The sequence below is a fragment of the Lithobates pipiens genome, unplaced genomic scaffold (genome assembly GCF_037356315.1).
Source record: "Lithobates pipiens isolate NorthernLeopardFrog02 unplaced genomic scaffold, aLitPip1_a1.2 Scaffold_3, whole genome shotgun sequence".
NCBI classification, from domain to species: domain Eukaryota; kingdom Metazoa; phylum Chordata; class Amphibia; order Anura; family Ranidae; genus Lithobates; species Lithobates pipiens.
In genome coordinates, this window is record NW_027507790.1 from 168686105 (window position 1) to 168802126 (window position 116022).

The 116022-nt window shown below is 43.4% G+C and overlaps 1 protein-coding gene across 2 annotated transcripts; it reads right to left on the minus strand.

The window, feature by feature from the left end:
- Positions 1 to 373: 373 nt before the first annotated feature.
- ZFYVE16 (zinc finger FYVE-type containing 16) lies at positions 374 to 83369 on the minus strand. 2 transcript variants are annotated; one of them, XM_077462468.1, is made up of 18 exons: positions 83269 to 83369; positions 78934 to 79036; positions 75180 to 77176; positions 63717 to 63813; positions 60197 to 60373; positions 34255 to 34406; positions 31683 to 31929; positions 30131 to 30253; positions 29874 to 30029; positions 28045 to 28269; positions 23433 to 23515; positions 23218 to 23322; positions 19606 to 19756; positions 16603 to 16683; positions 12666 to 12828; positions 12029 to 12134; positions 6791 to 6958; positions 374 to 3671 (listed from the first exon to the last, which is right to left on the minus strand). In XM_077462468.1, exons 2-18 carry the CDS (start codon positions 79001 to 79003, stop codon positions 3510 to 3512), a joined length of 4263 nt encoding a protein of 1420 aa, XP_077318594.1. In that variant the 5' UTR covers positions 79004 to 79036; positions 83269 to 83369; the 3' UTR covers positions 374 to 3509. The 2 variants fall into 2 exon arrangements, with proteins under 2 accessions (XP_077318594.1, XP_077318595.1); XM_077462469.1 differs by lacking the exon at positions 60197 to 60373.
- Positions 83370 to 116022: the final 32653 nt, after the last annotated feature.

Consider the following 116022-nt stretch of genomic DNA (forward strand, 5'->3'; position numbering starts at 1 on the left):
TTATTTAAATATAAAGTTATTAAAATGAACCCTTTGGTTGCAAAGAGGCTTTTTTTTCTTTCCTCTTTTGCTGAAGGGACACATATCAGAACAAACAACATGAAATAAAAAACAAAAAAAAAACAAACATACGGCAGATTCTAGAACATTAAGGTTTATGCATACAACAGGATTTTTCAAACATTAATTGCAATTTAAATTAGGAGTTTGGGATTGCAAACATTACACGCAGCAAATAGAAAACTTTTCCATTTATTTTATATTTTTGTTTCATAAATTTTTATTTTTTTCCATTTAGAACCAGAAACTGCTTTTAAAAGGGGTTGTCCACAAAGCAAATTAAAGTGCTTAACTTGCATGAGCCCGCCCCCCCCCCCCCCCCCCCATGTAGTAAGAGAAGGTCTAATCTACAAGCAAAATTGACATGCTATGGGTATAAGCCCCATGTGCCCAAATTTTAGCAGCAGGGTCACTGCAGGTACAACCAGGCATTTAGCATGGCGCTTTGCGAGTTCTGCAACATCCAATGGCTGTAGTGTTAGTTCATCAAGCAAAGTAAACAGTGTATATTAGTACTTCTAATGTGTATGGGGGTAAAGCTACCATGCCAACAATGGAGAGGTCAGATGCAGGAATTCATGTTTTGCCTTGCATAGAAAACCCCTTTAAGGCCCCTTTCACACGACGCGGGACTGTAAAGTCGCATGACAAGAAGTACCCCATGATATCCAATGAGTATCGTTCATATCTGTGTGACTTTAAGTCGCAGCAACTTCAAAGTTGTCCCTGCACTACTTTGGTCTGACTTTTGATGCGACTTTAGTCACGGCAAAGTCGCGGCAAAGTCATGGCAAAGTCATGGCAAAGTCATGGCAAAGTCATGGCAAAGTCATGGCAAAGTCATGGCAAAGTCATGGCAAAGTCATGGCAAAGTCATGGCAAAGTTGCACGACTTTCAGGAAGCACAAGTGTGAAAACGGCCTAAATTAAATTTAAAAAAATGTATTGCAGATAAGTGTTATTTAAAATGTACACAAAAGCAGAGAATTTCAACATCAGTTTTAACAAAGACAAAAAAATAGAATAGGGGTGAGGGTGCGGCTATCCAGGCTAAAGCTTTCCCCATCCATTCTTTTTACCAAGCAAAGAATGCAATTCTGAGCTTAGCTGGATTCTGTTTAATAATTAAAATAAAATGCAGCATTCAAAGCACCTCTGTGAAACCCGGTCAGACGGAAAGCACAATTCGACTATTAAGGAGAAACTGATCCAGCAGTGTGATTGCAAGGGCAGCAGGAAAGCTAAACAGAATAAGTTACATATTAACAAAAACGCATATAATGATCATTGCACCAGTGTTTCAATAAACCGTCCTGTTATAGAAATAGTGCCTGTAAAGCGTCTGAAAACTGCCTCATGCCGCCCGAGTGCTTTCAGGACATTAGAAAAAGTCCTGCAAGCAGAATCTTTGGGGCGGTTTGGGAGCATTATATACAGTGCTCCCCAAACTCCCTGCCCGTTAAAATGAAAAGCGATTTGAAAGCTCTGAAACACAGGCGTTTAACCCCCTTCTTTTTTTTTTTTAAACAGCCCCGCTAGCTGCCAAGAAGCGCCGCTTAAACATCGGTAAAGCGAAGCTCGTTTTAGTGGCTCTTTACCGCTGTTTAAGCAGCCCTTTTTGGCAGCTAGCGGGGCAGTCCCATTGTGAAAGGGCTCTGCAAGTGAGAACTCTGGAGCTCCCCTATGAACAAGATTGTTTCCTATAGATGTGTTAGCTATTTTGTTAAATGCCATCTGAACAATCCCATGAGCCACTTGGTTTATGTAAAAAAACAAAAAAACAAACACTAATGCCAGCACCTAACATAATACTTTACAGCCCAGATAAACATTCAGTTAAAATAATCTAAACACATCCAAGGTGCATAAAAATCAAGGATGATTAAAGCCTTACTTTTTTTTAAGAAAGCCACCACAGAGTATAAAAGCCTTTCCCTTGCCAGCATCTGGCTCCCTATTGATTGGAAAGCTCTAGTCCTAACTCAGCAGTGGCCATGTTGGTCCTCTGCAGAGAGGTCACTGCTTAAAGTGGCTGCAAACCCTGATATCTACCCAGTGAAGTGACTGGCCTCAGCTGATACACAGAAAGAAAATAATGCTACATAGTTGTACATGTTTATCTGCTGCCTTCTCTTCTCTACAGCCATTCAAAGTCCAGAATTTATAAGGCCTCACTGAGCTGTCAGAAAAAAGGGGGTGGAGGGATGCAGTTACACTCTGCAGAAATTAGTGCAGAAAACACAGAGTTGATTGGAGGGGAGGGAAGGGAAGGGGAGGGACACTACCCCCCCCCCCCCCACTTCACACAGCAACAGAGCTGAGGCTGTCAATCTGCTGGAGCTCCAGCCTGTCACCATTTTTCTCTTGGCGCCAGTAAAACTTGTCAGAAGTGATTCATGCTGATAGCAGAGGAATGAAGTTGCAGACAAAAATGACACTTGGTGCTCTTAATTGAGACAAGCACACACTATAGAGGGATAAGCTTTGTTTATATTTCAGGCCTCAGGTGTACAAGCACTAAGTACCGAGAACAGGGGTCCTTGTATACAGCATGCTGGCAGGAGACAGGCTTTTCTACTCAGGCTGTGGCAACACTCTTAAGAAAACAAACCATAAGACTCTGCACCCTTTTAGTGTCGATGCACCTGGAATGTATTCAGACAATTTCAATTGAAAGCTCGGATTGGTTTTAATGTTGTTGACAATGAAGGCATGTGCCTATTAGTTACTAACTTGGATAAACTGGCACATTAATTATGTTTTATCCTGCTTGCTTTAAATGGTCACTGGAAAAATATTTGTCAACAAAATAGTGTTTGTCCCTTTTAGAGGGTTCAGTGTATCCAACAAATCAGTGTCCAACACTGAACCAAATGCTGCCAGGGAGAAGGATTTTGCTTAAATTGATTAAAATGATCAAATACCAGAAAATTGTGGTCACTCTAGGGTGCACACACTGCCACTGTAAGCAGAATACAGGGAAATAAACACCTGTACAATGTACCCGTTTCTAATAATCATCAGGGGATTACATATTTGAAGTATAATGTGTGCTTATAGGTTTACGCTGCCTGGCAGTGAATAAGGAGCACAACAATTTCATTCTAACCTCTAGCTGATATTGTACTGAGTTCAGATTTTTAACAAAAATTTTATATAAACATTCGGTCTTCGCTTCGTTTGTGCCTAGAATGGTGTCTAATATACACAACATTTTACCTTTATATGATCGTGAACGTGATAATACAAACTGCATGGATTGGCCTTGAAGGTGCAAGTTTGCCATTTTATGTATAGCAATGCACAATCGCCACATGAAAATTCTGCTCTCCTGCATAGGGAGGCTAATTGACTAAGAAGCTGGTGAAGGAAATATTAAGTCTGAAATGGCTGATCTGACCGATCTGTGCCATAAATAAAAAAAAACAAGCCACGTATAGATGTTTATGCTAACTGAGGCTTTCTATTAGGTAAAAAATGAGTTCTATCACCAAAGGCAATATGCTGCTGTCTGATGTCCTGTTGTGGATGACGGGAATCAAAGCACTGTCTAGGTCATTTAGGTATGCTTGAGGGAGAAGCTGACCTCCTGATCCTGCTCGATACTCCACCTAATAGTAGGACAGAAAAAAGGAGGAAAAGATAAATAACCACAAAATGACTCACTGTAGCCACACTCAAGAACATGAGAATTTAAGTAAAAATGTACAATGCCTGTATCTCGGAGTGGCAATCATCTTTCACAAGGTACGTGCTAAATCCTAACTGGATATTAGTGGATGTTACCAAGCTAAAACACCATGAAGCCAATGCATGGAAGCTTAGTGAGACCAGAAAAACAGGTGGTGGTCCTCCAACTTGCGAAGACAGATGCTGCCTCAGGCAGCACAGTGGTGTAGTGGTTAGCACTCTCACCTAGCAGTAAGAAGGGTCGCTGGTTCAAATCCCAACCACGACACTACCTGCCTGGAGTTTGCATGTTCTCCCTGTGCCTGCATGGGTTTCCTCCGGGTACTCCGGTTTCCTCCCACAATCCAAAGACATGCAGGTAGGTTAATTGGCTTCTGTCCAAAATTGGCCCTAGTATATGAATGGGTATATGAATGGGGACCTTGAATTGTGGGCTCCTTGAGGGTAGGGACTGATGGGAGTGTGCAATGTACAGGGATGGGGACAATTGTAGACACTCACTCAGGTTGAACTGGATGGACTGGTGTCTTTATTCAACCTTACTAACTATGAAACTATGCTAGATGCTGTCAAAAACACCAAGGACTCCAACATCTTTGAGAGAATGGGTTCAGGTAGCGAAGGAGTTACTCTTTCCCTGAGCACAAAAGTCTCAGAAAAAAGGCAAAATAACCAGCCAACCAACTGATGTGAATGTACAATATATTTTTTGTGTGTGTGTGTAAATTGGCGGTACTATACAAGTACCTGTAATAATAATAATAAAATATCCAACAAGTGCCATGTTTTTTTTAATTAGATGCTGGTTTTCACCTTGTTTTTATCCTTTGTTTGCATATCCGTGCTGCAAAAAACTCCTATTATCTTCATTGTACAGTACAGGACACAGGAATTTATTCTTAGACCATGATATATCGCCAAGCAACAAATCCAGAGGTGGGCAACAAAACAGCCAAAACAATGACAACAGACCTACAGGATCAATAGAAGATTTGTAGGCAAAGCATGAAGGCTTATCACGACCAGAAAAACAGGTGGTGGCCCTCCAACTTGCGAGGACAGATGCTAGACGCTGTACAATAAAAGCCTCAAGGACCCCAACATCTTTGAGAGAATGGGTTCATGTAGCGAAGGAGTTACTCATTCTCTGAGGGCAGAAGCTTCAGAAAGAGGCAAAATAACCAACCAGCCGGGTGGAAGAAATCCCATAGGGGGATCTTCTTTTAAGGAACAGAAGAGGGTTCAGCTTGCAAGGAAATAAAGTGGCAGGCAGCCCTAATCCCATCTGTACCCATAAGGTGAATAATTGTTTGATATGCCTGCAAGGTGGAAAATGGGGGTGGTGGGGAGGGTTACTTTGGATATTTGGCCCCAACGTAGTCTTATATATAAAAAAAAAAAAAAAAAAAAAAAAAAAAAAAAAAAAAAGGTGCTAGGAGCAATGGAGAGAGGCCGATTTCATTTTTACCAAGGCTATTTAAATGGAATAGCTCTCTTTGAGCACAAAGGGGTGCTCTATGTGGCTAAAAGCATCTGACGCGGCCACAGGGGGGCAAAGAAAGTTGAAATAAGGAAAGAGGAGCAACTTTTTGCAAAAGTGGGTGCACAGGAAGTGCAAAAGCCAAGGTGTTAGGTAGAGGATTATTAAAGACCTAACCAAGACCTGCAGGGTATCAAGGGTTATACATTTGGCAATTCCAAACGGAAGGCATAGCAAGTTAATTAACAGAAACTATTTCTAGGATGGATTCCTCTATCATCACACTAGGTGAGAACTACCCCACTTGATAGATTGTTGAGGAGGGGCATTCTGCATGCCACTGGTAAAGGAGCACCCAACCTAAAGACTGGAATGTGTCCGATTGGTGAATATCACCAAATTAGAGATAATAGGAGGAGATTTCTGGGCGAGAGTCTTTAGAGCAGTCGTAAACTGAAGATGTTTGGTGAGAGAGGTAGGCTGTATTTGGAGGAGAGACAAAAGCATAAGAGAAGTACGGACGAATGGAGTCGCCTGGTACCAAGGACAGGTCTTTGAGGTAGCCCTCTGACTTTGTTTCACTTTATCACTTAAAAGGAGTTGTAAAGGCAGAAGGCATTTTATCTTAATGCATTCTATGCATTAAGAAAAAAAACCTTCTGTGTGTAGCACTCCCCCAGCACCCTCCAATTACCTTTCTGAGCACCTTCTCTCTCTCTCCAATGATGTCCACGATCCCCTCAGCCATCCAGTACACTCCCCCTGATTGGTTGAGACAAAGCAGCGGCGCTATTGGGTCCTGCAGCTGTCAAAGTCAGCCAGCCAATTAGGGGAGAGGGGATGAGGCCAGGTCAGGGCTTAGTGTCTGAATGGATACACGGAGCTCTGACTCGGCTTGGGTGCCCCAGTTTGTTTTTTTAAAACGAGCCTTTAAATTCACCAAGTCCAACATTCTCTGGTCTCATGTCTCATGGCTAAGCCATATCAACTGCCATTATCCTGTCTAATCAAAAGGCCCTTACTGGCAACTAAAAGAGTCATTACAGTGGAATAGCAGCTAGCAGACTACAGCAGGCTGCAGGGGTGAAAAATAAAATAAAATAAGGATTGGTACAGAGGGAGCTTTCCTGGCTAATAAAGGTAACATGCTTCTAAGGCCCATGCCACACTTGCAATCCTGTTCGCTATGTAGAACAGGGCAGGGACACAAAAATGCTTTTGCATATGTTGCTCTGTCACTAAAAGGATGAGCAAGGCATTGCTTTTACACTGGCAAGTGACATTCTGCAGTGTTTCCATCAGTGAGCTGGCAATGGCTCGCTCATCTTGACAGTAACAGACTGAACATTTTAAAAACGTACTTAACAGTGATCCTGTTGCTGGTAAGTTGTCACCAGTGACAGCAGCCTTAGGCAAGATTTTTTTTTTTTTTAAGTATAAAATGGGCTGTTTTGCTTTAAATAAACGTGGAACCTGTAATTGAATCTTCCATAAATTCAATACTTATGACGTTCTTTAGAAAAACTAAGAAATATGGCAGAAATTATTACAAAGAGATACCATGTCAATATCCATAGAGACTCGCAGTCCTATCTTATTCATTCCTCTGTTCTTCAAGGTCTTTATATGTGGGCACAGGGCAGCTCCACACGCTGTGGCAATTTCTTTAGCAAACTGAATATGAGCCGTACTGCTGAAGGGTTCACGTTCTCTAAGAAGATAAAACACCTACAAAAAAAGAAAAAAAATGCATCATGCTTTAGCTTTAAAGCCACTGTTTTTATTGCTGTAATACAATCAATCAGGTTGCAATGCATATAAAGTAATAAATTCCCTGCTTTTTTTTTATCTTATTTTAATTTGTTTAGTTAAGTTCTGAAGCGAGGGATAAAATATCCAGTTCAACATGAATTCTGTTCAGGGCACTGCTTGTGTGTGAAAACAGCAGTCTGACTCTCCAGGATGCTGCTGGCACTGGGTATTTTAACCTTTGCTACTGAACTTATAAAAAAATAAAAAATAAATAAAAAAGAGCAGTGTATTTATTATTATATATGCAGCATGACTGCTTTACAGTAATATAGGGTTCAACTGGGAATTATATTTAAAAAAAATGTTACACAAGCTATATGGCTGCATGCTGCACTGCTAACCTGTCATGTTCATTTTAATCTAACAGTAACTGTAAAATGCATGTGACTAAATAAAAAGTAATAAACTACAAGTTGGCCAATAATACACTTAATGGCATATAGTTACATAGTTAGTAAGTTGAATAAAGACATCAGTCCATCCAGTTCAACCTGAGTGAGTGTCTACAATTGTCCCTATCCCTGTACATCGCACACTCACTTCAGTCCCTACCCTCAAGGAGTCCACAATCCAAGGTCCCCATTCATATACTAGGGCTAATTTTGGACAGAAACCAATTAACCTACCTGCATGTCTTTGGAGTGTGGGAGGAAACCGGAGTACCTGGAGGAAACCCACGCAGGCACAGGGAGAACAAGCAAACTCCAGGCAGATATTGTCGTGGTTGGGATTTGAACCATCAACCCTTTTTACTGCTAGGTGAGAGTGCTAACCACTACACCACTGTGCTGCCCTATATACATCTAAGATGAAGAAAATGACTGCTACTATACTGGCCCACAAGCCACAATCTCACAAAGCATTAACAATGGTGCAGGTCCTGCTTTTACAGTACAAAACAATGCAGTGAAAGAACTTCCCCTCTACAGAGCTGTTTGGTTTTGGATTATTTTTAAAGTGCATTTAAAGCCCAGGCCAAGTTTTTGGTAGTGCCTCTGCTCAGGTTTGTATTTTATTTAAATTTTTTTAATGTTCCCAGTAGAGAGATTCACCCCCTCGATCAGTTTAAAAAAAAAAATTAAAATTTTCAGTTTTCAGTCACCTCTTACTTTCTGTTTTGTCCCTGGGGCAGAAAGTATAGGCAATTCTCCCCAATGGGGCACAGATGGCAAAAAAAAAAAAAAAAAAAAAAGCCCGACAGTAGTTTTAGTGGGTTACTAAACCCTAGTTTTTTAAAGAACATATACTTACCCCCACTGTGCAGTTTGTTTTGCACAGAGTGGCCCGAAGCTCGTCTTCTGGGGTCCACCAGCATCGCTTGCGGCTCCTCCTGGCATCTGGAAACCCCCTAGGAGAACCACTCTGCCAGGGGGATTACCGTGCTCCCGGGTCCAACATTTGCATCCATAGACACAGAATGCCGGACTCGGCCCCGTCCCCCACGTCATTGGATTTGATTGACAGCAGCGGGAGCCAATGACTGCGCTGCTAACAATCTATCCAATCAGGAGCCGAGAACCCCGGCCAGAGAGGTAGAGCACATCTCCGGCGGGGGAACGAATGGGCTCAGGTGAGTAAAATGGGGGGGGGGGTTGGATATGCTGCTGAGTGACAGAACTTTTTTCACCTTAATGCATAGGAATGAATCATCTTTGTTTCCATTGACTTCTATGGGGAAACTCGCTTTGATATGCAAGTGCTTTGGATTACAAGCGTTCTCCTGAAACGGATTATACTCGTAAGCGAAGGTTCCACTGTATAGATATATTTAGAATAGTTAAGCTGAGTATACTAGATTTTCAAATGATCATTTGTGAAAATATGCACACAAAACCTTGTATGAAAACACATTAAGGATTATAAAATTGAACAAGTGTTCTTAACCACTTCAGCCCTGGAAGGATTACACCCTTAATGACCAGGCCATTTTTTGCAATATGCCACTGCGTCGCTTTATCTGACAACTGCATTGTCATGCGACGCTGTACCCAAATAAAATGTATTTGTCTTTTTTTCCCCATACAAATAGAGCGTTCTCTTGGTGGTATTTGATCACCTCTGCGTTTTTTAATTTTAGCGCTATAAACAAAAAAAGGGCGTAAATTTTGGGGAAAATATTTTTTTTTTTTAACTTTTTTACTTACGGCTATAATACAAAAAAATAAAAATTATATACACACACACACACACACACACACACACACACACAATATATATATATACACACATACATACACACACACACACAATATATATATAATTATAGTGTATGTATATACCGTTTCCCCTAAAATAAGACCTAGCGTGATTGTCGGTGACGGCTGCAATATAAGCCCTAGCCCCCAAATAAGCCCTAGTTAAAGTCCTTGTAGGTCTTATTTTCAGGGTAGGGCTTATATTGCAGCCATCACCGACAATCATGCTAGGTCTTATTTTCGGGGAAACAGGGTATATATATATATATATATATATATATATATATATATATACATACACACATATATACACACATATATACATATATACACACATATACATATATATATATATATATATATATATATATTACACACAAAAAAATATATTTCTTCATCAGTTTAGGTTAATATGGATTTGGCTACATATTTTTGGTTAAAAAAAAAAAAAAAAAAAAAAAATGAAAAAAGGCCAAACCGAATAAGCGTATAATGATTGCTTTGCGCAAAAGTTATAGCATCTACAAAATAGGGGATAGATTTGTGGACATTTTTTTTCCTATGTTTTTACTGGTAAATGGTGGTGATCTACGGTTTTTAGCAGGACTGCGAAATTGCGGCAGACAAATCTGACCCCAAGTGACACTTTTAGAGACCAGTGACATCATTACAGTGATCAGTGCTTAAAAAAATAAAATATATGCACTGAGCAATGAAGAACCGATGCGGGCAGGAAAGGGGTTAACATTAGGGGGTGATCAAGTAGTTAACTGTGTTCCCTGTGTTCTAACTGTGTGGGGGAGGGGCTCACTGGGAAAACACAGAGACCGTTGTTCCTGATCACTAGGAACAGCAGGATGTTGTCCATGTTGTCCCGTCAGAACTGGGATGTACCTTGTTTACATAGGCAGATCCAAGTTCTGCCTCTCTGTACCACAAAAGTGGGTGGCCATAGAGTCCGCTGGACCCACAGGCGCACGCGCGTCCAAAGTATCTATTGCATGAAACGACGTACAGGTACGTCGTTTCACGCCAAAGAGCCACGCTGTCACCATATATGTGCAATGAGCAGTCTCTAAGTGGTTAAAAAAAAAAAAAAATCTGAATGAAAATCTACTAGTGTATAACCAGCCTTATTCAACCCGGAAAAAAATCTCTATTTTGTGTATTGCCTCTTCTGGTCTTAGTAGGTCCTAAAAAAAAAAAAAACAGCTAAGAATGTCCAATAGGGCAAAACGCAGTATGCAAAGAGCAGTAACCCATAGCAAACAAGAAGAATGAATCATTCATTAATTATATAATTTAATGAATTCAACCTATGACAAACTGAAATCGAATTGGGTGCCATGGGTTACTGTATAAGCCCGGTAACATGCATGTACATTTAGTTAGAACCAAAGCCAAAATGTTGTTATTAATTTTGGATAGAGTAAGGGAAGGTTATAATCCCCTTCAGGTTATCTGTGCCCCATTGCGGAGATTTTCCTTCACTTCCTGTCCATAGCCAAAGCAAAGTGAGAGAAAATTCCTCAAAAGTGAGAATTTCTCAACTGATGTCTCCACTGGAAGATTTCCCCTCGATTTCTGTTCTAGTGACAACTTAAAAAATAAAATAAAAAAGTTCACCCCTTTTACTTTCACTCCCGGCATTAACCGCTTCAGCCCCGGAAGAATTTACCCCCTTCCTGACCAGGGCACTTTTTGCGATTCGGCACTGCATTGCTTTAACTGACAATTGCGTGGTCGTGTGACGTGACTCCCAAACAAATTTGACGTCCTTTTTTTCCCACAAATAGAGCGTTCTTTTGGTGGTATTTTTTTTGCGCTATAAACAAAAAAAAAAAAAGCGACAAAACGACTTTTTGCTATAATAAATATCCCCCAAAAATATATATATATAAAAAAAGTTGTTTTTTCCTCAGTTTAGGGCGATACGTATTCTTCTACATATTTTTGGAAAAAAAAATAAAATAAATCGCAATAAGCGATTGATTGGTTTGCGCAAAAGTTATAGCGTTTACAAAATAGGGGATAGCTTTATGGCATTTTTATATTATTTATTTTCTTAAACGGCGGCGGTCAGCGATTTTTATCGTGACTGCGACATTATGGCGGACACATCAGACCACTGTCATTTATACAGCAATCAGTGCTATACAAATGCACTGATTCCTGTGTAAATGACACTGGCAGTGAATGGGTTAACCACTAGGTGGCAGTGTAGGGGTTAAGTGTGTCCTAGGGGGCATGTTGCTAACTGGCGTGGCTGTGTTTTACACATCACTGATCTCTGCTCCAATCACAGGGAGCAGAGATCAGTGTCACTGTTGCTAGGCAGAACAGGGAGATGCTTGTTTACTTTAGCATCTCCCCATTCTTCCTCTCCGCGAGGTGATCGCAGGTATCCCCACGGCGATGGAGTCCGAGGGACCCTCGACCGACTCACAGAGCTTCCTGTGGGCGGGCGCGCACGCCCCTGCCGCCTCTTAAAGGGCAATGTACAGGTACAGGATTCTGCCTGTACGTGCCCTTCTGCCGACGTATACCAGCGTGAGGCGTGAGGCAAGCAGTTAATGGTAAACAGAATAAAGAGGGCGAATCTTTCCAACAAAGACACAGACAACAATAAAACCAGACAGGTGTTGTAAACCTTCTCCACTCTATACAGAACTATAAAAAGTTTTTCCTTTAGTTATACTTCAATACAAACTTCCTCAAACCATCCAATACAAAGGATCTGTCACAACCATACTCTGTGTGAGATAGGACTCAACAAATAGCCACTCCTCACCTCTGTACACTTTACGGTTTTATCATGAGCTTCAAAATCAGTTTCCTGGCATATGCTTTCACTTGGAATTCCTTCCATAGACTGGCCATCAACGGGGCTTACGATTCTGCAGAAGAGAGCATGAATTTTTTTTTTACAGAGTTCAATCATTAACTGGAAAAGCTCTAGGAGCAACATAAAAAGTTTTAGAGGTCGATTTATACAAAATGTATATAGCCATCCATAGAGCGACTTTGTATGTACATTTGTTGTCTGAGTTATTTAAGCCGATTACTTGAACGAATGTTCTTTTATTATGGCCATTAGTAAAATACCACATTATGGCCACTAGATGGAGCTGAGAAACACTGGAAATGCATATGTGTTTGTGAGAAGAAATATAGAACGCTAGAGGGAATTAGCAAATTGAAGCAACAAGCTGGTAGCAGATATTGAATGAACTGAATTTAAAAACTTAAATGTAAGATAGAATTTGGAGAGGGAGAGGAAGGAGGAGAGGGGGAGAGAGACTAAATGGCAAGCACATCACAAGTGATAGTACAGACTCACTGTAAAAGCTGTAAAATACAGAAAATAATTAAGACTGCCAAGTGATGAAAGAAAAAAAAAACACTTTCAATGTAAATACTGTATATACCCTTTATTTTGCTTCTCTTCGGGCTCCACCCATTGGATAATGACTTCTTCAGACAAATCTCCAGAGTCGATTTTACCACATGTTATCCGGAAGTCTTTTTTGTTCCTCAAAGCTTGCCGTAAAGCTTCCATCATTTCCTGTGTTATTTGTACCATCACTCCATCTAGACAATACCAAAGTGGAGATTTAGATGTATAGTTAAATGGAGGAATCAGAAGTAGAGGATTCAATGACTGATTTAAAGGGATTCACCGATCTCATTTAAAAAGTCAAAAACCCATTAGACTTTTTTCTGGACAGGGAGTCTACAAACATTGATAATACAAAGTACAAAGATCTTACACTTGATCTTTAATGATGGAAAACCTATTAAATTGAACATCAAAACAGAACCATGAAAAAGTCTGGGCATCTCAGGACACACAAGAATAAAAATGGAAGCGGTCATGTATTTGCCGAGTTCTTTAGAATAGAAACAAATGTAGAATGTGCAAACATTTGACCCCTCTTAGCATTACTGAATAACTCTCTAAAGTAGCCTCGCTCATCTGGGGTGCCGCAACATCCTGCTTGGAAAAAAATAAAATAAAAAATCAGTCAGATCTGACAGGGATATTTTTCCAGCTGCAGCCACAATGTGTACGACCCCGACTGCTGCCTCTGCAGCTAAGGGGGGCAGCAGTTGGGATTGGTAAAAATGCAGTGCAACCGCACGGTTTTACTGCCAACCTCATGTGTGAAGGAGCCACCAAATCACAGTTGACGACCGTGTGGTGGAAACGCATTGGGAACAGCTTAGGCCTGTGACATCACTGCGCATGCTGGCAGAAGTTGCGGCATCACCAACTTGGTTACTGTGTACTGCAATCTTTCTGTTTCTCAAGTGAGTGGAATAGCTTAATAAATTGTCTATAATTTAAAATTTACTACACTACATGTCTTGCCCTCCACTCCTTGTGTACCATCTGATTGGAGCCATAGCTGACCTGAATTGCCATTGGGGGATATTGTGGCTGTGTGACAGGAAAGCAGTATTGACCTCGGATCGAATCACTTGTGGCTGTTAATCTTTGTTTGGGACTATGTGCACTAAAGCTTTAATTGCTTTTGCTTCACTTTTTTGGACCTTTTATTGATTTCTGGTTTATAAGAATATTAGTAATGTTTGTTTACTGCGTATTATTGCACTAATAGATATGGGGATTATAAGGTTATAAATAACACCTTAAAGTGAAAGCACAAATAGATGGCAATTTGCCATGAACCAGCATGTCATGTGGGAGGAAGGGGAACGAGTCACATGCTTAGCGATAGTTTTTGTTAACTTTGTTCCCAGAGGCCAAAAAGGGAGCAAAAAGTAAAGAGAAGATGGAGAAGGGCATTTATGTGTCCTGCACAAAGCCCATGTTGACTTCAATTGAATTGAAAGCAGAGGTCCACCCTAAAGTGGACCTTCCGCTCATCGGAACCCTCCCCCCCTCCGGCGCCACAATTGGCACCTTTCAGGGGGGAGGGGGTGCAGATACCTGTACAGTACAGGTATCTGCACCCACTTCCGGGATAGCTCTCTGCGGAAAGGGACGTAGATTACGCCCCTTTCCGCAAGTGCCCGCCCCTTTCCGCAAGTGCCCCGCTGCCTGCTGGGAAACACACAGATCCCAGAGACAGCGGGGACCGTCCTTATTGCGCAGCGCGACTCGCGCATGCGCAGTAGGGAACCGGGAAATGAAGCCGAAAGGCTCCATTTCCTGATTCCCATACTCAAGATGGCGGCGGCAGCACCCGAGAGACGATCTAGAGATCGGCTTCGGGTGCCGACATCGCGGGTGCGCTGGACAGGTAAGTGTCACTATTTTAAAAGTCAGCAGCTGCAGTATTTGTAGCTGCTGGCTTTAAAAAAAAAACAAAAAAAAAAAAAAAAAAAAAACGCGGAGTCCCGGCGGACTCCCGCTTTAACTGACAAAAACATATTGAGACATTTTGCAATGTTACACAGGCATATAATGAACAGGTAGAACGATGCAACACACTCATACAGGTAGTCAATGACATATTGCAGTAAAACACCAACAAAGTATCACTAAGGAATTATAAAAGTAATTACCAAGCTAACTAAAGGCCAAAAGCAGTAATATGCAGTAGGGTTGCACCAATACCGTTTTTATTTTTAATCGGCAAGTATGGGTACTGATACTTTGCAGTGCAATCAGGTGCTCATAGGGCTGGAGAAGTTCCTTGTACCCCGTGGGTATAGGGCGGAAGTGATGTCAGCTCGGAGCGGACCACCTCTACATCTCCTCCAGCCCTGTGAGCACCTCTAGCCGCCCTTATCTGCTACCATCGGTGGGACTGGGACACCTATGCAGATTTAGCATGTGGTCAGATATGTATTGTGAGTTCTAGCATTTTTTTTAAACTGCCCACTAGATGGAGCTTTAATCTATATACACACACGCGCAGTGGTGGGAAATCGCATTCTTTTTCAAATCGCATGAGATTTTTACAGTGCCATTCATTTTGTAGTGACACAAAATCGCACTGCAAAGTATCGGTTTTGGTATCAGGGGAATTTGGACGAGTATCAATATTCACTCAAATGCTTGGTATCGGCGCATCCCTAATATGTAGTCATCAAGGTAGATGATAAAGCGCACATGGCCCATTGAAATGAATGGGCAGTGCCGTTGAACCAATGGCAAAGCGCTGCAGTGGCGCTTTGCAGGTCGTTTTAACCCTTTCAGCCGCTAGTGCAGGGTTACAAGCGCCACTAAAGTGCCACTAAAAATAGCAACGCTTTCCCGCCGACGCACCAGTGTGAAAGCAGCCTAAGAGGCGTAACCTTTGCACATATTTGTTTCACTTTTTTCAGTCTGAGTTTAACCAAAGTAAGTGGTCAATTAAACTTCAGAAGCAGTTTAAGTCATTTTAAGTATGTTTCCACTAGAGGTTACGAAAACTTCTCTGCAGTTGGAAAACCAACAAAACATGTAATATGAGGGGGGTTTTCAAACCTTTTTAAGCTCAGCACTGCAGTGTTTTACTTTAACTGCATTGAATGACTACCTTATTTGAAAAAAATTTGGGCTGTGAAAATTAAAGATTAATTAATTGTTCATTTTTTTGATCGATCAAAATTCTTTTGATCGGTACTCACCTCTCCCCTAGCTTCCGAGTCTTCCGTCCTCCCCCTTTCCCCAAGAGCCTCCGTCTGCTAACGAAGGGAAGGGGGGGAGGAGTCCGGTGACGAAGTTCTGATTGAACCCAACGCCTACGGGGGAGGAGCTATGCATGACTTCACCCACCGCTGCCCCACGGAACTAACACGATTGTCGGCTTTACATGCTGTGTTTTTAATCTACTTTATGTGAGTAGTTTGTGTTTGAACACAAAAATGTAATCTTACACTTAGATCTTTTCTTTCTACCCATGACCTGGTGTCCTTGCCGAGATCTAAGGAGACATGAGAAGTTTATGGTCCGTGTTAACCCTTTTGATACCCGCTTGCATGACCACCTGTTTGCACAGGTGTCCATGCCATAAGGTGAGAGTGATTAGTTAGACCGGAGGTGGGGGGAGGGGGATTGTCGTGCTACTGTGGGAAAAAAAAAAAAAATTACTTACAGTGCTACAGTTTGAATTTAAAACGTATTTGTGTGAACTGTGAAGTTAAATCATGGATTGTGGAAACTAGTGTCGGGTGATTGTATATAGTGTATGCCACATTTACCACTGACTAATGCAGAGTTGCAATGCAAGGAGATCAGCTAAAAGTAGTAGGATCTGTATGTGCGTTCTAATTAATCGAAATGTGTCGATCAAGTAAAAAAAAAAAATCGATTAAAGGAACACGAAAATTTTAAATCAGTAACAGCCCTAAAAAAAAAAAAAAAAAAAAAAATGCATGAAATCCTAAACTAAAATCTACGTGTGTACATACCTTCTACTATGCTAGACTTGGCAAGGAAGCCAGATGACGTTTTCAGAGCACCATTGAAAACAATAAAACTTGCTCCAGTAACTGAAAAAAAACCCCAAAAAAAACACAACAATTAAATACACTGTTAATGATGGAAACAAATGCACTATATGAGGTCTGCAGAGAGGGAAAACAAGTGGTCCTCTCCCATATTGCTGCACAGGGAGTTTAGCATGACATACAAGATATTATATATTACACAAATCGCTACCAAAATTAAAAATTAATACCATTTTGAAAAGAATTGTGGTTTCATAATTCAGATGGTTCCAAAGCAATTTTTGGCATCATATACTACAAGTTGTACCTTCTAGGACACCATAATGCCAAGGTACCTCTATTTTAAATTTATATCTATGTTATATCTATACACAAATTATTTGCCTTTCATTTATATTTTAAACTAAATGAGTTGTTTACAAGGTGATCGTTTACAATCACTTTATAATCATTTACTGCACATGCTATAACTCATTCTTTACTGTTCTATTTGTATACTCCACTTTTGCTCGATTATTCTGTGGTATGTGCTGATAATATTGTTCCGTTTTTTATATGTAAGAAGGCAAACATTTTTTATCTATGTTGCTTCCACATACTCTGTATACTGAAGTCCATAAAAATAAAATTGTAAGGCCCCTTTCAGGCCTACGGATCCGTTTCTACTCCTCCGCTTGCTCAGCGGGGATCGATCCATTGATCCCCGCTGAGCCGACAGATGACAAGTCTGCCTGTGCACTCTGTGCAGGGAAGGACCTGTCAGAGCTCCGCTCTCCCCTATGGGAGGATCGGACGATAACGGACCGCTTGTCCGTTTTCATCCAATCCAATCCGCCAGACGGATGAAAAATAGGGTTTGCATCCGTCTGGATTTTGCGGAGCGGATCGAATGTCAGCGGACATGTCACTTCTGACATCCGACTCTCCATAGACCTGCATGGAGCTCCCGATCAGATTGGCCTAAAAAACTGACAGGCGGATCTGAACAGTTCACACATGTGAAAGGGGCCCAAAAAGAGAGAACAGATAGTATATTTAAAGCTGAACTCAAACATTACCTTCACTCTTGCAGAGTTGTACAGGCTCCACTCCTGAACTGAAATGTATTTCACTGCATACAGTGAGTTAATCTCAGTGTACATCAGAAAGTCAGATCGAGCCTACCTCATTCCCTGGCTGCAGGACATCCAGCATCATCTGGCTACCTCCTCCCCAGCCTTACTGTCCGTAGCCAGTAACTTCCTCATTTGATTCGATTTTTTTTTTCAATCAAATGACGTAGCATTACATAGTGCAAATGCATTCTGCCTAGGAACACCCACCCCTCCAGAATGACATTCCCCTCAAGACACGGATATTTGTATAGCTCCTCCCAAGAGCCAGCCCACTGCTTGCATGACGACTGAAGGTTCTTGAGAATAGTCCTGAGGCCGGGTGCTGTAAAGTTTTCAGGAAGTTATGTACACCGCCTGCTAGCCCCTCCCACCAGCCATGATCTTCCTACATTTTATAATGAAGCACAAAATACATCACCAAAACAAGGTAAGCAATGGAACCAGGGAGGGCAAAATTTACACCGATTAAAACATCAGCTTTAAAATACAGCCTCCAAAATACAGGAGGAATCCTACCAAAGTACAAAACATATTATTTATAAGTATGCAGGTATAACCTAATTAACCACTTTCCGCCCGCCCTATAACAAAATGACGGCGGCAAAGTGGTTTCAAAATCCGGCGATCGTTGTTGCGGGGTGTCAGTCTGACACCCTGCAACTACGATCTCGGTAAAGAGTCTCCGACGGAGACTCTTTACCACGTGATCAGCCGTGTCCAATCACAGCTGATCACAGTGTAAATAAGAGCCGGTGATCGGCTTTTCCTCACATTTGCGTCTGTAAGACGCGAGTAGAGGAGAGCCGATCGGCTGCTCCTCTGACAGGGGGGTCTGTGCTGATCGATTATCAGCGCAGCCCCCCCCCCCCCCCCCGAGGATGCCCACACTGGACCACCAGGGACGCCACCAGACCACCAGGGATGCCCAGGACAAGGTATGCCACCCTAGACCACCAGGGATTCCACAGTGCCCATAATGGATGCCAATTAGTGCCCACAATGGGCATCACTGATTGGCATCCATTAGTACAGTATATTATAATACAATGCCGCCTATCAGTGCCCATCCGTGCCGCCTATCAGTGCCCATCTGTGCCGCCTACCCACGCCCACCTGTGCCGCCTACCCACGCCCATCCATGCCAATCCGTGCCAGCTATCAGTGTCAATTTGTGCCACCTATCAGTGCCCATCAGTGCCACCCATCAGTGCCGCATATTAGTGTCCATCAATGCCACCTCATCGGTGCCCATCAGTCCTGCCTTATTGCCCATCAGTGTATCCCTATCAGTGCCCATCAGTGAAGGAGAAAACTTACTTATTTACAAAGTTTTGAAACTGAAACAAAAAAAAAACAAGCAAAAAATAAAAAACCGTAGAGGTGATCAAATACCACCAAAAGAAAGCTCTATTTGTGGGAAATAAATGATAAAAATGTAATTTGGGTACAGTGTAGCATGACCGCGCAATTGTCACTCAAAGTGCGACAGCGCTGAAAGCTCAAAATTGGTCTGGGCAGGAAGGTGTTTAAGTGCCCGGTATTGAAGTGGTTAAGGACTTAAAAAAAGAAAAAGGCAACTTTTATACTAAATATGTTTATGTCCACAGAAAAAAAGCAAGACTGTTACAGTAGTTTGACAGGTTCACTTTAAAAGCATTCTTGAAACTTGCCTCTTCTTATAAAACAAAATCAGAAAACTTTCCAGCGTGTAAAACAGCTGACATAAGGAACTTATCTGTCACTGAATGAAAATAGGACAGGGTGAAGCCACAATGCATAACACGTTCTATCAACTTGTGTTTCAGGATTGGCGACTTTATATACTAATCATCTGGTTTCCAGTCCTCACCTTGGCGTGATTGGCCAGGAACACTGCTCGCTTGTGTCTGGTAAATTCCATCTTCATTTTGTACACAGACCAGGTGAGAATCGGCCTCCATACTGAAGCTGGCACCGATGCTTATGACGTGTTCATTACATGAATGAATTACCTTTAGTATCTATAGAAAAATAATACCTATATAGTTAAGAATCTACACAATACAATTCTGATCTATTCAATCCACCACCATGTTTTAACATAACAAAAATAGACTTGGCTGTAATTCAGATGAATATGGAGGAAACCCTGGTGCGCTTCCATGGAAGAAACATTAATGTGGTGTCCCCAATATTCCGTGTCCTGCAATGTCTACACTCACAATACCCTGCTGATCTACAAGAAATGAGCTACAGCTTTCACCAACTGAAGGTTTACACAACACCAATCCTGATCGGCTGAAACCTCAAGCCTTTTGGGGGATCAGGAAGGATTTTTCCCCTGCTGGAGCAAACAATCATGCTTGGCTGGGTTAATCAACTTTGGGTATAGGATTATGTATATAGGATTGTTTATTTTCTCATTTTCCTTTTATTGGTAGAACCAGATGGACTTTTTGTCTTTTTTCAACCAGGCTATTTAAATCCCACAGATCTGGGGACCTAAAATCAAGAGTTGAATTTAGGTCCTCCTTTAGTCCTTAGACTGATATTTTAGGCCAACTTGAAACCTTTCTATATGCCATCAGTAGTTCAGATTGGGTTCACTCATTGCCCAAGGGCAGTAGCTATTATTACAGACGCAGCTCAGGAGGATGTTATAAGCAACCCTCTCACTAACTAAAAACTCCTACTAGCTACACCCTGTAAAGAACAGAACACTTTACAGTGGACAACAAATACTGTGTTGCAGAGCTACAGCCACCAGTGCAATCCTACATTACCGGGTATGTCAGATAGATAGGGTGTCTCCCACTGTGCACTGTTTTCTCCTGCCAACCCCTTTGTCACAACAGGACACAGTAGTGAAACTAAAGCAGAGCAGTATGCATTGGGGCTTGCAATACCAGAGACACCAGAAAGTGTCGGGTAGCAGTGGAGGCCATAGCTTTACGTCAATCTGAAAAGGTAAAAGTGGTTGTAAACCTCTGAGATGAAAAATGAACAAAGCTTATCTTTCAATAGAGTGTGATTGCCTCACACCAAAGCACTGAGCGTGATTTCGGTCTACTGTTCCTCTGCTATCTGCACGAGTCCTTTCTGACAGGTTGTGTCAACTCCATTGGATCCAGGGGGGTGGTGATTGAGCCTCCAGCACACAGCCTGTGAATGACAGCTTCAGCTATGTGCGTTTCCTTATTAGATTGTATAGCAGGCAGTTGTGTCCCTCACCTTCAATCAGGTCTCAGATTACACTCAGCTCTCCTCTCCGAGTTGTGCAGTGTGGACATCAGATCCCCAACCCCTGCCTTCTGAAGTTCAGAGAAGCTATGTAAATTCTGAACTAACTGGATGTAGAGGACAGATGGCTGCAGATAAATGGGTACAACCTATGCATGAGGATTTTTGTATCATCTGAGGATATTCCTTTCAGGGTGTATGGTGAAAAACAGGCCAGTAGAAGGAGCTGTGTGCTCTGAAAATATAGCTTGCATACCATCACATCCTCTATCATGATCCAGGTTGGTGCCTCCTCCAGTGACGTCACTTCCTTCCGTGCGGTCCACACTGGTTTGCGCAGACTTCCTGGATGCTCCAGGCATTCCAGCTCCCTTACCAACAGCCATTCGAACCCCCTGACAGACCTGTAGGACAGCGGCAGCCTTGGGGGTGATAACACTTCTATGAAAGCGTGATTTAGTTTACATCTTGTAAGTGTTCTTATGTAATAAAATCTCATGTTTTAATAATACACTTAGGTGCGCCTCCCCCTCCCTTCATTTCTGTCACTTCAGTGGTTAAATTTACAAGTTGACAACCGCTTTAACATGCTGCTCATTGCACTAGAAAGTATTCCTCTCCTCCCCTTACAGTGTGAAGCTGAAAAATAAATAATAATTTCAAATAAACATTAAATTTATATAACGTACTTGCTACCATATCAGAGATAACCTCTGCTTCTGGGCAGGCCCCCTCTTTCCACTGTCTGTACTTAAAGGGGTTGTAAAGTCAGACCTTTTTTTTTTTTTTTTATCTTAATGTATTCTATGCATTAAGATAAAAAGCCTTCTGCGTGCACCAGCCCCCCATCACACTTGCCTGAGCCCCCTCTGTCCAGCAATAGCCACAAATGTCTCAGCCATCTGAAATTCTCGTTCCTAATTGGCTGAGACACAGCAGTGGTGCCATTGGCTCCCACTGCTGTCAAAGTCAGATAGCCAATCAGGGGAGAGGGGGCAGGAGCAGGGCTCAGTGTCTGAATGAACACAGGGAGCTGTGACTCGGCTCAGGTGCCCCCATAGCAAGTTTCTTGCTGTGGGGGCACTCAACATAGAGGGAGGGGCCAGGAGCACAGAAGAGAGACCCGAGAAGAGGAGAAACTGGGCTGCTAATCCACCGTACAGAGCAGGTAAGTAACATGTTTGTTAATATTTGGGGGGGGGGGGGGGGTCACTTTTTAAGCAGGGTCCCACCCAAAAGTGGAAGTTCTGTTTTAAGCACTCCTCAACCCCTTTTGACAGGTACCCCTTGCCTACTTCCGCGACTTGCCTACATCTAGGCGACTCAAGCGGAAGTTCTCCTCTCACCCCTCCCTGCATTATTCTGGAACACTGCGCATGTGCAGTGCGCACACAGCTGTGATACCACAAGCTGTCACAGCCGGGTGTCCACACTTGTAATGCTGGCGCTGGGGAGAGGCGAGGGAGAGAACCGAGGGTTTAGGCGGCTGCATCACTGGACTGTGGGACAGGGGAGTACGTTTATTAAAAGTCAGCAGCTACACTTTTTGAAGATGCTGACTTTCTAATAAAACACAAAAACGACTGGAACTCCGCTTTAACAAATGACCCATCACTAAGAGAGACAAGGTAGAAAAAATCAAAATAAAAAAATCAATCAGCATCCTTTAAGGATGATGGAGCACATAATAACATTTTCAAATACAGAGCTACTGGATGAGGACTGCATCTACCCTGCAGACACAGTTGTTTTATGTCTAAGTAAAAGGTAATCATTCAAACACTCCTGTGGAAAAGGTTAAAGAAGAGCGCTGGAAGTGTCTGCCATGAAAACATTAGTATATGGCAAGCTAACCATACACACAATCACCACAACCCTCTAAAGTGATGTTCCTTAAGGGCCGGTTCACACTGCGGGCGATGCGAGGCGACACAGACTTGCCTCACCGCGACCTCAGCGGCGACTTGCAAATGACTTCTGTATAGAAGTCAATGCAAGTCGCCCTGAGGTCGCCCAAAAGTAGTACAGGAACCTTTTTTCTGAGTCGGAGCGACTCGAGTCGCTCCTCTCAGAACGGTTCCATTGTACAGAACGGGGGCGACTTGTCAGATCGCGGCGAGGCAAGTCGTGTCGCCTCGCATCGCCCGCAGTGTGAACCGGCCCTTACATTTACACCTCAAAATAACATTGTATCAATACTATACATATATTAGTATATAGTATTATATAAAATTGTATATACCTCGTTGTGTCTCCATGAAGGGATCTTTATGCAGCTTTTGCCCATTTCCATGTGAATTACTAAACCATCTACATGTGGGATTGTATACTGGTAATTTCTAAGGTCCTGGAAAAAAAACATAATAAAAGACAACCACAAGTAGGCCACTCACTAGGATCTATTACACACACGGGAACACATATGTGTTAACATATACAAAAACCATCAGTACTTACAGTTAATAAATTAATGATAGTATGTCCAATCTCTCCATATACAGATTTTCGGTGTCTGTGACTTGTTATGGGAGAAGGATACACTTGAAGGGGAAAAAAAAAAAAATGAAAGAGATTACTGCAATTAAATGTCTTGACTAGGCTCAGGTAATGTGTGGCTCTTAAGGGTCCATGCACACTTGTACGACTACAAAGTCGCACGACTTTAGAGTGCAACTTTGATGCAACTTTTTTTGTTAAATGATTTTTATTGCTTTTTTAAAACAATTAAAAAGATACAAGCAGTAGTCAAACCGTGACAACAATACATAGACAATACAATGCTACAGCACCAGCAGCCAGTACAGCAACGAGATCATGAAAACCTGTAAATGTCAAAAATAATATATGTCAAAAGTAACTCTGATGCAACTGTGGATGGGTTTGACTTGAGTGCGACTTTGACCAATGATAATGGACAATAGTTGCATGTATAAGGGCCGGTTCACACAGCGGGCGATGCGAGGCGACACGACTCGCCTCGCTCCCGCAAGTCGCCCCCGTTCTGTACAATGGAACCGTTCTGAGAGGAGCGACTCGAGTCGCTCCGACTCAGAAAAAAGGTTCCTGTACTACTTTCGGGTGACCTCGGGGCGACTTGCATTGACTTCTATACAGAAGTCATTTGCAAGTCGCCGCCGAGGCCGCTGCAGGTCGCGGCGAGGCAAGTCGGAGTCGCCTCGCCTGCAGTGTGAACCGGCCCTAACATTCATGTGTGACTTTCATGCGACTTGAGGGTTTACATTGCAGTCTATGGCACTTAAGTCACATGAAATTAAGAAGAAAGCAGCGCAAGAACCAATTTAAAGTAGCTGCGACTTTAAGACACACATATTTGAACGCTTGTCATTGAAAAACATTGAACATTGAAAACGTGGGGTGCGGCTTGTCAGACAACTTTAGTGTCCAAAGTCACATGACAAGTCGCACAAGTGTGAATGGAGCATTAGTCCCAAAATATTTTGCTCTTAACCCGTGTCTGTGTCCTTTAGGCTCGGTTCACACAGGGGCAACACGACGTGACTTGAAGTGACTTGACCTGACGTGACTTGATGTGACTTGATGTGACTTGACGTGACTTGGACTCGACTTACAACACTACTCCAGGCCAGGCGACTTGCCGTGGCCAATCAGAGAATGAGCTCTCAGGGGGGGAACTCTTTTTGAGAGCTGATAATTCTCTGAGAGTCGCTTCTGTATAGACAGAGATCAGACTTGGAGGCGACCTCCATTGAAATCAATGGGTACCAGTCGCCTACAAGTCGGATTGAAGTAGTACAGGAACCTTTTTTGAAGTCGGAGCGACTTCAGTAGTGTGCATTAAGACATCTCTCATTCACTTACATTGATTTCTACATGTTGTGCGACCTGAGGTGACTTGGGGCGACTTGAAGTCGGATCTGAGTCGCCCCTGTGTGAACCGGCACTTACTGTACAATCAGGAAAAAAAATTCAGCTAAGGGCTGGTTCACACAGGGGGCGACACGAGGCGACACTACTTGTGAAGCCAAGTCGGATACGACTTGTATCCGACTTAACAGCGCGACTTGGGGCGACTTACAAGTCGCCTCCAGGACAGGGAACTGTACAAGTGAGCTTTCACCCCTTGTGACATCATTCCTGTTCCTGTCTTCTTCCTTGTTCCTGTTTTTGCCAGTTGTTCTGTGTCCAAAATGCTCTCTGTGCGTTACCTTATGTCAGCTGTCCTAACAGCTGGTTTGGCAGTACTGATGGAAGAGGAAGAAGAAGAAATGAAGCGGAGGAGGAGGATGGGAAGAAGACGTCGCTACTGGATCCATCCAATCATTGCCAATTGACATAACAGAGGGCAGTTCTGGGCTATGTATGAGAACTTGCGTAGTTTTGATGACAAGTTTTTCAAGTATACACGGATGTCGATCACAAGGCAAGTACATATGCTGTATGTCATTGTCCACTTTCCACGTCACTTGCCATACAGTCTTGGCATACAGACACCTTCTCTCCCGAACAAAGCGTATGAGGGACTCATTGTCCACTGGTTCTCTCCTGTTCATAGCAGACATTTTGCAGGACTGAGCTCTTGGTCTGTGTGAGTTCAAGATAACCAGGAAAACGAAACTAATGTGTATGGAAAGGAGGGGCTGCCTGCAGTGGGGGCTGGGTGACTTCCTGTCAAGTAGCCTGCAAGTAGCCTACAGATGAACAGGAGAGGCGACTTACATTGACATGGATGGGTACAAGTCGCCTAGAAGTCGTTTCCAAGTAGTACAGGAACCTTTTTTAAAAGTCGGAGCTACTGCAGTAGTGTATATTAAGACAGCTCCATTGACTATCATTGTTTTTAATGCAGCGCGACCTGGAGGCGACTTGAGGCAACCTAGACCGACCTGAAGTCGGATCGCAGTCGCCCGCAGTGTGAACCGGCCCTAAAGCTCTGCTTGATGTAATTAATCAATTTGCGTTTTTTTTTGTTCTAAAAACCTTGCTTATATTTATAAACTGTAATTATACAAGTACACAGGGATGGGCAAATTTCCACAATACATATGTAGGCCCTGCTTTTAGGGCACACAAGTACAACATATTACCCAATTTTTTGGTAAACTATAAAAAGACGAGGTTATGTGAATAAATAGATATCCAAAATGTCGAAATTATATGCACCCATGAAACAGCAAATTTTGGAACCCAAAATTTTCAATAGGGGATGCTTTAAAGGCCCTTACAGGTCAAAAAATTTGAGTTAACCATCAACAATGGGCCTAAAATTATGTGCAGCTGGAAGGACCCGGTTCCTCCATCTCTTTAATGTTGGGTGGAACTATTTAACAGAGTATTGCCAATGTACAAACTAACACAAAGCGCTAGGGGTTGCCCTAAAAAGTTTGAAAAAAATATGGGCCGGGTGGATTACATCAGTATCTGGGGACAGAGGTGTAGTATGTGTGGGGGGGTGGCAGAGTAACCCAAGTACAAAACTGTACAGAACGGGGTTAATTGTACACAGAAGTAGCACCGAGTTTACTTTGAGTACTCAGTGTGATGGAGTGCATTATTTTCCAAAAGTTTTAGGTTTAGCTTATTTTGTTTTGCTTCTCTGTTCTTTTTGCTCTACAATTCCATACGTAACCAAACAGATATGCAAAGGTTTGTTTTTATTGATAAGATGCTGAAGGTGTATCGCATGATGCATATCTTTTGTTCACATGTCTGAGGATGGTTAAGGATGTTTGTTTATCACTATTATCCTTTGTACAAGGTGTGTCATGGATGTTGTATTTATTATTTTCTGAAAGATAAATATAAATTTACCCTTTAAAAAAAAGAAAGAAAAAAAAATGTTTTGTTAAAATATAACGTTATAGCTACCTGCTCTCTGCAGTGGTTTTGCACAGAGCAGCCTAAATCCTCCTCTTCTGGGGTCCTTCGCCATCGCTCCAGGACTCCTCTTTCCTGCCCCCACAGCAAGCAGCTTGCTATGGGGGCACCCGAGCCAAGCCGATGCCCTGTGCCCATTCAGACACGGAGAGTGGCTCAGCCCCGCCCCTCCCCTCTCTCCTCAGTGGCTCACTGAGTGACAGCAGCGGGAGTCAATGGTGCCACCTGCTGCGTCTCAGCCAATCAGGAGGAAGAGTCCTGGACAGCTAAGGCTCTCGTGCAACATCGTTGGATCGAGATGGGGTTTAGGTAAATATTAGGGGGGCTGTTGCATGCAGAAGTTTTTTTTTGTTATCTTAATGCATGATGAATGAATGCATTAAGATAAAAAACATTCTGCCTTTAGAAACTACTTTAAAACAAATCATTATATAAGGTAATCCCAGGATCAGTTTCAGAGTTTACCACAATTATTCCCCTAGGACCCATTGACACAACATGTGTTACATGTGCCATGGCACAACATGTGTGCGATTTCAACTTATGCCAACACCAAGCATGCTGTAACGCACTGAAATGCCAGTCATTTTGAATAGCACCCAATGCATTCACAGAGTGCAAATGCACTAAAGCACACGTAAGTGCACCACAATGCATTGTTAAAGAAAGATTACAGCAGATGTGATTTTGTGTTGGGACCCAATCAAAATGGGCTGCAGTATAGAACATTTGTGGCACATGTGTTACCTCAACAAAATCAGGTGTAAAATGACCCAAAAAAGCAAGAAATGTATTTACAGAACTGCATCTTGAGGTTTGAAACTATGTTTGTAAGGCATCTTTATATGCCTCATACTTTTAACACTTCCCACCAATATTTCCTACATTAACAGTTTCTCTGCCAGATGCCTGTGGTGAGGATGCATTCATAAACATCCTCCAGCAGAACTAAAATATGTCAACTGTGCCAGTCAATAACGGACTAAAACATAAATATAAAAAGTTGAAATAAATAAATAAATAAGCTGTTAAACTGAAAAAGAAAAAAAAAAAAAAAAAAAACACAATACAAAAACACAGTTATAGTCAAGTTAACCAAGGCATACGGACGATACTAAAATTAGCTGGGGCAGCTAGGCACCGATTATTGCCAGCCACGAAAAGGTTAAGAAGAACGTATCTTCAATGTCAAAGTATGGTACACAAAGCTTACCAGCATATTCAGCTCCCAATCTCAGCATCAGGCGAATGGGAAAAACTTTAGCCCAGGGTACTTCCATTTTCTGAATGAGAACTCCACACAAGAAAGGACTGTTGGGAACAGGCAATCCGCTGAGCTCTTGAAAAGTCGGTGTAAAGAACAGGACTCCGCCATGATCCTTACTACCCAGAAAGCTTTCTGTAAATGTGATATTTTCCAAATTGCCTATATATTTTCCTGTTAAAAAAACATGCATTAAGTAACGCAAAAAGACTTAAAACAATATTAATCTCAACAATTAGATCCCTTTCACACTGGGGCATTTTGCAGGCGCTATAGCGTTAAAAATAGCACCTGCAAACCGCCTTAAAACAGCTGCTCCATTCACTCCAGTGTGAAAGCCCAAGGGCTTTCACACTGGAGCGGTGCGCTGGCAGGGCGTCAGAAAAAGTCCTGCCAGCAGCTTCTTTGGAGCGGTGAACTTGCCGCTCCTTCCCATTGAAAATCAATGGGGCAGTGCTGCTATACCGCCGGCAAAATGCAATTTTGGCTGCTAGCGGTGGGTTAAAACTGCCCCGCTAGCGGCCGAATAGCGCCAGTAAAACGGCGCTAAAAATAGCACTGTTTTACCGCTGAAGCCGGGGGCACACAGTGTGAAAAGGCTCTTAAATAAAAATGCAGACAGGTCCTGATGGTTTATTTTACCGTAAATGATAACTCCTGCCTGTCAGGGGTCATGTACAATGAGCCACACATGTGCAGCTCAGAATACATTACTGAATCCACTGTGCAGTGGTGATGCAATTCAAGTGCACATGCGCGGGAGCGATGTCATCAATGCCCGGTCATTCAAGTGGCCAAAACGGAACAAACCCTGGGAGGAACACCAAGTGAAGATGGAAGCTCCTGAGCACTGACAGCGCAGTGTTGGAGGCATCCTTTGACAGGCAAGTCTTTCATTATATGCTAGTATGCAGTGCATGCCAGCAAATTATTGCATAAAGCTAGGGCACAGAAAAAAAAAAATGTATGTTTTTTTATCACTTAAAAGTGATTAGCTGAAAGTGGCATGCTCTTCTGTTAGTAACATAATGGTAGTTTTATTCTGTAGCGACATTAAAGTCAAATATGTTATGGAAAAATAAATAAAAAATATATGCATCAGAACCTTGAGAAAGAAACTGGCTGACTTCCTGTTTGCATATTTGTATTATTGTATAGAAAACATATGCAGTTATTCTAAATTCAAGTTTATTGCTGCAGAACTAGCATACTGCCCAAAGCCAGAAAATAGTTACACAACCACACTTCAATTATTTGCAGTACCCATCACCTACGGCAGTATAGCTAGACACCAACAATGGCTGAAGTTAGCACACCCACATCAAAGTTTTAAAGCAAAACTTTACTTTGAATACAAAACTTTGCAAGCAGAGCAATTTGTTATTGCAGAAACATATATACTATGCATCTAGCCTGCTTTAAACGCTTCTTCCCCTCCTGCTCTGAAAGGGGGGGGGTCATAAGAACACACATTTTTACTGTGTTTTTCAATAGAAGCCTGAACAACCAATCATCAGTGATGGAGTGCATCACATGTTCCTTATACTGGGAAGTACCTCTCTTAGCTTGCTGTGGTGGAACAGAGCGACAGAGGAGAAAAAGGATGTGAAGCTAAGGAGGGCAGCAGCTAAGTAAAGCTTTTAAGTTGTCCTCAATGGGCAAAGCATAGGTTCATTTCAATTTCAGCTTCTACCTGAACCCTGGGGACATGTTCAGCATTGTACCCTTGGCAGTTTGAGGCTATATTGAAATATTATTGTGTACACATGTACTGTTACCTTTCTGTGCATCCTTGTAAATGTCCACCATAAGTTTAAATATATCTTTAGGGACAATGTCTTCATCTGGTAAACATTTTAAAACAACTACAATTTCTGGCTGGCCTAAGCCATGTAATCCATTTGTAGCAAAGAACCAGCATTTTTCTGAAGCACCTGAACAAGTAAAAATAAAAAAAACACAAGATTTTTGTCAATACATTTGGCACCTATAAGTATGGCAAGTGTAAATAGGATGATGCAAAGTTGTTACTTACAAGTTACCATCTTGACATTCACAAGTAAGTTTGCATTTAAAATGAAGGTCAATGGATTGGGCCCATCTTCATTTAAAAGCATCATTACTCCTGCATGAGTAGGACTGTTCTCCACTAGTGCCTCTGAAACAAAAGCACATAAAATTCCCAGGTTTAGGGGGGCCTTTTATCACATTTCCATACAAAAAAAAAAAAAATAGCATACTGAATTATGCCATTGCATAAAATACTACAATATGTCTCCAGTAGGTTTTTTTTAACAGGTTTATTTTTAATTTCATACATTTTAATCAGATGAGAAAATAAACCAAGTTTAACAAAAAGATCTCACTGGTTACTGCACTTTATACTACCTTATCAACTTTGTTTTGCTTTTCTTTTCAGAATGTGGTAAAGGGAATGTTTTCCGCGGTAATTTGGAGACAAGCCACATAATATCAGCTCAACCAGCTTATTAAATGAGTTTGGGAGTATTTGAAAAACCACTCGACAAGCAATGAAAAACATTACTTCCCACACTAACCACACTAATCTTAAAAGGGTTTTTTGTAAAGGCAGAAGGTTCATCTTAAAAGCAGAGTTCCACCCATTTAAAAGTCAGCAGCTACAAAAAAAAAAGAAAAAAAAACACTTACCTGTCCCAGTTTTGCTCTGTGCAAAACCATTACATAGGACAGATAAGTATAACATGCTTGTTATTTTTAACTAAAAATCAACAAACGAGACTCAGTTTATCTCTAAAGTAGTTAATGGCAGTAAAAATAAAAAAATAATAAAAACTTGGTAGTTCTAGACAACATAATCTCCATTGAAAATAAAAATACATAAAAATAATAAATGCACATATTTTTTCATAAATTTTTTTAAAATTTATTATGTTTTGCAAATTAGCCTGCAAAGCATTGTAACCTCAATCAGTGAACGACAGGTGCAATGTCAGGCTCCTGCAGACTCTTCTTCCAGCTCGCTGTCTGTTCCAAAAAACAGACTTTCAGTTAGAGAGCTGGAGTAGGTGTCAATGAACTATGAGTGCAGTGATCACCCTGTTGCAGCTAATTGGGCTGAAGGAAGAGGATGGAGCTGCAGGACATGTCAAGTTACTAAGAGTGTGGTAATCAGTTATTGTATCCAATTAGGAAGACCATATTATTGTTAGATCTAAAAAGAAGATTGCATACACAGGTTGCACAGTGTGTGATCTGCATTAGACCTATGCTAGGCATACACTGTGCAGAATGTGTGGCCCTGCTGGACAATTTCCAATCAAAAGTCAACATGTTCAATCGACTTTTGTTGAACTAGACTGCTGGAACATTTTCAGCCAAACAGTGGTTGCATCCAATCAGATGCAGCTGCTGTTTAGGTATGCTGATAGCTGCGGCCAGCAGCTGTCATAATACAATAGTAGAGCAGGACGACTGAGCCATCTGCACTGTTTGCATGAATGGAGGAATCTGTTAGAATTCTGTTGAACTACAGAAATCAAACTGTATGGCCACACCTTTACTCTGCCCCAACCATAATACATCACCCAATGTCAGATAACAGTTACCTCCACTTTCTCCACTTGTCAGCAGAAGAGGCGGAAGGCCCAACTCATCATCAGGAATAAGACTCATCTCCCTGCTAACGCTTTTATCGATCCCACACAGCATTCGATAGTCTTTTGGTGAGGAAACAGTAAAGGTGCTAGGTGCTTCCTCAGAGACATGCGCCTGCTCTTCACACACTTCAGAGGTACTCGACTTTTCAGGTGAATTAGATGGCTCTGTATTGTCCTGGAAAAGGCCAGCAACTTGCTGCAAAAAAAAAATGAAAGCCATTAATTCTACGCTGCAATCTTTCCAGCTCCAATACAAAATAGTGTTTATCTTTGGAATGCTAAACATTCTAAAAAAAGAAATACAGGCACTAAAACCTTTAAAAGCAATGCTGCAAAAAACCCTCCATGACCAGAGGTGGTGGAAGTCTAGATGCCCAGAACAAGTTTACAAGTATTTGTATGCACCAGTAAATTAGACAAGAACGACCATTTTGCTAACCTATATAAAACTTTTAGGCCCGGTTGACACTGCTGTGATGCGAGAACCTGTGCAAATCCAGTGCAGGTTCCCGCATCACATACAACTCGCAGGCAGTTCACACTATACTCTGCAAACCGATGAGGGTGTCAATACAAATACAACGACACCCCGAGATCAGTTCGCATATCGCATTGCAAACTGTCAATTCAGACAGGAATTGGATCGCATGGGTGTGAACGCCCATGCAATCAGGTTCTGGTGCGCACCAAAAAAAGGGTCCTGCACGACTGGTCCGAATGCAATGCAAATTCAGCTATACAAACTGTATGGCTGAATTCCCATCACTCAAACATCGCATGTGATTTGCACAGCAGTGCGGAAAACACATGCAATATGACACCGCAGCAGTGTGAACCCAGCCATAAACATTTTTTTTTAAAGGACATAAAAAGCTTTTATTTGGTACATTGTTTAAATATATACTGCCCAGGTTTCTATAGTATAGGATCACAAATGGAAAACAATGTGGAAAAAAAATAAATGGGTTAAAACTATGTTTTAAACACTGTATTGTCTTCTACTGTCTTCTTTAAAGAGGAAGTAAAGTCTTATTTTGTAATTGTAACTAGTTAAAGCATATAATAAGGCTTACTTCTATGTACCATGAATAACTCCTAAACATGCACAGTTTAGAAGATATTCAGAGTGCATGCAGCCAATGACGCTATCAGCGCATGCGCTCTGAAGGTTCAGCTTACCGTGCCAGACCTTCAGCACCTGAGCTATACGGCTACTCATAGCGCTGGAGCCCACAAACCTGGAAGAAACACTGGGGAAGATGTCAGCTGTCTCAGCAGTGTGCAGGCATGGCTGGAGGGCTTCATTCTAAAGTATTTCATAATGAGCTAGTATGCGACGCATACTAGCTCAATATGCATTTGTCTTACAGGTTTTTTTGTATCCACAAAATTTTTTATAGAAATTTTACACAGATTATACAGGTACTACCATAAAACACATAACCGAGATAAAAAAGGTACACGTTTCCGTGTAGAAGGATACATAAAGTTCAGAGTCCAAAAAAGCAGGAACCAACCTATGGTGTCTCCACATACGCTAACCAAACAGTCACACAGAAAAACACAAAGTGTTAGAGCGCATTTCTTGTTGAGCGGGGTGTGTCTTATGTTTGCTAATTTCCAATGGGATGGGAGCCTTCACATAGAAGTATTCAGTATATCTTCTGTAAGTACCATAACACTAGCTAGGAATGGAAGATGTGTCCAACTACTAGGTCGGCTTTCACTTACAAGGCTTTTTGTTGAGTAAGATAAGAGACAGAGAAAGAATGGAAAGGATAAGAAGGGACACAGGAGGAGGGGAAGGAAGGCAGACTAGAGTAGAGGGGCAGGGAAAAGGGGGAGAGGGGATGGATGTGGGGAGGCCAAGATGTCTTGCAGGTTTTTTTTCGGGGTTTAGTAGCTCAGGTCTCCCGGTGAGACGGGGGAGCCTCAGAAGGCTGTGGGAGGACAGCAGGGGACCTCCCCTCCAGCTGCTTGTAACAACCGGTTGTTATTAAAAGATCCGATCTTCGTTACAGGTACACGATTTGGCGCCAAGTGATTAAAGTAAAGCTAAACTCCACAATACTTACCTTCAAACAGTCATAACATCCCTCACTGACACCAGCATCTTCTACCCGGCTTCTTCAGGTTGCCATGCTGAAGCCATATTTATTGGTCGGCGTGAAATAACATTACTTCAATGCATGGGTGGAAAGGAGTCATTCCAGCACACACATTTTGTGCCAAAATGTAGACTGAGCTGTGCTTGCACAGCTCTGTGCACATTCCAAGGAAGTCTGCAAGCAGGTAGGTTTCTTTTATTAGTCTATATTATAAAGAACCTGGCAGCTTGCAGTTTTCAAAAGCAAGACTTTAGTTGTGCTTTAATAGCAACAGCGTTATTGTCAAACATAGCAGTGCTGCTAAAACTTGGTCTGGACACCCATCTTTAAAAAAAGAAAAAAAAAAAAACGTTGGTACAAAAAGGGCGAATGCTTCTCAAAACCACATGGATAGCACCGGTAGCAAGTCTCACCAAGGCACTGTCCGGAGAGAGTGGGGAAGATGCATCAGAATCCTGTGTGGATTTTTTCCCAACAGCAGCAAGTTTACTTGTATCAGCAACTTCCCCATTAGGTAATAATCCATCAGCAAACCACACCCTCTTCTGCTCCTTCTGATTCAGGCCTAAAATGAAAAAACAAAAAGAACAAATGACAAATCACTGGTTAGAAATGGAATTTAGAATCTCTAAATTATAAAAGTAAACAACATGAAAATAGAACTATATGCAAAACTTTTTTTTTCTTCATTTTGTATAGTCACGGAGGGTTGTAAACACCGTCAGGTTTTTTTTGTTATCTGCAGTAGATATAAAAAAAGTCTACACACTCCTGTTAAAATGTCAGGTTTCTGTGATGTAAAAAAAAAAATGAAAGAAAGTTAAAGAATTTCTCAACTTTTTTCACCTTTCATGTGACCTATGCATTGTACAACAAGCTGAAATCGTTAAGGTGGAGGGAAGTAAAAATAAAAAATAAAAAAAATATGGTTGCATAAGTGTGCACACTCTTAAAAACGAATAATTTGTTGAACCACCTTTTGATTTTATTCCAGCGCTCAGTCTTTTTAGGTAGGAGTCTATCAGCATGGTACATCTTGACTTGGCAATATTTGCACACTCTTTGCAAAAACTCTCCAAATGTGTCAGATTGTGATGGCATCTCCTGTGCACAAGCCTGAAGGTTTTGTGCCAATATTGGTATTTGGAACTGTTCATAATTCCTACTAAGTTGACGAAGGTCCCTGTTCCAGCTGAAGAAAAACAGCCTCAAGGTATGATGCTGCCACCACCATGCTTCACGGTGGGTATGGTGTTCCTTTGGTGATGTGCAGTGTTTTTTCACCAAACATCTTTTGGAATTATGGCTAAAAAGGTTTTCCCACATGCTTTTGGGAGACTTCAGATGTGTTTTTGCTAAATTTAGCCAGGCTTGGATTTTTTTTCTTCGTAAGAAAAGGCTTCCGTCTTGCCATTCTAAACACACCAGCAAGTCCACCACCGAATGGCTGAAGAAAAACAAAATGAAGACTTTGGAGTGGCCTAGCCAAAGTCCTGACCTGAATCCTATTGAGATGTTGTGGTATGACCTTAAGGCCGTTCATGCTCGAAAACCCTCTAATGTAACTGAATTAGGACAATTCTGCAAAGATGAGTGGGCCAAAATTCCTCCAGGACGCTGTAAAAGCCTCATTGCACGTTATCGCAAACGCTTGGTTGCAGTTGTTGCTGCTAAGGGTGGCCCAACCAGTTATTAGGTTTAGGGGGCAATCACTTTTTCACACAGGGCCATGATGGTTTGGATTTTTTTTCACCTTTAATAATAAACACCTTCATTTACAAATTGCATTTTGTGTTTACTTGTGTTGTCCTTGACTATTGTTTAAATTGGTTTGATGTTCCGAAACACTTAAGTGTGACAAACATGCAAAGGAACAGGAAATGAGGAAGGGGGCAAACACTTTTTCACACCACTGTAGGTCTCAATTAGCAGCTTCTCAAGAAAGGTGGCCGAAACTGGTCCCTCAGCACCCTCCGGCAGCCCTATCAAGCGAAGATTGGACCTGTGGGCTCATTTTGGGCCAATTTCTGGAGCTGACATTGCACTTCCTCATGTGAGTGTTGAAGAGGGTGTAGTACATCTAGTACATCCTCTGCCTGACCAATTCTGTCTCTTTAACCGAGTCCCGGAGTTTAGTCAAATTTTGTCTGATAAGGGAAATGTCCATCCTCTATCTTTGTGGTTAGGGACGACGGACATGCAGACATAGCTTCCAGTACCTTGGCAGTGTCATTTGCCGTGTGCTCTGTAGGTGAGGGCGGGGACGGGTGGCCATCTTGCTCCTCATGGTCCGTCTCCTGTCGCCTGTATTTGTCCAGCGATGAGGAGGCGGTCGTGCTCCTCTTCAGCTGGGACAAGATGGGCACAATATAGGAGTCTCAATCCGTCTGGCAGGAGTGTGGTTAGGCCACTGTGGGTATACAGGATACTAGATCAGGATATACCGAGAGCGGAGCTTACTCGCGTCCTACACCATTGCTGTCCACCCCCCCCTCTGACCATCTCCTGAAGCATGGCCGCAGTCTCTGACAGTCTCCGTATACTATGTCTGCAGTCTCTGATCATCTGTATCAGATGGTTAGAGACTGGGGACATGATAAATGAGATGGTTAGAGACTACAGACTGAATTTTTCTTGCACTAAAAAAGGTGCCAATAATGGCCAACAAATTCACATTAATTTAAATTGATATTAATTAAAAGTCGAATACAATTGTACATAAAAAAATAAATATATATATATATATATATATATATATATATATTTTTTTTTTTTTTTTTTTTTTTAATAATGTTTGGTAACGGTTTTTGGCCGAGTTCATTTTCGCCACCAAAATTTCCATTCGTGCACCACTATTTTGAAGCCCTCTGTGGACCACGTCTTTTGCTGTAGGATGCGACTAAGAAAATGTCAGGAAAGACAGACTGAACTTTATTTGGGGTTAATCAGAGGCACTTTAAAAATGATGGTAGGTGTGTACTGACGCCTATCCAACATTAGTTTAAACGTGATTGCTTAATTCTGAACACAGCTACATTCCCAGTTATAAGAGGGTGTGCACACTTACGCAACCACATTATTTTAGTTTTACTCTCTCTTTTACTTTTTAAACTGAGTTGTACAGTTTATAGGTCACATTAAAAAGGTAGAAAGAGTTCTGAAATGATTTACCATTGTCTAATCACAGAAAGCTGACATTTTAAACAGGGGTGTGTAGACTTTTTAAATCCACTGTATGCCAAAATCAGGGAGATTTCCCTTAATTTCCTGTCCCATAGCCAAAACAGGAAGTAAGACAAAATCCCTCCAAATCAAGGTAAAGCCTTTTTGTCACCAGAACTTAATATTTGTAACTTAAACATTAATATTTGGTTAAATTTTGTTTCTTCGGGTATTTACCAAACCATATTCAAGCTATAGTTATATAATGGATATGGGCTGAAAGTGCACAATCAAGTTTAATTTGAAGGTATGTACATCCAAATCGGAGGAAGGGTTTAGGTATTACAGCAGCTCTTAAACATTTAAGGGCCGAGCCTCTTTTTGAGATTTGTTGTTTACAAGTTAAAGACTTTTTTTGCTAGAAAATTACTAAATGTATAATGTTTGGGGGTTCTAAAACCCTAGAGAATAAAATGGCAATACTTTGTCACACCATATTTGCACAGCGGTCTTACAAAAGCACTTTTTGGAAAAAATACACTTTTTTGAATTAAAAAGAAAGACAGTAAAGTTATCCCAATTTTATTTCAATATTTCTTTATTGAATTTCAGAGTTTAAAACAAGATATACAATTCATAACAGCTTATCAGAGGTTCCGACTAGAGAAGCATATATAGATCCTACAGATCAGAGTAACGTAACACATAGCTAGTCTAATATGCAAACTAGGTGAAATAATATTGGGTACAAATATTAGAACAATAGAGTAGATATGTAATATCTCTAGTCGTTGGGAAGGGGGGAAGGGAATAGATGGGATAGCCCCAGTTAGGAACACAATGGATACATCAGGAGGGAATGGTTAGATATGAGAGTACATTAGTCGGACAATACTATTGATAAGGAATATCAAGTAGGAACTAAGAAGTTATCCCAATTTTAATTATATTGTTTTTTCTTATTTTACTTTTTTACACTGTTCTTTAAGAAAAAAAAAATAGGAATAAAAAGTGACACAATTATTATTATTACAAGGAATGTAAACATCCCTTGCAATAGAAAAAAAAAGGCCATCAAGTCTAACCTGTGTGTGTGATTATAGGTCAATATTATATTGTATATCCCTGTCTGTTGCAGTCTATCAGGTGCTTATCTATCTTATCTTAGTTTCTTGAAACTATCAATGCCCCCCCCGATGAGACCACCGCCTGTGGAAGGGAATTCCACATCCTTGCCGCTCTTACAGTAAAGAACCCTCTACATAGTTTAATGTTAAACCTCTTTTCCTCTCATTTTAAATGAGTGACCATGAGTCTTGTTAAACTCCCTTCTGCAAAAAAGTTTCATCCCTATTGTGGGGTCACCAGTATGGTATTTGTATATTGAAATCCTATCCCCTCTCAAGCGTCTCTTCTTCTGAGAGAATAAGTTCAGTGCTTGCAATCTTTCCTCATAACTAATATCCTCCAGACACTTTGTTAGCTTTGTTGCCCTTCTTTGTATGTGCTCTATTTCCAATACATCCTCCCTAAGGACTGGTGCCCAGAACTGGACAGCATACTCTACCAGAGTCTCGTAGAGCTCAAAAAATATTGTTTTATCTCTGGAATTAATCCCCATTTTAATGCATGCCAATATTATGTTTGCTTTGTTAGCAGTAGCTTGGCATTGCATGCCATTGTTGAGCCTATCATCTACTAGGCCTCCCCCAGGTCCTTTTCCATCCTAGATTCCCCCAGGAGGTTCTCCCCCCAGTGTATAGATTGCATTCATATTTTTGCCAACCAAATTCATTATTTAAAATTTTTCTACATTGAACCTCATTTGCCATGTAGCTGCCCACCCCATTCATTTGTTCAGATCTTTTTGAAAGGTTTCCACATCCTGTGGAGAAGTTATTGCCCTGCTTAGCTTTGTATCATCCGCAAATAAAGAGATTGAACTGTTTATCCCATCCTCCATTTATGAACAAATTCAACAGGATTTGTCCCAGCACAGAACCCTGGGGGACCCCACTACCCACCCCTGACCATTCAAAGTACTCTATCACCGCCCTCTGAACTTGCCCTTGTAGCCAGTTTTCAAACCATGTAGTCACCTTATCGTCAATGCCAGTGGGCGTTATTTTGTACAGTAAACGTTTATGGGGAATTGCGTCAAATGCTTTTGTAAAATGCAGATACACCACATCCATGGGCCTCCTTTATCTAGATGGCAACTCACCTCCTCATAGAAGGTTAATTGATTGGTTTGGCAAGAACGCTTCTTCATGAATCCATGCTGATTACAGCTAATGATACTGTTCTCATTACTAAAATCTTGTATATAGTCCCTTATCATTCCCTCCAAGAGTTTACATACTATTGCGGTTAGGCTAACTGGTCTAATTCCCCAGGGATGTATTTTGGGCCCTTTTTAAATATTGGTGCTACATTGGCTTTTTTCCAATCAGCTGGTACCACTTCAGTCAGTAAAAATTATAAACAAAGGTCTGGCAATTACTTGACCGAGTTCCCCAAGTACCCTCAGGTGCAAGCCATCTAGTTCCAGTGATTTATTAATGTTAAGTTTTCCAAGTCTAATTTTAAATTCTGTCCTCTGTTAATGGAGTAGTCCACACCTGTTATTTCTTCATCAATTACGCAGGTAAAAAAAAGGTCTGGGAGTTGATTTTAAAAAGGCCCGTACACACGATCTGACTTTTTGACAAACATGCAAATTAGCTGTTTTGGAGCAACATCCGACAGTGTGTACGCTCCATCGGGCAAACTTTTTCGGTTTTCATCTGACTTTTGTTGGCTGTGCGAACGGACAAACTTTCTGGCAACAAAAGTCCGATGGAGCAAAGCCTGATCCTGTGTACAGAAAACCATAGGACTTTTGTACAAAGTACAAACACGCATGCTCAGAACCAATGCAAAAGATCAAACAATACAAAAGTTGACCAACGGCGGCGGTAAAGAGCAGAAAAAAAAAACACGTGATTTGGTGAAAGTTGGCTGAAAAAGTCCTGCCGTGTGTATGCATTACAAGTTCTCGGCCGACGCCCTTTGTACAAAAATCCACAGGAACGTTTAGTCCGATCGTGTGTATGAGGCTTAAGTGTGGTATTTGCGTTTGGAATCTATTGCTGTGAACCTACATCATGTATTCAAAGGAGCTGTCCATGCAAGTGAAACAGGCCATTGTAAGACTTCAAAAACAAAAATCCAAATCCATCAGAGAGAAAGCAGCAACATTAGAAGTGGCCAAGTCAACAGTTTGGTACACTCTGAGGAAAGCAGAACGCATGGGGGGTCAACATAAAAAGGGCTGGAAGTCCACAGAAGATAACAGTAGTGGATGATCGCAGAATCCTCTCTATGGTAAAGAAAAACCCATTCACAACATCTAGATAAGTGAAGGACACTCTCCAGGAGGTGGGCATATTATTGTCAAAGTCTACAATCAAGAAAAGACTTCACAAGAGCAAATATAGAGAGAGTGTTCACCACAAGGTGCAAACCATTCATAAGAAGAATAGAAACGCCAGGATTAGACTTTGCCAAAAAAACATAAAAAAGCCAGAACAGTTTTGTAAAAGCATTCTTTGGACAGATGAAACTAAGATTAATCTGTACCAGAATGACGGGAATAAAAAAAATAAAAAAATAAAAAAAAATAAACAGTGTGGAGACAGCTTGGAACAGCTCATGATCCAAAGCACACAACGGCATCTGTAAAACATGGTGGCGGCAGTGTGATGGTATGGGCATGCATGACTTCCAGTGGCACGGGGTCATTGGTGTTGATTGATGATGTGACAGAAGCAGCCAGATGGATTCTGCAGTGTTTAGAGATGCAGTATCTCACAAAAGCGAGTATACCCCTCACATTTTTATAAATACTTGTATATTATATCTTTTCATGCGACAACACTGAAGAAATTAAACTTTACTACAATGTAGCGAGTATACAGCTTGTATAAGAGTGTACATTTGCTATCCCCTCAAAATAACTCACACAGCTATTAAATGTCTAAACCTCTGGCAATAAAAGTGAGTACACAAAATTTCCAAATTGGGTCCAAAGCGTCAATAAATTTCCAGCACTGCCTTAACCCTCTTGGGCATGGAGTTCACTAGAGCTTCACAGGTTGACAATGGAGTCCTCTTCCTCTCCTCCATGACATCACAGAGCTGGTGGATGTTCGAGACCTTGAGCTCCTCTTCCGCTTTGAGGATGCCCCGTAGATGCTCAATAGGGATTAGATCTGGAGACATACTTGGCCAGTTCATCACTTTTACCCTCAACTTCTTTAGCAAGGCAAGGCAGTGGTCATCTTGGAGGTGTGTTTGGGGTCATTATGTTGGAATACTGCCCTGCGGCCCAGTCTCCAAAGGGAGGGGGTTCATGCTCTGCTTCAGTATGTCACAAGTATATGTTAGAATTCATGGTTTCCTCAATGAACTGTAGCTCCCCAGTGCCGTAATTTTTGATGCAGCCCCAGAGCATGACACTCCCACCACCATGCTTGACTGTAGAGAAGACACACTTGTCTTTGTACACCTCACCTTGTTGGCGCTACACATGCTTAACACCATCTGAACCAAATAAGTTCATCTTGGTCTCATCATACCACAGGACCTAGTTCCAGTAATCCATGTCCTTATTCTGTTTGTCTTCAAACTGTTTGCGGGCTTTCTTGTGCATCATCTTCAGAAGAGGCTTCCTTCTGGGACGACAGCCAAGCAGACCAATTTGATGCAGTGTGCGGCGTATGGTCTGAGAACTGGCAGGCTGACCCCCCACTCCTTCAACCCCTGCAGCAATGCTGGCAGCATTCATATGTCTATTTCCCAAAGAAAACCTCTGGATATCACATTGAGCACGTGCACTCAACGGCAAGGAGTATTCTGAGTGGAACCTGTCCAGTTAAACCACTGTATGGTCTTGGTCACCATGCTGCAGCTCAGTTTCAGGGTCTTGGCAATCTTCTTATAGCCTAGGCCATCTTTATGTGGAGCAACAATTCAATTTTTTTCAGATGCTCAGAGTTCTTTGCCATGAGGTGCTATGTTGAATTTCCAGTGACCAGAATGAGAGAAAGAGTGTGGTAACACCAAATTTAACACACCTGCTCCCAATTCACATCTGAGGCCTTGTAACACTAAACGAGTCACATGACACCGGGGAGGGAAAATTGCTAATTGGACCCAATTTGGACATTTTCACTTAGAGGTGCGCTCACTTTTGTTGCCAGTGGTTTAGACATTACTGGCTGTGTTTTGAGTTATTCTGAGGGGACAGTAAATGTACACCGTTATACAAGCTGTACACTCACTACTTTGCAATATAGCAAAGTGTCATTTCTTCAGTGATATCACATGAAAAGATATAATATTTACAAAAATATGACAGGTGTACTAATTTTTGTGAGATACGGTATACTATCAGCCCAGAATCAGCCAAATGCAGCAAAGTTGATTGGACGGTGCTTCACAGTACAGATGGACAATGATCCAAAACACATGGCAAAAGCAACCCAGGAGCTTTTGAAGGAAAAGAAGTGAAATATTCTGCAATGGCCGAGTCAATCACCTGATCTTAACCCAATTGAGCATGCATTTCACTTGCTGAAGGCAAAACTAAAGGCAGAAAGACCCACAAAGAACAACTGAAGACATCTGCAGTTAGAGCCTGGCAAAGCACCAGAAAAGAGAAAACCCAGTCAAAGCCCCCCTCTGAAAAATTAGAATAGGTGGAGATAGTGGTGTTCAACCCACAGCTTAAGGCCAAGGGTCTTCCTTCCAATAAGATGCCTTTCCCGGAGCATACAGATATGAGGGACATGCGCTTTCAAAAATTGAAATACCAGGATCGCTTTATAGGTGAATTCAAGCCCCTCTTATTCCAAGAAAGTATACCAAGTTGGGACATAGGGCCAGTTAACCATCCAATCCAGAGTATCGGGCATTATGGCGTAGCAGGGGGGGGGGGGGGGTAAACTGGATGTGGATAGATCAGAAAAACAGATAGAGAGCGAACTGTATCAAATATTCCAATCAGACCCAAAATTAATATGAATAAAAACAGGATATAAAAAAAAAAAAAAAAAAAAGAAGAAGAAGGAGCACACCACACACACACACACACACACACACACACACACACACACACACACACACACACACACACACACAACAAACCAAACCCAGAGAACAGAAAATTGTCATACCTTCCCTCCCACCCTCACAAAAAACGGAGGAGAGCCCTCATCCTCAAATCCAGCAGGCACTCCGGAGGGCAAATGTGCAGAAGTCACTACAGGTATTCCAAGAAGGAAATGTGGTACATTACTTAAAGCTTGTGCAGTTAAACATTAACCATAAATAAATGCCAGGTTAACTGCCTGTAAACCAAGCCCCATCCAAGGGAAAAAAAAGAAAATAATCATCCAGTAGGCACACAACACTCAGAGAGGGGCCATTACTCAGTCCTCCAAAGCCCCAGGCTGGCAAGCGAACTGTCACAGAACAATTGGAACAAGCCTTCAAGGAGTTTAGCGTTTTCAAACAGCAGGTCACCTTCATTGTGGGCTTCATGGGAGCAGGAGATCACGATCCCTGAACTTTAAAAAAAAAAAAAGTGTGTGGCAGCATCCATTGCGGCCGTGGGTTGCAGGCATGTGGTAGGCACGCTTAAAAAGGGCTTAAGAGGTTTTCTGCAAAGTGGGTTGGGTCAGAGCCTTCAGCACCTTTGAGCAGCCCAACGATCTGAAAATTATTGCGGTGATTGCGATTTCCACATCCTCAGCTCTAGCTTCTAGGCGCTTCACCTTAATCTCTAATGTATGGAGGCCAGCAAGGTGGCCTCTGCGCACGTCCTCCGTAACCTGTTCCTGGAAAAGGTCAAGGTCTCAGCCCAATCAGACCAATGTCAGCTTGCACATGGGTTGATCTTAGTGGTAAGAGCAATCTGGCAGTGTTAATATTCCGCATAAGAGTCAAAGCTGGCAGAGGAGGCCGCTTCTGGGCCACCAGACTGTCTCAATGTCACAGAAGGGAAAGGCGGAAGGCCCCGCCACAGCCTCAGTACTTACAGGATCCACTGTACAGCAAGGCACGCTGGCATTAGGTAGGTGGTAGGGAGTCTGGACAGCCAAAAATCTGTTATTCCAAACAAGGATGGAAGACAGGATTACCACCAGAATTAAGAGTAATTAACGCTCCCATCTAGGACATGCTTAACAAGCAGAAAAACAACTTTACAACAAGCCATCTCTAGAATACCCATTTGCTTGTACTGTGAACTATTTCATTCTTAGGCCTCATGCACATGGACACATGAGGCTATACAATATAAAATTGGGGACATATTTCTGCACTCAGTAAATGCAGCTGCTGCTTACATTCGCCGATAGTAATGAGCAGCTGTTTGCAGATACATGCAGTACTTGCAAGAACTTGTGCACTTGTGTAAATCTCTGGATGCATACAAGCAAGGTGCAAGCATAAGCTAGGTTAGTCTATGAAAAGACATCCTTAGAGGCTATGACATTAGGGGAAAAAAAAAAAAAAAAAAACACATAGGTATGTTGGTAGTAGGAAGGGTTATCCTGGTCTGGCCAACAATATTTTTGTTTTACAGTGGTTACTCACTATGTAGGATTGCCCACTGTATAGTCCAAAAAGTGTAAAATCGACAAAAAGAAAAGAAAAAAAAAAAAAAAAACCCAAACCACACAGATTTTTGTACTTGCTATAAAAGCATTTTCTCTGAGTTAATTGATGGAAAGAGCAATACTTGTGACATATGGGTTTGATGTCATCTACCAGATACAGAATGTCAAGTGCAACTAAACTAAACACTCAGGAGGCAGCCAAACCTACTATCTGCAGCAAGGAGTTCAGTTAGTACCCAGCAGTATAGGAAATACCCACTGAGAAAGCCAAAAGACAACTGGGTAGGTGATGTGACCTTCAATGAATTCGGAGAACAGAAACGCAGTAGAACTCAAACTACCACCTACAGTGGTGTGAAAAAGTGTTTGCCCCCTCCCTCATTTCCTGTTCCTTTGCATGTTTGTCACACTTAAGTGTTTCGGAACATCAAACCAATTTAAACAATAGTCAAGGACAACACAAGTAAACACAAAATGCAATTTGTAAATGAAGGTGTTTATTATTAAAGGTGAAAAAAAATCCAAACCATCATGGCCCTCTGTGAAAAAGTGATTGCCCCCTAAACCTAATAACTGGTTGGGCCACCCTTAGCAGCAACAACTGCAACTAAGCGTTTGCGATAACGTGCAATGAGGCTTTTACAGCGTCCTGGAGGAATTTTGGCCCACTCATCTTTGCAGAATTGTCCTAATTCAGTTACATTAGAGGGTTTTCAAGCATGAACGGCCTTTTTAAGGTCATACCACAACATCTCAATAGGATTCAGGTCAGGACTTTGGCTAGGCCACTCCAAAGTCTTAATTTTGTTTATCTTCAGCCATTCGGTGGTGGACTTGCTGGTGTGTTTAGGATCATTGTCCTGCTGCAGAACCCAAGTTCGTTTCAGCTTGAGTACACGAACAGATGGTCGGACATTCTCCTTCAGGATCTCTTGGTAGACAGCAGAATTCATAGTTCCTTTTATCACGGCAAGTCTTCCAGGTCCTGAAGCAGCAAAACAGCCCCAGACCATCACACTACCACCACCATATTTTACTGTTGGTATAATGTTCTTTTTATGAAATGCAGTGTTCCTTCTACGCCAGATATACTTGGACACACACCTTCCAAAGAGTTCCACTTTTGTCTCATCGGTCCACAGAATGTTGTCCCAAAAGTCTTGGGGATCATCAAGATGTGTTGTGGAGAAATTGAGACGAGCTTTGATGTTCTTTTTGCTCAGCAGTGGTTTTCTCCTTGGAACTCTGCCATGCAGGCCATTTTTGCCCAGTCTTTTCCTGATGGTTTAGGCATGAACGCTGACCTTAACTGAGGCAAGTGAGGCCTGCAGTTCCTTGGACGTTGTTGTGGGGTCTTTTGTGACCTCTTGGATGAGTCGTCGCTGCGCTCTTGGGGTAATTTTGGGCGGCCGGCCACTCCTGGGAAGGTTCACCACTGTTCCATGTCTTCGCCATTTGTGGATAATGGCTCTCACTGTGGTTCGCTGGATTCCCAAAGCTTTGGAAATGGCTTTATAACCCTTTCCAGACTGATAGATCTCAATTACTTTCTTTCTCAATTGTTCCTGAATTTCTTTGGGTCTCGGCATGATGTGTAGCTTTTAAGGATCTTCTGGTGGACCTTACTGTGTCAAGCAGCTCCTATTTAAGTGATGCCTTGATTGTGAACAGGTGTGGCAATAATCAGGCCTGGGTGTGGCTAGAGAAATTGAACTCAGGTGTGGACAACCACAGTTATAGTATGTTTTAACAAGGGGGGCAATCACTTTTTCACACAGGGCCATGATGGTTTGGATTTTTTTTCACCTTTAATAATAAACACCTTCATTTACAAATTGCATTTTGTGTTTACTTGTGTTGTCCTTGACTATTGTTTAAATTGATTTGATGTTCCGAAACACTTAAGTGTGACAAACATGCAAAGGAACAGGAAATGAGGAAGGGGGCAAACACTTTTTCACACCACTGTATATAACGTTCTGACCAAAGCTGCCATCTGCTGAGGCAGCTATGTCAACCTTAAAGAACTTGGTAAAAGTGAGAACAAACGACCATCCGAGCCATCTTGTAAAACTGAACAACCGAAGCAGAATGATGAAAGTCCAGGATGCACTTAGCACCCTGGTAAAATGCGCAGTGACCAGAAAAGGAGGTTTTCTGGCTACAAGGCTAAAAGCAACAGTTTGAGGTATCCACTTGGAAATGGTGGAAAACAAAGTCTTTCCTAGGGCCATCTGGAACAACGAATAAAATAAATAAATAATCAGGATTTGCGAACAAGGGGCCGTAGTGGAATGGTAAATCTCAATGGTTTCCAACTATATCCAGGCGATGAAGAGCCAACACTCTAGGATGAGAAGGATAAGCGCAGAGAGATGGTAGAGCAAAGTCTTCATTCAAGTGGAAGGCCGACACCACCTTAGGCAAGGACAGATGAAGGGAATGTGGGGAAAAAACTGCGCTAAAAACAAAAATAGATAAAAAAGCTGCTGACACTCAAAGTATAACGTGAATAGTGAAACAACAGTGTAGCGCTAATGTGAGCAATCAAAGTAGCAATGCATGTGCTTAAATGTGTTATGTGTTAAAAACAATCATAAATAGATGTGCATAGCACGGTGGACACAATAGTGCGTAAGTCCAATTGTGAATGTAAACTTCAAATAAAAAGTGCAGAGTGAAAGTCCACAGAGATCTGAAAGAAAGCTTCTTCCTGTTATGGTGACACCAGACCAATGGGGGACAGAAACAGGTTGTCTGTAGTCTTCAAGGGTAAGTAGATGGATACTCTTATCAGCTGTGATGGACACACGTCATACGATAGTGGGTCAGTAAGGCTCAAGATCCTGAATGGTCCGGATCAGGTACTGTGCACAGAAGATGGTCAAGTAGATCAGGTGCAGGATCCCCGATTCTCCGTTCCAAAGCTCCACCGGCACTGTAAGGTCAAGACAGGTATGGCCCCGAACAGCCTGGAGCAGACCAAAAAAAAAAAAAAAGAACGGTTCTTCTTTTTTGGTCTGCTCCAGGCCACCTGTTGATTGCAGTTGGGTTTTTTCGTTGGAGTCTATGAAGAGCTGTGCAGGGCCATACCTACCTTGACCTTACAGTGCCAGAATGGGCTTAAATTGCGCTGCACTGAATTGCATGTGAATTGAACAAGTATGCGGTGTGGTTCCTGTGCGCTTTACATTGGATGTACATTGTGAACCGAGCCTATAAAAAGAGCCAAGATCTAAGCTAGTGTCCAAGTGAATACACATGGGGCTGTTGCCAGACCAAAGGGCAAGACAACAAGTAGGTAATGCATTTCTTCCATCACAAACTGAAGGAAACAATGGCGATTGCAGCAAATGGGGATGTAAAAAGGCAAGAATCCTTGCGATTCCTTTGATGAAAAGAGGCTATTACATCAAATTATATGGGCTTTAGCACGCATCCTCAATGTCTGAAAATTTAGGTTCTGCTGTATTTCTTCAGCATACCGCAATGCACACAGAAGGGAAAGCGAGAGTCAAATGAGCTCTATCATTGGTGTCAGTGTCCATATTAATAACCCCCAGGATTGGTATCTGTGAATGCAATAATAGCTCCCAGCATAGGTGACATTGACCACAAGAACAACCCCCACTTGGCCGGCTGCATGTTGGACACTGGGGGCTTATAGTTTCCACTGAAAGTGCACATAAGTGAACAACTGTAAAGATCAACTCAGAGAGAGCGGGACAAAGTGGTGTTACTCCATAACAAGTGTTAACGTAGACCTTCTTGTCAGGATCAACAGCTATTATAAATTGTAATTTGCATAATTACGAAGATTGAAAATTACTTTTCCATTACAATTCCATAAAGCAGAAGTACATTTGTTGGTGGGGTGTAAGCGTTTGCCATAGTCTGCAGTTATGTACAGCATACTTGCAGGTTACAGCACGCACGTACCTCCTGCCCCCAGTCATGTGAGGTCAAGATTTCCATCAATGCTGCATCCCACCCACATACCACTATCTCTGCAAACAATTCTGCCGGTCCCGCGGCGCTCTTCTTCGGCCATTGGGTGACCACTAATGATGTAAGCACGCAGGAGTTACAGTGCCTCATGCATCTGCCTCCAATATCAACATGCGCTGTGCAGTGAACACAACAGATAAATCACCAGAAGCCAGAGTAGGTTTTTTTTTTCGTTATACAAGACCTTGCCTGTCTCTTCTGCAGAAAAATCCTACCCCTGGTAAATTTTTTTGTTAGAACCTCCGCAAGGACATAGAGTGACAGTAGCGAATGAATTACAAATCCATATATTAAATGTAACAAAAAAAATAAACTATAGAAGAATGAGAATGCTAAAGTTGCACAAAACTGCAACAGAACAGGAAATCTGACACAAAATGTTAGGAAACCTTGTCTTCAACAACAGGAAACGATTTTTCCAAAAATGCCATGACGGAAATGAAATTCATCAGGTCATATAAAAGTCTGTTTTATTATAGAAAATCCAAGACACACGGTTGTTATACTAGAAAACGGTTTAGACAGTGAGCACACACAAGCACAAACATGGAACGAGTCACTAATAACGAATAAATAAAATGTTAATTATGATGTTTTTCTAAGGCAAAGGCATGTCAGAAATGAGAAATAATCTTAGAAACCCCATTATGCTCTTCAAGGGATCTCCTGTAGCTGTTCTGAATACAAATGATCCACAACTTCAGCAATGGGTGGTCTACAAAGTGTAACAAGGTCACTCAAAACCACTGCTCTCAGCTAACTGGCTGCTATGGTCACCTTCCAAAGTCACGTGATTAGTAACACAGATTATGTACTAAAAACCCCCAAAAGGAACACACTATAGTCTCAAGTTTCTCTGGACAAAGATAACTACAATAAATGGCAGGTAAATTAGAAAATTGATACCATGGCTCATCCTTTTAGGCTGGGTTCACACCATCGCCGCATGCGGCTCCCAGCAGGGGTTCAGTGCGTCCAGGTTCATCGTTTCAGGCCGGTTTGAGTCCAAATTTTTGTCTGAAAACAGACCAAAAGACGCACAGGTCTCCTGTGCAATGCACCAGAGCCGCGGCGGAGATACGTGAACTGGCTCCATAGAGAGCCAGTCAAAAGCTCCTGCTATTGCCAAATGGATGTGGGTTCACAACGGCATGAACCCAGCCTTAGATATAAGCATACTCTATGGGGTTGATTTACTAAAACTGGAGTGCAAAAGCTGGTACAGCTGTGCACAGAAACCAATCAGCTTTCAGTTTTGTCAAAGTTTAATTGAGCATGCTGAAGTTCCAAGCAGATTGGCTACCATGCACATCTGCACCAGATTTTGCACTCTCCAGTTTTAGTAAATCGATCCCCATATGCCTCAATAATTATTGGACAAGTCTCAGTCCTAAACGTAAACGAGTAGGAATGGTTTGAGGGATGGGCCCCAACATGCAATTTAACATGCATTCCATTTAAACTACTGTATGTGCAACCTGTAAGAATATCATGGTCACCTCATCTAAGCTTGGAAGTCTCTTGATGCCTGCTCAGATTTTTTTTTTGGTACACATGGGAACATTTTAGGCCCGAAAAAATAGTGATTGTTCTAATTTTTTATGTCAACCGATATTAGTGTAAAAGCTTAGCAGTCACAAATTTTCAGTACGTAAGGATTGAAAAGCTGCAAAATTACATTTTTGTATTTGGATATGCTTTAGGTCTAAAAATATTCAGATTTATCCAGGTCATAAGATAGCTAGCAGTAGTCACAGAACAAGTCTATTTGAATGTGGCTATTACTAGCTACTAGGTATACACTTTAGGGCCGGTTCACACTGCAGGCGAGGCGACTCCGACTTGCCTCGCCGCGACCTGCAGCGGCCTCGGCGGCGACTTGCAAATGACTTCTGTATAGAAGTCAATGCAAGTCGCCCCGAGGTCACCCGAAAGTAGTACAGGAACCTTTTTTCTGAGTCGGAGCCACTCGAGTCGCTCCTCTCAGAACGGTTCCATTGTACAGAACGGGGGCGACTTGCGGGAGCGAGGCGAGGCGAGTCGTGTCGCCTCGCCCGCTGTGTGAACCGGCCCTTACCACCTATGTCAGGACAAAACAAAATGATACTGGTACAAACAATAATTCTTTGAAAGAGCCATATATTCACAGTATTAAAAAAAAAAAAAAAAAACCCAAAGACACACAAACACTTTCCTTTGTTAAAGCGAAGGGCCGTTTAAAAAAAAAAAAAAAAAAAAGTCAGCAGCTGCAAACACTGCAGCTGCTGACTTAATCAGCCCACTTACCTGTCCAGGGCGCCCGCGATGTCGGCCGCCCGAGGCCGACCCGTCCCTCGGCTCTCGGTTCCTTGTAAGGGAAACAGGCAGTGGAGCCTTACGGCTTCACTGCCCGTTTCCTACTGCGCATGTGCGAGTCACGCAGCGCTTTGTGAATGGGACGCGCTGTGTTCTGGAACACACAGTTCCCAGAACACAGCGCGACCCATTACCCAGAAGACACCGCATGGAGGAGAGAAGAAAGAAGATCTCCGCGGAGGAGGAAGAGGAAGATTAGGATTATGTGCCTAGCAACACTTTAAATGCATATTTTGTAGTAATAATAATACAAGGATACTGGACATGCATTATGAATGTTTTATGTACAGCCATAAATTACATTTTACTGACAATAGGTACAGAGGGTTCTGATGAATCAGAAGAATACCATGCAATATGTAAAGCAGCCTCTTCTCTGGACACAAATATATTTTGTTCACCATTTTAAACACAAATTAAGTCAGTTCTATTATAACACATCACATACCAGAATGTTTCTCATACAACGGCATTTACGTTTGATAGTACTACGCACCAGTTAGACTTAAAATTGCTTATACCAGTTCCAACAATATGGTTGTTTTCAATCACTTTAAATTATTATTATTTTTTTGGGTGATACATTTAAACAATGAAATATAGTAAGGTTTTTAATGTTGTAGATATGGTCAAACGTATGTGGACACTTTTCTAAATTACCAAGGATACTTTCACACTGGGGCGTTGGGGGTGCTGGCGGTGCTTTATTGTCATTTTAGCGGCAATGTGTGGCCACTAGCGGGGCAGTTTTAAAGGGTTAAAACCACACGCAAAGCGCTACTGCAGCAGCGCTTTGCAGGCGTGTTTGCAGCGCTGCCCCCATTGTTTTCTATTTAAAAGGGGCGCTTTACAAGCGGTAAATACACTGCTCCTACAGCGCTACAAAGGTGCGGCTTGCAGGACTTTTTGGACCATCCTGCAAGCACACTGCTCCAGTGTGAAAGCCCTTGGGACACTGGAGAGACAGCGGCGGCTGTTTCGGGGTGCTTTGCAGGCGCTATTTTTATCGCTGTAGCACCTGCAAAGCAGCCCAGTGTGAAAGGGGCCTAAGTGCAGGTGTTTCCAATGAAAAGTAAAGTACAAATGCTACAATATACAGGACAAAGACATTTTAGATGACGACTTTAAACCTTTTGGCAACAATTTGTGGAGGTCCTTTTCTGTCCCAGCCAAACTGTCCTCCTGTGCAAATGGTTTAAGGCATTTTTTTTTTTACTTAGGCGGCCTGCACAGAAACCCTGACCCGAACCCTTATGAACACCTTTGGAATGGAATGAAAACATTGATTGCAAGCCAGGTCTTCTTGTCCAACATCGATACCCAAACTCACAACCGCTTTTTTGTCTGGAAGGGCAACAAACACTTAAAAATCTTGTGAAAAGCCTTACCAGAAGAGTGGAGGCTATTACAGCAGCAAAATGGGACTAACTCCTTATTAATAGTCAATAGTTTTGGAAAGGGGCGTCAAACTCATATCAAGTGTTATGTCCACAAACGTTTGACCGTATAGATATGTGGTTCTTTAGAGGAGCATCGTACAGTGGGCAAAGAAAAGAAACCCTCCCCCCCCATTTTAAATAATTACATTTTGTTGCTTTGCAGGCTGAGATGAAGACAGACCATTTTTGTTTTATCCAACTGCGCAACTTATAACATCCAAGTGCAAGATATAACACCAACATGTCCGAAAATAAATAAATTTATAAACAGAATCAGTTGGAAAAAAGGATCACCGCCTCCTAAACTCTGTCAGGTGTACACAATTACATTCTCAAATGGCACACAAAGCCATCTGACGTTCAACTGTGATCAGCTGTGGCCATTTTAATTAGCTTAGCATGAAAAGAGCTTTTCTTGAAGAATTTAAGTCCCTGGAAGTGCAACTGAAGCAAACAATCAACTATGGGTGGCAAGGCACTGTCAAAAGATGTCCAGGATAAAGTTGTGGACAGGCACAAGTAGGGAGATGGATACAAAACAACTTCAAAGGCTTTATCAATGCCTAGAAGCTCAATTATTAAGACGTAGAAAGGAATTTGGTACAACACAGACCCTCCCTGGATCAGGACGTCGCTCCAAACTGGATGAAAGGGCCAGGTGGAAACTGGTCAGAGAGGCTGCCAAGAGGCCTACAACAAGTCTGAAGCAATTGTAGGAATTTATAACAAAGGGGTCGTTGTGTGCATATGACAATATCACAAATTCTCCACAAATGTGGCTTGTATGGGAGGGTTGCAAGAAAAAAAAAAGCCACTGCTTAAGAAAGGCCACATGCAGTTATGATTGAGCTTTGCCAAAACGCACATTGAAGCTTCTGAGGGCACATGGAAAAAGCGGTTATAGTCAGAAGAGACTAAAATTGAAATATTTGGCCTCAACAACAAAACGATATGGCAGGGAGAAAGGCTCACCATCCAAAAGGACACAATTTCTACACTAAAGCATGGAGTTGCTATTATATTGTAATGGAGGGGGTTTCTCTGCAGCAGGGACTGGAGGAAAAATGGATGGGGCAAAAAATACCGTCAAATTCTTGAGGAAAATCTGCCAGAAAGTTGTCAATGGGAAGACTGTTTACCTTCCAACATGACAATGACCCAAAGCACACAGCAACAATTAACATAGTGGTTGAAAGAATAAAGGCACATGTCTTTGCATGGCCTAATCAGAACTCAGACTTAAACCTCATTGAAAATCTGTGGAATGACTTGAATACTGCAGTCCACAAACGGTCAACATCAAATTTAACTGAACTTGAGCAGCTCTGCAAATGGGCACTTTGCAAACAGTGGGCAAATGTTAAGTCTACAGTAGATGTGCAAAGTTAATAGAGACATATCTCAGACTAAAAGGCTGTAATTAACCACTTCCATACTGCTGAATGTCCTATGACATCCTGGGCTTTCAGTATCTGAATGATGCCTGTCAGGAATCATTCAGATATCTTTTTTGGGCCTGAACAGTAAAGACAATTCTAGTGGCAGTTCAGCTGCGATTGTTTTTACAGGCGGATTCCTTCTCCAGCTGGCCCATCACACAGGTGAGCCAGTAGAGTGTAGAAGCACCAGAGGGAGATTTGGGGGGGGGGGGGGGCAGGAACCCTCTGGTGCTTCTACACTCTGGCTCGCCCGTGCGATCAGTGAGCCGGAGAAGGAATCCGGCGGCAGCAGAAGTTCTCCATAGAGCTGACCGAGGACCAGATGGCCCCCGCCTATCTCTACAACTCAGAGGCCAGGCGCAACGTTATGATGTCATGTGTGCCCCCCCCCCCCCCGCAATTGTAAACGCTGCCATGTGTCGTTAGGTGGAAAGCCTGAGAGTTTTTATATATTTTTTTTTTATCTCCGGCTTTCCAGCCTGGAGGAGAGATGTGGGGTATTATAGATCACAGATCTCCCCAGAAAGGGATGTTTATATTCCATATAAAAACAATAAAAATGATATTTAAAAAAAAAAAAAAATAATAATAAAGCGCCCCGTCCCCTCGGCTCGTATGCAGATGCGAACACATACATAGGTCGCGTCCGCATATGTATAGGACGCTCAAAGCACGCGTGAGGTATCGCCGAACGTTAGAGTGGAAGCAATAATTTTAGCACAAGACATCCTTTGTAACTCTAAACTGGTAACCTGTATAAAATAGGATTTTTGTACTCGCCGTAAAATCCTTTTCTCTGTAATTCACCGACCGACATAGCTCCTCTCTGTAACAAAATGGGTTACGGCCCTATCACTGGAGATTACTAGGCAAGTTGTAATACAACAACACTTCAAAACTTTTAGTTCCGCCCATGGGATGGTCCCTAGGCTACAACCCCACAGCCTGCTCAGGCAGAACTCAGTATGTCAACAAGCAGTATAACGTAAAGAGAAAAAAGGTGGGGCGGGTGCTGTGTCGGTCGGTGAATTACAGAGAAAAGGATTTTACGGCGAGTACAAAAATCCTATTTTCTCTTATATTCACCGACCGACACAGCTCCTCTCTGTAACTAAATGGGACGTTCCCAAGCAGTGCCAAACGAGGGGTGGGAAAACAGCATAAAAACTTCATCCACCATGGCAAGTGGGAACTAGTGAAACTAAACCCACAAAAAAAACAGCAGTGTGTGGAAAAAAACACCACCACATAACCGGGTATCCTCAACAGGAGTGATCCCAAAAACCGCAACTATTTGCGGAAGTAATGCAACATTGCATTAACATAACAGTACTGCGTTTTTAATCGAAAAAACAGGAACAAATATCGATTGCATATATAATTGCAACTACACGGACGCCTGCAAACCTTTGCGGCCAAAACAGGCATCAGCCGATGCACTGATGTCTACCTTGTAGAACTTGGTAAACGTATGGACAGACGACCAGGTCGCCGCCTTACACACCCGAGCGACCGGCGCTTGGTGTCGGAAGGCCCAAGACGTTCCGATTGCCCTTGTAGAGTGGGCTGTGACCGGAAAGGGGGGCACCTGCACCTTCAAGTCGTAGGCTTGTACTACAATCTGTCTGATCCACCTGGAAATGGTGGCCGACGAGACCGGCATACCCTCCTTTGGGCCAGCCACCGAAACAAACAGTGAGTCTGACTTCCCGAAAGGGAGCCGTGGCAGACAAATACACCTTCAGAGCCCTAACCATGTTGAGAACGTGAAGGGCCACCTCTTTGGGGTGCTTCAGCTTAGGACACAACGATGGTAATACAATGTCCTCATTGATTTGAAAAGCCGAGAAAGAATGGTTGCGGACGCAACACCACCTTATCCCTGTGGATGACCAGATAAGGTGACTTGCAGAGCAGACGTGGCAACAGTTTCAGTGGAGGAAAGGCGTAGATCAGCTGGTACTGATCCCACGGATCCACCAGCGCGTCCGACGCATCTGCCCATGGATCCCTTGTCCTGGACATGAATCTTGACACCTTCCGATTGAGACAGGAGGCCAATAGATCCACATCTGGTGTGCCCCACTTCAGGCACAGCAGCCTGAATATCTCCGGATGCTGGACCCAGGAGAATGGGCATTGCATCTGTCGACTCATAGTCCGCCTGCCAATTTTCCACCCCCGGGATGTAAATAGCCGACAGGGCCGGTACGTGTCGCTCTGCCCACTGAATTATGTGAGTGACCTCCTGAGCAGCGGCTGAGCTCCTTGTTCCCCCTTGGTGATTTATGTACGGCGCAGCCGTGGCGTTGTCCGACTGAATCCTGATCGGACGCTCCTTGAAGACTCATTGACCATGTGTGGAGGCACAGCCTGATCTCTCTCAATTCGATCAGATTGATCGCCAACTCGGATTCTTCCGTCGACCAGAGGCCCTGAGCCGACTGAAGCCCCATCACTCCACCCCAGCTGGATAGACTGGCGTACGTAGCGTTCACCGTCCATTTCAGAAGAAGGAACGATTTTCCAGACTGAATCACCGGGGACCTCAACCACCAGATCAGAGAGTCCCTGACTGGCTGGCTCACCTGGATCTGTCGATCCAGGGACAACTGAGATTTGTCCCATTTCAACAAGATCTCCTTCTGCAGTACTCTGGTGTGGAACTGGGCATAAAGGTACTGCCTCGAAGGAGGCTACCATGAGTCCCGGTACTCGCATGCAAAAGCGTAGCGACGACCACTTGCGGTTCATCAGTAGTTTGACCGCAGATTGGAGAGTCTGCAATTTGTCTGAAGGGAGAAAAACTCTCACTTCCCTGGAGTCCAATAGCAAACCTAGGTACTCCAGACGCTGGGTCGGCACAATCACTGACTTCTTTAGGTTCAACAGCCATCCAAATTCTTGCAGGGTCTGCATGGTGATCACCACATCCTCCTCCAATTCTGAGGCGGAAGATGCTCTCGGGAGGAGATCGTCGAGGTAGCCCATGATCGCGATCCCACGTTGTCGCAGCAATGCCAATGCGCATCCTGGATGTCTAATGACGCCAGGGAGTCCCCTTGATGGAGTGCAGCGACTACTGAGCGAACCGATTCCATTCTGAACCTCTGCACATTTACAAAGTGATTGAGGGCTTTCAAGTCCAAGATCGGACGTACCCCTTCCTTCTTGGGAACCACAAACAGATTTTAGTAGAATCCCTGGAAGCGTTCCGATTCCGGAACTGGCACAATCGCCTCCTGATTCAGCAAGTCCCTCACCGCCCCCAACGGGGCCTCCCGGCGAACCGGGGATACGGGTATGCTGGAGGGGAAGAATCTGTTTGGCGGCCAAGAGAAAATTTCTTGTAACCTGTGTAAATCAGATCGCAGACCCATTGGTCAGATAACCGGGAGGACCACCGGCCTGCAAACTCCTGAAGGCGACTCCCCACCTGAGAGATGGGTTGGGGCAAACCTTCATGCGGTAGCACTTTTGTTTGCAGGCTTGTTAGGCTTGCGGTTCCAGGGATGCTTTTGACCGTCCATGGGCATCCTGTCGGGCTGGGGACGTTTTGTCGAAAGCACCGGGCGGACGAAAAAGCCGCTTGTGAGCGGGAAAAGAGGGCGCATGCCTGCGGCGTGGCTCCTTAGCCTTCCTGGCCTGTGGGAGTAGAGTATTCTTACCACCAGTGGCATTTTTAATAATGTCATCTAGCGAGGCTCCAAAGAGCCGGTCGACAAGGAAGGGAAGATCCGTCAGGGCTTTCTTGGATGCCTGGTCAGCAGACCAGCATTTCAACCAAATCAGGCGCTTCAGCACCACAGCTGACACTGAAGCCCTGGATAACAGAGGGAGAGTATCCAGTGACGCGTCACAGACGTACTTAAGGCCTTGCACTAGTTGGTCTGCTAGTTCCACGCAGACAGGGGAGGCATTCTGCTCTCCCAATTCAGTGTAAAAAAGTTTTGCCCACTCAGTCAGTGTCTGCGACACCAGTGCAGATGCCAGTACAGGTCGCATGGCTAACCCCACAACCGTAAACAAGGAACGAGACACCGCCTCAGCCTTCCTGTCCATGGGATCCTTGAATGCAGGAGTCCCCTCAACTGGGATCGTGGTTACTTTGTTTAACCTGGATACTGGGGGGTCCACGACCGGAGGAGGCGACCATTTCTTGAGAACGCTTTCCTCAAAGGGGTAACGCACCGCCGTGTATTTGGGGACCGAAAAGGTCTGTTGCGGGCGACCCCATTCCTTGTATATGAACTTATCAAAATAAGTCAGATACGGGAACACCTTAGGTGAACGTGCTGGCTTGCGGGACCCAAAAGGGGCCGGTACATCAGCAGAGGGATCCGTTGGTTCCTGAATCTTCAGGGTATCACGCACAGCTGTCATAAGTGCTCCAACTAGCGCTTTGTCGCGCACGGACCCGGACGGGGACTCCTCACTGTCCGAACGGTCCTGGTCAGCGTCATCTGACAAGACAGAGCAGGAGTCACCGGCCTCAGCAGGACCAGAGTCTGCGTCAGAGCTCTCCCCCAGAGGACAGGGGAGTCAGGGGCCCCTTTTAAGCACCTTTATTCCCATGCACCACCTCTATCTTGGCAACGAACGAATTGAGGACCGCCGTAAGGGTGTCCATAGGGACCGCACAGTCCGCAGGTAACCCGGTTGCAATTGCCTAGATTTCGGGGGAAGAAACGCCAGTTTCTGAAGCCATGCTGACCCTACCCTGTCTGCCACCCGAAGGGGACTTAGGACAGTGACAGTCCCACCCTCCTGCTGCCGCTGGCTGAGGGGCTCCAACTTGCTGGACTCACCACCCTGGGCCGTTCCTCGCTGTATTACCGCAATGCCTGGTGATCCCCAGCGCTCCCAGATGCAGAGATAGCAGAAAACTGTGTCGGTGGCCAGCCAGTCGCACAATCGGTGAACGATCAGTGGGCAATCAAACACACGTGTTCAGAACACAGGATAACCTTCCCAGTGACCAAACAGGAAGCAGAGGGGCAGCTGCTAGAGCACAAAAACGTGGTCCGGCTACAAGAAAATGGCCGCCGGTGTTCTCAATGGGGAGATCACTAGAAAAATGGCCTACTGAAGCCAGTCTGACCCTTGCCCATACTTAAAATGGCCGCCGAACAGCGCTACGAGGGACTAGAGAAAACATGTGGCAGGCACAGCGCTGCACCAACACAGGAGCATGACTACACAGGCATCCAGCAGGACTAAGCTTCAGGACCCAGGCACCCAGCACAGCTAAAACCCCCAGGTGAGGGCCCAGACAGACAGACACACACACACACACACACACACACACTGCTCAGCACATGTACAGCCCCCCCATGAGGGGGGGAGGGGGGGAGGGAGTCAGGGACAAGGGAGAGAAGAGAGAGGGGTGAGGGGGGCCCCTGAATCGACCTCCCAGGGAATGCCCAGCTGCTCCACCCTAAGTGAACCAGTCTGTCACCCAGCCGGCTGTTGATAGAAGATCACAGGATCATTCATCTTGCGCAAAAAGCCAAGCTTCTGCATAAAAAAAAAAAAAAAAAAAAGAAGAAGAAGAAAAACACGGACCTATGGGCCCACAGGGTTCCTAGGTCTTATCTCCTCACTAGGCAAGAAAAAAAAAACGGAGTTCTGCCTGAGCAGGCTGTGGGGTTGTAGCCTAGGGACCGCCCCATTGGCGGAACTAAAAGTTCTGAAGTGTTGTATTACAACTTGCCTAGTAATCTCCAGTGATAGGGCTGACAACCCATTTTGTAACAGAGAGGAGCTGTGTTGGTCGCTGAATATAAGAGAATTTTTTTTTTTTTAAACGTAGCCTATGGAGATTTTTAAGTACCAATGTTTGGCGCCATTCCACGAGTGTGCGCAATTTCAAAGCGCGACGTGTTAGTTATCCATTTACTCGGTATAACAACATCTTTCACATTATATGAAAAATTGTGCTAACTTTACTATTTATTTTTTTCTGACATGTCGGTGTTATATCTTTCACTTGGATGTTATAAGTTGCACTGAGTAAATAAATACAGCTGGATAAAACAAAATGTGATTTTAAAAGAGTATTTTCTATTAACACTATATGTGTGTCATACCCTTTGTTGTTCTGCACATATGGTTCAAAGAAAATGAATGACACCATCTATAAAAAGGTTGGCACAACAGATAGTGGACCCCACGTTCTGTTTGTACATTTTCTACCAGGGTTATAAGACAGCTGGTTTTGATCAAATAAATCTTTATATATAAGCTTAGATTAAACAAGCATCCAACTACTTGTTGGTTGACATTTACCTTCAGCTCCAGGATGTTTAAGTACTGAGCCAGCCACCAAAACAGTAGGTGGAGGAGGGTTAAGTGTACCAGCTGCCTGGGCATGTACCAAAGAAGGAATGGTAGAATAAAACTCAGAGGGGACATTGGGGTTTGGACTAGGAGCAGTTGGGCTCATCATCCTCTCAATAGCCTGCACTAAAGGAAGGGAAAAAATAGAAAACATAAATTGGGAATCACTAGCTGGCTGCTGAGAAGCAATGGAAGAAATAGATCGCCCACAAGGACAGACAGAAGTCAGGACAAAAGGATTTCTATCTAAACACCCAAGAAAGAAAACACACAGGTGTTTGTGGATCACGAGCACACAAGATGTGAACAATTTCCCTGGTAGATTGGCTCATTATCTTTCAGGGGTAATTCAAGACAACTCCTGTCAAAATTCAAAATCAGTAATGTTTTACGGGAATTTACTGGTGGCTAGTCTGTTTTAAGAGGGGCCATTTGTTAGAACAATTCAGATATATTCACACTGGTGCTGGATTCAGAAAGACAGCCAGTGCAATTTTAGGCAAGATGCTTCCCTAATTTAAAGGTTGCAAGCAATGCTCAGGTCAATGCAAAGACAGCACATTTAGGCCCCTTCGACACAAGGTGGACTCTGGCCAGGAGTCCACCTGCTTAGTGGGGAATCCGTGTGCTTATGCAGACCAGACACAGCCCGCTCTCCTCTATGGGCTGTCTTATGTAAATAAACCGCCTGTCCATTTACACCTGACTGCCGTCTGTTAGCGGATTGGATTGGATGTTGGCGGGTGTAAATGGCCACATGTCCATTTATAGCCGCCACTCCGAAGAGGATAATGGAGGGTCCAATTGGGTACGCCTGGAAAACTGATAGGTGGACTTAATCGGTGCGCCCCTCTGAAAGGGCCTCACTTACTTAATTTAAATGTTTTTCGCAGAAGACCCACACTGTATTGGGAAAGGTTGTACCCATCAAGAGTATTCCAACGTTACCCATCAACACTCATGAGATTACTGCCTAATGGTTCCACTACAGAAACTTTGAGATGCTGACAGCTGGATTAATCATACTAATGCAAGTGAGAATGACTGTAGATTCTACAGTAAGGTCCCTACTTATGAATGCGATCCATTCCAGGAGCTCGTTCATAAGTCCAACAAAGATCAGTGCTTACAAAGGCTGTGAGTGCTGATCAGTGTTTTGGCGGATTCGCCATGAGATCACTGTTATTGGCAGCGGGAGAGGTTCCACATCCCCCTCCCACCGCTCTACCGTGCCTTCCGCCGCTTACCAGAGCCGTTGGCAGTGGTGAAGGTGTTCAGGACTTTTCTATGGCCGTGTATGGAGACGAGTGAGGGGGAAGATGGCCCCCACCCATCTCCATACTATAGCAGGGTGAAAGCGATGTCAAAACTTCACTTACGCCCATACGTCTTAAAAGGGCCATTTTTTTTTACCGCATTTTAATCCAAATATGAGATGAGGGATTTTTTTGACCCCAGATCTCATATTTAAGAGGACCCGTCATGCTTTTTTCTGGGACGTTTACATTCCTTGTAATAGGAATAAGAGTGACCCAAATTAATTATGTTTTTTAAAACAGTGAAAAAACAAAATCAAGCAAAATAATTAAGAAAAAACATTTTTTTTTTTAAAGCGCCCCGTTCCGACAAGCTCGCAAGCAGAAGTGAACGCATACGCCAGTAGCACCCGCATATGAAAACGGTGGTCAAACCACACATGTGAGGCATCACCGCAATCATTAGAGTGAGAGCAATAATTCTAGCCCTAGACCTCCTAACTCAAAACATGCAACCTGTAGAATTTTTTAAACATCGCCTATGGAGATTTTTAAGGGTAAAAGTTTGACTCCATTCCACGAGTGGGATCAATTTTGAAGATTGACATGTTGGGTATCAATTTACTTGGCGTAACATTATCTTTCACGATATAAAAAAAAAAAATATTGGGATAACTTTACTGTTGTCTTATTTTTTTCATTCAAAAAAGTGAATTTTTTCCTAAAAAAAGTGCGCTTGTAAGACTGCTGCGCAAATACCGTGTGAAAAAAAGTATTGCAACGACCGCCATTTTATTCCCTAGGGTGTTAGAAAAAAACAATATATAATGTTTGGGGGTTCTAAGTAATTTTCTAGCAAAAAAAATAAAAACGGTTTTAAACTTGTAAACACCAAAATCTCAAAACGAGGCTGGTCCTTAAGTGGTTAAAAGGTTCGTATGTAGGGGACTTACAGTACAAATAAATATAGCTACTGGGTTCTAGCTTTTCGAAAATGGTACTTTCATACCTCATGTAGTATACAATTGTTGTAACTACGATTTTCAGTACAAAGCCAATTTTATCACATAATTTATCAAGAGTATATTGTACAGTAAGCCCTTAACAAAGTTGCTATTAGATGTTAAAGGACAACTGAAAATTTGGTATAAGTTGTCCTTTAATGAAAACAGCCACAATCCTGAGTGTATCCATCTGGTCTGATACTTACCTTAGTCCTCAATCCAGCAATCTTTACCATGTAGCCCTGCTGCAAAAGCCTTGCTTCTAAAAATATTTTCTTCTGGACCTTTTCAATACGTGCATGCGAGCTGTGGCCCCATTCAGTCCTATGGGGAGAGCTATACTTGGGCAGGACTACTGGAGTCTGCCAGGAGTAGAGCTCCCCATAGTAATGACTGGGGCTGTGGCATGCATGCGCCACAGTGCATTTTCATGTATGATCATCATGTAAGCTCTTATATAACAACAGTTGATTTATCAAAATTAGGTATTGACATCCGTAAAAGACAAACATACAGTTGGAACAAAGTAGTGCGCTAAGCAAAACAGCCACCTCCCTGACTTCAACCAACCTGATGTGATAATCACCTTGCCTCAGTCAGGCTTCTGAAAAAGTCTTCTCTGCCTGCACATGCATGCCACAGTCCCATTCATTACTATGGGGAGCTGTACTCCTGGCAGACTCAAGTGGCCCTGCCCAAGTATAGCTCTCCCCATAGGAAAGAATGGGGCCACAGCCCTCATATGCGCATATTGAAAAGGACCTGAAGAAAACATTTTCAGAAGCAAGGCTTTTGCAGCAGTGCCACATGGTGAAGATCCCTGGATTGTGGATAAAAGGGATCAGACCAGATGGATACACTCAGGAGAGTGGCTGCATTCATTAAAAGGACAACTTATACCAAATGTGCAGTTGACCTTTAACATCTAATAGCAACTTTGTTAAGGGCTTACTGTACAATATACACTTGATAAATTATAGCTCATCCATCAACACAGCATTACTCATTGTACAAATTACATACGCTGTGCTGGGTTATGAGGTCAATGAGCCAATCAGTATGGGAAGAGTTAGTGGAAAACCAACAGGTATCAGAAGGCACACCAACTACTAAGCACTGCTAAGCCACGAAAAAGTGTTAATGAGAACCAGTCTCCTGCAGAGAGAGAGAGAGAGGAGTGGTAAAATATGAGTAAGTCATGCGTCTAACCTCTAGTGATGAAGCTATAACAGATCACACAGACTCTTGCTTCTTTTTCCAAGTACTGCAGTTTACACTTCTGACTGCAACAGACTGAACAGAAAACCTGGAAAAATAAAACCAGAAATATAAACAAACTTACTGTACAAGACTATATATGACCATAGACTACAGAAGGCAGATTTTCAGCTAATGGCAGGGTAAAGCCTGGTGTCGGCTGACGTTAGACAGTCCAGATGCTGGATCGATCCCGACTTTAATGTCGAGATGCATCCAGATGCTTAACAGGCAGCTGGCTCAGCCTCTCAGCAAGCCGCTGGGAGACTGGGCCAGATGCTCCTACCCCCCCCCCCCCCCACCACCACCACAGCCCAATGCTCCAGTGAGTGCTGGAGGGGCAGAGCAGAGAGCCAGTGAATGACAGTTGCCAGCTCTCTGCTCACTGGAGACTGAGAATTAAGCAATCAGCTGTCTTTGATCGCTCAGTCTTCGAGCCAGCAGAATACAGAAATAGAAAATCATACAAGAACATTGTATAATCTATGGCCAACCTATGTAATCAAATGCCCTTCAACAGGAGCAGAGTCAGCAATAAAAAATTTTTTTTTTTTCATAATGCTTACCTTTAAAATCCTTTTCTTTGAGTACATCATGGGACACAGAGTCATGTTAATAGTCATTACCTGCTGGGTTATACTCCATCACCAGGTGAATGGACACTGGTAGACCAAAGGTCTTTAGACAGGAAGCAATCCCTTATATAACCCCTCCCATACTGGAAGCACTACACTTTTGTAGCAAGCACTGAATCCTCAAAAAAAAAAAAAAAGGAGCAGAAGGGGAGGGATTTCTGTGCCCCACGATGTACTCAAAGGAAAAGGTAATTATGACGAAAAAAATCCTATTTTCTTTTTAATACATCATGGGACAGAGTCAGGGTAGTATTCATTACCTGCTAGGATGTCCCAGAGCAATAGCCTTGAGGGGAGGGAGGCACCCTGCCAAACAATAGCCACCAGAACTTATACGGCAGTACACTGCGGCCGAAAGCCAAATCCTCGGCTTTTCGAACATCCACTTGATAACATTTTGTGAACATATGCACTGAACCCCAGGTAGCAGCCTTACAAATTTGAGCCACAGATAGCTGATGGCAAAAACCCAATTGGCAATGGAAGCCTTGGAAGCTGCCTGCCCCTTCTTGGGTCCTTTTGGTAAAACAAAAAAGGAGTCTGATCCTCGGATCTCCACAGATCTAGACAAATAAACCTTGACTTCCCGGACAATGCCCAAGGAGTGAAGTCGTCTCAATAATAAAAAAGCAAAATAACGTCCTGATTTAAATGAAAGGCTAACACCACTTTTAGCAAAGGATGGAAGAGGTCGTAACACGACCCTGTTGTGGTGAAGGATCAAGTATGGTGCCCTGCAGGAAAGCGCCGCCAACTCCGACACCCTTCTAGCTGAGGTGATGGCCATCAGGAAGGCTAGCTTGCATGACAGCAAGTCTAAGCCCTTGTACACACGGTCGGACATTCCGACAACAAAATCCGTCGGATTTTATCAAAAACTTGTGTTGCATACACACGGTCGGACAAAGTTGTTGGAAAATCCGATCGTACGTAACGTGACGACATTATTTCGTTACGACAGGACTATGTTCAGGCTAGTAGCCAATAGCTTTGGTCTAGGAATTTGATCTGAGCATGCGTGGCACTTTGTCCGATCGGAATTCTCTACACACAATCGGACAAAGTCCGATCGGATCATGTTGTCAAAGGTTTATAAACCAGCTCTAAAACTTTGTCCATCGGATATTCTGACGGAAACAGTCCGATGGAGCCCATACACAGTCGGATTATCCGACAACACGGTCCGATCGGACATTTTCTGTCAGAATGTCCGACCGTGTGTACAAGGGCTAATGGAATTTCCTTGATAGGTTCAAATGGTTGTTTCTGTAACACAGACAGCACCAAGTTCAAGTCCCAAAGGACACATAGGTGAGTTGCCCCCTGCATATAAAGGTTTGGATCAGTGAATGGGAGGCCAAAGACCTTTGGAAAAATACTGATAGGTTCGAAACTTGACCTCTGCTTGTACTCAAAGCCAATTTGATTTCCACAGTCGACTGTAGAAAAGAGAATTCTCCCAATCACATATTTCCAAGGATGCCATTTTTTTGGGCTTCACACCAAGCAATATAAAAGTCTTCCAGACCTTATGATAGATCTTCCTAGTGACAGTTTTTTTTAGCATTCACTAGGGTAGACACCACTGATCCCGAAATGCCATGGTCCTTTAACACCCTGGCTTCAATAGCCATGTCATTGAAATTTAGAGACTGTAAATTGGGGTGGACTATATAGGACCTTGAGACAGTAGATCAGGGGGCAGTGGAAGCGTCCATGGCCCATCTATTGTCAATCTCCGGGAACCAGGGCCTTCTGGGCTAGGCTGGTGTCACCAGAATGACTAGAACCCCCTCTCTCTGAATCCTGCGCAACTAACGTGGAAGGAGCGGGATAGCATAAACCAGGGAGTACTGGCTCCATGGAACTACCAGAGCATATGCTCCAATTGCCAGAGGGACTCTTGTTCGGGACACAAACTGTAGTTTGTTGTTGAACCTGGATGCCAGGAGGTCGACCTCTGGCCATCCCCAAAGTTGTAAAATTTCCTGGAACACCTCTGGGTGTAGGGACCATTCCCCCAGGCAGATCTGCTGGCGGTTGAGATAACTGCCTTCCAGTTCTCTTCTCCCAGGATTTGGACTGCCGATAGAATCGGCACATGCTCCTCTACCCAGGTTAGTATGTGGTTCACCTCCTTCAGAGCTGAACGACCTGGTATTGCCTTGGCGGTTTATATAGGCCACTGCAGTGGCATTTTCGGACTGAACCCTGATAGGGCAGTTCTGAAGCTCCACCGTCCAGGACCGTAGGCCCAGACGTACTGCCCATAAGTAATTACAGGATGTTGATGGGCAGGATCTCTTCTGTCACTGACCATTTCCCAAGAGCTGTGAGCCCTTCTAGGGTTGCTCCCCAGCCTGAGAGACTGGCATCCGTAGTACTCTCCAAGTTACCAGGAGAAAGGATTTTGCTTTTGCGGGTTCTGATCCTGCAACCACCAGTTCAGGCTTAAGTGTGATAAGCACATTGGATAATCCATGGCTTGTCCTGTTCTGTTTCAAGCCAACAAGATGTCTTGTTGTAAAGGCCTGAAATGGAACTAGGCATAGGGCACTCCTAGGCAAAGACTCATACAGAGCCAAATGGAGGGTTGTCTGGTGCCCCTTAACTGATGCAAATGAACCTTCAGGGCACAGACCCTTACAGGTGGAAAGAAAACTCTTGCTTGAACCCCATCTAGGATCAGACCTAAATACTTTAGACTTTGAGCTGGTTTCAAGATTAACTTTTTGGTATTTATGATCCAGCCTAAGCTTTTCAAATACGGCACTGTGCAGATTATGCTCTGTTCTAGAGCCGGTAACCAGTGATGTCTGAGCAGGAGGTTGTGCACATACCCAAGCACCAGGATCCCTTCGGCCCTTAAGGCTAAATTCACATCTATGCAGTTTTAGTACTTTATGCATTTTGCAGATTTACACTACAGAACGTGTTCCATAGGAAACCATGTTAAATGGACTGCAGTGCAAATCTGCAAAATGCAAAAAGTGCTAAAACTGCATAGGTGTGAATCCAGCCTAAAAAAAAAACAATACTGGTGCTAGGACCTTTGTGAACGAAGGGAGCTGTAGCAAGCCCGAAGGGTAGAGCCACAAACTGAAAATGACATTCCTCTACAGCAAAACGTATGAACCTCTGATGAGGCTGAAAGATAGATATGTGTAAATACGCGTCTTTTATATTGATGAAGGCTAGAAAGTCTCCCTCTGGAGTGAGGCTACTACTGAGCAGACAGACTCCATCCGAAAAGACTGCATCAGTAGATACTTGTTCAAGGATCTTAGGTCCAAAATGGGTCTCGTGTCCCCGTTTGGTTTCTGATCCGCACACAGGTTTGAGTAAAACCCTGTGCCCCTTTGGGATACAGGAACCTCTATAATCACTCCTTGATGCACTAGATGATGTAGTGCCTGAAGCAATAAGTTTATTTTGGAGGATGTGAGGGAATGCTAGATCTTAAAAACCCGAGGAGGAACCCCCCCCCCCCCCACAACTCCAGCTTGTAACCACAGGATATAATTGAGGTGACCCACTCGTCCTGAATTATTTTTCTCCAAAATGTCCGCAAAGTGGAGCAGCCTTCCCCCAACCCGATGGAGTGGGGGCGTCCCCTCAAAAATGAGGGCCTGGTGCTGGGTTTAGAAGAATTTTGGACCCAGGACTTTTTCTGTCCCTGGCCTTGCTGCCTGCCCCTGGCCCTAGCGCCCGGTTGGCGGTGGAATCGCCCTGACGCTGAGACATTTGAAAAAGCAGTCCCCGAGGTTTTAAACGAGGGACGTCTGGTGCTATTCTTCACAGGACGTAGAGAACTCTTCCCTCCGGAATTCTTTTGGCTATATTTGTCCAAATGATCACCAAATAAACATTCCCCATGAAAAAGGGAAACCTGCCAACAACTTTTTACAAGGAAGCTCAGCTGACCAGTTCTTAAGCCACAAAAGTCTGCGCATGTGTAGACAACAAAGCCAGACGAGAAACCTACTGTAGTGAATCCTTTAAGGCATCAACAGCAAAACACAGCACTCAAGGAAGATCCGTCTTACTTTCAGGCAGATCATCCTCCTGGTTAGGCCTATCAGGTCGTTTGACCTGATCCTTTATGGACTGGCAAATACCAATTGCTGCAACAGCTGGCTGAATAGCTGAACTGGCCAAAGAAAAGGAAGCCTTTAATAATGACTCTGTGTCCCATGATGTATGAAAAAGAAAATGTAGTTATAGAGTGAGAACTTGCGTCAGGTTTTAAATGGCATCTCTATTCCCTCTAGGACAGTGATGGCAAACCTTGGCACCCCAGATGTTTTGGAACTACATTTCCCATGATGCTCTAGCACTCTCTATTGTAGTGGAGCATCATGGGAAATGTAGTTCCAAAACATCTGGGGTGCCAAGGTTCGCCATCACTGCTCTAGGAAGTTCTTCAAACTTTCTGAAATCTTCACGACAGCATCACAGATAGTTATAAAAACCTGGCAGAATATAGTCCTTCCGTGCGCAAATACAAAAATACATTTTCACCAAAGTCTTTCTGCTCTCCATCTCCACCTTTTGTCCATGTCCTCAATTCAACTAGGGATTTTGCAGCTGTGGTGGTAACTCTGCACATGCTCAGCTTTCAGCGAGTTCAGTGCTAAATGTTTCCTTTCCATTACATCTGAGCAACCAATGTGAGTATAGAGTCACATATGTGGGCATATACACAGTGGTAAATGACAGCCCACTCCCTCCCTTCCTCCTCCATTCCCACCAACAAGCTAAACACAATAGGGGTGGGATATTACTTATAGATTAATGGTGGCTTCACTTCCCTCTTATTCAAAGACACAGGCTGCAGGGGCGTGACACTGCCTGTGATTGGCAATATCATGGTGTGGGTGGATTTGAATTCAAACATATATTTGTATGACAATTTAAAAACAGTTTGATATTTAAATGTTTTTATTCTGTATTCCAAAAACCGCTTTTTTCTTGAACATGTGACCAGCAGCAGAGGACTAGACCTCCTCCTGCTTATGTTTATCTGGTCGGGCTGTGAAAGATCTGGGTCAGGTGACAGCTGTATATCACATAGGAAAAAAGGGACTTATAATTTTTTTTTTATTCAAATAATTACAGTGCCATCATCCACATACAGACATAGAAGGGACACACTATCAAACCGTGTTTAGGATCACTTTAAAAAGTGGTTGTAAACTCAAGAAGAAGAAAAAAAAAATTATATAAAAAAATAAAAAAATAAAAAGGAGCTCATTATGAAATACTTACCTTAGATTGAAGCCGTTACAGCGGTTCCTGCACACCACTGTGACCGGCGAAACGTCTCCCAGAATTAATTTCCAGGTTCACGGGGTCTGGCACTGATTGGCCGGAGCCGCGATGATGGCATGCACGCAGGAGCCGCCGGTCATGGCACAACCACTGAAGAAACAGCACGAGCGGGCCGTTTCTTCAGTGCACATGTGCCAATGATGTCAACGCATGCGGATACAGTGAATATAGTCACAGTACCTATTATAGGCTTACCTGTAGGTAAAACTGGTGTAATAGTGTGTACAGACACTTTAAAAGTGGTGTTTTTAACACCCGGTGTGTATGAGGCCTTTGGATTGTAAACAGCTGCCCTGGAATTTATTCAGTACCGATGTAAATCCCTACTGAACTTTCAGTTTACATTAGCTAAATACACTCCAATTCCAACAAAACAAAAGTCTTCTCATTTGTTTTCTTTCAAAATCGTCCACAGCCCAAGTAAAAAGCATGTTCCCTGCCAAAATGGTGCAACAATGTACCCTTGCTCTCTGTGTGGAAGCAGAGGTCTCTCTGCAGTAGTTTGCTGGCTTAGTAAGGGCTGAGGGACCTCTGCAATGAGTCAATTGCTTCCCCACCGGGAGCATCGGTCTCCCCTCTGCAGCTGCTGGCATGCTACAGGTTTTTCTACGAAGGCTATGGCTGCTTTAGTAATAAAATTAGCTTTAAGACATGGAACACCTTTTCTTTTGATCCACCTGGAAAGTGTTTGGGCTTCAGCACCAGTTCACCTCAGAACTTGGTGCAGAAAAAGGGCGTTCTGTGCACATTTCCTGCGCTGCCTTTGCAATCTGCTGCAGATGCCAATACAGTAACGCCACTCCAAAATTAGATTGCAATGCATTTGCAGGCACCGGATCGCAATTACGCGCAGCACACATTTCAAAAGTAGTGCATGTATGCACTACTTTTTGTGCGATTTCAGCTCATTAAAATGAATGGGCTGAAAAGTGCACTGCAGGGCAACAAACAGGGAACTGGTATACACCGGCCCTAAAACCAAACTCCAGGAATCTAAAAAAAAAAAAAAAATCCATCCTTGTAGTGAAACCTCCCCAGCACTGCGACCAGTCCCCTGCAACTGCCTCTGTAAGCCAAGACCACACACGGTCGCACTCCAGCTTCCACAAAGTACAATACAGGCCCTGTATTGTACATAAAGACACCAAGGCTTCACCCACACACAGGAGCTGCAGGAAAGCTCTGGAGCTGACTGGAAATAGAAGACAGGTAAGTACAACAGCCAGGACTGTGTGCCACCCTCCCCTCCCCCATTAAGCATTTAAACCTTGCAATGGGGAGGATGCCATTGCATGAGTAATTTTTCGGTATTTCCAGACTTGGGCTTAAAAAGGAACATTGTTTCATCATGCTTTACACTGGTTTAGCTGACAAATACCTATGAATCAAAGCCAAAAACACCCAAATGAGTGGTCGGGCTTAACCCAATTATCTGGCATATGACCCTTTTGAACTCTTCTACTACAGAAGAAAATGTAATAAGAGGTGTGCTTTCCTGGTACAAAAAAATAAATAATTAACAAACACTTTAGGCTGAACCCCAAGCAAAGGGCTAAATATGCATTTCAAGTGTGTATGTATATATATATATATTATATATATATATATATATATATATATATATATATATATATATATATATATATATATATATATATATATATATATATATATATATATAATACACATACACACACACAGTATCTCACAAAAGCAAGTACACCTCTCACATTTTTGTAACTTTTTTCTTTTATATCTTTTCATGTGACAACACTGAAGAAATGACACTTTGCTACAATGTAAAGTAGTGAGTGTACAGCTTGTATAACAGCGTAAATTTGCAACAAAAGTGAGTACACCCCTAAAGTGAAAATGTCCAAATTGGGCCCAAAGTGTCAATATTTTGTGTGGCTACCATTATTTTTCCAGCACTGCCTTAACCCTCTTGGGCATGGAGTTCACCAGAGCTTCACACGTTGCAACCGGAGTCCTCTTCCACCCCTCCATTACTAGAGACATGCTTGGCCAGTTCATGACCTTTACCCTCAACTTGTTTGGGGTCGTTATGTTGGAATACTGCCCTGCGGCCCAGTCTCCGAAGGGAGGGGGATCATGCTCTGCTTCAGTATGTCACAGTACATGTTGGCATTCATGGTTCCCTCAATAAACTGTAGCTCCCCAGTGCCGGCAACACTCATGCAGCCCCAGACCATGACACTCCCACCACCATGCTTGACGGCAGGCAAGACACACTTGTCTTTGTACTCCTCACCTGGTTGCTGCCACACAGGCTTGACACCATCTGAAACAAATACGTTTATCTTGGTCTCATCAGACCACCAGGGCTGTCTTTAAGGCAGGACAAAAGAGGCAGTTGCCGCGGGCTAAGTTATTGTTGTGGGGCCTAAAGCAGCTGCCCCTTGAGCCTACACTGCCTGAAAATAGTTGACAATTGTGCCAAAGTGGATTTGGGAGGGCCCAAGAAAATGTTTGCCCAGGACAGCCCTGCAGACCACAGGACATGGTTCCAGTAATCCATGTCCTTAGTCTGCTTGTCTTCAGCAAACTGTTTGCGGGCTTTCTTGTGCATCATCTTTAGAAGAGGCTTCCTTCTAGGATGACAGCCATGCAGACCAATTTGACGCAGTGTGTGGCGTATGGTCTGAGTACTCACAGGCTGACCCCCACCCCTTCAAGCTCTGCAGCAATGCTGACCACACTCATACATCTATTTCCCAAAGACAACCTCTGGATATGATGCTGAGCATGTGCACTCAGCTTCTTTGGCCGACAATGGCGAGGCCTGTTCTGAGTGGAACCTGTCCTGTTAAAATGCTGTCCGATCTTAGCCACCGTGCTGCAGCACACTTTCAGGGTCTTGGCAATCTTATAGTCTTGGCAATCTTATAGCCTAGGCCATCTTTATGTACAGCAACAATTCTTTTTTTTCAGTTCTTTGCCATGAGGTGCCATGTTGAACTTCCAGTGAACATTATGTGAGAGTGAGAGCTATAAAACTAATTTTAAACACACCTGCTCCCCATTCACACCTGAGGCCTTGTAACATGACACCAGGGAGGGAAAATGGCTAATTGAGCCCAATTTAGACATTTTCACTTAGGGGTGTACTTACTTTTGTTGCCAGTGGTTTAGACATTAATGGCTGTGTGTTGAGTTATTTTGAGGGGGCAGCAAATGCACACTGTTATACAAGCTGCAAACTCACTATTTTACATTGTAGCGAAGTGTCATTTCTTCAGTTTTGTCACATGAAAAGATATAATAAATTATTTACAAAAATGCACGGGTGTATTCACTTCTGTGAGATTATGTGTGTGAGTGAGAGAGTTAAAATGCCAACGGATTTTTAAGGCTGAAGTCCAGGAACAAAAATTCTCATTTAAATATATTCCTCAATGGATATAAATTCACTTTGTGTGCACAAATTACTTTGCAAGCCCAGATATTACCTTGTAAAAGTATGCAGAGCACATAGCTGTGGTAAGGGACCCAGAAGACCCAACCACTATAACCTGCCTAGAGGCTGGGGTAGTCACAAGACCAGTCACCCTGCATAAGGAGAGAGAGCACCAGTGCCTGGTGGTAATACAGAAAGTACCTGGAAAATACACTAAAAATACACCAACATTCAAGAATTTGCCTCCTATAAGCAAATAATATTTGCTTATCCCAAATTTCAGCTTTAACTCTGCTAAAGTGTAAGTTCACCTTCAGCAAGATTTCCCCCATGCAATTCCAAATTCTTCGACTAGCACCCCTCCTATTTTAAATGGTGAACGTCCTGCAAATACAAATGCAGGCCCCTTCCATCTCCTTCTGTTCTGGCATATGCAGGACAAGACAGACATTTAAATTGCGTGCCCCCCCTGAAGTGCACTTTGAGTTGTTCAAACTGTACACTTACGTTTTCCCCTGATCCAGCTGAGCTCAGTAGTGTCTTTAAAATGTTCATAGCAAATTGGACACCATCCTCCAATAGTACATATTATTTAGACAAAAACAACACTACCAACAAAATATAAAAATGTAAATACAACTTTATTATTTTATACACAAAAACACATAATCTTGTTTAAAAATGATCCATATCCTCCTGGATGTTACGTATGGCCTATTTTGGCATTCCTGGGACCTGAGCATTTCTAATTACTTTTATATATATATATATATATATATATATATATATATATATATATATATATATATATATATATATATATATATATATATATATATATATATATATATATATATATATATATATTTTTTTTTTTTTTTTTTTTTTTTTTTTTTTTTTAAGTATGTTATCTATTATGTTTATTTATGATGCATCCTTCAAAATGTCAAGCAGTAACGTTGCTATGGACATTAATAAAACTCTTTGTAAAGAGTCCTGATGAAACACTGGATAAATGCAAAACACGTTGATCCACTAAGGTCTATAAACCATCATACAGTTTATATATTCTTCTGGATATGGATTTTTTAACAAGTTTAGGTGTTTTATTGTATAAATAAAGTTGTATTTTACTTTTAGATTTTGTTGGTAGTGACACTTAAAGCGGAGGGCAGCGCCCCCCCCCAAAATAGAAAATTCCATTAATATTCTTAAAAAAAAAAAATGTTTTACTTACCAGAAACTCCTGTTGCTAGGCAATCTTCCTAAAATGCCTCTTGCTATGCCACAGTGCTGTTTCTTCAGTTCCTACTCTTCGGCGAGCGGCCCCATTGCTTTCTGGGACAAGTGCGTGTCCCACAAAACAACAGGGCCATTCACAAAGCGATGCGTGATTCGCGCATGCGCAGTAGGAAACGGGCAGTGAAGCCGCAAGGCTCCACTGCCCGTTTCCCTTAGTTAGGATGGCGGCGCCGACACCCGTTCCAACAGACGGATCGGCCTCAGGGGTGGGGGGGGGGGGGGGGCTGGGGGACATCGCAGGCTCGCTGGACAGGCAAGTGTCTTTATTAAAAATCAGCAGCTACAGTGTTTGTAGTTGCTCATTTTATTTTATTTTTTAAACGGCCGGACCTCCTCTTTAATACATCTCCACCACTTCAACATTCCATGTATGGATAAATCAGAGGTGTGGTATTTTTAACCTATATCAGAGTGCCTGAAGAAGGACCTTCATGGCATGATAAGCAAGTATTTTAATGAAACCTGGAAATTTCAATAAAAATGAAGTTAACTTTTAAAGATAGATTTTTTTTTATTATTATTATTATTATTCCAAAAAGTTTGTGAGATTTTAGTCACTAGATTTTGATCTACTCTAACTCTTCCCCGCCCATCAACTTTCTTTCTACAGATTTCTGTTCAATCATACTTTTGCACCTTTTTGTTCAGCTGTAAGAATAGTGACATTATTTGTATGCATCTTTGAGTGTGCATCGTACAATGTAATACATATAAACCAGGTCATCTTACCTTTCCACAAGCTCTACAATGGTGTCTCCGCTTTGTAAAAGTGAACTTAATGCTGCAATTCATACAATTTGGAGCCACAGAGTCAGGGATCCAAGTTGGTTGTCTCTGGCCAGGTGCCTGGTTCTCTCCTGCCCCATCTACAGTGCTCCCTAGTGCCTCCACACTGAGTTCAGGGCTCTCATCAGACTCCACGTTCATTGTTTTTTTCAGAATGCTGCTGCTAGGTATTGGCGACACAACATGAGAAGGCGAGTCGCACGGACTGGCTTCTTCAGCTGTCTGTTCAGCCAGATTTCCTTCTACGTCCCTGTTGTTCAGTTTACCTGACCGGCTTATAGCCAGTGTATTTGGTGGATGATGAAACAACTGCTTGGGCCTTGCACCTCCGATGGGTGAGGGCACACTAGCATCTCCTTGATCCTGAGCTGGATGTGGTGAATCAACTTTATTAAGTGCGCCATCCACAGTGGTGCAGACTGCACTGTCCTCAGTCTCATTTTGATCTGTCTTCAAAGACTGCAATCCATCATTTGAAGCTTCAGTGCAAGACCTGCTTGAGACTGCTTCAGCAAAATCACAGACTGGAAAACTTCCCACAGCATTTTCTTTACTTAGATCTAAACCTTCCTCACAAAGAAAAGCATCAAGTTCAGCATCTGTTATATATGTGTCACCTAACAATAGGCCATTAGGATCAGTTAGCAAATTGTGACTCATGAAATCTAATACTGCGTCTCCAAACTCACTGCTGTGAACAGGATCAGGGCCTGGCTCAGGTGCAACGCTCAATTTCTCTACTACAGGTAATTCAGGTTGCTGTGGCAATGCTTCCTCCTGCACGAAACTTTCATCCAGTACAGGAGGCCCTTTGGCTGCAGGCTTATCTTCACCTCCGACTTCAAAACCGGCTGCTGATTCAGTCATGGATTTATCTTCAAATTTCTGGCTTTCCAACATGGTATCCTTGTGTTCCTGAAGCAGCTCATTGCTGCCTTCTGTCCTAGAGTCTACTAAAACAGAGTTAAAAGAGTCTGTGGGCTTTTCTCCACTGCAGGAAGATACAGATGACATAACAGACACGTCGTCATTGCACTCTGAGGTCACTATGCTTATGGCTGTAGATGGCCCTGAAGGTGACCTTTCACTTTGAACGTCATCTAAAGCACCAGAATTTACAACATGTTGAGTTGTTGACATTGTGACTTCCTGGCTTGCTACTTGAGGAACTTCCATGTTGTTAAGAGCATACACCACATCTACATGGTGGTCTTTTGAAACAAAAGCAATCTGATCTTCTGTTAATGCCTCATAGGACATATCATCACTTACATATCCATCTGTGCTTGAAGAACTTGAGCTGGTACTGGAGTCACTAGTGGATGCAGTATCCGAGTGTTCTCCTACCTCACCCGACACTGGGGTAAGACCTGAATGAACAGGAAGAGAAGCACTGCTTGCTTTAGCACTTACATCAATTAGATTAGCTTCACTCAATGGTAGCCATTTTGAAGTGATAGGGACAAGATCTCCAACATCTGCCTCTTCATTTTGTAATACAGTGGAGGAATTTGAAGGTGGAATAGCAAAAAAACTTGGGTCAGAAAGCAACTCGAGGTCAGAAACAGCATTTGCACTAGATTGGACAGAATCTGGAATCAGCGATTCATTGCTACTTGCTGCATGAAGTAAACTTCCCGTGTCACTAATGAGATCACATACAGGAACGCTACTCCTCCCAGTATTGGACTCATCCTCCATGGATGTTCCTCCATCCACACAGGATAAAAGATCTGGGCCTGTCACACTTTTGTCACTACATGAGACAGGAGCCCCTGGTCTTAACTCCAGCTCAGTTTTCTCTGGGCATTCAGAGAGAGAGAGTTGAGGACTGCTGCCACACGGCTCCTTCCCAGGACTTGGGTAATCTGGTTGCAGGTAGAAATCGTGCTGTTCCGGGTTAAAGGGCTCTGCCCGTGGCTGGTGGCTTTCCAGTTCATCTGTGGGAAAAGAAGCAGGGATCAAATCTCTCTGAAATTTTAACCATATTCCTACACACAGAAAAGTTGAAAACATACTGTGGGAACCTGTGTGACATTGCATTCAACCACAAAAGGGAAATTCCCTATTTGAGGCCACAGGTTTTGTTTGGGTTAGGAAATCATAAGCAATAGGCTAACCTTCCCTTACTGCCTGAGAAAAACAATAAAAGCTAAAAAAAAAAAAAACTCAAATAAATGCAAGCAGTACACTGCATATGCATCGCTTTAACCACTTGACCGCCAGGCCTTTTATGGCCCTTTTGTTTTTTTTTTTTTTTTTTTTTTTTACAATCAGTATTTTTTGCTAGAAAATTTCTTAGAACCCGCAAATATTATATAATTTTTTTAAGCAGCGGTCCTATAGAGGATAAAAAAAAACAAAATAAATAAATAAAATCGGTGGGTGTTTATCACACAGTATTTGCAAGGCAGTTTTTCAAATTAAATTTTCTGCGAACACACTTTTTTTAAATTTGAATGTCAACACACACAATACACAACCCAATTTTTTGGTAAAATATAAAAGATGTTACGCTGAGTAAATGGATACCAAACAAGTCAAGCTTTAAAATTGTGCACGCCCGTGCAAAGGTGACAATGTCAATTTTACTATCCATAGGTGATGCTTTAAAAGCCTTTACAGGTTACCAGTACCACTTAAGATTTACACGGGAGGTCTGGTGCTAGAACTACTGCCCATGATCTGATGTTCGTGGTGATACTTCACGTGTGGGACAACTGCTGTTTGCAGGCGAGCAGAACAGACGCATGAAAAATTTGAAAACTGAAATTCAGTTTTCTATTATAAATTTTTACACTGTCACTTTCATTTTTTTTATCACGTTTTATTACGGTCACAATGAATCTAACCATCTCTTGTGACAGGTACTTTTTAGATCCCTCCACTGCCCTTAAAAGCATTTGATCAAACCAAGAATGGATGCAAGCATCAGATCGAGGCAAGTATTCATCTCTGGAGAAGGGGGGTGGGATTATTTAGGTCAACTTAAAGAGGGGAAACAGGACAAGTGCACTTTCTCTAAAATCCTTTAAATCTTCACACTTGTGAAGAGTTTTGGCTGCTGTTGCTTCCGGAAGTGACTGAAAGTATCCCCAGGCACTGTGGTTTCTCCAAACAGATGTACATCACAGGGCTGATGTAGTGGCTGGTGAAAAGACCCACAGCATCCAGGGAGGGAACACAAACTAAAAAAAAGTTTGTGTATAATCCCCCCGCTTAAAGTGGTTGTAAACCCTTTTAAGTGACTTTTACCTATAGGTAAGCCTAGAATAAAGCTTACCTACAGGTAGTGGAAATATCTCCTAAACGTGTGCCATTTAGGAGATATTTCACTTGTAGTGCACCGATGTCGTAATTGTTGCATACGCTGTGAAGAAACAGACTACTGTGCCGTTTCTTCCCTCAGCGTGTGCTGTGATTGATGGTTCCCACGTGCATGCATGAGAGTGACGTCACGCGACTCCGGCCAGTCACAGAGCCGGAGTCCGCGGCCCAAGAAGGAAGAGGGGCAAAGATGGATGAGGCCTGGACAGGGGAGCGCAGGCTTCATTTGCAGGCAAGTGTCATACAATGGGCTAGTGTGTGATGTTTTTAATTTGCAGGCCTTGCAGGGAGCAAAAGTGGAAGTAAAACCCAATCGGGGCTTACTTCCTCTTTAACCTCACACCTCTAGTTTATTCATTACTTTACTCACCTGTATTCTGTTCAAAATCATCCAGCAGTTTATCCAGATCTATAACTGCAGCTTGAAAGTAATTATCCATCTTCTAAAAAGATACTTGTTTTATTCTCTGATCCTGAAACACAAGAAAGTATAAGATGACACATTATACACTAGAAAAAAGGAAGAAAAAATAAACTAAACATTACACGTGTAAGTATGGGGTGTGAATTGTGGGTGGTTGCACAGTGTGATGGAAAATTAGTCACAAACCTCTGACTGATCAATCTGTGCCAACAAAAAGGTATTGATCTGTTCAATGTGGCACATACGCTGCTGACGGAGGTAGACAAGAAAGTCAAGACAGCTGATTAATCATAAATTTAAAGGGGTTTCTGCTTTAACCGTTGGTTGATAATAAACAAGCACAAAGTCTACAGAATGTAAGGGGAGATAGAGAGAGAGAGATATTTTATACATGTACATACAAAAATTTTATTTTATTTTATATATATATATATATATATATATATATATATATATATATATATATATATATATATATATATATATATATATATATATATATATATATGCCACAGGGAATGCGGGGATCAGGCATCGGCTGCAACTCTGCAAACATGTTACATGCTCCATCCTAAAAATGTTCCCAAAGGCGAACTTAAACATTATACAGAAGGAAGACGTTATGCAGGATTTTTCAGCAAGTAAAAAGGTTAAGCAGCAACTTTTTAATCTTTTTTTTAAAGCTAAAAGAGAAGTGAATGGGAACTCATAACAAACATGAAGTGTTATCCAACTTGGCTGAATAAGTGGAAACACACATTAATGCCCCGTACACACGATCGAAAATTCCGCCAGCAAAAGTCTGATTAGAGCTTTTGGTCGGAAAATGCGATCGGGTGTATGCTCCATCAGACTTTTGCTGGTGGAATTTCAGCCAGCAAAAACATGAGAGCAGGTTCTCAATTTTTTGGTCAGAAAAAGTTCCGATCGGAAATTCCAATCGTCTGTACAAATTCCAACGCGCAAAATTACTACGCATGCTCGTAAACAATTTGACGCATGCTCTGAAGCACTGAACTTCATTTTCTTGGCTCGTCGTAGTGTTGTACGTCACCGCGTTCTTGGCGGTCAAAAACGTAGCAAACTTGTGTGACCGTGTGTATGAGTGTAATTCCGTCAGAAAAACAATCCAAGTTTTTTCCGATGGAAAATCTGCCCATGTGTACGGGGCATAACATGAGAAGTGTATTGTAGGGAGCTGTGAGAATGCCATCATCCCATGGAACATAGGAAAAGAAAGACCCTCCAAAAATGTGGGACTAATATAGGCAATACGGACAAGCGACCACAAAAGCACAATTATAAAAATATAATTATTGACAACACGATAAAATCATCTAATAGAAAAATTTGGGGGAATATTAAATTAAAATGATAAGGCAGTCTAATTTTTAGTCTTACCCAGCTAGACAATTCCTGAGGTATATGCAGGGTACTCTGAAGTAGAGCTGCAACTAACGATTAGTTTGTCTGTCAACTAATCTATCGATTATTTTTTCGATTAGTCATCGACTAGACGATTATTATTTTTTATTAATCTAGTGTGTTTTTTTTTGATTAGCTAATTAATCCTTTGGATAACTTTACAAAAAATTATAAAGTACATAAAAAAAAAAAAAGGGTGCGTGTTATACGCCGATCCCCCCGCCGATCTGCGCTGTCTGTGGAGCGCCGCCGACATTTACCGAGCGGAGCCGAGTGTACTGTGTACTCGGCTCCGCTCTCAGTCACGCCCAGTCCCGCCTCCTAGCCTTTACGCCCCGCCATTGGCCCGGTGTTGTGTCCATCACAGGAGCCAGGACAAGGGGCGGGACGGGGGCGTTACTGCGAGCAGAGCCGAGTAGCCGAGTACCCTCGGCTCGGTCTATGACGGCAGCGGGAGGAGGAGCCGAAGATCTCAACGGCGGCGGGAGGAGGAGCCGAAGATCTCGACGGCGGCGGGAGGAGGAGCCGAAGATCTCGACGGCGGGGGGAGGAGGAGCCGGAGATCTCGACGGCGGGGGGAGGAGGAGCCGGAGATCTCGACGGCGGGGGGAGGAGCCGAAGATCTCGGCGGCGGGGGGAGGAGCCGAAGATCTCGGCGGCGGGGGGAGGAGCCGAAGATCTCGGCGGCGGGGGGGAGGAGCCGAAGATCTCGGCGGCGGCGGCGGGGGGAGGAGCCGAAGATCTCGGCGGCGGCGGGGGGAGGAGCCGAAGATCTCGGCGGCGGGGGGAGGAGCCGAAGATCTTGACGGCGGCGGCGGGGGGAGGAGCCGAAGATCTCGGCCGCGGCAGTAAATTTAAAACTAACCATATTGCAATTTTGGGAAAGGCTGCAGGGGGACAGTGTAGGGCTGCAGGGGGACAGTGTAGGGCTACATTGATTGGCATTTAAAATGTAAGGTTTTTTCCTTAAACTTGCCTCCTAAAAAATGTTTCCTTAAACTTCCCTCCTAAACTTGGGGTGTGTGTTATACGCCGATAAATACGGTATGTATTTATATTCTTTTATCTTAGCTTTTTATTTTCTGTTCAGAAGTTCATGAATGTTTATCATTTATTTTTTCCAATGCTTTCTTTTTTAAGGGGGAGGGTGTGTGGGGACAGTGTCAGTGTGTTTGGTGTTTTTTTTATTTATTATTTTTTGACAATTTTTTATTTTTTTTGTTATTTATTGCAATTTTTTATTAGCCCTGTTGAGGGGGGCTATGGTGAGATATTAACAGACCTCTGACATCTCCCATTTGAGACAGGGAAAGGGACTGGGGACATAGATTCCCCAGTCCCTTTCTCTGCAGCCTCTGCTGCACTGATAATGAATGGAGAGAAGACAGCGGCTTCTCTCCATTCATTAACTGAGACATCGTAATCACAGGAGGTTACAATGTTTCAGTTATGTGAATGGACAGAGTCAGTGGTCACTGACTGTGCATTCTGAAAACGAAGGAGCCGGGTTTACCGGCTTCTACCTCTGCTCTCCATCCTGAGATGCAGAGGGGGGGTGGCAACATGGAGCGGAACACAGAGAAGAGAGAGGGGAAAAATTCACGGAGGGGGACACAGAGAAGAGAGAGGGGGACAGATGCACGGAGGGGGAGAAGAGAGAGGGGGGACACAGAAGAGAGAGGGGTAGAAGAGAGGGGGCGGCGGCACCGAGGGGTAAAAGAGAGGGGGGCGGTGGCACCGAGGGGGAGAAGCGGCACCGAGGGGGAGAAGAGAGGAGAGCGGGAGACACGGAGCAGTGTGACGCATCGACGCCCTGCACGCACGTCAACGTATTTTTGTAGTCGACGTAATCGATTACGCTGACTCGTCGTGGCAGCTCTACTCTGAAGGGCATTGAGCTGTGTGCCAGGGCGGCCTGTACTACACATATAATGAAATCTGTGACGATCACAGGATGACCACACAAACTAAAGGAGGATCAATGATCATCTGCTGACTGTAGGAATACCGACACGTTTAGTGATGTCCCTAATCACTGTGTGTGATTGTGTGTATATGTGATCCCGGACACAGCTGCCACCCCGTAGCAGTAAATCGCTATAGGCCGGACGGCAAGTGGTTAATATGGTTATAAACCCTTCTATACTGCACAGACAAGGAAGCTGCCATCTTAGTCTCCGTTTGATCCGCAGTTGCCATGGTGCTGCACATGTGATCAGCGATGACACCAGCTCAATTTAGAGCAGAGGCAACTGTGACAGGTATGACTAGGGCAGGGGTCGCAAACTGGCAGCCCTCCAGCTGTTACGAAACTACAAGTCCCATGAGGCATTACAAGGCTGAGAGTTACAAGCATGACTCCCTCAGGCAGAGGCATGATGGGACTTGTAGTTCCGCAACAGCTGGAGGGCCGCCAGTCTGCAACTCCTGGACTAGAGGAATGTCCTGAGTGTGAGTGTTTTAGGATGCATTCAGACTGATGGGTTAAGTTCCGCACCAATGATAATGGAATCCATCACACCTGTCAGTGTGTATTCTGCACAGCGTTCCACTTTAATACAGAGAAGAGATGAAGGTACAGTGTAGTACTAGCACACTCCTCATCATCATTATCCTCCTTGTAATCACAGATCTGACATGACACACAAGTGATCAGGTGACTCAGTGTACAGGTACACACATCACGTGACCACAGCACTGGGGCTCCTCACAGACTATGATTTATGATGGGTGCTGCGCAGAAGGTCATTGGTCCACGCGCAGAGCCAAGAAGGCAGCTCTGTCCTCTGATATGTTGGCCAGTCACTCAGCATTGTCCCGCTTAGTTCCCATCCACCCACAGTGCGCCCCTCTCACCTCCTCCGTTACCCCGGGCTCATCCTCCCTGGCTCTCCGCTTCTCCCCTCTTCTCAGCACCCTTTCACCTCTGACGTCTCCTCTCTCCTCCCTGTCACGTGCCACACTGAAAACCATGTAGAGTCACATGGCGGGGTAGGCGTTTCTGTTCGGCTCAAGTGACCTGGCAAAGTGCAATGTGGGAGGTTGGAAAAGCTGTTGAGCCGCCATGTTTGTTGTGGGAGAGCTGGGAAAGGACGTAGTACGTCATTGCATGCGCGCTTGGCCAATGTTGTGGATTGGCTGGTGTCAGGAAAGCGTGGAACTTAAAGTGGTTGTAAACCCTTACAGACCACTTTGACCTACAGGTAAGCCTAGATTAAGGCTTACCTGTAGGTCCATGAAATATCTCCTAAACCTACATGGTTTAGGAGATATTTGCAAAAAGACAGGCACCGCTGTCTACGGCGCATGCAACCGTGATCATGCCGTTAGTGACGGCCCCCATGCGTGGGAGAGATGTCGTCGCTGCTCCGGCCACTCACAGCACCGGAGCAGCGATACAAGGAAGAAGATGGATACTCCGGGTTACAGGGGACAGCGGTGACATCGCTGGCTCCTGTGTCAGGTAAGTGACACATAATGGGCTAGTATGCGATGAATAGTAGTCCATTATGCTTTACCTTTGCAGGGAGACAAAGAGGAAGTAAACCCATCAGGGTTTACTTCCTCTTGAAAGTATAACTAAAGGCAGAAGTTTTTATTTTTGGATAGAGTGAAGAGGGATTAGAACCCCCTGCCAGGTTTTTATTGCTGTCTGTGGCCCCTTTAGGGAGGTCCATCCTATTAGTCCTGTTTTCCATTGTCATTGAAATTGATAGGACCAGTTCACACCACATGCATTTTTTCTGCATCAAAAATGCATGGAACGCAGGCTATGTGGTTTTAAGTGGCATAGTTCACACCGGTGCGTTCCAGTTCTAGAAAAAGAAGTAGGACCTGCTGCATTTTTTCTGCACGTGAGTGTATTGGAATGCTGTAAAACGCATCAAAAACGCACCGGAACACACCTATCCTTATATAAGGTTATGGAAAAAAGGGGGAAAAGTGCACTGGAACACATCAAAAATGCACATGCGGAAACCGGACTGAGTTACTATGGTGTGAACTGGCCCTCTGTGAATTCCCGTTCCAGGAAAAAAAAGTGGAACAAGCTGCATTTTTTTCTGCACTGAACTGTACTGGAACACGGTAAAACGCACTGGAACACACACATATACTTATTTAAAATTTCTATGATGTGAACTGGCCCATAGTAAAAGAAAATCCCAAATTTCGCAGTGTCCCCAGAAAAGTAATAGAGGGGATTATTTTTTCCCAATGGGGACATTAATTCTGGTGACTTGGGGGTCCCCAATATATCCCATTAACCGCTTGCCAACCATATACTGTATATATAATGTGATTCCCCTGCGCAGGATTATACGTACCTAATACATGATCCTGCACTACTGGGTCTGGGGCACGCACGTGCGCCAGCTGCGACCCACTCCTGCTGTGACTGGACACAGTGGGAGCCAACCCGCCGATTGTTCAGGACACAAGCAGAACGACAGTCTGCCCAGGTAAACAACATAGTGGCCAACATTCCCAAGACATTTTTAGGGACACTTTTTTGTTAGAAGGCAGAGTATTATTTTAATTAGGGGCAGGGCATTTGTTTGTAGGTGTGGTCTAGTGGGAGCTAAAAAATGCGGTGCGTGAAGCATGACGCAACATGCGTATGGTTTCAATTACACTAAATAATAGGCGTGGCTTAAAGGGGGTGTGGTTAAATAGAATATGAGATGACTTACATAGTAGAGATTGTGGTAATATATAGTAAAATACAAAAGAGAAAGGGGGATGAAGGGAGACAGAAAGAGGAATAGAGAGAGAAAGAAAGAGGGATGGAGGGCAATAGAAAGAAAGAACTAAAGGGAGAAAAAAAGAATGAAGGGAGAGAGAAAAAAAGAAATGAAGGGAGAAAGAGGGATGGAGGGACAGGGAGGGAGGGTGAGTGAAAGAAAGTGAGAAAGAAAGGAAGAGGAACGGAGGGAGAGAGAAAAAAAAGAAAGAGGGATTGAGGGAGAGACAACGAAGGATAGAGGGAGGCAGAGAGAAAAAAAGAGGGCTGGAGAGAGAAAGAAAGAGGGATGGAGGGAGAGAAAAAGAAAGAGAGAAGGAAAGAAAGAACTAGGGATGGAGGGAGAGAGAAAGAGACAAAGAAAGAAGGATGGAGGGAGAGAGAAAGAAGGATAGAGGGAGGAAAAGAGACAGAAAGAAAGAGGGATGGAGGGAGAGAGAAAGAAAGAGAGAAGGAAAAAACTAGGGATGAAGGGAGAAAGAAAGAAGGATAGAGGGAGGGAGAGAGAATGAAAGAGAAAGAAATAAAAAAAGGATTGGAGGGAGAGAAAAAAAAAGAAAGAAAGGGATGGAGGGAGAGAAAAAGAAAGAGAGAAGCAAAGAAAGAACTAGGGATGGAGGGAGAGAGAGAGAAAAAGAAAGAAAGAGGGATGGAGGGAGAGAGAAAGAAGGATAGAGGGAGGGAGGAAAAGAGACGGAAAGAAAGAGGGATGGAGGGAGAGCAAAAGAAAGAGAGGAGGAAAGAACTAGGGATGGAGGGAGAAACAAGGAGGGAGGGAGAGGGTATGAAAGAAAGAATTTAAAAAAAGCAAAGGAGGGATGGAGGGAGAAAAAAAAAAGAAAGAAAGGGATGGAGGGAGAAAGAAAGAAAAAGAAGGAAGGATAAAGGGAGAGAGAAAGAAAGAGAAGGAGAGAGAGCGACCAGCTGCTGCATACTACATACAGGTTCGGCTACACTTTGTTCTTGACAGACACGGATTCCAGGACTGTTCAGACATTTAAAACATATAATTTAATAATATGTTCTTCCTCACCTGAATTAGGGACAGCCTCAGACCAAGACATGGGTCTAAATTCCATGAATGTTCCGGCCAAATCAGGAATGTTGGCAACTATGCAGTCTAAGCCCTTGTACACACGGTCGGAGAATCCGTCGGAATGTGTCCTATCGGACCGTGTCGTCGGATAATCCGACTGTGTGTGGTATGCATCGGACTGATTCCGTCGGATAATCCGACTGTGTGTGGTATGCATCGGACTGATTCCGTCGGACCCAATTTTCCAACATGTTGGAAATATTTCCCGACCAACTGGTTCGATCGGACATACTCCGATCATGTGTAGAGAATTTTGATCGGACCAAGTGCCACGCATGCTCAGATCAAATTCCTACATCAAAGCTATTGGCTACTAGCCTGAACGTAGTCCCATCGTAACGAAATTACGTCATCACGTTCTGAATGATCGGATTTTTCGACAACTTAGTCCGACCGTGTGTATGCAACAGTTTCGGACAAGATCCGACGGACAAAATCCGACGGATTTGGTTGTCGAAATCTCCGACCGTGTGTACAGGGGCTTAGTATGTAGGGTTCAATATTGAGTTGGCCGACCCTTTGCAGCTATAACAGCTTCAACTCTTCTGGGAAGGCCATCCACAAGGTTTAGGAGAGTATCTATGGGAATGTTTGACCATTCTTCCAGAAGCGCATTTGTGAGGTCAGGCAGTGATGTTGGACGAGAAGGCCTGGCTGGTAATCTCTGCTCTAATTTATCCCAAATGTGTTCTATCCGGTTGAGGTCAGGAGTCTGCGCAGGCCAGTCAAGTGCCTTTATACTGCACTTAGTATTGGCAAAAGATGTGATAGCGGGTGTTACTACAATTCCATACTTCCCAACTTCCTGAGATGGGAATGAGGGACACCTATTAGCAAAAGTATATAGGCATAGGACACGCCTCCTGCCACACGCCCCCCCCCTTAAAAGGAGAATTGTACAAAAATTGATTGGTTAAATCAAGTGCCCTTTTTACCACTTATTTTCCTTTATATTGGCTTTTGGAATTTACAAATGCAGCAATTTAGAAATTGGATGAAGGGTTTAGCACTTTTTGATAGATAAGTAGGGCATTTTATATACAATTTACATAGATCAGACCAAAATAAGGGACAAATGAGGAGGAAAGTAGGACAGAGGAATTTTGTTTTGAATGAGGGACAGTCCCTTGAAATCAGGGACAGTTGAGAGCTATGCAATTCTGACTGGTACAGGACGGAAACATTCTCAGACTGCCTTGAAGAGATAGCCACTTTGCGCTGAGGGGTTTGGTAACCATGCAGACTGTAGTGTCCATGCAACTTTCAAGGGTCTGGCCAGTAGAGCTGTTTGTGTGCATACCAGCACAATGGCATATTTCTATAGCCGAAAACAACAACTTCTCCTGCGCTCTGGTGCCCTGGTCTTTGAAGCACCATTGCTTACTTTTGGCTCTGAAGAAAGGGGGTCACCCCCGAAACGTGTCAGCCATTTTCGTTGAGGTATTTGCCAATTCATCTGACATCTGATCTGAATTTGTCGAAGTTCGGTGCGATGGATTCAATTGTATTGATTTTGCCTTTGATCAATACTTGTTTGTGAGTAGCCATTTTGCTATTTGTTCTGCGTTTAATAAAGCTCCTTTTATGGTAATGCACTAGGTCAGTGCGCCTTCCTTTTTGTTTTATATTTCTATAGCCAACCATGAACTGAATTTATAGATAGATGGAGCCTCTGTGATGTCCCACATTTCAAAATTGTATATGTAGTGTTCACTCACCCACTCGGTTGTTGCTTGGCTCATGATTAGGTCTTATTATTGTACCATTTTATACAGGATTACTTTGTTTCTTGTAGGATACAGGTATCTGGGATCCAGCGAAAATATACAATATTTTCTTGATATGCTGGCTCAACTAAGAAGTGTTCTTAGTTGATTTTAAATTGTGTCTTGTTTCATTAAATGTAATAATATTTTATGAACTTTAACAATTAAAGAGACATTTTTGTACAATTTAGTTTCCCTAAGGTTTATCTTTCAAAACCCTATCTGGGAATATCTAATTTTGAAGGTGCATGTTCTTTCTATATAACCTACTGCATAGTGTGGGTCAGAATTTAAGGGGCAGTGATTCTTGAACTTATTGCATAATTTTCTGATGAAACAATACATTATACTAACTGTGCTGTAACCCCCTTGTATTTTATATATATATATATATATATATATATATATATATATATATATATAGTGCGATCATTTACCCCGTAGGGTCCAGACACGCTTATAAACACATATACTAGGGCCAATTTAATAGACAGGATCTGATTAACCTACCAGCATGTCTTTGGAGTGTGAGAAGAAACCGGAGTACCCAGAGAAAACCCACACAGGCACAGGGAGAACATGCAAACTCCAGGCAGATGGTGCCGTGGTCGGGAATCAGCGACCCCATTGCTAGGTGCTAACCACTACACCACTGTGAAATACACACACATATATATATATATATATATATATATATACCATAACTTTATGACCACTGGCAAGTTAATTGAATAACATTAATTATCTCTTTACAATGGTATCTGAAAGTCGGTGGGATATATGAGGCAGCAAGTAAACATGCTGTCCTTGAAGTTAATGTGTTGAAAGCAAAAAAGTGGGCATCATCGTTTTTTGTGCATGGGGCTGTGTAGCTGCAAACTTCTCAAGGTGGCCATGCTGACCTGTATCCACAGCAAAAAGTGCCTACAATGGGCATGCGATCAGCAGAACTGGACCACAGAGCACTGGAAGAAGGGGGCCTGGTTTGATGAATCACGTTATCTTTTTCATCATGTGTATTTCTGGGTGCCTGCGTGACACTTATCTGGTGAAGAGGTGACACCAAGATGCACTATGGGAAGAAAGCAAGCTGGGAAAGGCAGTTTAATACTTTGGGCAATGTTTTGCTGGGAAACCTTGAATCCTGCAATTACATGTGGAGATTCCAACTACCTAAACATTGTTGCTGACCAAATATACCCCTTCATTGAAAAAGTATTCCTAGATGGCAGTGGCATCTTTCAGAAGGATAATGCTCTCTGCCACACTGCAAAAATGCTTCAAGAATGGCTTGAGAAACACAACGAGTTTGAAGTGCTGACTTAACCACCAAATTCTCCAGATCTCAATTCACTGAGTATTTGTGGGGTCTGCTACTGAAGGCTTGGTGCCAGATACCACAGTATACCTTCAGAGATCGAGTGCCGCCCATGCCTCTACAAGTCAGGGTTCTTTTGGTGTCAAAAGGGGCTGTTTTGGCATCAAAAGGGACTTAAAAAAACAGCTTTATTTAATAAAAAAACTTGCAACAGGGAGCCTTCTGACTTTAAGAATACACTAAAAATGTAGACTTAGCTTAGTAAAAATGGTTCCAGTGTGTAGGAAGTTTCATACTTAGGGTTACTGTTTAATCTTGTGCTACAGGGGTTAAGATTTGTGCCATGAAGTGTTGTTCCCTGTATGACTCACTTCCTGCTTATGAAGTGATATACAGGGGAGGACTGGACCCTGTGGTCATTCCAGGCATGAGAGTGATGTAGAAAGCACCAGCTATTACTATGTGAACTGCCAGAGTAGTGAAGTTACCTTTTAATGGGACCCTGTTACGGATTTCCAAAGGTAAACTTTAAACTGATGAGCAGAGAGTGGCTTTGCTCATTATAAGGTATTGACAGCATCACAGGGTATAGCTGATCACATGCATGTTTGAGGCGTGGTGCATTCTAGGTGCATGAGTTTTACATACATTACTGGAAGGAACACAGTTGAGCACAGTTTTCAATACTTTTAATATTTTCAGTAACAGTTAAATATATTGGCAAGCTTTCAAGGGTCGAAGATTCTTCTATGGTCAAAGCAGTACTGGGCAAATTAAAAAAAGTACCACGTACAGTACTTGACTGTGTTGTTGCAAGATCACTAATACTGTGACACAATCACCTTAAGCATACACGCTACCATAAAACGTAATGCGCATTTTGCTAGAAACTTCTTCACACATGCACCAAGGAAGCCTTTCTAATGTACCTCATCACACCTTAAATGTACACAAGTGCACAAAACCTAAGCGTTGTGAAGACAAACCAACCTCTTTGACATCCCAGCCTTGTAGACTAGAAATACACCAAAGAGCACATTACGATGGGACACCTACCCTTACCAGCAATGTTAGTCCTAGAGACCAGACTGAAGCAGTGATCAGGAGGAATAAAGCACTGGGGACCATGCCTTGTAAGCCTTAATCACTTGGTGAAATAAAACAGATCCTGGGGTGAGGCTGACTTATAAACATATAGAGGGGCTGAGTTACCCAACTAGAATACAGTACCTTGCATCCATGACAAAGGGAGAGTGCCAGAGGCTACATTCTGTATTGGCACCCTCTAAGACAGAGGTCTCAAACTGGCGGCCCTCCAGCTGTTGCGAAACTACAAGTCCCATGGGGCATTGCAAGGCTGATAGTTACAAGCATGACTCCCACAGGCAGAGGCATGATGGGACTTGTAGTTTCGCAGCAGCTGGAGGGCCATCAGTTTGAGACCCCTGCTCTAAGAAGAAAATAAACAGACATGAACTAAATATTAATGCTGCTAACAACAATTAAAGTCAAAGACTTGATACATCTCTTGCACAAAATAAGCACATATATATATATATATCTATATCTATATTGAAATATTTATACTTAGAACAGACACATACAGCTGTTAATATTCTGAAAACTTTAAAAAATGCTCTTCGGTCCACAAGAAATACTTTAATTTGTTGGCGATGTGGGTTGGAGACGGGATCCCATTTTCACATATTTTGGTTGTGTCCTCTTATTCAGTCATTCTGGTAAGATGTAATGTTAGTGCTTCAGAAAGTGGTGGGCTTACCTCTTCCTTTAGATCCCATTCATTATTTACTAGGGCTCCCCTTTCCCCCTATAGCTAAAACAGTTAGACAGTTAATTTCATACATCCTCTTGGCCGCTAAGAGAGCTATACCATTGTGCTGGTTGTCAACTACTCCTCCATCCCAATCGCAATTATTGCAACTCATAGCTGAAAGCAATCCCCCAGTTCAACAAAAAACCAACCACCTTGATCTCATTATTTGTGGTTTCCATATTTCTAACTGACCCTTCTTTTTGTTGTTTTTTGATGACCATATATGATCTTATTGTGCTCCTTTGTATGTCATACTACAATCTATTCAATATACACAATACTGTGTACTTAGGCCTTGTACAATGCAGGACTGCGACATTGTGGCGGACAGATCGGACACTTCTGACACTTTCTTGGGACCAGTGACATTTATACTCCAATCAGTGCTATAAAAATGCACTGATTACTGTATAAATGAAGCAAAATGCTACCCCAGCTCCACTACCAATATGATAATCTATGAACTGTGGACCGGTGCTCTAGCCAGGACATTCAGGCCCCAAAACGCAGTACTGGCGACTCGGATGGTCTTAAATAAAAGTCCTTTATTTGGTTACATGGGTACACCGGTACAGACTATGCTGATGCGTTTTGACTAAGAAGCCTTCATCAAAGTATACATGTTTGATATGGACTGATATTTATAACAGAGTAAGCACTCCGAATGGGGGGAGTGTATCCTAATCAGAGCAATCAAAACAATTAAAAACACATGGAGAAAAGAAAGAGAGACGCACAGGAGGCATATGAGGGACATATCATGAACAAATAAAGCATATACAAAATGGTGCAATAAATGTATCAAACAATACGACTTTGTTAAAAAAATGTGATTATCTTAAAAAAAGGTTTATGTACATCCTATCATTCAAACCCTATGGTTTTCTAGTATTGGGGGTATGGATCCACCACTTCACGTTTGAGCAAAATACGTTGAGTGTCACTACACCGAATAAAATATACCACCGATTTAGAGTTGCAGTTTATGTTCTGTTTGATGGTATATGTTTTCTTAGTAGAAAAAGAAAAAACGGAGGCGCTTTTTTATGTCTATGACACTGCTTACAGGTGTTGTGGCCACACATGTAGGAACCTACAGTGGAAAGCCAGGTCTGTGACTTGTTTGACTTCTGAGAGCAAAACAAGCTGGGTGACAACTTCCCAGACTTCTACTAGAAAATTGGCAACCCCCCTGGATAACAGAGTACAAATCCTTGTCAGCATACAAAATGAGGAGATGTGCTTTAAGAATCGCAACGATTTTGTTGTATTCTAAAGAAAATGTAGTGACAAAATGAACTTATTTCTATTGTAATCGCTACACTGTGTGTTTATTTTGTGCCATTATTCTGAATCATCCCCACCCAATCTCTATGAAATGCTATATTATTGCTTCTAGCTATAACCCCTTTCTTTGAGTCTCTTTTGAATCGTTGTGCATTCTTGCAAGAAATCCTTGTCTGTAGAGCAGTTTCTTCTGGCTCTGATGAATTCACCAGTGGGCAAAGACTTGATGGCGTGACAGCTATTGGCCAATAAAAGGAAATTCCCTGCACAGGGCTTTCTAAAAGTTCTGGAAGTCACTGTATTGCTATCTAGATGCCCCATCAAGGTCAAATCCAAATAGTCTATTTGGGTCGGGTGGTGCACCCAGGTGAACTCCGGGTTTAGGGAGTTGATATTAATATATTTCATAAAGTCACCTATGTCACCAATCTATCCATGCCATACCACAATCGGATCACCAATACAACAACCATACCAGCCGATGTTGGTTTTAAATGGGTTACCATGAGCAAATAAAGTAGATTCTTCCCACCAGCCCATGTAAAGATTCGCCTAAGAGGGGGAAAATTTTGCCCCCATTGATGCACCTTGACTCTGAATGTAGTATCGTTCATCAAACATGAAGAAATTGTGTGTCAGGAGGAACTGTACTGCTCTACAAATAAACTCACGTACATTAGGACTGTAGCCACTGTAATATGAAAGATGATGTTTGATGGCTAACAGTGCTAGAGAGTGAGGAATGCAGGAATACGGAGATCTAACATCTATGGTGAGCCAAATGCATTCTGTGGACCAAAAAATCTCCTGCATGTGGGCTAAAAAATGTCTAGTGTCCTCTATAAACCTAGGTAGATGGACAACAAGCGGTTGAAGAAATTGAGCAACTCATTCTCCTAATGTCTCCAATAGCGATCCTATGCCGGCAACTATGGGGCGACCTTTCACTGGATTATCTTGTTTGTGCACTTTGGGGAGATGGTGAAAAACTGGAGTAATGGGATGTGTGACCATAAGATAAGTGCCTGTAGTCTACAATACGTTGGATGCACTATACGCCTGTTGAGAGTTAGCATCTCAGAACATGTGAATGACACTACAAATATTAATGCTAAAAATATCTATAATGTGTCAAAACATTTCCGGGAATTCCATCATGGTAATCTTAACACTTTTTCTTTTTTTTGGTGCTAAACAGGTTTAAATACCCCTACGAGGAAGTGACACTCATTGTATTTTGCTCAAACATGAAGTGTGGTGGCTCTATACCAGTGATGGCGAACCTTGGCACCCCAGATGTTTTGGAACTACATTTCCCATGATGCTAATCATGGGAAATGTAGTTCCAAAACATCTGGGGTGCCAAGGTTCACCATCACTGCTCTATACCCTCAATACTATGGTTTGAATGATAGGATGGACATATATTTTTTTTAACATCAACACATTTTTTAACCACTATAATACAGGGCACTTTCGCCCCCTTCCTTCCCAGACCATTTTCAGCTTTCAGCACTCTCAAACTTTCAACGATAATTGCGCAGTCATGCTACGCTGTAGGAAAATGAAATTTTTATTATTTTGTTCGCACAAATAGAGATTTATTTTGGTGTTATTTATTCATGACTCGGTTTTTTATTTTTTGCGATATAAGTGAAAAAATAGCGGAAATTTGGAAAAAAAAAATATTTTCTTTCTATTTTAAAAGAAATCTAATAAAATCTAATTTTGTCATAAATGTATTCTGCTACATGTTTTTGGTAAAAAAAATTCTGTGTATAATAATTGGTTTGTGTGATCACGGACATATGTGTGCAGATAGTCATTGGGACATGTGATTTTAGTAGGACATATATGGGGGGCAGGTGTTTTTATTATTTGGGGACATTGTGTGGGGACGTGTGTTTACACTAGACTGGTGATCAGTGAGTAAAAAGCTGTAAAAAAACAGCTCGTACTCACTGATCACCAGCCGGCTGCAGCGATCCGCTCTCCTCTCCTCAGTGACAACTTCCATGTGAGGAGAGGAGAGCTGATTGCCTAGCAACTGGCTGTTTGTTTACATCACATGACAGCTATGATTGGACACGGTCGTCATGTGATTAGGAGGGCCAATCACAGAGCCCTCCTGCCGATCGGAGATGCGCCGTGTCCAGGTGACACAAGCGCATCGGGACCCCGCCGCTGCGCGGTCATGCGCACGATCCCCCTCCTTCTGAAGGACGTTCCTGAACGTCCACTCAGCAGGAGAGGGCACCCACCTGGCCATATATGTACATTGGGTGGGAAGTAGTTAACAAATTCACATTGTTTGATACATTTATTGCATTTGCATTGCATTTATTTATTTGTTCATGATATGTCCCTCATATGCCTGCTGTGCTTCTCTCTTTCTTTTCTCCATGAGTTTTTAATTGTTTTGATTGCTCTGATTAGGATGCACCCGCCCCATTTGGAGTGCTTACTCTGTTATAAATATCAGTTTTTAAATAAAACATGTATGTTTTGATGAAGGCCTCTTAGTTGAAACGCGTCAGCGTAGCCTGTACCCGTGTATCCATGTATCCATGTAACCAAATAAATGACTTTTATTCATGTGCATCTGAGTTGCCAGCCCTTTTCTGATTCAATTACTGTATAAATGACATTGGCAGGGAAGGGGTTAACACTAGGGGCAATCGAGGCGTTAAGTGTTCCCTAGGGAGGTGTTTCTGATTGTGGGGGGAGTGGACTGACAGGGAGTAGAGAGAGATCGCTGTTCCTAATCTTGGTGACAAAAAAATAAAATATTCAATGTGCTCAACATGCCTATAACAAATTTCCTTGGGGTGTCTACTTTCCAAAATGGGGTCATTTGAGGGGGGGGGGGGGTTGTACTGCCCTTCCATTATAGCAGCTCAAGAAATGAGATAGGTAGTTCTAAACTAAAAGCTTTGTAAATTCCAGAAAATTAACCCTAGTTTGTAGATGCTATAACTTTTGCGCAAACCAATAAATATACGCTTATTGAATTTTCTTTTTACCCGAGACATGTGACTAAATGCATTCTCCTGGAGGGGACCCTGTTTTTGCCAACGGTAAATGTAATTTCTTTATTTTTTTTTTACCCAGGAATACTGTTTCCTTGCTCCAGCTGAAATACCAGTGCTAACTAGTTTATCTTTCTCTAGCTGCTTTTTTTGGTCTGCTGCTTAAAATAAGCATTGCGCCACCCGAACAAGACCCTTCTCCAACATTTAAAGTAGGGACTGTCGTCCAGGTGAGTAAAAAAAAAAAAAAAAAAGCAATTATGCTGGTACTTTTCTGTATTTCAGCCTTGTACGCGAGAAGAACTCCAAGCAGACATCAAGGTGACATAAACAAACCTATGAAGGCCTTAACCAAGGCACACCATCCAGATTAGGTTACCATGCAAGCAGCGACGGTTCATATCCCTGAAAAGACTTAGTTCTTCACATTCACCAACTCTCAAATCCCTAAATGCAAGCATGCGGGGTCATCCCATTACCAGCCAATTGGTCTGCAAAAGCTGTTTTAGAGTCTGTGCAGCAGACAGAGAGCCAGAGGGTTAACAGGTAAGCTGTCCTACTCAAAAGATGGATAGGGATTACATAGCGGAACGAGCAACAGCCGTTTCATTGCAGCAATTAGCTCGACCTCCTCCGGAGAAGTTAAAGCGGCTCTCCACCCAAAAATGGAACTTCCGCTTTAAGTGAAGGCAAATCCCTGACATGTCACATTTGGCATGTCATTTTTTTGGGAGGGATCGGATACCCTCTTTTTAGGAGCATCCGGCTCCCACTTCCTCCCAGGGCTCCGCCCTCCCTTTGTGCAATCTTTTGGGAAACGTCACAGGTCCTAGAAGATTGCCCGGCCAATCACAGTCCACAGTGTGGCTCGCTGAAGCCACAGCCAGGCACCCACAGTCACAATGCTGGCACAGAGGAGAGGAGGGGGGCTTTGTTCCCCCTGCATTGCTGGACCATGGGACAGGTGAGTGTCCGATTATTTAAAGTCAGCAGCTACTCTTTTTGTAGCTGCTGACTTTCATATGGGTGGAACACCGCTTTAACTCTTTCTGGCCCATCCTCGAGAGAATCCTCTCACCACTCATCAAGTATCCCTCCTAGACATCTGGATGATAGTGGGCCATCTGAGGATACCTCAGAAGAGCTAGGCCCTCAGACTTCAACCTTTTCCTAGTTCAGACCTATGTCCAGCCTGTAAAGCCAGCTATTGGCTAGGAGGAAGCCGACACTACAGCTGAGCAGTCAAAGAGGTACCATTTCTAAAGAAGCAGATTTCCTTCTTTCAGCTCAGTTTCCACTAATGCGACTTGTCATGTGACGTGGGACTGCAAAGTCACATGACAGGTCATACCCCATGATTTCCAATGAGTACCGTTCATATCTGTGTGACTTCAAGTCGCAGCAACATCAAAGTACCTGCACTACTTTGGTCCCACTTTGATGCAACTTGAGGTCCATAGACCTCAGGAATACACAGGCATTGTTTCAAGTCGCATCAAAATCGCAGCAAAAAAACTGCAGCAAAATGGAAACATAAGCTTACTCTGATGGATGATGTCAGACACATTGTTGAAGAAAAAAAAAAATTATATTAGAATATATATATATATATATATATATATATATATATTTTTTTTTTCTTTTCCTCTCAATTGCCTAGGAAAACGTTATCCACTGTCGGAACAAGATTCTGCAATGCCAGACAGTCCAGGTAAACAAGGCAGTGGTCCGTATAACAAAGAATTTCATCTCACCAATCAATGATTTAGCCTCAATTGGGGATCCTTTAGAGGACGAATAATCCCCAACTTCAAGGAGCTTAATAAATGGCAGGTAAACGCCTGGAAGTCAGCAATTGCCTTATCACCTGTATCCAAAGCCCAGCGGGCATGGATGGAAAACATGGAAACTGTGATTCATCTAAATGTTCCTAGGGAAAATATAGTCAAGGCTTTGGACGAATTATGGCTCTCAACAGACTTAACCGGTGAGACAGCGATGGATACAATTCAATACTTTGCAAGATCAATGGCACTACTTGTGATAGCCATATGGGAATTGTGGTCAGAACTACGGGCAGCTGACACTGTGTCAAATCAAAATTAATATAAATACAGTTTTTTTTATGGTAAATCACTCTTTGAAGAAAGGTTACAGAAAGCCATTTCGCACGTCACAGGAGAAAAATAAGACTTGATTCCCTGGAACAGCAGAATTAGACATACCCGGGGATTTAGGGATACTTACTTGCAAGCACCCATACTACAACTGTTATAGAAGTGTCTGAGATTTTTGGTTGACCAGGTCCATTTACAATTCCAGAGCCTCCCCTTTGGACCCTGCACTTCTCTCAGAGCCCTCAATAGGGCTCAGATCACTATCCAAGCTTCTTTACGAGAACTGGGTCTCCGTTCTTATCATTAACGAGACGATACCCTCCTTTTATCAAAAGATCCAGCCCATCTAGTGGAACACAGGTGGATGCTGTGGCCTACACTATCAAGATACGGTTGGATGGTAAATCATCAAAACTAGTCATCTTTTTTCCAGTTTAGGCACCTTATTCAACACCACAAAAGGGACAGTTTCCCTGGCATCTCAGAAAGTGTGGGCAATCATTCGGAAAGTAGGGAGAGTGAGGACATGGTCCTACATAACAGCCTCAAGCTAACTCAACTTAATAGGGATTTTTGTCTATTTGTATCCACATGGTCCCATGGATACCTCAGACCCTTTTTATCTAGAATTCCTGAAGCAATGGAGCAAACCGTCTATCCCAGTCAATATATTAACAAGTTTGATGCACAGGGGTCTGTACTAGTGAGCAAAGAGGGAGATGCCTGTAAAGCCACATCCATTAAGGCATGTCTTCTGGACCACAGATGCCAATGCAATAGCCTAGGAGGCACATTGCAACCAGATGTTGGTTCAAGAGAGATGGGCATTCAATGCGGCAGACATCACAAATATCCTAGAAATCCAGGTGGCATATCTCGCATCGACAGCATTTGCTTTCTCAGATCAAGGACAAATCAGTTATGATTCAGAGAGACAATAGAGCTGCAATATCATACATACATCACCAAGGTGGAACCCACAACAGTTCCTAAGAGAAGTGGAACCCATCTTCATTTTAGTAGAGCGGAATCTGAAGGACACAAGCATAGTCTATCTTCCAGCCCCCTTAAACACAAAACGCCAATCACCTATCCCAAGGATTCCTGGATCCCAACAAATGGTCCCTACAAACAAAGTTATTCAGTTGGATTGTGGGTCAGTGGACCTTTCCTGAACTGCATCCTTTTGCTATAACACAGCAATACAAAGCTGCAGAGGTTTGTTTTACATCTACCTCACCTTTGGGCAGAAGCAATAGATGCCCTGCCAAGTCCTTGGGCATGCAATCTAATTTAGGCCTCCTCTGGCCTCCTACCTCGAAAAGTCTCTTAAGACTTGCAATATCAACAACGGCGATAACAGTCCCGCCATATTTGCAGGATTCCCTAGGGAAATATATCTCAGTGTCTAGCCTCTGGTAAATATTCCTCCAATACCCTTTTTTCTGGCTTGAGGCATCACACCCACCAGAATCCTCAGAGATGGAACCTTCACATTAGAAGGTTAATACACAGAGGCTTAATTAATTAGGATGTTCCTCCAGAGTTGTTTCAACTCTGCTCAAAGCACAGGTGCCTTCAACGAAAAATACGTATGGCAAGGTTTGAAATAATATATCTTTCGCTAACGGCAAAACTTCAATCCTGATGTACCCTCTCCCTCCCAACTCCTTGACTTCCTGCAAACAGACCTGATTTAGAATTAGGATTAAGCTATTTAAAAAGGTACAGCTGGTGGCAATCTCTGCTGTGAGCACAAGAAATGGTTTAATTATCAAATTCTTCAAGAGAGTCAAGAAGATAAGCCCACTCATTAAAACAAATCCTTCCCACTTGGGATCTCAATATCGATCTGGAGCCCCTATCCAAACAGCCTTTTGCCCCATCTGATTCAGCATCCTTGTGGAATCTCACTTGTAAACTATTTTTCTTTGAGGGGATGGCATCGAGCCGGGGAGTATCAGAAATTCTGGATCTGGGATCAGAAGACAATAATATTATTTCTGTACTCTGATAGAGTGGAACTTAGAACGGTACATGGATTCATCCCTAAATTCTCCTCTTCCTCTACTATCTCAGAGCCTTGGGCCCTGCCAATCTTTTCAAATCCAATTTTAACCTTACATAGTAGGATAGGTTGAAAAAAAGACACAAGTCCATCAAGTCCAACCTATGCGCGTGATTATATGTCAGTATTAAATTTTATATCCCTGTATGTTGCGGTCTTTCAGGTGGTTATCTAATAGTTTCTTAAAACTATCAATGCCCCCCTCTGAGACCACTACCTGTGGAAGGGAATTCCACATCCTTGCCGCTCTTACAGTAAAGAACCCTCTACGCAGTCCAAGGTTAAAGCTCTTTTCTTCTAGTTTTAATGAGTGGCCACAAGTCTTGTTAAACTCCTAAAAAAGTTTTATCCCTATTGTGGGGTCACCAGTATGGTATTTGTATATTGAAATCATATCCCTTCTCAAGCGTCTCTTCTCCAGAGAGAATAAGTTCAGCGCTCGCAACCTTTCCTCATAACTAATATCCTCCAGACCCTTTGTTAGCTTTATTGCCCTTCTTTGTACTCGCTCCATTTTCACTACATCCTTCCTGAGGACTGGTGCCCAGAACTGGACAGCATACTCCAGGTGTGGCCAGACCAGAGTCTTGTAGAGCGGGAGAATTATCGTTTTCTCTCTGGAGTTGATCCCATTTTTAATGCATGCCAATATTCTGTTTGCTTTGTTAGCAGCAGCTTGGCATTGCATGCCATTCCTGAGCCTATCTACTAGGACCCCAAGGTCCTTTTCGATCCTAGATTCCCCCAGAGGTTCTTCCCCCAGTGTATAGATTGCATTCATATTTTTGCCACCCAAATGCATTATTTTACATTTTTCTACATTGAACCTCATTTGCCATGTAGTTGCCCACCCCATTAATTTGTTCAGATCTTTTTGCAAGGTTTCCACATCCTGCGGAGAAGTTATTGCCCTGCTTAGCTTAGTATCGTCAGCAAATACAGAGATTGAACTGTTTACCCCATCCTCCAGGTCGTTTATGAACAAATTAAATAGGATTCATCCCAGCACAGAACCCTGGGGGACCCCACTACCAACCCCTGACCTTCTTCACAAAGACAATATTACTTCAGTACTAATGCCGCGTACAAACGAGCGGAATGTCCGACAGAAAAAAGTCAGACAGAAGCCTTTCATCATATATTCCAATCATGTGTATGCCTCATCTGACTTTTTTTCTGAAAATTCTGACAGACCTAGAAGTAGAACATGTTTTAAATATTGCCAATGGAACCAGTTCATATTGGGAAAACTGCTCGTCTGTATGCTGTTCCGATGGACCAAAAACGATGCATGCTCTGAAGCAAGTACGAGACAGAAGCTATTAAACTTCCTTTTTCTAGTCCAGTCGTACGTGCTGTATGTCACCACATTCTTAACAATCAGACTTTGGTGTGATCATGTGTATGCACGACAATTTCAGCGGAACTCTGTCGGAAAAACATTCAGGGTTTATTCCAACGGGAAAACCGGTCGTATGTACGAGGCATAATACACTATCTTCAAGCAACAACTCCCTTCAGACTTTCATCTAACCTAAATGCAATACCCTCAAAAAAAAAAAAAACTGGGGCAAAGAAGCACCATCTGAGGCAGAGGTCTCCAGAATGTAGCCCTCCGGCCATTCCGGAACCGCAGTATCCATCATGCCTAGTCGTGTCTGTGAATATCAGAGCTTTAAAATACTTCATGGGACATTTGGTGCTGTGGCAGCTGGGAAGCCATCGTTTGCAGATCCCTGCTCTAGTACAATAGTTTTATGGCTAATCAAATTGGTTAAGAAAGCGTACAAGGCTAGGGATCTAGAACCCCCTCTTCAGTTGGGTTGTATGCCACCCGGTTGTTTTCTGCTTCTTGGACAGCCAGAGCAGACGTATCCATCAAAGCGATCTAAAGGGTAGCATCATGGTCATACCAACATGCGTTTACGAGACATTACAGGGTACACCCGGCAGCTTTCGCATTTGCCTATTTTAAATACTTTTTCAAATAAATCTTTTACTATGCATCATCCCACCCAGTTAAGCTAGTTATTTGTCACAGGTATGCTGACATGGAAGCACCAGGAAAAGAGAAAATTTCAAACTTACAACGGAAAATTGAATACTTACATTTCCGTAATTTTCCTTTCCGAATGCCTATCCATGGCAGCATACACATGGTTGGTTACCCCTCCCCCAACCAACCCACAGGACCAATTTAACTCTATAAAAAAAAGTCAGCCCCCCCCCCCCCCCCCCATGTGCCATTCTTGTAACTAGACTCAAACATTTTAAGGATTATATAAAAAGGGAGGAAGTATGCTGCCATGGATAGGCACCAGGAAAGGAAAGTTACGGAAAGGTAAGTATTCAATTTTCAGTTTTCCTGGTGCCATACACATGGTTAATAACTCGCTCACAGGGAGGGTTGCTGAAAAAAAATAAAAATTTATTTAGATCATAGAGCAGACAACTGCAACGCTTTTTTCCCCAAAGTCGCAAGAAGTAAGCGCGGCTGGATCTAGAATATAGTGGGTCATGAACATGGTGAAGGATGACCAACTTGCCACACGACAGTTTCTGGTGAGACTCATGCCCACGCTGCCCAAGAAGATGCTATACCCTGTGTTGAATGTGCATTGGTTGATTTCGAAACCAGAAGACCACTAGCCGATATGTTCTCTGATTGAAAACATACAATCCAACTTGCCAAAGTTGTCTTTGATGCTGCCATTCCCCTTCTTGTGCTCTTAGGGATGACAAAGAGACGTTGATCTTTATGTAGGAGGATATTAGACTAATGTAATGTCTGAGAGTCCTTGCTACATCCAATTCGCGCAGCCTTGAGGTTGCTGGATCTTCGCCAAAGGCTGGGAGTACCCATTCTTGGTTCAGATGGTAAACAGAGTGAACTTTAGGGACGAATTGGTGAATTGGCTGGAGGACCACTCTATCTGGAAAGAACGTGATGTAGGGATCCTCAGCTCCTAAAGCTTGGATCTCCGAGACTCTTCGGCTGGAGGAAATAGCAAATAAATATGCTGCTTTGAGAGTAATGTCTTCTAGACAGCATTTTTCCATAGGAGCCACGAGTATAGAGAGTACCAAAGGAAGATCCCACTTTGGATATAGAAGCTTTCTTGGAGGTTTTAATCTAAGGACTGCCCTTAAAAAAACATTCTGTTAGGGGGGCGAGGGCCCATCTGGTGTCTGTTAGGGCTGATAAAGCCAAGACCTGAACCTTCAGTGAGCCAAGTCCCAGACCTAGATCAAAACCTTTTTGAAGAAATGAGAGAACTTCATGGGTTCCTGGTTTTAATGGGTCGAAAACAAATTCCGAAAACGTTTCCCAAACCTTATAGTAGTTGCTATTGGTGGAAGCTTTTCTGGCTTGAAGTAATGTCTGAATTACTCTGTGGGAGCAATATAATTTCTCCAGCCTTTCCCACTCAACCTCCAGACCCTCAAATCCAGAACCTCTGGATGCGGATGGAAGAGGCACTCCTGAGACAGAAGGTTGTCTCAGGAGAGTAAACCAGGGTCTCCTTGGCCAGTAGGGGGGATGACCGCCAGGATGGTTACCCGCTCTTCTGTTAGGCATTGAAGGAACCTCAGAATCAGAGGGGTCAGAGGGAATGCATATGCTACATGGAAGCTCCATGGTTGGACGAAGGCATCCACTCCCACCGAACCTCTGACTGTAAATCTTGTGAAAAAGCAGGGTGTCTTGGCATTGAGAGGAGATGCAAAAAGGTCCACTTGAGGACTGCCCCATTGGCGGCAGGTCCATTGGAAAACTTCCTGCTCCAAGGACCACTCGTTGTTGTTGGACCTCCTTGATAGGCGATCTGCAAGGCGATTATCGAAAGCTGGGATATAAGACGTTCTGAGGTTCTCTTCGGCCCAGGGCATTATCGAGGCCACTTCGTTGGACAAAATGACCTGCTGTGTGTCCCTCCCTGATTCTGGACATAGGCCACTGTCCATCTGTAGCCAGATGGATTTGCCTCTCAGAGGATGCCAGATGCGATATCGCCATCCAGGCTGCTCTTATCTCCAGAATGTTGGACACCATGCCTTCCGAGTCGAACTGACATTTTGCCTGGACCAACTGACCTTTGAAGTGGTGCCCCAACCCATACGACTTGCATCTGATTTAAGAGTGGTCCAGGAGATGAAGCCAAGGTGACAGTGTTTTAGCAGGTTGTGGGGTCTGGCCCACATCATAGACTGGATTACATTAAACATGTTATTAAGATTTTCTGGGATAGGGAACTCCTCTTCCACTGGTAGAGGAACCCTCGCTGAAAAGTGCGGAGGTGCCACGGGCCCATTTCAGTATGGGGAAGCATGAGGAAAATTTTCCCAGAAGACTCAGACAATTTGCTGCTGGCAATGTCTTGCTCGACATCACTTTCCCTACCTTGGCAATGATTAGCGTAATCTTCTCTGGAGGGAGTGACTCTCTCTTCGGGGAATAAAAAAATGCTCCAAGGTATATAATTTCCTGTGCTGGAACAAACCGACTCTTTGGGTAGTTTACATGTCCACTACCTCTTGTAGATGGGTTTGGAGCGTCTCCTTGTGTTGAGACAGAATCAGTATATTGTCTCAATAGTGTAAGGTACGTATTCCCTTCTCCTGAACAGGAGCTAGAATCGCCACCAATACCTTTGTAAAGGTTCTGTGGGCAGTCGATATGCTGAAAGGCAGACATTGAAATTGAAGATGGAGTTCCCCGACTTTGAACATTAAAAATGGCTGGAAATCGTGATCAATTGGAATATGAAGGTACGCATCTCTGAGGTCTATAGAGACCATCCAATCCTCCGGCTGTACTGCTAGAATTACCGTATTGAGCGGTTCCATTTTGACGTGCTCTAGACCAATGAATTTGTTTAGATGTTTTAGGTCCAAAACCAGTCTCCAGCCTCCTGTTTTCTTGGGAACTAAAAAGATTGGGGAATAGAACCCCCAAAATTTTTCAGACTCTGGAACTGATATTAGCGCCTCCTGACGTATTAGTGTTTGAACATATTGAATCAGAATTTGCCTTTTTTCTATGGAACTTGGAAGGCAGAAATGAAGAATGAAGTGGGCTCCATTTGAACCTCCAGAAAAGGCAGTGGAGGACCGTGGACGTGACCCACTAATCTGTGCAAGAGTCCGCCCAAACTTGAGCGAAAGCCCTGAGACGAGCACCCACTGTAATGGTTTGGGTGATTTTTGGTTTTCGGGTGTAGTTTTGTTTCTGTTTTCCCATTTTTAAGAAAGTCGCCTGGGAACCTCTCCAGCTTCTTCTATATTCTCTCCCTGGCCTATACGACCTGGTATCCTTGTTCCTCTGTTGAAAAGAAGGGCAAGCCCTAAACTTTTTCCTCCTATTCCTGTCCTGGGGTAGCAGGCCACTCTTTCCTCCTGTCACTCCGTTAATGGTGGTATCAAGTTTTTCACCAAAAAGTGTTTTTCCATCGTAGGGTATGCAGCACCATGTCTGTTTGGAAGAGGGATCTGCTGACCATGGTTTTAACCAAAGAGTTCTTCTGGCAGTTAGTGAATATAACATGACCCGTGCAGAACATCTTAATATATAAATGGCCGCTTCAGCCATAAAGTCTGAAGCTAACTTTAATTCGACAAGGGCTTTGATAATCTCATCTGATTCAATACCTTGTCTCAAGGCAGCTAACTCAATGTTATCTGTTCAAGGTTTTGTCTCTCTGGATCCTGTTTAATTAAATACCTTGGACTGGCTCCATCCTGTCAAGGCACTAGACCGACAGGAGATGTTTTCCCACTGAGAGCCTTTGCCATAATGAAAGCATATAGCTGACTTATATAACTAGCTTATGGCCAGGTTGTACTAAAATGGCCGCTGATGGCTTCACGAGGCTACCGCGCATGCGCCGGTGATGTCACACCCCCTGTGACGCGGCTCCGCCTCTGCAGGAAAGAAATCAAACACAGGAGGGGTGCACGAAGCCCCGCAATGCAGACAGAGCAAGGGGGAGAATGTGGACACAGTTTTCCTACACACTCTGGTTTGTAGTGCCATTACAGCTATTCCCAGGATGTTTTTTAACCACAGCTACTGCTAGCCAGAGAAAAAAAAGAGGAAGCAGGAAACTGAGGAAAGACCAAACAAGTAGGGGCTGTCTCAAACTAGGAACAGATTACATGCAAAATCCCTAGAGGGAATGCCTGGGCTCCTACCCCCAAAAAGATCCAAAAAGAAAAACGGGCTCCCAAACTTTTTTGGCGCCTTTAGCAGCCTAAGTATTGGGACTCCATATACAGGGGAGCATGAACCTGTGCTGGTGTACCAAACATAATGGTATGGTAAGGGCTGTATCCATTTTTTTTACAGAGTTAAATTAGTCCTGTGGGTTGGTTGGGGTGGAGCAACCAACCATGTGTATGCTGCCATTAAGGCACCAGCAGCATACAATCCCACCCTGGGTATGCTATATTATGTAGAATGCTGGGAGTGCACTAATCCTTTTCTTTTATAATATTCACTGGTCCCGGGGGAGGAGCCAAGATGGAGCTTGTCACAGGTATGCTGCCATGGATAGGCACCAGGAAAAGAAAATTTTCGGTATTTTTCCGTTTATATTGCCAAAAATAAAAAACACAGGGGTGATCAAATACCACAAAAAGAAAGCTCTATTTGTGGGAAAAAGGGCACAAACGCAGCTCCGTGCCAAATTGTGAAAAGTGCTCTGGTCATTAAGGGGGCAAATCCTTTCGGGATTGAGGTGGTTAATTACCATAAACAAAAAAAAACTCAAGAAAACTTGCAAAAATAATAGTTAAATACTCTTAGTTCACCAAAACTATGTATTCTTTGCTTCTCAGTACACAGCATTCTTATTAAAAGCAACACTGAAAAATAATAAATAATGAATATAATCCCAATCCACCCAAAATCCTGTGTCAGTGTCTTTGTTTCCTTATTAAAAGTAAAATCCTCATCTTCTATTCCCACGCAAAACTGGAGAGTGCAAAATCTGGTGCAGCTCTGCATGGTCAGCTTCCACAATTGTTTTTTTGTTAAAGCTTAATTGAACAATCTGAAGTTAGAAGCCGATTGGCTACCATGCACAGCTGCACCAGATTTTGCACTCTCCAGTTTTAGTAAATCAACCCCAATGTGTCCAAACTCCACTGGATGTTATTCTGATAAAAGCTTCAGCATACACAGTGCAATACCACCACCTCTCTCAATCCATCTCCAGCCAGGTTTTATGTGCCTGTAAGTAAATGTCAGAAGCCGGAGGGCCTGTCAGGAATAGGTATCCGTAGCTAGCCAGCAGATGTACACACCAACTTACAACTTTTTGCAAAAAAGGGAAGTTTGGGACTTTAAATGAAGCACTTGGATAGTGGAGGAGAATTTTAACCATGTTTATTTATTATGTTATATTTATTATTCGATTAGGTTACTTTGGGGCTTATTTTTATTTTTAATTCCTTCGTAACAACATCATTTTTGTGCATACCTATAATCACTAATCTTGTCCCTAGATATTTGGTTTACAACAATCACTACACTTTTCACCCTTGGGTACACTTTCTTAAGTTGGTGCCTTTTTCCCGTGCCAGATATCGCATCCATCTCTTTGCCGCCTCAGTTCCCATGGAGGGAGTGTGCTCCTGGCCCGCCCAGCATCCATCGCCGTGCGCTGCACTTGTCGTTCGGACTGGTGAGTCTGCGCTGGCCAAACTACCTATTGGTATCATATTTTCATTAGTCTATTTTTATCTATTGGTCAGTACATTATTTATATATCTTCTATTTTATTCCGTAGGAACTTTGTGGTAGCATCAGCTCTTGATGAGTGGGGAGACACCCACGAAACGCGTAGAGCTTTTTAATATGATGTCCTAGTTATACTGTACACGGAACCATACTTATTAGGCTTCATGCACACGAGACGCAGATGCAAACGCTGCTGGACACATGTTGAAACTGGCGTTTAGAAACGCGCGTTTTGCCGCGATTTTTTACCGCGATTTAGCGGCGTTTTACCGCGTTTGCGTCTAGAAGCGTTTAGTTAAGCTAACATCATAGACCCTCCCCAGCTCAAAAAAACAGTATTATTAACTATTTCAGCAATTTTGTGAGACCAGAGTGAGTAGCAGCAGCTGTGAGAGCTGCAGTGTACTTGTATTTAGCGTGTCACTTGCCACGGCACCTGCCACAAGTTGTGGATTGTCCACTTGCCACGTCACTTGCCACGTCATCTGCCACAAGTTGTGGATTGTCCAACTGCCACGTCACCTGCCACAAGTTGTGGATTGTCCACTTGCCACGTGACTTGCCACGTGACTTGCCACATCACCTGCCACGTCACTTGCCACGTCACCTGCCACAAGTTTTGGATTGTCCACTTGCCACGTCACTTGCCAAGTCACTTGCCACAAGTTGGGGATTGTCCACTTGCCACATCACCTGCCACGTCACCTGCCACAAGTTGTGGATTGTCCACTTGCCACATCACCTGCCACGTCACTTGCCACGAGATGTGGATTGTCCACTTTCCACGTCATCTGCCATGCCACCTGCCACAAGCTGTGGATTGTCCACTTGCCACGTCACCAGCCACATCACCTGCCACAAGTTGTGGATTGTCCACTTGCCACGTCACTTGCCACATCACCTGCCACGTCACTTGCCACATCACCTGCCACAAGTTGTGGATTGTCTACTTGCCACGTCACTTGCCACATCACCTGCCACGTCACTTGCCACGTCACCTGCCACAAGTTGTGGATTGTCCACTTGCCACGTCACCTGCCACGTCACCTGCCACAAGTTGTAGATTGTCCACTTGCCACGTCACCTGCCACAAGTTGGGGATTGTCCACATCACCTGCCACGTCACTTGCCACATCACCTGCCACATCACCTGCCACAAGTTGTGGATTGTCTACTTGCCACGTCACTTGCCACATCACCTGCCACGTCACTTGCCACGTCACCTGCCACAAGTTGTGGGTTGTCCACTTGCCACGTCACCTGCCACGTCACCTGCCACAAGTTATGGATTGTCCACTTGCCACGTCACCTGCCACAAGTTGGGGATTGTCCACATCACCTGCCACGTCACTTGCCACATCACCTGCCACAAGTTGTGGATTGTCCACTTGCCACATCACCTGCCACGTCACTTGCCACAAGATGTGGATTGTCCACTTTCCATGTCACCTGCCATGCCACCTGCCACAAGTTGTGGATTGTCCACTTGCCACGTCCCCAGCCACATCACCTGCCACAAGTTGTGGATTTCCACTTGCCGCGTGACTTGCCACATCACCTGCCACATCACTTGCCACGTCACCTGTCACAAGTTGTGGATTGTCCACTTGCCACATCACTTGCCACCTGCCATGTCACTTGCCACAAGCTGTGGATTTCCACTTGCCACGTCACTTGCCACGTCACCTGCCACAAGTTTTGGATTGTCCACTTGCCACGTCACTTGCCACGTCAGCTGCCACGTCACTTGCCACAAGATGTGGATTGTCCCCTTGTCACATCACCTGCCACATCACTTGCCACATCACCTGCCACGTCACCTGCCACAAGTTGTGGATTGTCCACTTGCCACGTCACTTGCCACGTCACTTGCCACGAGATGTGGATTGTCCACTTTCCACGTCATCTGCCATGCCACCTGCCACAAGCTGTGGATTGTCCACTTGCCACGTCACCAGCCACATCACCTGCCACAAGTTTTGGATTGTCCACTTGCCACGTCACTTGCCACGTCAGCTGCCACGTCACTTGCCACAAGATGTGGATTGTCCACTTGTCACATCACCTGCCACATCACTTGCCACATCACCTGCCACGTCACCTGCCACAAGTTGTGGATTGTCCACTTGCCACGTCACTTGCCACATCACCTGCCACGTCACTTGCCACGAGATGTGGATTGTCCACTTTCCACGTCATCTGCCATGCCACCTGCCACAAGCTGTGGATTGTCCACTTGCCACGTCACCAGCCACATCACCTGCCACAAGTTGTGGATTGTCCACTTGCCACATCACCTGCCACGTCACTTGTCACATCACCTGCCACAAGATGTGGATTGTCTACTTGCCACGTCACTTGCCACATCACCTGCCACGTCACTTGCCACAAGATGTGGATTGTCCACTTTCCACGTCACCTGCCATGCCACCTGCCACAAGTTGTGGATTGTCCACTTGCCACGTCACCAGCCACATCACCTGCCACAATTTGTGGATTGTCCACTTGCCACACCACTTTCCACGTCACCTGCCACAAGATGTGGATTGTCCACTTGCCACGTCACCAGCCACATCACCTGCCACAAGTTGTGGATTGTCTACTTGCCACGTCACTTGCTACATCACCTGCCACGTCACTTGCCACAAGATGTGGATTGTCCACTTTCCACGTCACCTGCCATGCCACCTGCCACAAGTTGTGGATTGTCCACTTGCCACGTCACTTGCCACATCACCTGCCACAAGTTGTGGATTGTCCACTTGCCACGTCACCTGCCACAAGATGTGGATTGTCCACTTGCCACGTCACCAGCCACATCACCTGCCACAAGTTGTGGATTGTCCACTTGCCACATCACTTTCCACATCACCTGCCACGTCACCTGCCACAAGTTGTGGATTGTCCACTTGCCACGTCCCTTGCCACGTCCCCTGCCACGTCACCTGCCACAAGTGGATTGTCCACTTGCCACATCACTTGCCATATCACCTGCCACAAGTTGTGGATTGTCCACTTGCCACGTCACCTGACACAAGTTGTGGATTGTCCACTCGCCACGTCACTTGCCACATCACCTGCCACAAGTTGTGGATTGTCCACTTGCCACGTCACCTGACACAAGTTGTGGATTGTCCACTCGCCACGTCACTTGCCACATCCCCTGCCACAAGTGGATTGTCCACTTGCCACGTCACTTGCCACGTCCCCTGCCACAAGTGGATTGTCCACTTGCCAAGTCACTTGCCACAAGTTATGGATTGTCCACTTGCCACGTCACATGCCAGTCACCTGCCACAAGTTGTTGATTTTCCACGTCACCTGCCAGGTCACTTGCCGCGTCACCTGCCAGGTCACTTGCCACGTCACCTGCCACAAGTTGTGGATTGTCCACTTTCCACGTCACTTGCCACTTCACCTGCCACGTCACTTGCCACAAGTTGTGGATTGTCCACTTGCCACATCACTTGCCACCTGCCATGTCACTTGCCACAAGTTGTGGATTGTGCACTTGCCACGTCACTTGCCACCTGCCATGTCACTTGCCACAAGTTGTGGATTGTCCACTTGCAATTGCAATTGTTTAAAATATTTTTCTAATGGTTTTTCATCATTTGCAATCATTTTTGAGATTTTTAATGTAAAAAAAAAGGTCACCTTTAAAAACGCATAAAAACGCAAACGCGGCTAAACGCGGTAGCGGCGTTTTGCCGCGGTTTGCGTCTGAAACGTGGAAATTTTTGCTTCTGAACGCATTTTTTTGCTTCTGGAAAAACGAGATTAAACGCAACTGCATAAAAACGGAAAAAAACGAGACTGTGTGCATGGACACATAGGATAACATTGAATGAGTTCAGGGGCAGTTGAAAAAACTGTCCAACTGCATCTGAACGCGCGTTTAACTGCGTCTCGTGTGCATGAGGCCTTAGTTCTTGACTATTTACTATAAACTGAATTTTGTTTTACAATTATTGGATGCAAATCGACCATGTGGCTATATCTGTCGATGTCGGGCATGCTGTCATAGGCATCATTATGCCACATTACTTAATTAATTTATTATTATCATGTGTAGCTATATGTGGATACTATATATCATGTTTTTATTGTATTGATGTCTATACATACTATGAATTTGATTTATTTATAATAAATAGTTTTTTATCGAATAATAAATATAACATAATAAATAAACATGGTTAAAATTCTCCTCCACTATCCAAGTGCTTCATTTAAAGTCCCAAACTCCCCTTTTTTGCATGTATCGATTACCGGGATGGAGGTACTTAATTGTGCTTCATTTAAAGTCCCAAAATTCCCCTCCTTTTGCATATAAACTTACAACTTTTTCTTTACAAGTAAAAATCTATTCGTTTTTTTTTTTGTTGCAATAAATGTTTTTTTATCCATTTAAGTCTATGGAACCAAAAACTAGAAAAAAGTCCCTGGCCTTTTCCATAAAATGCACATATGTGATGTGACCCATAGGAAACCATGTTAAATGGACTGTACTGTGTTTCTGCAAACCTGAAAATGCACTAAAAAATGCATAGGTGTGAACCAAGCATTAGAACCTCCAAACATTATATATTTTTTTTAAAGGAAGGCCCTAGAGAATTTTTTTTTTTTAGGGCCCTTTTGGGTGGGTTTTGCAATTTTTTTTTTTACACCACATGGTATTTGCCCAGCATTTTTTTCAAACACAATTTTTGGGAAAAAATACACATTTGAATTTTAATGCAATAAAACACAATACATAACCCAATTTTTTTGTCTAAAATATAAAAGATGATGTTACACTGAGTAAATAAATAAAATTATGTTACATAAACATGGCGGATTAAAATTGCAAACGGCCGTGAAGCAGCGACAAATTATGTAAATTGTACTATCCATGTGTGGGACGATCGTGGTTTGCGTGCATGCGGGACCATTGCTGCATTCGCCTTTGCATGTAAGCATGGGGGGTGGGGACACTTTAAAAAAAATATATATATTTTTACACTGTTGCTTTCATTTTTATTTTTTTTATTTTGATCACTTTTATTGCTGCCACAAGGAACGTAAACATCTAATGCCTTGTACACATGGTCGGACATTCCGACAACAAAATCCATCGGATTTTTTTCAGACGGATTTTGTCCTAAACTGGTGTTGCATACACACGGTCGGACAAAGTTGTCGGAAAATCCGATCGTTCGCAAAGTGATGACGTTTGTTCGTTACGATGGGACTAAGTTGAGGCTAGTAGCCAATAGCTTTGGTCTCTTAATTTGATCTGAGCATGCGTGGCACTTTGTCCGATCGGAATTCTCTACAAACGATCGGAAAAAGTCAGATCTGATTTTTTTGACGGAAAATTTGAGATTCTGCTCTCAAATTTTTTTGGGTGGAATTTCCAACGGAAAAAGTCCGATAGAGCCCACACACGATCGGATATTCCGACAATATTATCCGATCAGACCGTTTCCGTCAGAATTTCCGACCATGTGTACAAGGCATAAGTGACAGCAATAGGCGTGTGACAAGTCCTCTTTATGGAAAGAGAAAGATCTGGGGTCTATAAGACCCCCAAATCCCTTCTCTGCACTTAAAAGCATTCAAAACACCAAGATCTGTATTTTTTCATACATTTTTTTTAAAAAGGCGCCATTGACATCCAGGTTAACCTTAAGTAATGCCACGTCTTAATTATTCACCATAGCGGAGACCTGATCAGAGCTGATCCCGGCTTGGTCTGGGTCCCTCACCAGCCAGCAGACGTGCCAGCTGGTAGCTCGGGTCTCCCAATGGGGCAGAGTGGTTGTAGTGGGCCCTGAGGAACAACAACCCTGAATCAATGCTTAGTGGAAAAGTGGGTCCCAGATGAGAACAGCCCCCAAAATCATTGGTGTCAGTGGTGGTACTTACCTTAGGCACAGGAGCTAAAGCTCCTGTCCTAAGAGCCCCCACCTCCTCACTACTCCTGTAGTTCCTGTAAGATTGGAAGGGGGGCTTGTGGAGAAGGGTTTCATGGGGGGCTGTTGGGACGGGTAGGGTAATTTGGGTGGGGGGGTAGTGCTAGAAGAAGGAATGGGGGGGGGGGGGGGGGGAGTGTGTTAGAAGGCAGAATTGCAGAGGATTTTTGCTAGTATTGGTGAATTGGGGGGGGGGGGGGGGGGATATGTGCTGGAAAGGGTCATTTGGAAGGTGTCCTGCTAAGAGGAGGGATTTGAAGAAGGCTGTAAGACTTGTACTAGGATACAGTGCTGCAAGGGATGTGAGGGGTGTGGCACTGCACTGCTCTCAGGATCCTGATTGGCTGCTATTTCAAAACATAGAAATTTGGGGATTCTCATCCATTAAAGGATGTATAGGACGCCACTGCCTGGACTGGACCAGTGGCTGAGAACCATTGCTCTCTATTATTCCCCTTCACAGCTACTATATATAAAAGTTTACGTAGGGAGCTTAAAGTAGGGGTGGAGGAGCTGGGCCAGCACAGAGAAAAAAAAGTTAGGAAGAAAATAGGACTTTGACATGTAGGTGGGAAGGGGGCCATGTTAGGGAACTGACTCTTCCTTGAGTAGTATGGGAAGCACAGTGGCTCAGTGGTTACCATGTCTGTGATTTCAATCAGTCTGTAGGATTCTTCCACCTGTGTGTAGAAGAAGCCGGTGTGAACCCTGAACCTTGGGACAACCTGTCCTCCATTGGGAACTAATAGTCCCAGCACACCCTGCGAGCCTGGCTGCTGCTTGTAGTCCCCCATGGTCATCCTGCCTTCCTCAGTCCTGGGCAGGACAGTGTCCCCTCTCCTCATTCTCCATCACCTCACCGCCATCCTACTCAGACCACATCTTTACTCCTCTGTACAGGTCATCTGAGCGCTCCATTCCAATACCGTTGTTTTGTCCGATTAGGTGACCAGATTTTGTAACGGAAGTGACGTTCCATTGCCACCATCTTGCTACACCCCACACTTGTCCACAGTAAGGATACAGTGAGAAGGCGGCAAGCGGACATCTTGGTACACCCACTGGAGTCTTGCATTTCACACTGATTTTTAACAGTAAACTCAGCTTTTTTAACTCAGTATTTTTAAATCCATCTCCGACTGTTTTGATCAGTGGCAGAATTATAGGGGTCTCCTAGATCGCCATGGCGACCGGGCCCCTTGCTACAGGGCCCCCTGTACTCTTCCATAGGAGGGGAGGCTGAGAGGAGCTCCCCGATCATCAGCCGAACTGAAATCGTCACTGTGCGGGAGCTCTTCACATTAGAGTAAAGTGTGTGTGGCATGTGCTCTTTGTCTCCCCCTACAGTGCAGTACCCGGCAGGAAGAGCCAAGGTAAATGTCTGCCGTTTTTTTTTTATAAGACTAGCTACTGTATGTGTTTATATGTGTGTGTGTGTGTGAGCATGCTTGTATGTATGTGCTTGTGTGTGTGAACATGCCTGTATGTATGTGCTTGTGTGTGTGAACATGCTTGTATGTGCTTGTGTGTGTGAGCATGCTTGTATGTGCGTGTGTGAGCATGCTTGTATGTGCGTGCGTGTGTGTGAGCATGCTTGTATGTGCGTGCGTGTGTGTGTGAGCATGCTTGTATGTGCGTGCGTGTGAGCATGCTTGTATGTGCGTGTGTGAGCATGCTTGTGTGTGAGCATGCTTGTGTGTGTGTGTGTGTGTGTGTGTGAGCATGCTTGTGTGTGTGTGTGAGCATGCTTGTATGTGTGTGTGTGAGCATGCTTGTATGTATGTGTGTGTGTGAGCATGCATGTGTGTGAGCATGCATGCGTGTTCATATATGTATGCGTATGTATGCATGTGTGTGTGTGCGCGCATGTATGTGAGTGTGCATATGTATCTATGTGAATGTGCATGCGTTTATCAGTGGTGGTGCATCCAAAAGGGTGCAGAGGTGCCACCCCTTCTATGACCAATGGATAGATTCATGCATAGCATAGCATAGCATGAATCTATCCATGGCCACTGCTGCCTCCCCCATATTTAGGTGTCTGGTCCCTTTTGGGGTGCCGGGTACCAGAATTACAGCGGCGGGGGGGTGTTTTTGCAGCACCTGATTAGAGCCATGGGCTCTAATAGGCTTTAAAATAGGTGAACTGCGAGCGCCATGCTTGACGCTCACAGTCTACTCAGGTGTGTTAGAAAAGTGAATATTCACTTTCCTAACACTGAACCGCCTCTCCACCAATCAGGTGTGTGGGTCTGTTACCCATCACCTGATTGGTTGAAACGATAGACGCAGCTATTGGACGCCTATCAGGAGGAGAGGACAGGAGATGAGGATGGCAGGAGATGCATGGAGGACCCCGCTCATGGCCGTTACCCGCTGCCCCACCAAGACAGGGTAAGTGGCAGGCAGACAGCGAGCGGGTGGTGGGGATTCACAGTGGCAGCATTTGATGGTCACACCAACAGCATTTGATGTGCACAGTGGCGGCATTTGATGGGCACAGTGGCAGCATTTGATGGGTACACTGGCGGCATTTGATGGGCACAGCGGCAGAGTTTGACGGGCACAGTGGTGGCGTTTGATGGGTACAGTGGTGGCGTTTGATGGGTACAGTGGCTGTAATTGATGTTTTTTAAATCGGTTCCTTTATATGTGG

Excerpts from the sequence above, each read along its gene's own strand:
- ZFYVE16 (XM_077462468.1), bottom strand. The coding sequence starts at position 79,003 with ATGGATAATTACTTTCAAGCTGCAGTTATAGATCTGGATAAACTGCTG. Across the intron at positions 60,374-63,716 it reads TTATAGCTTCATCACTAGAG|TGCAGGCTATTGAGAGGATG; the intron begins GTTAGACGCATG and ends CCCTTCCTTTAG. Across the intron at positions 19,757-23,217 it reads CTTCATGGAGACACAACGAG|ATACTAAAGGTAATTCATTC; the intron begins GTATATACAATT and ends ATTTTTCTATAG.